This window comes from Calypte anna, chromosome 2 (assembly GCF_003957555.1).
Source record: "Calypte anna isolate BGI_N300 chromosome 2, bCalAnn1_v1.p, whole genome shotgun sequence".
Lineage (NCBI taxonomy): Eukaryota > Metazoa > Chordata > Aves > Apodiformes > Trochilidae > Calypte > Calypte anna.
This window is the reverse complement of record NC_044245.1, coordinates 15,235,586-15,379,764: the sequence shown is the minus strand read 5'-3', so window position 1 is coordinate 15,379,764 and position 144,179 is coordinate 15,235,586. Positions and strand designations below refer to the sequence as shown.

Below are 144,179 nucleotides of genomic sequence, written 5' to 3'. Positions count from 1 at the left end.
TTGATTTGACACAGTCCTAACATTGGCAAGGGTTAATAAATGTCTTGGCATGAGTATTGGATGCATCTATCTCTCCTGGCATTTGGTCTTCTAGCAGCAAAACGTTGACAAGCGCTTTTCTCTAAATCTGCTGTCCTGTTACAGGCTCAATCAGGAAAAAAATCTCGATTTCTTTCTTAAGGCAATGGAACAAAAAGAATTTATTGGCAAATAAGAACATGAGTACAGTCCCAAACATTTATGTTACCCATTGGAGTCTCAACAGTTTTTCTTCTCATTTAATTTTATGCCCCATGGCAGTCAGATATGTGAGCTCCTCTTTTTAATTACCTTCAGCAACTGAACACTCCCTAGAGACAGGAGGAAGAACTATACCACCTCTAAAAGCTCTGGAAAGTGCTTGAAACCAGCAGCAATGCCACTCAGCCCAGGTCATGGCCAAGGGAGATGTGGCATGCAGGGTGCTGCTGGACTCCCAGGCTGTGATCCTCTCCCCCAGCAGCTGCATGAAGGAACAGAGATGGAAATGTTTTCCACACAAGGATTTTGCAAAACCTCACACAGAGGCCAGGCAGCTCAAGACCTCAAAGAAATGGCTACTAGCAGAGGAAAAGGGAGCACTGGGCTGTTCACAGAGCTTTGGGTCCACTGCTACTGCTGTGTCTGGTGCCTCAGTCTCCCTCCCATCACTAATCCCCTCACATCTATCTGTGTTAGTGCAAGGGTAGCCTTGTCTGGGCTGCATTTTTATTTTTTTAAAAATCTTTTTCAGGCTGCCAAAACCCAGGCTGTCAAATACAAGTTAACAGACCGAAAACACAGATGCCCATTCTTGACTGAGTTTTCCATACAGACTGGATGTGCTCAGCACAGCTTTTAAGGTCAAATCATTGGTCCCTTTTTCTGTGCCCACCCTCCTTAGCAGTCAGTCATTTATTGCCAGTGGCATTCACTGCATCCATTTTCCATGAACATCAGTTTTCACATGCACTAGCTTTACACAGCACTGGCACCCAACATATGTAGTTACAATTTATCCATTGTGTCATATAGTACAGTGTGGATCAAATATTTCTCAAATGAAGTGCTTGAGACTGGCCTGAGGCAGGGAGATTCAAAGTTTGAAAAATACGTCTAAAGACCTTTTCTCGTCCTCTGGAAACAGAGGTGCTCTGCTTGCTCAGAGGCCTGCATGCAAAGTATATTTGTATTATTTATGTGTTACCCATAAAGAACATAGCATTGGAGACCTCTACATTTCTCTAAGAGCCTTTCTTTGCCACCCTAACCTGGAAGCTGAGCACCTGCTTCATCAACATTCTCCAAAGCTGTTCCAGAGAGCAATACATCTGGGCTGACAGCATCGCTCAACTTCCATGCCACTGAAATCTCAGCTTTTCTGCTGCCACTGCCAATAAAACCACATGGAATAGTTTTGGTTGGGAAAGACCTTTAAGATAATAAATTCCAACTACTAACCTAGCACAATCAATGAACAGATCAGATCTGTCATTGTACCAATGTGGGAGAAGCTTGTTAATTTTCTTCTGTTGAATATAGTTGTCTACCCTCTGTCTTCCTTACTGTCTTACCAGTTTGATTCACTTGACACAATTTCTCTTCTGTACCATAAAATCTTTGAGGGCAGGAAGTGACACATCTAAGATACACTTGTGCATGTCCACTTTATACTGAGGATCCCAAGCAGGGGGGCATAAGAAAGCCTTCATACAGGATAAACTACAATAATAAAAGCATAACCTAGTTGTTGAAATAAAAAAATTCTACAAAGGCCACCCAGGCTGCTGACTTCAGGGCACTGTCCAGCTGGTATGGACTGAGCTGTAAGTGAAAGGCATTTTTTGTGTGTCAAACTGCCAGAGTCAAGTATGATTGATTTCTGAGATACTTGTGCACCAGAATTACCCCCAAAAAGCCACAGCTCATTTTCAGTGGTGTCAGGGAAACTCGGAAGTCACATAAATATTAAAGTAAGGTCTCTCCTAATTAAATGATCAATAAAGTGCAGCAAAAATTAAGTGAATGCAATCATTCCTTACAATACTGTAAAGTAATTTAATTCTCTATAGCTCCAATCCAGATACTTAAGGTGAGGTAGTAAGTCTGAGTTAAGTATTTAGGATGCATTTCCAGACAGGTGCATAATATTTTAAATTTTTTTTCTTTTGTCTGCAGCATAAAGAAAGGGCCACTGCCAGAGGCAGGGTACCAGGCTTGACAGACCAGTGGTCTGATCAAGTCTGGCATATCCTTTGTTCCTCTGTTCCAATTTAATGCCTGCTGGGAGTGAATTCCAGTCATGTGGGGATGCTTTTGCCAATGAATATTTACCAACATCCTGACTACCCTGGGAATATAGTTAAAAAAACTAACTCCCAGGGAAGTGAACACACACTAGAATAAACACTTAGTAATAAGTCATTAACATTTTCTTCAGTGCTGAAGTGAAGAACATATTGGTTCAGTTCACTGTACATTTAGGACTAAGTCAATCAAAAGTTACATATTCCATACGTTATCATTACAAGGCCTAGATTTTTAGGCCACGGATTTTTATGTTGTAAAAACATATTATATTAATGACCCACTGCATCCCTACAGTCCAGTAGTCAAATCAGCAGGTCATAATCTGATTTCCTTAACTTCAGAGAAGCTGACTTAGTAAATACAGAGGTTTGTGTAGCCAATCCCAGAAATCCTAATCCTTGAATAGTACCAGGAACTCCTCCATCACAATGAGTCCATGAGTGTGCCAGTACATGTCATTTTTATCAGTTGCTTTCCCATTTACAGCCTGAGGACCACTTGGTGCCTATTTGTGGAAAATGGCTGATGATGCAGTGCTTGTTCTACCTACCTTCTAGCTGCTAAACTCCATTAAACAAGCAAGAAATCAATTACACTCTTCCCTGGTGTCACATAGAAGAGTAAGTAATTGCAGCAGCTATGGAGACAGCATGTCAGTAGCTGAAGGAGATGAGGTGCATTCTGCAGCTGTATGTGGAGGTGGAGGACATTGCCACTGGGTGAACTCTGCTCCAAACAGTTAATGATTTTCAACCCCCAAACTAGATTTTTTTCAGCTCTTGAAACAGCATCAAGGCGAGGTAGACCTGAACTGTTCCTGGCCTCAAACATATCAACTGAGACTTGTGAAGACAGAGGGCCTCTAGCTCTTCAGCTTCCTCTTCTCTAAAGGAGGTTCACAAGAAAGAAACAAACTTGTGTAGAAGCTTTGTGTCACAGCATTACTAACTGTGGCTCAAGGAATAGGTTTGGTCTCCTGGAGTACCATTGGCTATGCATAGTTCGTAATAAGGGGTTTATTTTAGTTCTGCTATGTTGCCCAGGCTAGTTCCACCTCTAAGGCCAGGTACAGGATCACCCTGGCCTGGTGGTGCTGGCAGCCTCAACATTCAGTATGTCCATCTATCTAAAATCACAAGATTTTACAGTAGCTCACAACAAGGATTTAACATTGTGTTTGTTTTTCTTTTTTGAATTTCTCCTTTAAAAGTTGGTGGGGAGTTTTTGTGTGTATTTTAGTTTATTTTATGCAGAAAACATGCTGTTAAACCCTTGTTGCAGAGTCTATGACTTCAAGGAAAAAATCAAAGCCTCACCATGAAAGCTCTGGCAATGGCAGTGCAAAGGCTCTGTTCTGCTCTGTGATGCTGACCTGCTGTCCTGCACACAAATCCCCAGCCTCTAGAGGGGAGAGAGTTTCACCTTCCTGCTTTCATGTGCAAAATGATGACAGGGTCAGGATCTTCTCAGACAGAAGCTGTTTTGGGTTTGTTCCCATCTGTACCTTTGCTGGCTGTCCTTCTCCCTTCCCACACAACTACACGTCTGGAAAGAGGAACAGCTTTGGGACTTGCTCCTTCTTCCTCTTGCCTTATTTGGGTCTCATGTGCACAACTACTGAACATCTACATTTCCCATGTGATAGCAAATGAGTGGCACAAGGGAACTGCTAGTGGGTAGCCTGACATGGGAATGCACATTTGCATCTCCTCTGTTCTACCTTATTTGGGGTGGTGTGGATCTAATTGCAGTGGAAGGAATGAGGCAGAGCTCCAGTATTTATACAGGTCAGCATACAACCACAAGAAAAGTAGGACAGACAATTTTACATTAACCTGTAATGTTAAGTACTTAATCAACAACCTAAATATCCTTCAAATTCCCTGCTTGATTGAGAGCACCTGAATAGCTTTCTGCAAATTAAGTGGGCTTAAATTTAAGCACATTAGGGTTCTCTAGTCAGTATTGACAGTCGTAACCAGGGTTTCAGCTATGCATATTTATGTTACAACACAGATAGGGTGTTCAATCTAGATTTGGAGGACTTAGGAGCTTTTAGAGTTCCAAAAATATATGTAATGAACCAAAGCATCAGAAATATGACATCAGCTCTAGTATGTGATTTATGAGAGACTGTGGGTCTGTTCCTTTGAGAGTGTTATCATTGCCAGAAAATATTAAGGCCTAAAAAAAGTGTCAATTATAATTTGCAAAAATACTGAGCCACATTCCTCATTCGGGGCTTTTCAGGGCAGCCTGTCTACTCTGTTTCTGTCTAGGACACTTCTCTCTTTTTAGTGTCAGAGAGTTTCGCTCTTAAATATACACATCTTCACCATTCTTGCAAGGTAGCAAAATGCTGTCACCAGTCTTTTAAAGACGGGGAACATGAGCCTTTGGCTTGCCTACAGCTTCTGAAATAAAGCAAGGACTAGAAAGACTTTTTTCAAAATCCTAATTGCCCTTTCATCCTTCCTACTGGGTGGCTCTCCTGTTTAGGTAGCAGCTTTGAATGCATAGGTCTGCAGGTGAAAAGTGCACATGAAAGCATCAGCCACTGCTTCAGCCACAGCAGCCTGGCTACATGCTACTTGTTAAGAATACAGGTCCCGGACTTTCGTCAAAATAGACAGTCTCTAGTTTTATGCAATACTCAGCAAATAATCGACAATTTGCAAACAATTAATATTTCATATCTGTTATTCATAACTCTGCCTGTCATTTCTTCAGATGCCCTGAGTGTTACTGCTATTTTGATTTCCAAAGGGATCAAATGAGAAGTCCTGTTAACTGAGATAGAATTTTTTTCCACAGCTTCCACACCACCAATAACAAGGCTCATAGCTACCAGCAGAAAGGAATTATATAAAGGCTTTATACAGGTTGTGAAGGCTGTTCTTAATGCCTCTCACTCAGATCCAGCTTGCCAGGAGATACAGTTCTGAGTTAAACCCATTAAATGCTGCCTCCACGGTGTATAAGTGTATATACCTCCACGGTATAAGTTCAAAGACTTTTTTTAAACATAGGTTAAACAGAACCTGAATTATAAACACTTCTTAATCTTTCTCTCCTCTTCCCACCCCAAAATTGCAGAAAATATTTGATATTTGCTCCTTCTCAAAGATTAAAGACTGCCATATGGGCCGAGAGATCCTGAAATGACTGTATGAATAATGGGGAGGTGTTTATCTGGCAGTCAAAGCTATTACAAATGAGTGAACTCCCAAAGACTTTCCTCAGGACAGAGATAAAGGCTTTTTTTTCTAAATTATCTGTACTGACCACTCCGATAAGCATAAGTCAAGACTAAAATTATAATGGAAAGTGGTCTCTTAAATAGAAAAAAAATATTTTCCAGAACTACTCTGGTTTTATCCCTCTTTTGGGGAGACAGTTTTTGTTAGGCTTTGGCTCCTGCAGTTTACTGTTCACACCTGCTAACAGGTCTGCTTGCCTTGCAAATTTCTGGACCATCCAGCCTGGAAAAGGCGCCCATGGTACCCTGGACAAGTTTTACTTGCTCAGATACAGACTCAACTTGTTGAACCGTATGTACAGCAGTAGCTGTTTACTCCTGCAGCAGTTCCCTGGAAGTCTAGCAGGCCAGTTGCCTTCTAGGTCAAAGTTAGGTGCTAAAAATGCAGCACCTTCTATAGAATTATTTTATGGAAAATATTATGCAGTGGATCTTAAACCATAAAGCCACATCATCAATCCCTGTATTCAACGTATCACTGAGAAAACAAAAGATTTTAGGTAAAGACTTATTAAACAACTTGAATAAATACAGCTTTGTACTTTCAGAGGTGCCCAGTACACATCTCTGTAAATGCAAGGTGTACCTTTTTTCTCCTTTTATTTTTAATATTTTTAAATTAAAAAGAACTGGTACTTTGTGCAGTATGATAAAATAGCAAACTTAGGAACTCTCTGAAGGGAAGAAATGGTAGCAGGCTTACAGATGTGGCCCCTTTGGACAGCACACTCTGCATTAGTGAGGGTCAGAGCTGGATCACATCCCTTGTCCCAGCCTCACTCAGTCATCATCTCTCCCAGAGCTGCCTCAGAGGGGAGAGCTTTGCTAGAGAAAAGAGCATTTAGCAGTGTAGCCATTAGCTACCGTTAGCAGGGAACCAGGTGTAGACTGTGTGAATATTTTAAATCTAATTTAATTTAGCGCTAGGATTAGGTGTGAGTTATTTATAAGCAAGCAAAGCCAAGTGGTTCCTCGAGTCTTGCAGCAGGTGGGAGCGAGGAGTCAGGGAGCACTGTGCAGGGTGAAGCCGGGAGCCCCGCGTTCCAGGAGCTGCCACAACCTTGCACGCAGAGAGGAGATTTAAGTTGTCTGACTAGCAGAATGTCTATTAATAGGCAGCACAAGCGTGTCTCCTTGGCTTTGTAATCACATCCCTGGGAAACTGTGTAACCTTTTGTACAGAATAACATTAGCATGAGGTAAGGAGAAGTGGTTTGTTCTTGCTTGAGGGCTCTCCCTGGTACAGAAGGGTGTTTGGTATCTTCCACCGGACACAAAGAGCCATTTCCAAGCGCCCGGGCAGGAGCCTTGGCGAGGAGCTGTGCGGCCGCACGCTGCGCCAGAGCGGAGGTCGGGCCGGGAACGCTCCCTGCGCTGTTTGCTTCACCGTCTAGACGCTGTGACTTTTATTAGATCAAATTCAAATTGGAGACATGGCTCTGGCAAAGTCTCCAGAGCAATAAAACATTGTCAGAGATAGGAACGGAGTATTTAGCCTGTCAGATTTGGACCAACCTCGTCAGTAGAGGACAGAGCTGGTCCCAGTGAAAGCACTCTAAAATCAGGATGGAGAGTGGGATAGGGAATTGCTGAAATCAGTAGAAACTGTTGGCTCAATTACTGATTCTCAGGTACTTCCCATGCTCTAGGTTGCTAAAAATTTAGCAGCGCAGGCTGATGGCAAAAGGATTGATAGCAAACATAATGATATTTTGTCTCCCCCTTACTGTCCTAATATTACATTATTGCAACAATAAATCCTCTGGATAGAGCAAGACACATACCCTGGACATTCAGTCACTGCACTCCTGAATTTCTGGTTATCTGAGGCATGACAGGCACCCAGAAAGACTGTCTGCAAGCAGCAGGGCGGCTTGCACTGGTGGACCCAGCAAGGCCAGGTGCTGAGCTTCTGTCCCCACAGCTGGGGGAGGGCTGTGTGTGTTGTGCAGAGAAAACCTCAAGCATTACATCTTTGGAGGGTCTGGATGCACTTTGTCCCACTAAGCTTTTCCTGTATGTATACCAGTTTGCAGATAATAGCAAAATGGGGGGATAATTGATGTGAGGGCAGAGCTGCTGCTGTTCAGGTGTAACTTAGCAAGCTGGAGAAATGAAATCAGAAAAACCTAGTGAGACTCCACAAAGGCAAACAGAAAGTTCTGTACTGGGAGGTAACAACACCATGTAGCAGGACCGGTGGAGGCCAAGTGGACAGATAGCACTTTGGCAGAAAAGAAGCTGCAAGTCCTGGGGGTGGCCAGCTCCTCATGGAGCTGTGTGCCCATAACCAGGGGCACAGAATTCCTCCCCATACAGACTGCATCTGGAGCAATATGCCCACTTTTGCATTCCACAGTGCATCAACAAACTGGAGTGAGTATGGGAGAGGTGACTGAGATGGTAAGGACTCAGGAGTAGATAATGTACAAGGAGAGGCTAAAAGAGATGGGTTTGCTCAGTCTGGAGAAGGGGGAGGCCTTAGGAGGCATTCTCCAGAAGGGCAGGCCCTTCAGTGGTGAACAGTGATGAGGTGAGAGGCAGCAGACACCAGCTGGAACATGGGAAATTCCAATTAGATTGTGGGGAAAACTTGTATATCTGGAGGGCAAAGGAAGTTTCTGACACTGCAACAGGTTTTCCTGGGAGGCTGTAGAGTCTGCATTCTTGTAGATACTCAAAACCCAACTGGTCAAAGCACTGACCAACTTGCTGTAGATGCCCCTTTTCTCAGCAGTGGGTTGGACAACATGACCTCCAGATGTCTCCTCCGATCTAAATTATTTTTTGGCTCCAAAGCACTGACCAGGTTAAGCTGACAAGTTACTTTAGAGCACAGTTCCATGTTAGGTTCTTTGATTTGCACACTAAAAAAGCCTTTCACTCTTTTCTGAGACCTTAGGGAGATTATCCAGGCAAATAGCTATGCAGTATTATGTTCCTTAATTATCTGTTATAAGCCTTGTGACATGTTTAGTTCTGATGGTATACTAGTTTTACCTTTTCTTGAAATCACAACTGAAACCCAAATCTTTTTCTTTTTTTTCTTCTTACAGATGGTTCCATACTACATTTTTCAGCTTTCCAAAAGTCTTAGTTAAATACTGATAGCATTGCAAAGCATTTAATCACATGCTTGTCTTCATTAATGGTGATACCAAAGCATTTGTATCATGTGCCATCTTCAGACTAAAGTCAGAAGTGAGTTGTGCTATATTTTGCACTGGGATTTTCTATCTGCTTGTTGTTTTCACTGTCCTGGTTATTTGCTGCATGCAGAACTATGTGATGAGATGTGAGAATTGTGCTTGTTTCAAAACTAGGAAGAAACAGAAAATGCCAGTATGCCTAACAGTGTTGCATTTTCTAGCATTATTTTTCCAACCTAACTCAGTTTCTTTTACTAGGTATTTTTAATTACTTGTCCTGAAACTACTAAAGCTTCAGTGCACAAGCTACCTGCAGGCCAGTCCACATTGCTAATTAGCTGAAGTCTGGATGAGAAGCCTTCTTATGCTATGTTCATTTATATCTTAGCCCCTAAACCTGGGTTATAGAGTCAGTTCCTACTATGATCAGAACTATCTCTAACCTCAGGGTCACTGGCTAGGGAGCTTGTTAAGACTGAATTTTCCCCTTAAGCACCATTTAAACGAGAACATTTTCCTTCCTGCTGAAGAGAATAGTCAAAGTTTGGAGCTTTCAAGTATCCAAAGCTATCATGAGCTTATATAAAAGCTCTGGCAAGTTCCTAGGGCTGCTTGTATCCAGTTTTATAGCAATTGGTTGTAAAACAAATAAATTTTAAGGCCTTTTCCTAGCACTGCCTTGCCTGAGAGTGGTTCAAAACATCATAACAGTGTCCTGAGAGCCATGCTTTTCAGTATATACTTGCAGGCTCAGGTCACAAAGTTATATAAATTTAATTTCTGCTCGTGTCCAGCTTCACCTGAAACAGATAGATACTAGTAGGTTCTACCCAACACGAATCCAGTCTCCTTCTGGAATACAGGTATATGCAGGAATTCATAGATGTAATCAGTTAGTGAAATAGAAAGAAAAGTATCTGCAGAAGCAACCTATATATCTGTTTATATCCTACCTCTAGATGTCTTGAAAAACAGAAAATAACATCCCTTGTCCATCAGCTTTTGAAGAGCAATAGTTGGTCTTAAGTACCAAGGCACCTTATATGCTAAGGATGTTCTTAGCAACGCTTCCATTTCTCCAGAGAAAAGAGTTTGCCCTGAAATTAGAAAATTATAAACCATAACAGCTTGTTAGTTCTTTCTGCCTTTTCCCACTGATAGAAGGTACAGGATGAAGTAAAATAAAGACATTTTATTTAATTGTTTTGGGGTTTTTTTTCTAGATAGGAGAGGTTTTAGCATAGACACTTTCTTTTTTAGATTATTCAGTGTACAAGTGCTGGATGTACATCATCAACTCTTCAGAGACATTTTCTTTGCAGAGGTGAACTCCTTACTTGAGTGTTTGATGCACACAGGAAGGAAGGTGTTAATCTGTTCATATCCAAGGCACAGTCTGCAGGCTGCTGGTAATTGCTGCCCCATAAATGTGCTTGTCATGCCTTCTCAGTCTTTAAATATCCAAACTCAAAATAGATGTCTCTGCAACATGTTGAGCCCAGTACTATTGTTTTGCGAGGCAGTATTATTCATTTAGCTCCAGCCAGCTGCTCTCTATATTCAGCTTGGAGGAACAAACTGGAATTTGTAACCAGACAGGCAGGCTGGGAAGCTATAACTTATTCCCTGGGCTGATAAACCAGTGCATCAGAAGTACAGTAAACAAACACCCACTGGAAACCCATTCCAGTGCCGTGTCCCCTCCTTTCCCCCTGCCACAAACAGCAGTGAGCACAGGGGAACCTGCCTTCACAAACAAACACCCTAGACCTTAATTCTAGTATCAGCTGCATGACATAGTGTTGCTGGTATGTTAAACACGGCTCATAACAGCAGGATACACTGTTAGGTCACACACGGCAATATAAAATACGAGGTAAGGTCTATGCTTTCTGCTGGGTGGGGACCTGGAGCTGGTCACTTATTTGTAGCTACATTGCCCTCTACTGACAGACGCACAAAGAGATTGAGACCCTGATTCTGCTGAACTCGACTCGGAGAGGTTATTCTGTCACTTGTGGTGAGACAGACGCACGAGGTGGTGTCATGGTCCCGCCTGGCAGGAGATATCACCTTTCATCTCCTTTGGTGGAGGCACCACTTATTCTAGTCTCAAAGATATGTGCTTGGCTATGAATTGATGCTCTCCACTGAGACGGTCTCTTTCTTTTCCTTTTTTAACACAAATAAACAATTGTCTGATCTGTTTTCTCTGCATTCTTCAACCTTTTGTGGACATTGGAAGCAACCATGTGCATAATCCAGCTGCAGGCGAATGATCATCGTCAGTGGGAGTGCCTCCAGCTCTCCTGCAGAATGCTGCAGCTGTGTGGGGCCTCAGCACAGGAACATCCACTTTGCAGTTGTTGCTGCTGCTTGAGAAACATGAACGTTCACAGGGCTATCATAAACTGGGAGCTCTGCCTCCCTGTCTGCCTGCAAGAAACACCAAAGCAGCAGCCCTCAGTTGATGGTTGTGACTCTGCAGTCGACTGCAGGAGATCGGAGCCTGACAGAGCAGTGGGCTCAGGAACACAGTCCTGACTTTGTATGTTTCGAGCTCTCATTTGGCTTATTTCCTGCCTTCAGCAGAAGCAGTGCTGTCTTTTCCTTGTAACAGGCTCTCACTCTCCATATGTTTTTGAACCACCTCCAGCAGCATGTGTGTTCCAGAGAAGATGACATTCATCTCCAGAGCTGCAGTTCAAAAGGCTGAGGGTTGGTACATCAAGTGAAAAAGTCTGTGAACTCCTTCTGGAACAATGGTGTATTTTATAAAAGTAGATTCCTTTTGCTGGCCTCCACTTAACTGAGGTGGCAGGAAAGATTTAAAGAAGGCAAATGCAGATCTATAACTATGAAGTCAGGATAGCAAGGGGAGTTACACTGTATCTTCTCAATTACCAGTTCATACAATCAAAGCTTATTTCTATATGTTCATTAGTCTAAGGAGAAATCTCGGGTGCTGTGTATATTCCCAAGGGACATTTCCATCGGTGCCATTAACAATCCAAATAATATAAACTCCTTATGATATTTTCTGTCTCAAAAGATACCATGTCATACCTAAAGTAAGCAATAGAAGAAATGTTGTTTGCATCAGCAAACGTGTATACACACACACATGTGAAAAGAGTGTGTACAGTATGTGTGTGTGTGTGTGTGTCCTCTTCAGCAGGACACATATGATTACAGCCAGCATAGTTGCTTGAGGCCTGAATTATTTTAATCCAGCCATTGCTGGATTTGAAATGCTTTCAAATATCCTATGAAAACAAAACAAGAGGGAACATCTGGGAAGCTGATGGTCTGTGGTGTGTGTGGGACGGGGTGAGTTCAGAGGAAGGAAACCAGCCATTGATCAGCTCACCATCAGGTGTCATCTCCGTCCCTGGAAATGCTGGCAAGGAGAGGAAGCTGGACAGGGGAAGGAACTGGAGCAGCAAACAAGCCATGCACGAAGCCCTGGAATAAAAAGCGTGAAAACAATGAAGCTTAGGTAATGGGAGAACTCCTGCCATGTAGGAAGAGGAACAGGCTGCAACTCATCCCAGCCCAATCACTCCAGGACAAGCATGTAAATCATCTGAGTGTGAGCATGGGATGCTATTTATAGCTGTTAGTTGAAGCACTTGTTATTTATTGTTGTGTTTATGCAGGAGGAAACCCCTCAGTGTAGGGAAGATACTGCTTTAAGTCTCCATTGTTCCCAGATATTATTATATATTTTACTTAGGTTCATGTTCTTTATTTTTAAAAAACATATAGATTAATGATGGCAGAGCCACCAAATGTTTACCAGTGCCAGTGTGGTCCCTCCCTGGAGCTGGAGCCTCCTGGCAGGGGACTCTCTGAAGGTGGTGGGGGGCCCCCAGGCTGATGAACATCCTGCCAGCTCTCACCTTATCTGCCAGGAGGGTGCAGGAAGGGCAGAAAGGTGAAATGCTCTAGGCTCATTTTTACAAGAGAAATAAATAAGCAGCAGGCAGAGGGCTCTTGGGTCTCTAGGCTGCTGTAGGCTGTGAGGAGGAGGTGACATAAGCAAGAGGGCATGGTGGAGGCTGGGGCTGCCTTTCCACTGGGGAGTTTGTACAGCTAAATTGCTCTCCATCTTGCCCCAGGCTGATGAAATGTGTTACTCAAGCAGCCCTGCAGGCCTGCCTGAGGAGAGCAGCCCAGCAGCCCTGTGTCCCCCCAATGTCCCTGCTCCTTGACACTGGTCCTGCCTTGCTGGGGGCACCTGGTAATGGGGAAAAAGAAAGAGCCCAGGGCAAGGGCCAGCAAACCCTTGGCCCCAAAAAACAGCTCCCAGACCTGCCTGCCTCTTGTCCCCAAGGGCTTAGGGAAGCACTCCTAAACTGCCACGATCTCTGTTTAACCCTTTCCTGAATTACAAACTTCAATTCTGTCCTTTCATAAAACATTATACAGATCTTAGTTATTGACCGAAAGTGTCAACAGTCCATATTAACATCAGCAAGGGAATACTGTACAATTCCTTAACAAACAATTATTTAATACTTTTTAAAAAATACTTTAAGTACTATTTGGAATAGCAGTGTTTTATTTTTAAACAAAACTGATTCAAGCAATTAGTATATTGGCTTTATTTTTTTCTATACAGAATTTCCCCGTTACCATTACACATACTTGTTATGCAAGGTTACACAGTAACACTTGAACTCAATGCCCACATATAAACACAGTACCCTCTGAATGTCTTTCAGAGCTGATTTTTCTGTCTTTGTAGCAAACCATGATTTATGGTGTAGCATCTGAATTCCTTAGGCTTGGAAAGAAAAAGAATTGTCTTGCTTGTTTTCTAAGCACTTCAAAAACCTTTCAGCAAGTAGTCTGGATACCTTCACATACAGCAATATTTTGTTATGGCTTGAATAACCTCCTCATTTGCAATGAAACTCCTCTGAAGTTTTACACCTGCAGCAATACCGAATCATTTGGCCAATTAGTGCACATAGCTAAATTTAATTTCTAAATTAATAACATCTCTACGAGCTGAGGCCTGGCAGTCTTAGCAGTGCATTGCTCAGTGAAGATGAGACACATTCACCTGTTTAGCTTTTTGAGCCAGGCAAATTTTGTTAGAAGTTAGAAATTGGGGAGTTTCTTTACTTGGGCCCTTCTATCTGAATTTTCCTGGAAGCCACAAGGTCAAATAAAATGTGCATCTCCACTTTCATATGGTTACTTCCCTTTCTTTACATTTCCCATCAAAACCCAAAGTGCAAAGAATGTGGGTTGTTCCTCCTTGGGGGAGTATCCAATTCTAGAATTGCATAATGGCATTGTTTGGGAGATCTCACCCAAACCTCACTCACAGCAGATAACTTCCAACTTACTAGCTGACTGATTTTCCCAAGTTCCAGCTTGTGGCCACTGCTTTTTGCTGTGCACCACTGAAAAGAATTTGTCTCCTTGTTCCTTACTGCCTTCCACAAGTTGCAGACAGCAGAAGAGCCCCTGGCAGCAATCCTTCGCCTCTACTCTCCCGTGCACCAGCCTACAACAACCTTGGTGGCCTTTCCTGGGCATAATTCAGTATATAAATGTTTTGTCTTGTACTGGAGAATTCAAAACTGGCGATAGTAGTCCCAATATGGCCACACACATGCTGAATAAAGTGGAGTCATCACTCTCCTCAGTCTGTTGCTTCCTCAAAACATGAAAGCATACCTCACACAGTGGGAGCAAAACCAGCCATTGCCATGTTTCTGGGTCTGAGGACATAATAAATACGGATTTTTAAAACAAAATAATCTCTTCCTTCCCTCTCTCAAGCTGAGGCTTTAACCTAGGCACCTAGGAGCTTCTTTTTAGTAGTAGAAACCTGCTTTGGACACACCTTTTCATGTCAGATTTTCTCTCCTGACTATTCAGGAGGGGATGCAGTACAAGAGGTAGAGCAAAGCAGCCACTTTTAACTTTCCTTTCTCTATTCGTACACAAAAGCCAAAGCACGACACCCATTTAAAGTCTTGGAGCCAGGAAGAGGAGACATTTAGCCCAGGTGCTGTATTCTGTGTACACAATTTTAGATTATTTGCATTAATAACTTTATGATAATAAAGAGCAGTTTGTGCAAAGAAGAAAATCAGTCTGCTTTGCTGTCTCATTAAGTAAAAGCATTTCTCTCTGCTAAGTGTACCTCCAAGCTTCTCACAAACTTGTGGTCTCTTAGGTGTTAGTGAAGCTCATCTGCTTTATTGTCTTTAGCAGAAAAGAGCTAAATATATAACAGATGCTCAAGTACCTTGAAATTAATGTATTGTGCAAACAGAACTGTCATTGCACCCCTTGCAGTCACATTTTTCATTTGTTGTATGCTTGTTTACCTGTAGCTTGTTTTGCCAATTTGTTACATGTTTTTTTAATAGGTTGGAAAACTCAGTTTCAGAGCCACTGTCTTTTTTCCTCATAGATGACATTTTCAGGTCTAGACTATTTAGTCATTGCTTAAAAATCAGATAAATGCATTCCACTGCCCCTTTCTGGGTTTTTTTGTTTGTCTATTTGGTTTTTTGTTTTGTTTTGTTTTGATTGTTTTTTCCTTTTTTTTTTTTTTTTTACATTGTGTTAAACTCAGGTTTGGTAACAGACAGTTTGGCAGACAAAGGTGTCTAATCTTCAGACAGCAGAAGACTTGGTCATTTTTTGTTTTCTTGGAATGGACTCAAGTATGAAGTCTGGACCTGAATTTGAATTTCTTGTGTTTCAGAAGCTCCCTGATCAGACTTCAGGCTTAGACCATCACAAAAAACAAACCAAAGCATCTGTCTGGGTCCAGGCTCAGGTTTGTATTCCTTCTTCTCTCCCCCTCACTTTCAGCAAGTAGGGCTTGAATGACAATTTTACCACATCTCATGTTTCTCTCTGCTGAACTACAGCTGTGTCATGTTGCAGGTGGTCAAGGTCCTCAGCACAGGAGCATCACTGCAGCACACATGCAGTGAATTTTGCCTGCTTTATTAAATGCCCAGCCTTCATAAGAGAAGAGGAAGGCTTACACTGGCTTTTATGGTTCCATTTCCATCAGCTAAGTGATATGTACTACAACCCTCTTGACACAGAGAAACAAGTAGGTAGATGCTAGGTCTTTCTCCTGTTAATCCCTTTCTCAGGTCATTACCATTGCTGGGATGGCAATTTAAGAACTGGTCCCACCCTCTTCTCCTCTGGATTGTGCTCCTGGTTGTCAGCTGTGTTGCACAAAATAAATGGCAGGTGTGCTGCAGAACTTCCCTGCCCCAGGGCTTCTCTTGTGGAAATGAAGAGTTGTGGATATTTGTTGGGTGTAAAAAGCTGTGACAGGAATGATGAGTTCATTGTGAGTTTGCTTGATTTGAGGGTGTGCTTGTTGTATGTTGAATTTCACCACAAGAAATATGAACATCCACATGGCAAAGCTATGGTCAAGTGAAGAACTTCTGGGAGGTGCTGCGCCGCACGTAAGACAAGATCTTCTGAGTAAGTTTTTTGTTTCTCTGAACCTCTGACTCTAGCTGTTCAGCCTGTTTTTCCACTGTAAAAGGAGTTGACTCCTCATAGAGAGGCTAGAAAAACCACATTGCCCCCACCTCTGGTCCGCACTGCCAGACCACTCAGGGCTGGGAGGGGGATGCCTCAAGCCATCGAGGCGTGAAAGAGCTGTACCTCTGCCTCCTGCCTCATCAGTCAATGTGCCAGTTCAGGATTTATAAAAGGGTGTAGAGAGCTGTGCCTAGAGGGATATAAACACTGTTGCTCCAAGGCAGTGAATCTCAGATGGAAATAAGCTGCTTCTCTTACTGCAGGGCTTCTGTATCTTATTCTGGGTACACAGGGAGGCAGACAGACCTGTCTTGGAGAGTTCCAAACTCCTCACCCTGCACCTTGGTTTTCATCGTTCTTTAGGCATTTGACTCCTCTCAATCATACAGTGTACAGAGAGCTGAGACATGTAAGTCAGGGTGATGGGTTCTAGTTGGCAGATAGGGACTTTAAAACCTTTTTTTTTTTTTTTTTGTGGAACTAGTCCTGTGTACTGAGTTTGTGGTGTTGGTAGGAGTTCTTTTCTTTTCTCATACTCACATGCTCCTGATCTGTAGCTGTCTAGCACTCTGTACTAGTGCATGCTGGGGACATATTTTAAGCTCTGCTGCAATTTTTAAGAGTTGCTCCAAGGCACTGGGATGACTCTGGGGAGCTCCAACCAGGCATGATACACATGACAGCTGTGTTTGTTGACGTACGTCCTCTTGTACATTGTGATTGGGGCACTTTGTCTTCGGCACAAGAGGAGTCTTGTGCGAGTCCTTCCCTGTTCTGGTCACAGAGGAGGTGGCATCACACCAGCTTCTCTGTACACCCACCAGATTGACTGGGACTCAGGAGTGATGCAAAGGCAACCCTGCACCAACATGGTCACTGAGAAGCATTTGGATGTAGCATCTTGGTTAAGGTTGGGGAAAAGATCTTCTAACACTAGCACACCCATGGTCTAACTCCCTTCTCTTGCTGCAGTAGCTTTTCTGATTCAGTGGGAGTATCTGAAAAGACAAAATGTGCAGAGTCTGGCCTTTGACATAAGAGACAGGGTTTCTTAATCCCCAGCTTTCTCCTGCTGTTCTGTGTGTTAGCTGGCAGTGGTCATTAGCATGCACACAATTCCTTTTATAACTGGGTACTAAACCATGCCAATCTCATCTTAAAAAGTAGCAGCTTCCAGCATTAGTCCCTGCAGCCTCTGGCATGAGCTGCAAGGTGTCCAGTGGGCTCAGTGATGCAGGTCCAACCCACAGACTGCACAAAGGCAGCTTGTGAGAGAAGAGGCAAATTGCCTCCCTCCAGCCCCCTCCTTGGAGGGTTCCTGTGCTCAGGTGTGCCTTGGTGTCTGTTGAGGTCTATTAGGCAGTGGGCAAAGAGCCTGAATTTTAATGCAATGTGAGACAAATAGATCACAGCTTAGATACAGGAAGTTTCTTTACACAAACAAGGATGATTAAGGGACAGAAACATCTGCCTTATGAAGAAAGGCTGAAAGACCTGGGGCTTTTTAGTCAGGAGAAGAGAATACTGAGAGGGGATCTAATGAATGTGCATAAATATATGAGGGCTGGGCATCAAGAAGGAAAGGATAACTTCTCACTTGTGCCCTTTCATAGGAAAAGGGGCAATGGATTCAAGATAGAGCACGGGAAGGTCGACCTCAACATGAGGAAGAATTTCTTTACTGTAAGGGTTACAGAGTCCTGGAACAGGCTTCCAAGGGATGTTGTGGATTCTCCTTCTCTGGAGACTTTCAAGACCCATCAGGATGCATTTCTGAGTGACCTTCCCTAGTTTTGGTCCTGCTCTGTCAGGAGGGTTGAACTCAATGACCTTCAGAGGTCCCTACCAGCACCTGACATTTGTGTGTTGTTTTCATTGATTTATTCTTTTTTAATACTTCAAGAATATCTAGGAGGAATGCAAGGGCTGTCCAAGTCCTCATGCCTTGGAATATTTAGAAGGTGAGATAAAGCACAATGTCTCGTATTGGTAACAGAATACTTCTAGAAGCCAGAAAAGTCTTTGGGAGGAAAATAAGGCTAATTCTCTGTGTGTTTTTACTTTATGAAGAAATTACCTAAGAACAGCTCACCTTTATACTGTTATACTGTACTACTGTCTAGAGTAGTTAAGCTTCAGCCAATTCATTTCAGTTCTGTAGCTTCCAGGCATGATTTGGCTACAGAAACATCCACCTGTCTTGGTGCCTGTGCTTCACTCTATCTTTCAGCTTCAAGTTGCATCTCTCATGGGCTTTTTGTGTACAGTTTCAATAAAGGCAAGAGACTGAATCTTGATTTAGAAGAACACATGACATCTTGCTGCAGCTTTGCCAGCAAGCCAAAGCATAATACTTCTTCACTGTAACAGCAGAACTGTAGAAAATTTGGAACATTTGTAAGGCACATTATACTCTGGCTGAATACAATTTCAGTGGGTGTTCAAGTAACCATGACCTAAGTTAATTTTACCCTCATACTTGTCTACAAGTTTCTGCATTTTTCCAAATGTAGATTTTTCTGGCTTTAGTTTGGCAATAAATTAAAGCCAACAATGGTCAACAGAGTTTTGAATACCATCAAAAATACACCTAAATGCAACTTCTTGCTTATCCTGAAGACCTGCAATTTGCAGGTGCTGTAATATGTTGACCTGGTCTGATTCCTGACCTAAGAACAATGGCATGAACAGGGAATAAGTAAGTGTGCTGTGCATCAGCAGAGGTTTGGTGGCAGAGTTTGGCCTCTGAAATGCATAGCACCCTCTCATAGGAACTTGCACTGCTCCTCTGCTCCCTTCAGAGAGTAGTGCAATCATAATTTCCTTTGCAAACCTGAAGGCTCAATTTTCCACCATAGCATGTCTAATTTCCAGAATCCATTATGGTGCACCTGCAGATGTCAGTATAGCCTAAAAATATATATCCTTAAAAAGAAGGTGCCTAATTAGTGAAGGTTAAGCCATTCACACAAACTCTTGACTTCCTTCAAGACTTGGGTTTTTGTAAGGGAAAATGCTCCTGCAGTAAGTGTCCATATGTTTCAGTTCAAAAAATCAAAGCAATTGAAAGGAGACAAATAGGGCAGAGACTGCAAGCTTGCACCACACAGTTAGAGATGTGTTAGGGCTTTTAAGGTTGTGCACCAGTGGCTGTGGCACTGGAAACTGCAGCCTTGACTTCCCTTAAAGGTGAGGCAGCTGTCCCTCAGTGCATCCAGGATTTCTCCTTTGGCCATATTTCTAATAGGAACTAATATTGAATTAGAGTTTCAGGATATGTTATTTGCTTTTAAGACCTATTGCCAGCTGGGTCAGCCTCTACTGTCTCAGCCCAAGATGATCTTCGCAGATAAATTATGAGCATTTTGCAACAACTCTGTGTGTTCATAGGAGCTTAAAAGTGTGTCTTTGGGAGAGACACTGTCTCCTTTTTATTTCATATGATTTCTGCCTTGGAGAGGAAGGCAATTACTGAGGTCAGGTTTCCTGGTCCAATCTGAATTTGTAGAAGAATAAGGAAAATGGGACAGTTATTCTGATTTTGTAACTCAAAGTTAATCCACTGTGCTCAAGGCAGCTGCCTGCCTTGTGACCTGATGGCTGTGCATCAGAAGTGCTTCTCTTATGACCAGCATGCAGGCAAATTATGGATGGATGTGCAATGGTATCACTAACCATAGCAGTTCAGGGGAGGACATGGGAAATAGGACAGTGAGGGAGCAGGTGGAGGGGAGGAGAGGGTGAATGTGATGGCAACATGAAAAGGGGGTTAAGATGGCTTGATATGCATCTTGCAGCAAGATGGTGGTTGTGGCACTGCACCAGGTGTGAAGCAGAAGGTATAGGGTTTGATGGACTACCAAAATAGTAGTTTTGCTTCTGCTAGCAATGATGGAGCATTTCACAAGAGGTTTACAGAGGCATTTGCTGGATTTCCTGCAGTGGGTCCCTAGGCAGGACTGAGTTAGCTCTGTAATGTAAAGCTACATGTATCTACATCATAACTTCGCAGCTTATCCAAGATAACCTTCCCTGGAACTGAGCAGCAGATGAATGTCAAATAACTTTTTTAAAAGGGACTCCATGCTAAGATTTTTAGGATCCTAGTTTATAGAAAACACAGTGGGAATGTAACACAGCAACAAAGAGGCTGTGCAAAGAGCTGGGACAGATCGAGCATGATGTCTCTGGAGATTACTCAGAGGAAAAAGGAAAACACCATATCTGGTTGAGCCCACGTCTGGACAAGAAAGCACCTATGTGTGCATGTGTGTCACTCTTTCTCCCAAAAACCTTGGGGGTTTTCTTTTGGTTTTTTATTTCATGGTTAGGGAGTTGTAAAAATGTGTCAGGCAGTGTCCCTGAGCCTGCCAGCAGCCCACACACTAGCACATGGTCTCCATGCCATACTAAATCAGTGCAGGGATGCCTGGTAAGGGTTTGCCTCCTGTAAGCTCCATCCTGTGCCAATCGTCTGTTGTTGGCTAAATAGGGCCCATGAAAATGTGTGGCTAACAAATGCCTGCCTGCTCTATTTATAGGGGTTTTTTGTGTCACAAGCCCTGGGCTGAGTTCACCTGAGGTTTTTGCCAGGACAAAGGTTGTAAATGCTTGATCAGGGTCTAAAATAATTTCAGGAGATCTCAGTGTAGACACAGACTAAATGGGGCTACACAAACCTAGCAGAAGGTGAGCCCGAGCAAATAGGACCTGGGTATGACCTCTCATCTGAGCATGTGCTGTGGTGCTCACCTGTGAATGTGATGCCCCAGCAATGGCTAAAGCAAACCAGTCTCTACACTGATGGTGTACTGGGAGGACCAGTGCTCCCAAGGTTCGAGGCTGAGCTGGCAGTGTGCACTGCACCACCATCTGCTCCAGCCTTGTGGAGTTCAATGCCTGTTTGTTGATTAGCTTATCCCCTTAATCTCTGTGTTTTAATCCAATAAACCAGTACATGCAGGAGCCAAAGATAGTGGAAGAGTGAAACAAAAGCTATTTATTCTACCCAAAACAGTCACACTGAGAAGTTTAAAGCTGACTGGACAGCAGTAAACAACCAGTGTCTATAGCTCTGAAAGTTTGCCCTAAGCTAAAGAAGCTAACAGAAGTCCCCCAGGACTGGGTTTGTTTTCTGCACTGACCATTACCTTTTCTAGTTCCTCTCTGCCCTCACGTGGGAGCATACCAACCCCTGCTGCTCTCAGGCTTAGTTGAAGAATAAAGAAATTACAGTAGAATATGAGTGCATTTTTTTTCTTGCTAATCTACTGCAAATCTCCTAGTTTTATATATGAATAATATCTAAGTGAACATCAGACTCAGGGCATACCCTAAACCCCAGGTCTAGGTAGAGAAGCATTCCCTTTGCTCTCTCCTTGGACTCACTGTGTCACCAATGAACTGCTTTGGCCTGAGTTCTTGAGGTTGTGAGAATCCATAGAATCCTTGTCCTGGAGGCTGGGGCAGCAAAAGAGAGGATGTCAGGGCAGGCTGAAACACCAGCTGCATAATGCTCTGAAAAATATCATATTTCCCTCCCTGAGCCCCAGCAGAGCAGCCAGGTTTGTGCCTGCAACTGAAATCATTGCTTTTCAGGAGGTCATTTCAAATTTACCCGTTATAAAAATCCCTGTTTCTGTTGCCCAGTGGACTATGATTGCTAGACAAGAGTAGATGCTGAGAGGAGGAATATAATTAATCTGCCTATACTGCAAGCTCTCATCATTCATTCTTACCTGCTGTTCCCGGTATTTGGAGTACTCCTTGTCCTCAGTAAATTTCAGTTAAAGGACAGGCCTTGAAATCAGCTTTTTTCCCCTAAGCAACAAAATGTAGTGAGCATTGGTGGTGCTTAAAAAGTCAGGTTTTGGTGGAAATGCAGCGAATTAGAGGTAAAAGGGTGCTAAGCCTTTGCATGACCTCCGGTGCCCAGAGAGGGTTGTGTGCTGCTGAGCTGCCTCAGCCCAGCTGCTCTCTGGTGGCTTGGATCCTGACTGAACCTTTAGCAGCTCTCGAGCCTAAAGATTTTGCAAGCCAGGCTTCAACCTGCAAGACTGCAGGCAGGCAAGAGTGAGACTCCCAGAGGAGCACTTTCCAGCATGGGAAAAATGTGCAAAAGAGAAATTTCTAACTGGAATGCTTTCCTCCCGTTAGGTTCTTTAATAACAGATGTTTCCCTCCGACATTTCACAAAACCTCTTCTGTGAGGTTTTTGTTTCTTTCAAGACAGTTTAAAGAAACTTATAAAAACTGCCTACTGTTTAACACCTGTTTAATATCAAGATGAGTGGAAATGCATGCAGCCTGTGCTAGTACTAAATGACCACTCTAAACATGTCATTTCCAGTTTCAGCTCCTGCTGTGCTGTGAACCAGGACAAGACAGAGTCTTTGACCTCAGATAGGAATGGGGATGGGGTAAGCATTAGGATGTGTGCAGACACAGAGGCCTGAAGTAGGGTGAATTTGCTGTACTGAGTGTAGTCTGGCTATGCCAGGATGTGTCTGTAGCAGCAGTCAGTCAAAAGCTTTAGAGGAATTTCATAGTAGGTAATTGTGGAATAAGCTTATTAAGTCTCATCACTCAAACCCTGTTTAGATCTTTAAATATATGGGCTTAAATACCATGAGTGAAGTGGCCTCTTGTTTCTTTAATGATATAAATATACAGCATGTTAATGTGAAGGATTTGGCACAGCAGTCCTGTGACTTGGTGGGATATGCCACAGGGAACAGAAAAACACTGTTTCCAAAACACAGTACTGGCATAAGAGCAAAATGACAGTATAATTGCTATAGTCTACTTCGCTCTCTGATCATACTTATTGACCCTTCCCAGCTCCATTTTCCTTTTGCCTTTCTCCCTCCTTCTTTGTAACCAGCTCTTGGCCACTTTGATCTCCTATTGCTGCATCTTAGATACTAATTTGCAAGGAAAAACTTGTCCAATTCTTTCTTCAAAATCCCTGTGTCTCAAGAGAATATTGTTGCACCAACATTATTTTGAAGAGCACCAGCACATGGGAGAGCATTAAATCATTCTTAGCTAAGCAATATGGCAAAGAGTTCAGTGTGAGTAACCTTTTTCTTTGGATAAGTTTGTTTCCTATCAAAACTGTTGAATGTACAGCCCATCTTCCTCCCTCTCACCCAGTGTTATCTTCCTTTCTTAAGGGTGTTTTTTGTTTATGTGCAAAGGGTCTAGAGTGTTGCATTATAGCTAGTGCAAATTTTCATGGGTTTTGTGTTGCCCTTATGCTGACACTTATCTATCTGTCAATCAGAAAACAGGCAGCAGGATGCGCCATGGAGGTGTCCCTAGAAAGATGTTTGTCAGATACCTCTGAAGTGCCCAAAAGAGGCAGTGAGAGAGCAGGAAAAGTCTCAAGCCTTTCTGCCTAAGGCTTGCAATGTCATTTTTTGTTGGTGAGTTGGTTGCTTTTTTGGTGGTTTTTTTTAAATATTAACCTTTTGCCTCAATACATCAGGAGGCTGAAAAAAGCAGGCATAAAATCCAGCTGTGCTTTGATGAATTTCCCAGTGAGCTCCAGTCTGCAAGCATCGGTCATGTTTTCCTCAGCCAGGAGCTGAAGGACTTGACCTGCTGCATACCTGTTCCCAAAGTGCTTGGACAGTTCTCTGACAACCTGCCACATCTAGACACGGTAAGGTGAGCTAAGGATAGCTTAAAATAAACTTCCATCTTCCCCTTTCCTTATTTGGACTTACAGCACAGTCTTAACTTTGTTAATTACTTTCTTTGGCTTGGCAGATTACTGTGAGCTTCACTGTGCCAAGATGATGTTATAATATTAATCTCTCTGTGAAAGACCAGTTTAGGGCTTTATGTATTTTATGAGATGTTCCCAACATCTGTTAACAATTTGTGCATGAATGCTCATTTTGTTTTGGCAGTAGGTACAGCCATGATTCCAGTAGTAAACAAATCTATGATGGGAGAGGAGGCAGCTGGGGACTCAGTGCCTGTCAGCCACCAAGGAACCCCTGGCCATTTGAGTCATATTCTCCTCTGCTCCTGCTTCTTTGCAAGAACCTGAAGTACTTTAAAAGTTTTGGATGCTGCAATGCCACTCCTTGCAGCAGCCACTCCTTGGCCATCTGTAAGGTAAAGACCTTGCTGAGCTCTGCTTTTCCTGTGGTGGGTGTGTGCACCTCACAGAAAAGGATAATCCAAGGGGGATTGCATGACCTGGCACCCAGATAGTGTATTACTTAGAGCCACTGGTCCTGCTGTTTGAGGAGTTCATTGCTCAGACTTTTTCCTGAAGTAGTCACTTAGGATGGCGTCAAATAAAAAGCTGCCCTTTCCAGACTTGGCCAGGGGAAGACAGGATGGTTCCAGTTACATGGTGCTGGTAGAGGTAACATCAGTTGAAGAAGTGGGATTCAAATTATAATTAGCCCCATCCTGGGTGGCCACAATTGCTCCCCTGAGCTCTGTTTCATTCCAGGTAAGCAGTGTGGTTGTGCTCTCCTGCCAAAGTGCCCCAGCCCCAGAAGAAGAGCCATATGGTTATCTAGAGGAGGGATGAGAAGAAAGAGATGATGGGCTATGTGGCCTGTGAATGGACAACATCCACAGCATGTAGTATGTAGAAGGGAGGTATCAGCAGTACTGATACTGCCATGAAGAGTTTATATGGTGGGAAAGTGGTCTTTCAAAGTGTTTTCTGAAGGACTTGAACTGAGTATAGAGAAAGCTTCCTAGACTGCATTTCTGAGGAGCAGCAAGTAGAGAGAGGCAGGGTCTTCAGGTTTGGGTCTTCAGGTCAGATTATTTAGTTATGGGTTCAGTTCAGGCCAACCTGGGGTGTCATAAAGTTCAACAAAGAGAAGTGCAAAATTCTGCACTGGGAGAGGAACAACCCCATGCACCAGTATATGCTGAAAGCCATGCAATTAGAAAACAGCTTGGCAGGACAGGACCTGGGGCTAGTTGTGATCACCAAGTTGAGCATGAGCCAGCAGCAAACCCTTGTGGCAAAGAAGGTCAATGGTATTCTGGTGTGCATCAAAGTATTTCCAGCAGCTCAAGGATGGTGCTGCTTCCCTTCAACTCAGTACTAGTGAGGCCAGACCTGGATTGTTGTCCTGGGTTCCCCAGTAGCAGACAGTTATGTACATAGTGGAGAGAGACCAAAGAAGCATCAATAAGATGGTTAAGGCATTGGAGCAGCATCTTTCATATGAGGAAAGACTGAGGGGGCTGGGACTGTTCAGCCTGGAGGAGGCTCAGGGGGATCTTATTAATGAATATAAACACCTGAAGAGAGGGTGCAGAGAACAGAGCCAGGCTTTTTTCAGTGTTACGCCACAATGGGATCAGAAGCACTGGGCACAAACTGAAACTCAGGAGTTTCCCTTTGAACATCAGGAGACACTTTTCCGCTGTGAGAGTGACTGAGCACTGACAGTGGTTGTCCAGGGAGGTGCTGGAGTCTCCACCTCTGGAGATATTCAAAAGCTGTCTGGCCATGGTCCTGGGTGGCCTGCTCCAGATGTTCCTGCTTGAGCAGGGCCTGGATCAGATGACACCCAAAGGTCCTTTCCAACCTCAGCTCTTTGGTGAGTACTACTCTGTTTCCAGCAGGGCGAAGTTCCAGGAACCCTAACATCATTTATGCCAATGACGTCACTCCCAAGGTTTGGTGACACTGGTTGCCCATGTGGACCACAGGTTTCCTTTAATAGTTACATAACTTTGCACTGACCTGCTGCTGGAGTTGGGGCCATAGCATGAAAAACTCATGGTGGCCATTGATGTGCCTGGTGTTTCCAGAGCAACTCAAGTTAAACATGCCAGCCTGGGGTTAGATAGAGGGCAGACACTCAGGAATGTCCCTCTGGGTCTCTGTGTTTTGGGTGCAGCCTGAAATTTTTTGTTCCTTTCTAATTTTTGTAACATGAAGAAGGCAAACACGGAAAATCTTGTTTCAGTGCCCAGTTTGTTGTAAAAGATCAGGAATGTCAAGGCTATGTAGCTCTGGCTGTTTGGAGGGCTTTAAAGGGCTAGAGGACTCTGTGCGAGATTAGAGGTTTGTTCTCTTAAAGCTTTTGCTTCTGCTTGCTGTTGGAACTAAATAGAAACAAATTAGGAATAGAGGTTCACTAGCAAGAAGCACAACAGGCTTCTTAGCTTTGCAGGTTTTCTATTAGTACCCTTGTGCTACTTGTATAATGTTTCTTCATACTGCTTGTAGGCATTTCTTTACCTGGCTCCTCTCTGCTACCTGCTCCTCAGGTGCCTTTTATGAGCTCTGCTTGATGTGCGTGTCTGACATTGCAGAAAATGTCTTTGGCAGAGTTTTGTGCATCTTAACCCTCTTTGGCAGGCCAAGTTCTGCAGCTGCCACGATCTCTGCAAGATGTAAAAAGCACACAGCATCCTTCCTTCACCTGGGTTAGCTGCAGCTGACATCAGGTAAATGCAATCCTCCCATGATCAATGCCTGAGCTGCAGGGCAGAGGGGCTGGGGTTGTTTTACTGAGCTGTCTTATCTGCTGAAACATTTCCTGAGTTAGTCTCTCATCCATGCTTGGAGATACATTTATTTCCTGGTGTGGGTATTTTTGTTTCCCATTTTGTCTGGGGTTTTGTTCTGGTTGGGGTTTTTGCCTTGGTATTTTTACCCCTTTCTTTACTTTTACAATGGTTTTTGCAGTGCTTTGTTTCCAGCCTGCTCAAGGGGAGAAGCTTGCTTCTGCAGGTGCTGTGGTGGTCTCATCCTTCTCAGCATTCCTTACCCTGAGTCTTAGGCTGCTGCTCTCATCTCCTTTTTAGTCCATCTTGGTAATTTAATATTATGGACAGTTTATGATAGAGCCCAGCCAAGATGAGGTTTTACCTGTTACACAAGGTTTTTCTATAACAACACCATCTTGCTCTTTTAAGCAACTCTGCTATTTGAACAGGTGTGTAAATCTCAGCAATGGAGTGTGGCACTATTAAACAATTATTTTGACAAACAACAAAGACACACCTCTGGTGTTTCTGGTGCCATGAGCCATCTCCTTTCTCACAAAAGTCTTTATTTTTTCATATGTTAAATCCAGTGAGTATTAACTTCTCCAGTGGCCCAGCTATGGCAGGAACCTTTATTTTGTCTATCCAAACAGCTCAGAGTAGGATTGTTGAGCTCTAAACTAAAGCGAACTCTAGAATTAAGGTTCTTAAAACAACTTTAATTTGGTGACTTACTGACAAATCCAGCCTTAACTGCGTGATAATATCTCTTTTATATAAGCACCCATTCACCTTGGGCACCAACAAAAAGTGCTGAGAAATCAAGATGCTCTTGAGCAGATATTTCCATCCCTGGCTGAGCATTGCAGCATCCTGGCTGCCACCCCAGGCACTGCCCCCACTGCTTCTGCCCCGCCCGGGGAGGTCTGGAGAGACTGGTTATGCTCTTGCTGCTTCTCAGGGGGAGCACATTTGGGGCTGAGATATTAGCTGGAAAACTGCAGTCAGCATTTATTACCTGTGCACAGTCTGAAAGTTCATAGAGGCTCAAACTTGGCCAGGTTTGGTTAGGAGCTGGCCAAGGCCCAAAACTGAGGTGAGGTGTCCTGGTGACATGAGGACAGTAGATTTCTAAATTTCTCTCAAACAACAGATGTATTACTGCTCCTTAACAAGGTGTCTGTCAACAGAGGCTTGTTCCCTAACCTCCTTCTGAGGATTCTCTGGGCAGATTTTGCAATGGCTCCTCTCAAAGATTATGAACCAGAGCAGAAATCCCACATAGCAAATCTTGCTAAATGTTTTTACTTTTGATGTGTCTTTTTAGTAATCCACTGAAAAATAGTCTTGGAGTGAACAATTTTGGACAGCTTGAACTACTGACAAGAGTAAATACTAAGATGTTTCAGGAAAGGGGTGTCAGGAAGTGAGTAGCTCTTGCGGAAGGGTGGGGAAAAAAGCCTGAAAAGCAAGGGGGGAAAAAAATGGAGATGGAACAAAACAATAATTATCTAAGAGACTGAAAGGTGAAGGAAAATTGTAGCCTTTTCCATCTATGAAAAACTCAAAATGTGTGCTAATGTTTAAGCTTGGCTGAAACACCCCTTAGCACCTCACTTGACCTTGTCATGCTCCCTGGTCCTGCAGCACACCCAGCCAGTGCCAGATGCTGCCATGTTAAAGCATTATTCACCTCCTCTGGTGCAAAGCTCATTTTAAGCCTTAAGCAGAAGCTGCCTTCAATCACCTTCTAACCAGATATCTGCTCCTTGTCCCAAGTTGGGTGCTTCCTTCTGTGAGCATGAGCTGGGATGCTGGGGAGATGCTCTGCATGAGAGATTTGATAAGGCTCCATAAGGGTCTCTGTCATACTCCTTTTTATTTCCTTGCACTTTGGTTTATCATGTTCATAGCACACAGATCTTCCCCTGCCTGCAAGCTGATGTTACTTTGGTGTCTCATCAGATACCCCTATTAAGACTGGGCAGAAGGAGGCACTGTGGTGTGTTGCAGGATGGGGTAGAGGCAGCTACGTGAAGGAAGGGGGTTTTTTGCCTGAAACAGAGCAGCAATAGTAAAGACAGTGCTTGCCCCTGCCCCAGACAGAAACCTCACTCTCAGCACTGCACAGAGGCAGTGTGTCACCAGAGACCTCTCTCAGGGGCAAAGAAGAGGATCAGGACCTCAAGGCAGCTGTGGGGAGGAGCAGCATGAGCCTCAAATGATCCATTTTGAATTTTATGCAAAATATAAATGAAATGCTTTCCTGACAGAATCTCTTTGTACTGACCCGTGCTGACTCATGGAGCTGATGCAGGTCTGCTCTGTTAGGCTGCCTTTCAAATAGATCTTCCCTACAAAGATAAGAGATATAAGTATGTCTTACAGCTACCTTCTGGACTCCTCTCTCCTGTATTAATGCAATAACATATAAGAAGATAGACGGGAGTTCTCAAGAGATGTCATACAAAGTGTTCACTTTTAAACAAACAAAAACCCGTAGAGTTTTCAAAATGAAACTGTTATAACTCATATTGCCTCTGGCCCCAGGAGCTCTGGAAAGCCTAACTTCAGTGGAGTTTCAAGCCTAGACAGTGTTTAAATACAAACACACAAGAGGTGCAAAATGTGGATCCACCCAGATCATTGTGTGGCCACCCAGACCAGACTTGTGAGGGATGGAAAAGTCAAAACTGGGTAGCTGGACTGATTTTGCATGAACCTGAAGCCGCTTTTCTTCCTTCCTAACTTTTGGGCCTTTAAAATATATGTAAGATTTTTAAAATAATGCTTTGGAACTGTCACAGGATTGTATTAGTTAACCACTTGGAATGGGTAGTGATTGTTTATGACCTTAATGAATCTGTACTTCAGAATGGGATGACTGCACATGAAGCTTAATTCAAACGTCTTTGCTGTTGGCTGGGGATGGCAGAGATGAGGTGTGGAGGGTAACACCCACCTGGGAGCAGCAGCACACTCAAAAGCATCCCCGTGGGGCTGTAAATGTGTTAACATCAAAGCTGAGGCTGCACACAAGGGGGGAAGCTCCCAGGTAGCCAGTCAAACAGGAACCTTTTGGCACCATCCAAGGGCAACTTCTGAAAAATGTGGTGGTGTCTGCACACTGCTTTTATGCACTTGAACACTTCGGGTGCCAAAAGGAGAAAGAGGTGGATTTCTGATACTTTCTCTATTTTCTGTATTTGCTCTGGGAATGGACAAATATTTCACATTAATTATGTTCTTCTGCCAATTTTTGTCATGAGAGCACACTCTCCAAATTGTAGAGCCTGTGAATTATAGTGGTAAACGCTGTATTGCTTTGACCTTTTGAAATGTCTCCATCATGATTGGCTGCCTGTTCTCCCCTTCCCCCAGAGGTCAGGCAGGTTGTAAATACAGGCAAAATGGAATAGCCAGATAATCAAATTGAACCCATTTCACTGCAGTGCGGTGTAATCACGGCGCAGTGAAATTCCATCAGCATTGGAGGCTGCATTTCAAGTGCCACGGAAATCACTTTGTAACTGTCCATGCGACTCAAGGAGCAGTGTTTACCATCTGCAACACTGTGGACTCTGCATATTTAAGCCTCTTGTAGCAAAGAAAAAAAGAAATCCCAAAGCCACACAACAAAGAAGGAGGAATAGGCTGCCATTTAAAAAAAAAGCACATCATATGAAAAAAATCACTGACTTATAGAATGACTGATAACTCTTATATGCCTTGGGTGATTTGGTGGGTGTTTTTTTTTTGTTGTTTTTTTTTTTTTTAAAGACACTAAAAGGCTTCCTTTGCTTCAGAGCAGATAACAGAATTGCCTGCTGCACCACCAGAACTCACCTTCTTCAAAGAATAAATACTTTAGTAATTATTTGAGCAATGACATTGAAGTACAGCGCATAAGCAGTGCTACAAAAAGAACCTTAACTCTAGCTACATGTGAGGATGACCAAGTAAGATGAAAATCTGGCCACTGAAATCTGTATAGATGATTTTTCAGTAGTGGGAGCCAAGCACAGCACAGTGCTTGCAAGCCCAGCAATGCTAGCAGTGGGGTACCAGGGCATAATTAATGTTTACTTATAATCAGCATCTTTCTGTGCCAGCAATCATGGCAGACTGAAACTAAGCAGGGGAACTAGAAACCCTGCTGCTTTCAGCTGTCTGGAACAATAATTACACAGTGCCACGGCACCTCTGGGAGTCTGGCACCATTTATCCTCCTGACTCTCGGTGTTGGTTACCTGCCACAGAGCAATCCCCAAAGCAACCAATCCTCAACATCATTTTTATACAAAAGGTGGAGGGAATGATAATGGCAATGCTATTGCTCTGCCTTCAGAAAGTCAGGCTGATGGCTTAATTGAGGTTAAAATAAGCTCCAATCAGAGGTAAAAACCTAACAGGGCTACTTAATCTTATATAAATACAAGAGAGATACAAGTGCATGAGGAGAGAATAATAACTGACTCTGGTAGGGTTTCTATGGAGAATAATCATTAGCCAGACAGTGAACAGATTGGACTGGGAGCAGGCTATTTAGCATTCATGCCCTGTTGGTAAAGGCTTTGAGCTGGAGGCTAATTTGAATTTTAGGGTTGGGTTTATAAAGAAGAAAAAAGCCCCTTGTCTGGAGCAAAGCAGCATCATACTCATTTTTGCCCTAAACTGTGCCAAAGAAAAGCAACTGACTTTTACTCTGTGACCTAAGTGCAGATTGTCTCATATAAGGGAGAAGTAATTGCAGGACAAAAAGGCATTGGGTTCACTTGGGAGCAGGGATTTGCCCTACTCAGGGCCCTGTTCCCTGGCCCTGTTTGTGCTCCCCAGCCCCCCTGGAATTCTTTGTCAGGGGAAGGCAGCCCAGCCTGCCTGGCTTTTGTCAGCACCACTGGGAATGCTACCAGAAAAATATATAAAAAGAGAATCTATTTTTCACTTTACAGTTTAATTCTCAGAGTTAATTCCCTTTAAGATCTTGAAACTAAACTACTTATTCTTTGGCAAATCACTAAGAAGGCTTGTCAAAACTCAGAAGTTTTTATTTTTCAGGCTTGTATATTGTTGCTTATCTGTTTAGATAAATTAAATTACATGTTAGATTTAGAGTATTTGGAATCACTTCTTGCATGCAACAACATTTCAAATCTGAATTAAAATTTTCAACCCTTTATGGTTTGTTTACCAGCTGCTTGCAGTAGCAGTTTCTGTTGCAATCACTTTCTTTTAAACAGACTATGTGAAAAAAATGTACTAACTAGCTGGAGATGTGCAGATCCTGCCAAAATACTGTTCCTGGGCTCTGGTTTTTTAGTGTGCATCCCAGAGATGAAGTGATATCTTTCCTCCACCAGAAGCTCAGCTGACTCAACCACATAGCAACTGCCATAGAAATCTGGCCTATAGATCAGTAGCTGGAGACAGTTAAAGTCAGAGGCATATATGATGTTGCTGATTGTATTTGAGAGTTTATTTTAGTGTTAACATGAGATCCTTTCTCCTGCTACTTTTTACTTATAGCTTAGGATTTGTAGTAGTGTATCTTTAGTGTATCTTGTTACTGTACAATTTCAAAATCATCTTACATCCACCATGAAAGACTCTGTGGTTTGCTATGAACTGCAACAATTTGCTTAATAGGTTTGCTTACAGCTCTCCATTTTCCCAGTCTTAGATGGAAGCCCTTCAGCTTACGTCCATCAAGAGATAAAAATAAAATGTAGGCTACAGCTTGCTGTAGCTGAATGCTCCATTACTGTTGCGAGGTGCAAGAGTCCTCAGGAAAGCAATGAAAAATTACCCTTGTCCAGTTAATGAAAAATGTCAGGAGCCTTGTGGTCTCTGAGGCTTTAGTGGAGAATAATTATGCTGTGAGCAGAGAGCTGTATGGTGGGGACCTCTCAATGTTCTCAAAGGAAACACTACAAGACCCCTTTAAGAGGAAGTTCAGAGCCCTGGCATAGCACTTCTGGGGAGAAAACAGATGAGAATAAAAATAATGCATAACCAAACTGGCTGGCTTCATCAAGGTGAGTGGTCCTGCACCTTCCAGGAGTGCTTGTAGCCTAGAAAACATAAGAAAAAAAGAATAAACATGGCCTGACAGATAAATAGATGGGTATTTCCAACAGACTGAGCTGTAACCTTAGTTCTGCTGGTAGCCAAGGCCTGCAAAACAGTCGAACAGAAAGGGAGTGTGAGGTCTCAGGTGAGGAGAGGGCCCGGCCCTGGGCTGGCAAACATCACCTGTCTCTTCTCTAAGACACCCTTCAGTCAGAGAATCCAGCCCACCCTTGGCCCAGGCTGTTGCCTCCTGCTTGTGCCCCAGCAGCAGGGGTTGGGGGGGTTGTGCCAGGGCCACCCCCAAGCCTCACCACAGGTTGTTGTGTCTGGCTGGGCAAGGAGCCAGGGAGCTCCTGCCCTACACATGCAGTGTAGCTCCAGGAGCAAGATAAGAAGGGGGGAATTTCTGCAGCCTGGAAGCATTCATATGCTCTGCAGAGAGGTAATGGGGATGATGACCAGGACCAAGGACAACTGATGCAGCCAGGTCAAGGCAATTCTGAAGAGATTTGTGCTTAATGGGTAACAGGGGCCAGCATTTGTTAAATATTTCACCTCCCTAGAAAAGAGCCTGACAGACCCAAGTTCATTATCCCTGGGGAAGGTGACAGGGATAATGTCCTCTTCTGTTCTGCTGGGTTGAACAGAAGCAGGGTTAAGCTTGCAAAAAGATGACTGGTGTCCTCCTAATTACGTGTTCCTTCTCTTTGCAGTACTTTAAATATAAAAAGTGATCCTCTACATTAGTGCAAGGTGCTGACAGTCAGCTTGGTGGGGAATTGGGCTTTGGGGAAGGGCAAAAATTTTGCTGGGGTTTGTTTGCAGGGCAGGTGGGAGGGGGCCCAGATGGTTGGTATCAAAGGAGCAGTAACTCAATCACTGTGACTCCACCATCTGCTCTGCCCTCGGCTGTAATTTCCAGCTCTTCCAACTTCACCCAGAGTTTTGTAACATGACTGGGGAACACTTGCTGTGAATAAAAAGGGGATTGGAAGCTCCACTTTGCAGATACTGAGGTATCTGTTAGGAAGGGAACTTGGTCCCCAAATTACTACTGCATGGCTCCATCGTATTTTCTTTTCAGGGGTTCAAATCAGAGACTTTCAGTCATGTGCAGCTTTTTATGAATGCCTGGAAATGAAAGGACTTTCAGGCTTTGCCAGTCTCCCCAGTGTTGCAGGTGTAGTGCTGATCACTAGCTTAAGTTTAAAAGAATAATTCAGAGATACTTACTTTTAGTTTATCAGACAAATCTGTTCATCCAGAACCAATCTGCTAGTACCTTGTTTTCTTTAATCTTGGTTCTTAATGTTTAGAGCCTTAATTTTTTTGTACATAAATATAAGATGCTGAGAATCTTTCCCATTTAAATAATTCATTATCACAAGATTTATCTTAAGAAATTATAATAAAATCAGTGTGTTTGTCTCAAAAAACCTCTTCTAGGTGCCACAATGTAGCTAACAACACATCCTTCAAATGCTGGTTTGCACATCATGAGTCAAAATGTAATTCCAGCTTTTCCTGGCGTGCTGCCAGCAGGGCAGCTCTGCCCCTGACAACCTGATGCACAGAAGCTACAGATTAGGGCACACGTGGGTACCACGGAGTCTCTGCAAGGAGCCACAGAGGACTGCAGGACCTTCTGAGGTGCAGGCAACCAGCAGAAGAGGGGAACCTCAGGTCTGCCCCATGGCATGGGCTCTATCCTGGATGTTTGTGGGGCTTTGCTGTGTGCTCGGGAGAGAAACATTAGCGAGTTGTGCTGGGGCTGCTGCTTTTGTTGACAATTTCTGAAAGCAGTTCTTCCTGTTACTTCTCCAACATGTACATCCAGGGGATCAGTGAGTTCCTTAGCAGTTCCCTGGTGACATCCAGGGATGCAGTTTGCTGTTGCTCCTACAGGCTACATCATGCTGGCCCAGAGCCCAACCTTTGGAGCAGCACTTCCTCTGCCACCCAGCTGTATCTGAAGCAGGGCATAGGTGCCCAAGTGCTGGCTGAGTGCTTTGAGAAGCAAAATGTGCCTGGATTTCCACAGGTAAGGTCTGTAGCTCCAGAACTATCAAGGAGTCAGGGATTCAGAGAGGGATTCAGGGACATCCAAACCAGACCTTCTGTGGCACTCACCAGTGGGAGTTTCCAAGCCATGCCAGTGGGTTTGGACAATCTGACAGAGCAAAGGATGAGCAGTGGCCTGGAGGGGAGGGCATTAAAGGGTGAAGAACTGTAGGCCATTCTGCAACTTATTTTTATTTAAAAGATGAGCATTGAAGTCTTCTTCTGCTGAAGTCACCCTTTCCTATCCCATGCTCAAATCAACCACTGTGTAACATCCAACAAAAGATTAAGAGGACTGAGTTTACTTAGTCTGGAGAAGGGAAAACTGAGACACAATAACCTTTTGTAGTTTCATGGGCTGCTATTCTGTGTGTAGAGACACAGGGAAAAATAGGTCACCATATACATCACAGAATAGATAAAAGTAATGGATAAGAACAGAGTAAGGAAAAAGATGAAAGTAAACTGCAGCAAGAGCTACTTAAAAGTCAGAAATAAAAAAAGAAAAACCCAACAAAACAAAACCACAACTTTTGAAGTACGAAGAGAGTTATGTGCTAGATAAACATGTCAGGGTCTGGGATACTCTACCCTCTTCATCAGTGGAGGCCTGTAAGAGCAGCCCAGACTGCTGCTGAGCCTGGGAGAAGCCTTGGATCCAGCCTTGGATTCTGTGTGTCTGTAGCTGCCCCTGGTGCCACTGCCCATGGCCAGAGATGGTCCATGCTGGCTGTGCAGGAGTGCTGGGCACTCAGCAGGCTGTCTGGCAGCTCCTTTTTCCTGGCTTTTCCCAGAGAGGTTTTCTTTGTTGGGCTGGGGGAAAGGCTGTGGTGCTGGGTGCCAATCCCATGGCAGGACCGTGTTGGTGGGGGCTGCCAGGGCCTCCTCATGCCCCTCTCTGCTGCATGGTGGCAGAGTGGCAGTAACTGAGCTCTTACACCAGCTGGCAGCAGCTCATGGCTTTGAGGATTTCTTTGTGTCTGGCGAGAAGCATTTTAAAGAGGGAAGCCCTTGTGGCTGCAGGCACCCAACTCTTACATTTCAGGCAGCAGTAAAGGAGCACTTCTTGAACTCGAGGTCACCAGTGGGGACAGTGGCAGTACCTGGGACCACACCACTCATCCCAGTCCCCAGAGCACTCCAGCACAACAGGACTGCGAGTGCTGCTGTGGGTGACAAGACAGTTTTGCTCAACTAAGCAGATTACTTTAGGAGAGAAATAAGAATGAAACTTTGGCCAGAAGCGGTTTCATTTGGTACAGGGCGTGAATGGCTGAGTAGGAACAAGGAAGCCAGAGGCTAATGGGAAGGCTGCATGCCAGCTTCATTCATAGGTTCTTTAAAACCAGAGAGGACCATCACAATTGTGCTGTCTGGGCTGCAACACGCCACAAGCCTTAGCTCATGGCTGAGCAAATCAAAAAGGCAGCAGGAAGGAAGGAAGGAAGGAGCTAGTCCCCACCTCTGGCTCATGCAGTATGGGCATCATTTCTGCCACCCAAGACTGGTCTTGCCAGCAACAGCAGCAGTCAATGTTTGCTTCATTGTGCTGAATTCTGCCCTCATGTGCTCAGGTTTTCTTTTTTTATCTCATGGATGCAAAGAAACTCAGAGCACATTAGGACAACCACCTGGGGAGTTAGTTATGATTTTGAAGAGCTAATGATGCTACCCACTGTTCAATGTTTATAATAAACTGTCTTCTCCCCCTCTTAGCTAAATTGTGTATATACAGGGGAAGAAGCTTGTACCCGTGGACACCCTGAGCACTTGGCTTGCAGCACTGATCAGCTGTACTCCATAAACAGGAAAGGTGAACAGAGAGTTATTTGTTTTCATGCATTTGAATGGGGCAGCACTGGGAAGCTCAGGGACAAGAAAGGGACAAGTATGATCCTGGGCTGTAGCTGGAATGTTTTAATGCAAACCTGAAGACTGTGCAGGCTTCTTGGCAGCTGGCTCATAGCTCAGCCTACACAAATAATACAGATGGTGATTCAATGGTTGCCTGGAATTACATTGCTTTCCCTCAATTTCTCACCAAGTATAATACCTAGTTGCTTAGTTTCTGTACATTATCTACTCCCTGCCCATGCAGAGGAGTTAGAACTAGATGACCTTTAAGGTCCGTTCCAGACCAAATCATTCTGATTCCATGATTTCTGCAAAAGAGAATGGGCACTCTGCAAACAGGGGAGGCAGTATGCAGCCTGCTTTAACAATTACTCATAAAGTAACGTGTTTTAATTCTTCTAGTTTGTGGGTTGTGGGTTTTTTTGTTTGTTGTTGTTTGTTTTTTCTTTGCCGCCTTTTTTTTTCTTTCTTTTTTCCCTTACATTACCATCTAGCATTAATGCTTATGACTACTTTTTAATGAAGTGCCTATGGATGAGCAGCCTGTGCCTCAGCCTCAGCAGGCAGAGCAGCCTCTGGGCAAAGCACAGCACATTCCAGCCCCCGGGCTCTGGGTTGTTGTACAAATAAGGAAGCAAAGAGTCCAAGTCAGACTGACTTTCAGAGCAGCAGAAATAGCAGGTGGGTGGATGCAGGAAAAGGAGAAATTAATAAGACAAGACATTTTATCTTTAAGATTTCAGAGACAAAGCTGAAAGCAGGACTGGTATATCAGCGGGAACAGGACTTCAGCTGTGAAATAGCTATTTTGTAGCTGGAAATATGGTGGTATCCTTTGTTGTATGCAAGGCCTTAAGGGAGTGCCAGAGGAGAGACACTCCCTCTTCTGAAACCACGGTTCAGTGAAGAAGAAAGCTATGAAGTTGAGCAGGTCACACATGTGACACAGGGGTCTTGACGCATGGGCTGGGTCCCAGGGCTGAGCATCCCTGCAGTGGGCAGGTGAGCTTGCTGGTAGCTCTGGCCTGCAAAGTGCTGCCCAGTCCAGGCTGGTAGTAAAGTTTTTTTCATTGGACAAAAGTGGCTTTCCAAGCAGTCTCTGGATTACGTATCTCCTTTTACTGGAATAAGTAGCTAGGCAGGACACTCACATGCAGAAAGCCAACAAGCCACCACCAGCTGAGCATCATCCTCTTGGTAAAGAAAAGACAGAGGGCACTGGCACATTGGTGGCCAGGTGACACAGCACCAGGGGATTGATTCCAGCCATCTGGCTGCAGCACATGATGAACTAGACACTCTGACCAATGTTTAACATTTATCTTCCAATGCATGATGTGAAAAACAACAGCTTTTAAGTACAATATTTATTTTTCAGAGGACATATGTTCCTTTCACACTATGAATTAACAAATTATTCTAAGCAGATTAATACCATACATTCAAATCTGAACCAGTTGTTGGGCTGAACAGGTTGGGGTTTTTTTCCTCTTCAAACTTCCACTTTTCAGCTCCATACATTTCTTTCTTCTGTTGTACAGAGATTGCAGCAGACAGCTACCTGTGCTTTTTAAGGTTTGGATCTCAGTTGGGGCACTCAGTGCTACCAGAATGCTGCCAAACTGAGAACAGGTTTATTTTTCTATCTCACACAAGCTGGTTGCACATTCACAATTACATTGAAGGAACGTAGTTCTTTACGACCATTAGCACACAGCTAATGTCAAGTGAACCTGGACACAAGCTCAATCACTGAGGAGCTGGCATGCAGGAGCCACTCTGGGAAACTCTAGAAAAATGTGGGCTCTGCCATTTTGCAATGTCACTTCAACTCCACCTGTGTACAGAGCAACTTGCCCATACAAAACATAGCCAGGCTATGCCTACATCTGCATTGTAGGCAATGGAAAAAGAAAGCCCACACTCTTGGCAGGCTGGCTTTCTTCCAGGTCTCTGGCCTGGATTACTTCAGATTTTCTAAATGACTGTTTCCCTGCTATCTTGCTTGTCCATCACACCTGCTTTGTCTGCTTGCCTTCAGTGTTTTGCATTTACTTACTCCCACACTAAGGATCTACTTTCCCCTTCCCTAGCCAACCACATTTCAATGCAATAAGCTGCAAGATGAGATTCTAAGAGAAATAAACCTGATGCTATTCCTGCTTGTCCCAGTGTGCGGGTCTGAGTTTGCTGAATGCCAACACAGATTTCTGTGTCTGAAAGAAAGTAGTAACTAAGTACCTTAACAAACTCAGATCTATTTGGGTAAGCGTAGGAAACTAATATCAGAGATGCCATTTAAGTCTTGAGGCAATAAAAGGGACCAAGAGGCCAAGTTACCTCCGAATGTCTTTCATGTTGGTTTGTTACACAGTGTGATCTTGTTTTACAAGTGGTCTGTTTACAAGACTGCTATCCGGCTGGGGGGCTGGGGAGATGTTCATTTAAGTCCCACAAGCACATAGGGCTACTTTTGTAAAGGTCTGATCCAGTCCTACCAGCTGCTTGCCCACAAAACTTTGTAATAGTGGAGGCTCATTAAGATTCTTCAGAGGAGCTCTCCTGTCCCCAGCAGTTGCAGAAGGCCTCATTAGACATTCTGTACCTCCCCCCTCGCCCAGCAGAATGCTGCACTGTGCTTGACTTACATTATGGCTTATGAATTAACCAATTGATTCTGAAATATCATTATTTTGGGCCTAAATAAAGCTGTTCCCTTTAAGGGGAAAAAGTCAGGGCTCCATGTAGGAATAAACTGATACTGTATTACTTATCAACTCCTTTTCTCCTGTGGTGAGTGGAGGATTTGCTTGCCAGGATACAATGGGTTCAGTACTAAGGGAATTTATTGTGGCTTTCTGTGAAGATGGGGAGAAAAGCCTGAGCCTGGGCATTAAGTATCACCTATCTGCTTGCATGCAGGAAGCTGCTTTTACATGCTACTCTGATTTTTAAAAAATGGTTTATATTAAACAACTGTGTATATTTGCCTTGTCTTTTTTGTGGCCACTTCTCTCTCAAGCTTTAAATTAAAGAAAACTGCAGCTAGTACAGATCGGTGCATCTGACAGCTGCTTAGTACTAACACTGTGCAGCTGAACTACAGAGCTCAACAGAGCTCCTGGTGCTGGAACAAAGTTTCAGCAAAGGTCATAATATTTGACCTTCAGTATCTGTGAGTAGCATGGCTGCAAAAGTTTATATTCTAGTCTTTAAATCTGTTTTAAACCAGGACCTAATCTAACTGAGAGCCCAAACTGAGGAATATATAAATTTAATTATGTTTAATCTAACAGAAATAGCTTTCCCCTTTTGTGTTCGTGCAAAAATTTGTTGTTGATTTTTTAAAAGAAAGCCAACTGCAGGGACAAGACAAGGTATTTTAAACAGTGAAGAAACCCAGTGTGCTGACATACACAGTTTCAAGTTGGACATGACAAGCACACCATCAGCTTGGACAGCCTCCTCCTCCTCCTCAGTGTTTTAAGGGTTTAGCTACACTTCTTTCCATTAAAAAGAATACTCTCTCCTCTCACAGCTAAAACCTAAAACAATAGGACATAAAAACGTAACAACTTCACTGCACAAAGCCACATTATATGTCATAATAACAAAATGTTTTATTTTGGGGGAATACAACGAAAAGCGTGACATCCTCTATCACATTCTTTTAAAAAGGCATTATTTGAAAAAAAGTAACACTCGTACAAGAAAAGGTGACCTGTGGAAAAGCCCTCTCATATAGCAGTGGGAATTCTTTTTTTTAATTTAACAGCTGAAGTTGGGATTTGAATAATCTACAGCAAAAGATTTCAACTGTGTTGATCTATTCTATAGCCTGGAGCACACCTGCTGCTGGGCACTGCTCCCTTGTGCCAAGAGGCTGGCACCATACTGAGGTGGAGCTATCACAATCCTCACCCAGGTCGCTTTGCAACAAACCACAAGACTTTACCATTACCACAAGAAGATAGTGAGAAAGCCACAAGGTAACTCATCTTCTCTTTTATCACCAAAGACTTTTCATGCAAGCCCTACGCTCACAGAATTCTCATACCATTCATCTGATTACATCTCAGTGTTTCACCACACATCCCCTTTGCTGCAAGCCAGAACTGTTATGAAAGATCTACAACGTATTAGAGGCAGAGTACAACTATTTCCCCAGTATATCTGCTTCCATAGAGTAGGTTCTGAGTAAGTTGGGATCTGTTTTAAAGACAGCAAATTTGTATCCATAAATTACTTCTACCCTCTCTGAACCTTATGTTAGAATTTAAGTTGTTAAAAAGAAGGGACTGGGAAGTTCCTAAAACTGTCAAGTTACAAAAGTAAGCATTTGTCATTTAATCCAGCACGCAAACTCTTTGCCACAAGTAGTACCCATACTAAGCAGCAAGATGCATTTGTCTTACTGTTTAAAGGGGGTTCATGTTGTCTGAAGTGGGAACAGCAAACTCTAAAAGAACTAATGGTTTACTTTATTCATGTTAGACATAACAAGTATGTCAGATACAGCAGTTAGTCTAGAAAAATACATTTAAAAAAAGTCTTCAGCAGACCATGCTCCCTGTAACAAAATCTTTCAAAACCAATTTTACAAATTATTCTACATTAATGTAAAAAGAAAATCTTAATTTTAGCATCATGGATTCCATCAAACATCTATCTATCAAAAAAATGAGTTTCACTATTTGTAGATGTTAGAATTCATAATACATGTTTGTAATGTATCCTGTACATATTAAATAACCTAAAAGGCTCCTCTTGTAGTGCATTAACAATTTAGCAAGCACACTCAGTATTTCTCCAGTACCATTTGCATTACAGTTATTTGCCCGCAAATGTAATTAACATCTAAAAGTGCACACAGTTAGGTTCCCCCCTCCCCCAGCCCCATAACCTGTTTCCCAGCTGAAACTCAGACATCCACTGGAAACATTATGCTACTGTCATTAATCTACCCATGATTAGAAATGTATGACTAAAGTGTTCTTACAACTATACAGGAACTGAATTATATACAAGAATCAAAAGGACAGCCTGTATTTACATCAAGAAACTTCCACTAGGACAGCATTATAACAAAAACTCAATACAGTGTTACAGTTGGTATTTACTTAGGATTGTAGCTTTAAATCAGTATAACACAAAAACTTAGCTCAGGAAATACCCTGAATAAATGAACATGATTATTAAATATTACTTCTATTATGTCACAAGACAAACATCCATTGCTGGATATTCTTACAAGTTCAATGTTTCAAATAGTGTGCTGTTGTATAAAGCAGCAAAGTAGTTCCAGAGAGGTTGCTGGGGGGAAAAAAGGGAAAAAAAGAAAAAAAAAAGGGGGGGAGGGGGGAAGGGGAGGCGCAGAAAGAAGGAAAGAAAGCTAGAAGAAAAAGGAGGCAAAAAGGACCAGAGAAATTACATTTGAATAACTCAACTGAACTGTTAGTACAAGATTAAGACAGTCACTGCATGCAGAAACCCCTTGGAAAAGTGTCATACAGATCTGAGTAGGTTGTAATATACAGGCTTAATATGCAACTTCACTGAATTTTCCGTACCATTTGATAGGACTTCTCCCTATCAAGTGGAAGAATTTTAAGATTAAATTACAGATTATCCAGTTTGAGATTAATAGCTTTACTCTCCAAGAAATCCAGTGTATGAACCTATATTACATTTTTCCAATGCTACTTTAAAAAAGGCAAATTATAAACTTTTCAATTAACTTTTTACATTGAGCTTTTTGAAGAAATCTAAAGTGTTGTCTTTAATTTGCATTACAGTGGTCAAACATTTCTCCTGTTTCTCCTCCCCCCAAAAGTGCAAAAAAACAAGTTGCTGCTTGGTCCACAAACATAATACACCATGTACAGTGAGGGATTTTTCTTCTGATGGGAGAACTGCTGCCAACCCATCACTTTTAGTTTCTACTCCAAGAAAAACGTCAGCGTCCAAAGATGGAATTCAATTCCAGTAGAATTAATTCTACAATCTGATTCTGGTATACTGTATGGACAGCTATGTTACCAGTCTCTTTCTCTGGTTTTAATAATGTTGGACCAAAAACTATTGCTACGCTTTGATAGGTCATTCGGTTCTTCTCTCCATTTTCTACAACTCTGAAAAAAAACAAACCGCCCAGACTTAGCAGTAGTGAGATGACAGGAAAAAGTTAGTCTAAAGCAAATATTATTTGCAATATTTATTTAATGTAATTAGGACATAAGAGTGCTGTGATTCCCCCCTCTACAGTACAGTAATGTTTTGTTTTGAAATGCTATTCCTGATCCCTCTCACAATCCCTGGAACATAAGAACTTGGCAGTAAACACCACAACAATGACACATGCTGTCTAAAGCCCATTTGGTGCTCTGCAAGCTTGTATAAACACAGATTGATATATTGTTTTCATCAGGTCAAATATAGACAAGAAAAAAAAAACAACAACAATAGGAACAGTCACCTAGTGCTTTCAATTGGATTATTTAGTTTTAAGGGAAGATCAGCAATACAAAGCCTTTCCTTCCATCTGCTACTTACCTCTTCAGGTGTCTAAAGAGTACCTGCATAGTGTCCTGATTTGGTTTTGGCAACTGTTTGATTAAATCTTTAACAGCATGGACACGCTGCCTTGGTTCTTGTTCTGTAAAGGGATAAGGTGTAGAAACAAAACTTCAGTCATTTTGTTTAAAATTTAGCAGGAAAGTTAACAGACTGGGAATAAAAGAAAAAAAGTTTTGCAGTGTTAATATGAGATAAAATACTACCACCTCCTGGTCAGTCTGTGCATTGCTGACAAGCAATTCCAGATAAGCCCTACAGATGCTCATAACCAAAACATTCTTTTTACCATCCAAAAATAATTAAATGAATTGTACATATTAAGCAGAAATAATAAAAAAAAAAAAAGCACAGGTGCATTTTCCAGACTTACTGATTGCATTGACAAAGTCATTGAAGTGATTATAAGTAAACAGTGGCTCTGGCAATTCTCTGAAAAACATCTTTAGAGCTCCTGTGATGACATGTATATCTTCCCATTTACTGTCATTCAAGTCCAGTTTCTCATCTGAGAGAAAAAAATAAATAATTGATGTTAATAATTAAAAGTGCTCATTTGTGTTTTTTTCCCCTTTCTGTAAACTTAATTACTCTTCCATACTTGCTGGTTTTAAAGCAATTAATGCTCTTGCTCCATTTCAGCCCATTCTCTGCTGGGATGCAGAGCTGCAGCAGTATAAAAGGAGTTACAAAAAAACTCAACCACTCAAGAGATGACCAGACTACTGCACTATGCACAGCCCCCATACACCATGAGCATTTTCCAGAAGGGAAAAGGAGCTGCTGACATAACAAAATCTAGTTAGACCCCATCAATCAGGAAATGAGAGGTCACACTGTAGATGGGCTATTGTCCTCTTCCTAGCTGCAAGCTGCCTATTAAATTCCACTGAGCAAAACACTAAGATATAAGCCACATGAAAGGCTTATGGACACACAGTAGAGGGAAGAGAAGCTAAGCACCCCCATGATAAAGGGCTGTAGTGATCTTGATTAAAGAGTTGACTCACAATTTTAATGGAAAAACAGCACATTAAGCCTCCACTAATATAAGGTATCAAGTTATTTTTTTACATAATTCCCTTCCCCTCAAATTCTATTACCACCATTCTTCAGAATTATTTTCTAGCAATGCCTCAATGTTCCACGTAAGACCAAACCTCCAGGATGCTAGGCTTTTCAAATTACATATATTACACATGAAATTCTGCAATTTTGAAGTAATTTTACTTTGAAGGTAACAAACATTTTGCATGAAAGACTGTAGGTGCACATTAAGAACTTTTTTTCCTGCTTTCTACAAACAGCAATCTGAAAATACATGTAATTGTAATATAGTTGAAGTAAGCTTACCATGATTGACAGCAAATCTTAGCTTCTGTATCACTGCAAGATTGCCACTAACTCTGTATAAGCCATCAATATCTAGTCCTAAAACAAAGGGATAAATCCATTTTAACACCTCAACACATACACGAATTCTGAAATCACTAGGATGCTTCTTTATAGGTCTTCTCAGCAAAATTAACAACAAAAGAACCCCACCTTGTAGCAATGAAGAGCTGGTTAAAAAACAAACAAACAAACAACAACAACCCCAAAAAAAGTTAAACTAGCTTTTTTGGAAGGGCATATGTGAGTTTTAGTCTGCTGACACAAGTTTGGCAGCATCAAGCTCAGTGATCTCCAGAACTTCCTACATAGAACAGTAGTAGTGAGGGGTGAGGCAACAGCTCCCAAGTTTCCCTAATGAGACAAGGTCTCATTTAAGATGCTTGTGATAAGTGGGCAGCAGGTATATGGGAGTCCAACATGCACAAACCAATTATTTTGTGTAATTTGTTCGATTTTTTTAATGTATGGTTTTAGTTAAGAAAAATAAAACCAAGTCATGCATAGAGTGCATCTCAAAGTTGCCAAGTGACCAGGTCTGCATGGAGAAGGAAGGATGTGCATGCACACTCATCACTACCCACAGCCTACAGAACTCAAACAGGCAGCCCTTGCCCTTAAAACACTGCGCATTCAACCAGAAAAGAAGAAAACTGTTGTCTCTGTGGTTGCAGCTGCAGTTACTCAGAAGTGATTAGGAGGTAAATAATTTAATTGAAATGCCACTTGAATGCATCATGTGAGTCAGTGCTACTGAGAGTGAGCCTTGCCAGAATACCTGCAGTCCCTGAAGCTCCTCAAGTAGTTGTCTGATGCAACACAGCACAGTTACCAGCACCATCTGACAAATCCCTTTTCCCCACAATCCACTAGTCATTCCTTTAGAGAAAGAACTGATTTGAAGGGTACTGGCAGTAAAAAGAAGAGTTGGAGAAGTGGGGGAAAAAGCTGCTCATTTCTTTCAGCCTCCCCTCAGGTATTTAAAAAAGGAAAACTTCACCACTATCTTCACTGTAGTCCTGTCTCTAAAATAAAAAGTAAAAAACAAACAAACAAACAAACAAACAAAAAAACAAAACAAAACAAAAAAAAAAACAAAAAAGCCCAAAACAAAAAAGCCAAAAAACAAAACAAAAACAACAAAACAAAAAACAACAAAACAAAAAACAACAAAACAAAAAACAACAAAACAAAAAACAACAAAACAAAAAACAACAAAACAAAAAACAACAAAACAAAAAACAACAAAACAAAACAAAATAGAAAATAACCCAAACAACGAAATGACAACAACAACAAAAAAACCCCAAAGCAAAATAGCCCCTCACAAACTGCATACCAAAACCCGAACAAATTCTGCTCTTAAAAGCAAGGCAGCAATTTGTTCAACTGGAGGAAGGCAATGAAGCAGTTATTTTTTCCCCTTCCAGGCCATAAGATAGCAGCACTGAGAAAGGACTACAGGTGCAACAAAATCCTAAATGTAGTTCCTATGGTAGATGCCTTAGAATTCACACGTAGTATTCCCTTGTAACACCTTGATTCCCAATAGAACATTCTCAGATTTACATACAGGTATATATTTGAATTACAGTTCTGGAGATTCCATAACCCTCTCTCCGTTATCTTTCCAAGGTAATGACAATGGCAACAGCAAGAAACAAGCAAGAAAACCAGGACAGACTACAGCCAAGCCAGAAATAGCAGCTACCATATTTTCAATGAAAATATGAAGACATCCCTTTACATCAGGCAACCCAGAATGTCACAAAGAACTTCCAAAAATATAATTATCTCAGTTGTTAGGAAAGAGAGAGATTTTCAATGAAAGCAAAGAAAAATGATCAGTGTCCATATATTGACTCCATCTCTAGAATTGCACAAAATTTGACATAGTAATCAGTTTAACTTTGTGTTCTGGCAGTCAAAGCATATATGGAAAAAGTTGTGTTCCTGTTCTGTAAGTTTGTTTCAAAGTAGTTTTAATATAAATTCTTTTTAGCATGCTAAAACCTTCAAAAAATAAAGTCTCCCTCTGTCTTTTGATCTGACAAGAATGCTGACAGACTGAGCTCTACCACTTGCAATCCCCCTTTCCCTGAAGCCTTGCTGCCAGAAGACTCTCTTGCCCTCTCCTCAGCTTGAAAAATACCAAGGCAGGTCAATATGCCAAATACAAGATTTCGTCCCCTCATCCCATTCTGGGTCCCACCTGCCTCCACCCACTCTTGAAAGCTCATTGCTCTCTACAGATACAAGTTTCACAATGCTTTCCCCAAAGATATCCACAGCATATTAAGGATTAGACAGCATGGTAAGCAAGACAGATTTAGAAACAATTTCACCATACCATGTTCCTCAACATGCTCAATGCAGAGTTTCACAAACTTGGGCACCGTGCTGTTTTCTCTTTGACACAAGCTGGTGAGGTTGGAACCGAACACTTGATCTGGAACCAAGCAGAGAGACTGATGTACAGTGGAACAGGACTCAAGTGACAGAACTAGTTCAGTTTAAAACAAACCTCTAGAAAGGCCAAACACCACAGGGAACAACTGTCACAGTATTAGAGTGAAAATTGGGAAGTTCTGAAAAGGGCTCTCCACAGCTCCCAGCAAGAAGCAGCACCCAGTAAGAAAAAGTGTCAGCAGTTACCTAAATATGAGTCTCTGAGTAAGGGACTTCTGCTACTGAAATTATTTTAAGCCACCAGGAGATAACTGTAAGTCACACAGTCTTTACTATAATGAGAAATTTAATGGATTCAAATATCCTATTACACTCCTGTTCTGAGTTCAAAATATATTTGATGTAATCTTCACTAAAAATCTGAATAGAAATTAACTTTAACCAAAGTGAAAGCTTCTGGCATTGCTTTGGGGAAAAAACCGTAATATTTCATCTTTCATTGCACCTACTGTGTAACAACAGCATTACCTAACTATTTACTTTAATGTAGAGTCTTTAGCTTCAAGCATTTTTAGTTCTGACATGGACTTGTACGTGGCAGACCTTTATATCACAAAGCTCTGAATGGATGTAAGTATGATTGCGCTTTAACAACCCGGCTGTGAGGCTGAAATCTAAATACAGATATTTATGGGCAATGGTGGTTTTTAGCCTTGTTTTAAAAACTACAGAATCCAGGAGTGTTTTCTATCATGAACTCAAACAAAAAATTAAAATCAGCTCAGGAAGAGAAGATTCTTATAATGATTCTGTGTATTTTGGCAACATGTTAACTCCTCTTTCACATTATGTATTCACCAAAATCCTTCTCCGACCCATTTCCATGGTTTTCATCAAAGATGACCTCTCCTGTTCAGATGCATGAGACTGAAATAGGGTCTTGAGATAGAGAGGTAAAGCTCACACTCTTAAAGTGTTTTAGGTTTTTTAATCTGTTAAATAAGGAATGTAAATAGCTATTATGCAGTATCTAGATCATACTTCAGAGTTTATGCAAGACAAACTGCATTTTCATCATGCATAGCATCCAGTCCCTTTTTGATGATAAGAAATTTAAGCAGATTCATTAACACTTGCATCTATTACTTTAGGAACTTCAAACAGCACACTAAACCAATGATACAGGATGAAAATTGTCATGTAACATTATTCTGAGCTGTATGTGTACAAGGCCAGAACAGAGCCTCAAAACACCTCAGTCCTGTTACTCATGCAGCCAGCTACATAAGCAGAATCAGTAGCAAGGAATTGAAAAAGCCTGCACACTAGAAAGCCAGGCTAGCATGCAGCTGTAGCACATAAAGCAATGCAGATTGCATGGCACAAGCCAACACTAGCATGTAAGAAACTGATTGGCTACAACTGCCTCTGACTTCCATAATTTCCACATATACAGGAATCATATTTTTTCCTCTCATCTTCTTAAAGTAGCTTTTTAAATTTTGTTTTTCCACAACAAAACTTTAGCACATGTGCACCTCTGTTTAGGGCATGCTTTTTCTAGCACTTTTTTCTGCTCATACTGGGTTTGCAGTTTTCTGCTTATTAAGCTTTTTCTGTAGCAGCCACAAAAGTACACTGGGCTTTTTTCATAAAGTTTTCTGTCTTTTTCACTCATACAGTAAATGTTAAACTGTAAAGCACAGATCCAACTTTTAAACTTTACAACATCATCTTAAATAAAAACAAACTCTCTGTTCCTTAATGTCTTTATTAAAAATCCAGTCATCAGCATGCTTACGTACAAATAAAACTTGGCATAGCATTCACTCTTGCTAATGCCAGAAGTTACGTCAGTGAGCCATGACATAAATACTAAGATTTAAACAGAGCAAAACATAAAGGTCTGGGAATAATGACTCCTTATCCCATACAAAAATGTTATCATTTACAGTTAGATTATATTTGCAGATACACAAATATATCAAACATCACACACAACAGAAGCACACCTATTAAAGTAGGTAGTTAGGCAAATCACATTATGATTTGGTCTGATATTTGCCTACCCGTACGCTATCTTGACCCTAGTAGAACATCACCTGCAAGTACTGCTATAGCATACAAATAAATTAATAAAGTTTTACAGTGAGTACCAAGTCAATAATTTACACAAACACATTAACTTAAACCTGTGCAAATACTGTTCTCTCAAAGTTTCTATAACCTTGACAAATGGAAATAAATTCTTTCATAATTTTGAGGTAAGCATATACATAAGACTCATTGTTTGCAAAACAATTTTTAAAATGCATACATTCAAAAAAAGGGAAAAAAATATGTTTAAGCTAAGAGTCACTTATCCTGGTTTGCTTAAATATTTCATTTCTTATGAGATGGCACACAGTTGAAAATAACCCTTGTGAAACAGGTGAGTACATGCAATCAGCTTTGTACCCAAATGACTTCTCCATTTCCTTTGTTTGCCCAAATCATCATCACCTCAGAAGAGCTCAGAAGAGCAGACTAAATGTACCCTCTAGCTAAAATACACTCCAGATCCAAACAGGCTTCTGGATCCTCAGTTTCCACTGCAGTTTTGCCAGTAACAAACTAAAGGAAAGGACAACTTCCTTCAGTTAAGTGTAGCAGCTAGCAGCAGCGCTTAGAAAAATGCTTTCAGTCACACATTCCACTATACATCCAAGACTTTTGTTTAACGAGCCATATACATGTGGCTTACTCTGAAACAAGATAATTTTAACCACATTTTACACATGAACTATGAAATTCAGCTTTTTGGTTATGTGCTTTGCTAAAAAGGTTCATTTACCCTTAATGTAGCCTTTTTCACGGACAGCTTGTAATGTAGGGCGCCGTGTAAGAAACTTCTTCAGCTTTGTTTTAGTCTTTTTCTGATCTGTGGAATCTACATTGCTGGGTGCTTTCACAGCTGAAAAGAGAATTATATTTAGCATGAGTATCCACGGAAACAATACTGCATTTACCTTCCAAGGAACCAACATTTCTTTTTTTAAATTAAGCTCCAAACCACAAGAAAAAAAATCCTATTGGAATTTGCAATGCATCCACATTATTTTCCTTAACTTTTTGGAAATCCACGAACACCACAAAAAAAACAACAAAAACTTTTAAAACCATATGCTGCCTGTGAAACTAGCTAAATGCTAGCTTGCCTAAGAATTTGGTGTAGAATTTTAAAACCAGAGCATCCTTTCATCAAGTTAACTATTTTGAAAGAAATACTTTCCTCTAAATTACATACAAGGCCTAGAGGTAAGAGAGAAAATAGTCTGTCTGATTAATATATTTCTGTGCATAGGAAGAAATTTCTGTAGCTAAAAGAAATTTAACTCTGAAATTCTGTTCGTGCATTTGACAACACGTTGAAAATAAACCAGTTTATCACTTCCTATTTTTCATGTGTCATGCAGTGACAAGCAGGAGCATTCTTTTTTTTTTCCAAGAACGATTAATAAAACATGGAAAAAAGCTACTAACTGGCATTAGGATGTATAATGAATTATATGGAAGTGCTTCTGAACTCGTGTAGTTTAATTTCTAGCTGTCCTTTTGAATTTGTACTATGTGTTAGTACACATAATACAGAGGATGCAAAAATTATCAGCTGACACTGCAAAATCAATTAATGTAAGATTTTCAACTCACAACGAAGTTTCTTAGAGTCTTTATTCTCCTTCTCTTTTTCTTTGTCTTGTTTTTCCACCCCAGGGGAATCTGGTATTTCATCTTCTAATGCTTCATCAGACTCTACTACCTATTAGATTTAAGAAGACACACAGAGATCAGTTTGACAGTTCATAGAATTTAGCATTATCTTGAACATTTCCTGTAGAAAGTTCTACAACACAACATTTCTTTCCCTATGATATTCAGTTGGTTGTCTCCTGAACTCAACTCTAAATGCTAAAAGCATCTTCAGAGATGATACCACTCTCAGTGGCAGAGTGAATAACTTTGAGAAACAGTATTTGATCTTAAGACCCAATGAAGAAAGTTTTGCTGGACACCAAAGTACAACCACGCTTTCATAACACTTCATTACATCAACCAATAAACAATAGCAATGTGTTGTTTTTTCAAATCCTGCAAGCAAACACTGGCTATTTCACAGTCTGCTACATGTGATTGGACAGAGTAATTTCTAGGCCACTTATCCTATTTCTGATGTCCCTAATTAAATTTTTAATAGAAAATATAACTACCAGTTGGAAAATTTTATCACTGTCAAAACATATACTGAATTCAGTCTGAAAATGATACCAGAGTCTGTGAAACTGCCTACTAGCAGCCTCATACCTACAGTACGTGCATGACTGCAGACATACCAGTATATAGAAGAAGAAATTTCCTCTTGTCTCAGTGCAACATATGTGCTTCCAAAACTGTCACTTCTTACTTCACTTCTACTGAAACAAACTTCACTTCTATGTGGTTTCAAAAATCTCACTGCACAGTGTCTTTTGTTACAAGGAATGACATTTCAAAAACAAGGCAAATTTGCAATAACTAAGCAGAAGCATAGTTGCCTCTTTAAGTTGCACTTCAACTTGAAAGGCTAGAGCTAGCTTTAAACACCTCCTTACAAGCATCCAAAGTCAGGCTGGATGGGACTTTAAGCAACCTAGTCTCATGGAAGGTGTCCCTGCCCATGCAGAGGGGTTGGAGCCAGATGGTCTTTAAGGTCCCTTCCAACTCAAACCATTCTATGATTATCCCTTGTTGCTTTCCAAAAGCCTTGGTTATTCTTTTTACACATCAAAGATCAATATATTCAACAGCCCAAATTATGTCTTTGCTAAGGCTCCCTGAGCCACCAAGACCATTTGGACAGTGCACTCCTCAAGAGGCCTCAAAGCTTTTCAGAACTGATAAATTTTAGCATTCTTAACAGTTTTGGAAAAAAATTGCCAGGATACTAGTTTGTATTATGGGACAAGTCTAATCAAATAACTTGGAAATTTCTGTATGTAAAATAGAGCAGCCACATCCCGTGCACCCTATTTCTCTTGTACACGATATTGCCACAATAGCAGCTTGAAGGAGCAAAGCAAATAAAATCTAAGCTTAACTTGCTGCTTTTTAAAAAGATCTCATCACACTAGAACTAGCCATAGCCATCCTGGAAAAGAGACTTACCAACAGTGTTATCATAAATTTTCCAAAATTAGAAGCTTGCTTCAGATCTTACAGATTTTTGTAGACAAAGCTTAAGTGCTCCAAATTATCACGTAGTTTAATAATGTACTTTTTGAACTTTTCCCTTGTAATCTGAGGCCCCTTGGCCAGCAGATCCCATCAGTATTATAACATTGTTTCCTCCAGCGTGCTGTCAAACTCTCCCTATTTCATCACTCACTTCCCCAGCCTGACAGATAATACCTTGATTTCATTTCATCTGTATCTCAGCCTTTCCATTTTCATTTCTAAACAAGTGGAGAAGTGGACTCACATTACACAGGGCAGACAGGGGAAGGGTATCTCTGAGTGACTGCCTTGCCTGGTTATTCAAGGTCATGACATTTTCATACCAGGAGAGAGCAGAAGATTAGAAGCCTAAACCATAAGCATACAAAGAAACTAAACTACGCATATTGGCCTGCTGTGTTTGGGTGGAAAACACTATCAGAGCTAAGAGAAATGAAAGCTACTGGCACTGAAAACAACGTAAATGCAGGTTGTGGACAGCAGCCAGACCTGTGCCTATAAAAATTAGGAATACCCATTAAGTCAACTTGATACAATAGAAATATTTTACCAAATATCTCAAACTTCTGAATTCAAGGATGCTAAATCTTTCTTGGCAATATCAAGATCAAATGCTTCATCACTTTTATGTTGATTAAATAATTGGCATTATGCTGTCTGATAAGAAAAGATAATACCATCTTTTGCCAGAGCTTTTTATCTGCACTTCAGTGCTGCCTTATTAAGTGAATAGCAGTATCAAATGCTGTTTGATGCAAGTCATGAAGCACTGCTTTGGCTGTCCTCCCCCTTTCACTTCTTCTCTATCAGAACCTTTTAAGTTACAGAGACACAACAAATATTTGGCCACAGAAGAGAGGTCATTTCTAAGCCAGAGGTTAGCTCAGACCTCCTGGTTCTAAATCCAGCAGGCCATTCTTTTCCCTTTGCCATTATTAATTATATGTCCCTTGTCACCACCAGAAACTGCCATATCCTCAACCTCCTACCCATATTCAAGGAAATCAGGAGATAAAGATGTACATGAAGCATTAGTTATTGTTACATCGATTATCTTACTAAATAACATTAACTTGAAAATAGAGCCTTCACGATTCAAACACATACCTGATTGTTGATGGTATAGTTAAGAACCTTATACCATTCATTAATAAAGCTGTCATTATCGGATTGAATTAAGAGCTCAGTTCCTTGGCGGGTTTTTAGCTTTAAAGAAATAAAACCACATACCATCAGAATTGATAAACACTTTAGAATTCAAAAGTGAAATTACCTAAATTAAATTAAACTTCAACCACTCATGACTATTAGATAATATATAGCCAGCTTCGAAAACTTAACAGCGAAAACAGTAAAAAAGAGATTGCTCAGAATTTAAAAGCATGTCCCATGCAAACATACTAAAAATGAACATTTCTTGCAGGTAATAAGATATGTCTGCTAAGATGGCATGAAGAAATACAGAAAGCTCAATTAAAGTTTTTTATTTTAAGTTAGGTTGAGAGAAAATTTCCTAAGTCATTAAGGTACACATAACCTGAAGGGTTTTTTGAGTTTTGAATAAAAAGTTACCTCAATAACATTCTTTTTGCTGGATTTGTCCTTTGAGGCCCAGTCAATCAATGCCCCTTTGAGATCCACTGTAAATTCTGGCTTAGACTGATTGACACCAAACTTCTGGAAAAAAAGGAACAACGATGACAAACTTAAAAAAACCCAAAGAAGCTCCTTACAGGTACACAGTCTTGCAATCCTTCCAATAAAGTATACCTTACCTACAGTCCCAAAATCCTAACCCAAATACAGTACTTTGCCACAAATCAACAGGCATGATGCCAGAAAAACAAACACCTCACAGAAAACACCCTATAAGCATGCTGACTAAACGTTGCTCAGCCTAAAGCTCTAAAAATTGTGTACTTTACAGGCCAATCAGATTCCAGCAGAGATTTTTTTTCCTATCACAAGGGGTATAAGTCCATATGGCACTTGACTGTAGCTTAAGATAGGCTCAAGCTCTAAACAAAACTGGTTAGCAAGTAACTAAACACACAAAAAAAAATTCAGTCAGTTAATCAACAGTTGCATATAAAACCAAAAATCAATCCAGAAATACTAGCTTTGCTAGACAGGAATCACTTCCCTCCTGCACTGAAAGAAAACTTTCAGTTTTGACATTTTTCTCTATTCTGCACTCACACACTCACACACTCACACGTATCCAACAAAGCTTTTCACATTATTTTACTTTTTTTTTTAGTGCTTCTATTGCAGTATAGAAGCATACCCTAGGAAGTAAACAGAATTCAATCTCACTATCTAGGTACTGAACAAACAGCCAATAACCAAAGAGCTAACAAAGCACATAATCCACAACTATCCCTTCAGTTTGGAGGAAAATATCAGGGAGGGGTTTTTACCTACTACTTTTACATTTGTATTTGGTATCCCAAATTTTTAAAATGAAGTACTTTAACTAGTGTTTCAACATACACCACATAGTTTTGAAATACCATTCATCAAATGAACCAGTTCAATGACCCACACAAACAAAAAGGCTCTAACTGTAAGTAAAATAAGTAAAGCACGGAACAGGGAAAGCTGTGACTTGGCTTGTAGCACAGAAATTTAATGCTGTATACTTCTAGGGGAAGTTTGTAGCATCTGACCCATCAAGAAGGTTCTTGCCTATTTCTTTTAAAAGTCTTTGATGTGTGACTGCTGTTTATGTGACAACACTGGAGAACAATATACCCCAGGACAATGAAGTTTCCAGCCTGACCAAGAACAGTCACATCCAAGGTAAGAAAAAACAATTAAAAAACAGAACTAATTTGGCTGCTTCTGATTAAATTCCTGCCATGGATGTTAATTAATGCTAATTGTATTTCAGAAAGGCTGTTTACCACTAGAAATCCTCCCTGCTTCGAGTCCTCAGAGCAATTACATGCTGGAATGGAATGGAAAGCAGCATCCTAACTTTATTTTACCCATAAAATACCAGAATAGGGGAATATTTCTAATTTATCCAATGCCAACAAGCACTTGGGGAAAAAAACAAAAAAAACCCAAAAAACCAAAACCCTGCCACAACCTTCTGCTTTCTAACTAATTTTCAGATATCATCCAAGAATGTTTCTTATTAATTCTAGCAGAAGTTTTGAGAGAGGCTCAGCCCAGCAGTGGAGTTCACAGGAACAGGAGCAATCTGGGTCATTACGGCTGCTGCAGTTGCGGGTGGCTATGGGCAGCAGCTGCCTATTCAAGAGAGAGTCACATAACTGATTCACATATGACCAAAGTGTCCCAGCCACACACTTCCTGACAGCCTAGAACAATCTTGCTGCATGTTGGTGAAAAAAAGGAAATTTCTAGAGTTTGGCATTGAAAAGAGCAGAAGCCTAATGCTAAAATCCTCTGCAGGACTGGGCCCATCTCTTTAGAAAACTGTGCAGATGATGTTGGAAGCACAGGAGATGACCTGTTACAGGTAAAATCAACACATTATAATAAAAAAAGCATATCAGTGTCTGCTCTTTTCACAAAAGGAAAGCCCTGCAGTGTATTATGAGCTTGCTGAACTACCCACCCAACAGGTCTCAGTACTACCTTGAATACCTTTGCACTCTTTCCATGTTATTGACCCAACAGCCTTCAGCATTACAGAAAAGAACAAACCAAAAATTTCTCAGAGGTAAAAAAAAGAAGTCTTTCCCCATACCTTTGCACAAGCAGTACTCATACTCATCACAAATTAAATCTCTTTAGTTCACAAAATTTTAAGCTTAGCATGCAGGCTCTCCTACAAGCTTTCCTATCAAGGTTCTTATCTGGGTGTGTGCAAACAAGATGCCCACATTCATTTCCCTCCTTGAAAGCTTTCAGGACCAAGTCCCATACAGGGCTGCTCAGGTGCTCCACATACAAGCGTAGGCTAAAGGCAATGGAACCCTCCTGAAGCAACCAGGTTTTGTTAGGAGCAGTATAAAGAAAAAAAAAAGAAAAAAAAGAAAGAAAAAAAGAAAAAAGAGATGGAAAAAAAAGAAAGGAAAGGAAAAAAAAAAAAGAGAGAGAGAAACCTTTTTCTTTAGCATCTACTTCCACCTAGATATAAAGCCTACTTTCTCAAAACAGAGTACACTACCAAGTCAACACTAATGGATATAAATTTGAACCTAACTAGCAGACACCTCATCATTGCTGGATTCCTCTTTTCAGCTGTCTGAGAGGTTTGGAAGACACCGAAGACAGAAAGAGGGAGAGGCCTATACATGGTGCTGCTGTTCTAGAGTCACTTCAGGCACCTTTTCTAGAAAAAAAAGCACAGTCATGGAATGGGCCTATGCTAGTTATATGGCAGAGATAACATCTATTTTTTTGTAAAGAATAGGGGCTGGGGTTTTTTTGCATTAGCCACTGTAAATAGATGCTTAAGGATTGCCTTGAAGATGTGTGCTGACAAACAAAAGGTCTTTCCAATCTTTTCAGGAGTTTTCTCCAACTCCTGGAAACCTCCACAAAACAAGGTGGTCTGTACTGTGATATATTACAGCATTCTTTAGCAACAGAACTGGATGTTATTTATAGGAAAACTTTGGAGGTACAAATGACACCTGACATTCTTGTAATTCTGTTTCTAATTCAAGTTAGGTAGAACATTTTAATTCCAAGTCCTCACTGGCAGAAATAAGAGCTGAGGGGACAGATTGTCCTTTGGTGGATGGTGAAGGAAGTAAAACAAAGCTTTGACAAAAAAAAAGAAAAAAAGATATTTCTTATTAACATAGCAAAATGATGGAAGTTTTTTTCCCCTAACTGGACTCAGAGGAGTATTTACATTCCAAATACTTTTCATGGCAATGATCTGAGCTCCTGCATGCTCAGCTGTGAAATATCAATGAACTGTAATGTACATACAGCATCCCTGTCTATAGACACAGTAAACAGACTTTGCCCAAATGAATCTTGAAAAGGTTGCTTCCTTGTTTACCCACTTTTGGCTTACCACCACTGTAACTGACATTGAGGACAAGGGGCAGAGGCAGAGGAGTTGTTCTAACAGTTACCACTTGCTGTGTTTTATGAAGCCCCATTGCTAAAATTTGGCAATAACTATTACAACTCATTCACACCAAAAGTTGAGAAATACCTTCTTTTAACAGTTGAAAATTTACATTTCTGTTTAAAAACATATTTTTACAATCTACGTATTTCCTTGCAGGAAGTAACTTTTTTAAAGATACCAAACTGAGTACAAACTACCTTTCCCCAGCTTCCACATACCTAGCAATACATTTGACAAAAAAGGGGCAGCTGCATAATTTTTAGCATGGGGTTAATTGAAAAAGCCTACTATTATGATGCAACAAGTCAAGCCTGTTTGTTTTTTCTGACACTACTATCATTATCTGCATTCCTCCTAATGCACCTTGAACAACAAACTACTGTATTAACTTCCAGTATTTTATTGGATTCTGATGAGCAGCACTTCTGTGCTTGGCATCTACATTTCAAAACATGGCTAATTGCAGATGGTTAAATTATATATAAAGAGTCCTACAAATTTACATCATCTTTCTGTATATGGCATGTAGCCAGAACATCCTTGAGCTCTTTTCCTTTCAGCTTTTATGCATAACATTTACATTCTTGAGGATTCCAATTAAAGCTAGAATTAACCAACAACATGTACATCATTGGATCAAAGATATTATAGACACCTTATGAACATCCTAAATTAGTTGTGTTAGAAAGAATTAGACATAAAGTTTGTGTTAGAAAGAATTAGACATAAAGTATCCATTAAAAACTAATGATACCATGCTGTTTATTAGTGGAGAAACTAGTGGTTCAAATAGTAGACAATTCTGAGGTTAAAATTCTGGCACTGATAATCCTGATAATCTTTCTTCTTTGTTCCATTAGAACAATTACAGGATTATGGCAATATATTTGTGTTAATGTGCACCTAGGATGACTTTCAGAAAACAGGGTACACAAGGTGTTATATGAAGGGACAGAACTTAAAACTTGGAAAAATTCAGATTTACTTTTAAGATTAGTGGCAAATAGCCTTACAGTGACAAGAGGCATGCAACAACACCACATACAGTGATAGCTGAAACTTGGTCAGAGTTTACATAGGTGACAGCAGGTCGACGACTGAGAGCATTTTTCCAAGAAGAAAGCAGCGAAAGCAAGAGCTCAGGAATTGAGCCCCCTTGGCAAAATGACTTGATGAGAAAAAGGAAGAAAAGTGATGAAGTCACAAAAATACACACAAAACAAAGATATGATTATATCAATCACTAGATGAATGCTAAACAAATATTCTCTTCATAAGGTGAGGAAGAAATTTAATTCTTATCATATGTCAAACTGTCAAGACTTGACTTCACCTTATTAAAATGCTGATGCAGATCAAAGTTTGAGAGGTGAGGTAGAAGTTTTAATACCCCCCAAAAAAATCTCCTACACAGCAAAAAGAGTGTGTGTTGAATATTTAATTACAAATTACTGCCAACTGCAGTCCTTGAAAGATGTTCTCCCTTAATATTTCCAGCTTCACTTTGCTCTGTTCTTACTGTTGATACTTATTTTACTGACACTACTCCAGTACTTGACAGTATACATGCCTGACAGTCACACACAAAAGTACTGTGACTATATCTTTAGTCCACTGAAATATTTAAAAAAAACTATGCCTTTTTTCAACTCCATGAAATTACTGTACACTGTATTACACTTAAGGTGTAACACAACTTACATTAGTATTCGTAAGAAATAAGTAGAGTTGCATGACTATCTTTTATGGATAATTCATTTGGACAGTCATTCCTAACAGTACCATACATTCATGAACAATACCTCACTTCAGCACTGTGTGTTTTAATGATATCAACATATAGTTAAATACGTTGATGGTTTTTTGATCCACAGCTATATTTGAATTACAAGTATTAGCAGCTGCAAATGAGTTTTTGGAACTTGAGTACTTACTCAGATGAAATGTTTTATTTTCCAAACATGCATATTTATACACTTAAAATTAAAGTACTTTTTGGATCTGTAGCTGTAAAAGTAAATCAAAAGTTATCAGTTTCCACCATTAATTTTAGTGTGCTGCAGAAATAATGGCATTCTTTGCACACTAAGACTAAATACTAAAGCTCATCTAAGAACAGCTGCAAATTTTCTGGTTTTATGAGGTAGGGCTGACAAACTTGTACTTGACTGAATGACAATGACTGAAGGGCATGAAGGAAGGTAAGAGGAATTTCATAACCTTCCAAATCCCAGTAAAAGGGATTAAAAGCTTCAAAGCTCACCTTTTAATGTTATTTAATGTTTCTCCAACACACTTTGCTATAAAAGTTACACTAAAAAAAATAGTTCTCTTCATTGTATTATCTGCACTATTTTTTTCACCGATGAATAATTGTGGTTGCATTTACCTAGTTTCCCAATGTTTACAGGTGGAAAAGTCAATATGTGTATGTGTGTGTGTGTGTATTTATGAATGAAAACTCATATATGTGTGTATGTTTGTATGCATGCATATACACACACACATATATGTTGCTATGTCTTTTTCTGTCCTTTGTCTGATGCACATCACCTGTTTTCCCCTCTGCACGTACAGTGTGGGCAGAACTCCCTAAGTCACCAAGTCCACCTCCTGTTAGACAGTGTAATTCACCTTCTGTCATGACTTTAATCTCTACTTTTCTTCTTTCCCTTCTCTTTTCCTCTGCTTGATCATCATGCCCAAGTTGACCCTTCCCATCCTCTTCTACCCCCAATGTTATTATTTACCAATCCTCACCCATTTTTTTCCAGCCACCCACCATAGAAGAACAGAAGGGCAAAAATATGTTTGCAGGCCTGAAATAAATTCAATACCTTAGAAAAGAACTGACAATACCAATTCACTACCCAAAAAGAAGTGCAGTAGGAGAAAGTGAGATGAGTAAAGGGATCAGCAAAGCACAGCAAGATAGCGTACATCTGAAAGATGCAATTTTGCTGAAATTCACATGACAATACACTTGAATAATGAATACTGAATCTGACCTATGTTAAGTTATTATAGGAGATCCACATAATATCAGACCTTAAAAAGTAGGTAAATGAGCCGTAGATAAAGAACCACTTCTATACCTATTAATGTGGGAGTGCAGCTGGATAAATATAGCCAATTTAATTATAGTGCTATTAAATTAGAGATGATATAAAAATCATAGCTATAACTTCAATGTGAAATTTCTCTTTAGGTCGTCATCAGACATCAAAGTAGATACAAATACTTGCCAAGATACCAAACAAAATATGGAATCCAACAACAAAGAGATTAAAAGTTAAGACAGCAATACTACATTATTTAAATAGTCCAGTGCAACAAGCCAGCTCTCGGACTATTTTATTATGTGTATCACATTCAAAAATTACCTGGAGCATACAAAAAAGCATCCGAGAATGGTAAGACAACTGTTTAAACAAACACACTATAAGGTATGCAAAAATATTTGGCCTGAAGCCTAAATTTCAAGCTTACAGGGCACCTCAACACTTCTCTATCAGTTTCATACTTACTGAGTACAGAAATGTTTCTGAAACAAAAGGAAGTACAACTAGTTCTCCTCATTCTATGTTATAATTGTTACATTAAGCTATTTTCCTGCTAACTTTCCTGCTAACACATTTATTCTAGTATTTAAGCCCTAAAAATAAAAGGGTTTTAACTGCTCATGCATTATGTAATAATAAACACTTAAGTGAGGGTGGGGGTTGTTCTTGAGCTTACCCAGCCAGTTCCACTTCCTTGGGTTTTAGTAAACAGCAAGGATGAACCCTGTAACACTGCCCACGATGACATCCAGTTCTTCCTGTAAATATTTGTAACCAAATGTAAGATAAATTGACTTTGGAAGTAGAAATTTAAACTGTTGCCCAGTTGACCTATATATTAATATACTTAACAGTGCAAATGGTCAGTGGTGCCATCAGTAAGTATTCATTTTTATCATATTTGTAGAAGTGAACATATGTTTAACAGTCCCAGCCTGACCATCAAAGTCTAAATCAAACAAAGATAATTAGTAGTGGAAGTAGTTCACCAGGAGAAACACCATGCAATTATAATTTCAAAGGGGCTGATCTGGAACACCCAGCCTACTGTGTATTTAGGAGATTATGCCAAAGTACTGTATAATTTTGAAACTGATTGATGACATCTAACTGGAATGTAAATGTCTCACATTTATGTAATAAGCTCATTTACACTGGCAATAGCATATTTGCTACATATCTCCACAGTGCATAAAAAGAAAAAATTAGTTGTTCCAGATGTCTGACTAGTTGCTTTTATGCTTCAGTATGTGTCCTCCTGAGGTTACAAAAATAAAGTTCTTGAGAAGCCCTGACAACCTATTCCCATTGCCCAAACATGAATTATTATTCAACTGCTCTCAAAGTGAAAGGATGAACATGCTGCATCTTTCTGTACAGCAGCAGAGGAATCCAAATCAATTACTCCAATAAATACAACATAAACTGTGAGAGCTACTGTACCAGTAGCAGCTTACAGAAGCCACTGTCCTCCCTTTCCTTTCACCAAGCTCCTAGGAGGACCTCTGGGGAACTAAGTCAGGGGTCAGAGCTGCTGCCCAGCTGCACTGGACTAGATCAGGGTGGTCCTGAATATCAAAAGAGTGCTGGAAAACCATGAAGCATTTACCAAAAATGAAACACTGATTTAGATGTAACACAGTATTAGATCTAAAAGATTAAAGTTTAAAAAATAGTAAGTAAAACCAGTAAAAAGCAAACTTAAATTTAATCTGAGGATGTGCCACTCTTATGCAGTATCTAACACTGACTCTTTGGAAGGACACTAGCAATGTAAGTTAGACAGCATTACTTGATTATACAGTCTGATTTATAATGCAAATGTCTGCCTGCAAGGCAGAGACAGGAAGCCAGAAATGAGGTCATTCATCACCTACAGCAAGATAAATGTTGGGTGATACATTCTGCGTCAAACTCTTCACAAGCAGAATGAAGGAAGAATTAGGGAGTACAAGACATGTACACTCCTTGGAAGTTAAAGATGAAGTGGAAGTTTGAAAGCCCATCTTACACCAACTCTATCCAAGGAATAAGACAAACTCCTGTCTACATTTTTTCTCTTAAATAAATTAATCTATCCTGTTTTAGAAAGCTGCCAGTCATCAGTAAATCTTCACGGAATCACTGCCCTGTGGGGAGCCCTGGCATCCATGAGCCTCTGGCTCCCTCAAGTCCATCTTAAGCTCACTGGGAGAGCCACATACTTTGGGATAAGAAAACACTGTATCCTAACTGAGAACCAGTAAGGCAAATAAAAAAAAAAAAATAAAAAAAATTAAAAAAAAAAAAAAAAGAAATTTAAAAATCCAGTATGCTGTTCTAATACAAAAGTCAGATCCCTGACTCAAAACCCTAACATACATGTATTTCTAGAAGTCCTAGAAGACTTACCTGACTTTCTTGCCATTGTCTGTCATTTTTGTTACATTCAATAACCCATACTTCTCCTGACCCTGTAAGACAAGAGTAAGACATAAGAAATACAAAACAAAAAGCTGTTTCTATTGCCATCAAGGTACTGAATTCAACCCACAAATCATCACTTACTGCAATGAACCACTTTTGCCCATGTTATAACTTCAAGAAACTGTCATAAATATATTTAAATATACAGAGATCAGCAAAATCCCAGTTCCTCTGGGATTCACTACCATTCAGAACATAAAAGGCTCTCCTTTAAAGTCTAAGCCCTTTGGACAAGCCAACCTAAATCATTTTTAGTACTAAACAGTGGAAATTTAAAATGTAAATTTATAATGACTTGTGTAACAGCACATTTTTGTTTCTGTCCTTTTCTAAAAAAGTAGATGGCTGACAAACAGCCTAAATTCCCTGAAAAAAATTTTCCAAGTTACTTTAACATAATTATATATTTTAAACAAAACACTGTTAAAATTTATAAAAATATTAACATGTTTTCAAAAGCAGATGAGTGAAATGTTTCTTTGATGTCCTATTTTATTCTATCCCCAAGCAGGGTACTAGAATTTTAAACTACTTAGTTATGTCTTGTTGCTATCTTGGTTATGTTGTTGTTGTGCCACTGTAAAAATTTGGAGATCACTCAATGAACAGTTGAATAAAAAATGCTGAACAAGAATGCATTTGCAGGTTTCCAGTATTTGGAGTTTCTTTGCAGAAGTAATAAAATAGAAAGAAATGTCTGAAAACATAATCTAGGATAAAAAGGAAAACCATTGATTTGTACCATTTGTGACACTAAAGATGAGGTGACAAATTCTGCCACTTTCTCCCATCATCCTTGTCCTACCAAGGAATACTGCTAAAGGAAAGTTAGGTTTTGGTTTGGTTTTTTTTTTTTGTTTTTTTTTTTAAATCAATTTCTATTCAGTAACAGCTTGTAACACTTCCTAATTTAAGAGCTAACCTATTAGTTGAAACAATCAACAAGGGAAAGGATCCAAATTAGTTTTATCGTACCAAAAATGTCCTCAATTCTAGAACTAACGAAAATAGAAGATCCAGTCTTCAACATTCTCCTCTAAATCTCAAATTTAAGTGGCCCATAACTGCAGAATACTAAGAGAAATTCTGTGCTGTAATTCCATGACAACCCTCTTACCAAAGAAACAAACCTGGTTTTCATGATGTTAAAATTTTTACCTACCATTTTCAAGCACAACACATAAAATACAAGAGAGACATTTCTAAGGATAATAGTGTTTAGCTGGTGGTTCAGATGTTATTTCAGTCTAATGGTAAGTGCTGCTTTTACTCAATCTAATATCCATTGGGCTGGAATACTTTTCCAAGCCAGTGTTTTCCAAAAGTGCTATTTTCAATAGAACAATAATCCACTTCCCTCCCCCCAGCCCCCATCTCCATACCCCACCTCCCACCCAAAAAACCCAAACAAATGAATAAAGAAATGAACAGCCCATTCTTTAGATCATTTTGTGATCCATGCACTAACATCCCTATGCACTGCACCCTTCTAATAAACCTTTGGCTTTATAAAGTGAAACAGTCACTATCTTTCCCAGTGACTGAGCACCCCACACCCACTTTCTCAAACACATTATCATTTTAATAAATTACTCATGGTGGAACCACTGGGAATGCTCCAAAGAAAACTTACTCAGAGAAAGGGCATCGTAATGCCCTACTTAGCAGCAACACTAGGGGATACTAGTGGGACAGCAATCAGGGAAAAGGAAGCAGAAAGTTAAAGACCAAAACACACAAAAATTCAGCAACTTTCTTTGTATTATTTAATCCTTGGGGACAGCTCAAGATAATACAGGGGGTTTTTTTCTATCATCTAGAGCAGTAATGAATTTTTCTACAAAATACAAATTCAATAATTCAAGATCTGAGCCGTATTTAAAGAAATGAGAATACATGGCTATTGTACTACAGTCCCAAAATGAAAAAAAAAATATTTCCCACTATTCAAAAATCAATTATCAAATCTAAAATTAAAGCTGACTAAAAAAAAATCTGTTAAACATCATTAGTTTAAGAAGCTTAAGTTTTCCTCCCAGTAGTTGTTCTACTATATCAAAAATACATAGTTTATGCAAAGTCCTCTCTTTTCAAGGAAATTGAAAGACAAGAAAGAAATAAAGATATCAAATACTACAAACTACTACTAACTACTGATGGTGAGAGATTCTGTGAAGAGGCACAGTTTGAATCTGCTTTTAGCTTCCAAGTACCTAGGTGAGAAGATACGACTGCTGTAGGAACTAACAGAGTTCTACATATTTTGACATAACTTTATTCCATTTAGTTAACTTAATCTTCTATTTCCAAGCTGTATTTAAATCAAGAAAATCTGATTTTTTACTGAAAGCACTGTTGGATGCAATGAATTGCTTTTAAAATGTAAAGCCTTTGAACAGTTTTATCCCTTTTTTTTTTCAATAACAGGCTTACCCTCAATTCTCTAATCATGAATAGCCCAATTTCTACAACATCTACTTATCTATTTAAACACTTTGCATACTAACTGTGGCTTGATGCTTTGGTGAAGAAGGGGAGGACTCATTCTCAGAAAAACTGGACTTAGAAGCAGTTGATTCCTAAAAAAAAAAATCAAATAGGCTACATAAGTTATTATGCTTCATACAATTATTTTACATTTTTTTAACCATCAGGATACTTCTTCTGTCTCTATAAATACATATTATAAAAAGTTTGCTTTTTTAAAGCATTCGTTATATTCTCAGAAATTTATATTATAAACCAGGTTACTAGAAGGTATTCTTGTAATATATGCAGATGACACTCAAATTGGGTTAATTTGCACATATCCATTTGAAAAAAATGTTAATACATACTGTATCAGCTTAAAGCAAAGCTTTCATCCTTATTAAGGAGCAGATTTATTGGTATGACATTGCTATCAAATTATGAACATTTATAATACCTACCTATTACAGAGCATGATATAATACCAAGACTTTAAACAGATCATGCCTCTGTGTGATTAGCAAATATAAGATTACTACAATAAATTGCTCTACATGTAGAAAAGCGTATAACAGCCCGATTAATTTTTATAAGTCACAAACACTGATTTCCTTATAATCAAGCACTGAACATTTCTAGAGATTCAGGTTTTGTTTTAAACTAGATGTTAACTAGAGATCATAAGAAGAATATACTAGATCTTTGAAAACTGGAAAAACCATCCAGCTGGAACCAAAACAGGAATGTGCATTTCCTCCCAAATTTTGCACAAACACGCTGCTTGAAAATCTGGTAAAGAATTTCAAACAGAAGAAAACCATTGCTTGTTCTATGTTACTGTTAGCACATTTCTCCCCCTACCTCTTTTTAATTCCCTCGACAGCTCGCCCAGATTCAGTTTGCTTTTCCAGCATTGCACAACACTGCACATCAGTGCTTTAAAATTCACTTGTAAACCTAAGTACAGAAGTGGCACACTAGTTCATTTAGTAGTATAATAACAGAAAACACCACCAGTCTAAGAACTGACTAAATGCTCTGTATTTTTAGATGTTGGTAGGGAAAAATAAAAAAAATCTGAAAATCAATGTTGTCCTTCACAGGAAGGCATCTTTTCTCTGCTTACCAAATTTTTTAGCTGATGGCTATATACAAATATGAGCTGCAGCCAAAAAATAGTTAACAAGTACTTTTGGTATCATCAAATGCTCAGCAGCCATGGTAGCCTATACTTTTGTTCTGACACATTTCAAGCACTCTTTTGAGTGGCCTATCTTCATGGAACTGAGTTGCCTATTTGTTTTTCCTGGAAAAACAAAAAAGGAAAGCAAATGAAAACAGAATCATAGAATGAGCTGGTTTGCAAGGGACCTTTAAAGGTCATCTAGTCCAATCCCCCTGCAGTGAGCAGAGACACTACATCAGGTTGCTCGGAGCCCAGTCAAGCCGAACCTTGAATGTCTCCAGGGATGGGGCCTCCACCACCTCTCTGGGCAACCTGTTCCAGTGCTTCACTGCTCATAAGTAGCTTCTTCCCAAATATCCAATCTAAATCAACCCTGCTCTACTTTAAGACCACTGCCCCTTGTCCTATCACTACATGCATTTATAAACAGTCCCTCTCCAGCTTTCTTCTAGGCCCCCCGTTCAGATACTGGCAGGCAGCTATAATGTCTCACTGGAGCCTTCTCCCCTCCAGGCTGAACAACCCCAACTCTCTCAGCCTGCCTTCAGGAGAGGTGCTCCAGCCTTCTGATCATCTCCGTGGCCCTCCTCTGGACCTGCTCCAACAGTTTCATATCCTTCTGTCGAGGAATCCATAGCTGGACACAGCTTTTTACCTGACTCATAGGGAAGATACTAACTTGGGATTGCCATGCCTACCCAACAAAATACCAGTTTGTTTTCTTTCCATTTCATTCTGAATTTGAGATAGCTTTCATACACTAAACAACTCTAGAACAAGAAACCCAGAATGTGGTCATGAACTATTCCCTTTCCACATACTAATTTAAAGCACAACATATAATAACACTATGCCTGCCAGTGGTCAAAAAATGGGTGCATAGATGCACTAAACAACTTTTGACTTTCTGCAAAGTGTTAGCTTCTTGCTTCACCATGCATTAATTTTTTTCATTTTTTCAAAGCATTAACATTGCACTTTATATGAACTACGTCGTCTCCCCACCAATAAAAAGCAATGCATGCAGCCCATATGTTTTGAAGAAACATATGAGAACAGAACTTTCAGCTACTGACTTATAAAACCACGGCTCACACATGGTTTCACTTGATTTCTTTTTGACACTAACCATTTGTACACTTGCATGTTTGCTTCACTAGTTTTAAGGTCTTGGGTTTGATTACAGTATCTTAAAGACACACTTATTCAACCTTTTACTCATTCATTGCAGCACTACTTAAAGGTTTTTATACTTTGGCATAAGACCATTTTGTAACAAGATAAGTCTTCCTCTAAAAGCAAGGCCAAAACTTTAAGCTATCTCCAACAGAATTGTTCATACCTATAAAGTGTAAACTGCACATGAGGCTAGAAGCTTTGATTTATCAAGACATGATCTAGGCTGTCTCTCATGGAAGTACCACAACACACAGTAGAGAAAGATAAATAAGAAATAGGGAGGGGAAAGGAGTAAAAGAATCTCAAAACTGCTTGAGCTAAACTAATGCATACAGGTGAAGTCTCCAGTTAAGCTTTTGAGCTGTCAATTTATGATATATAATACATGGTGCTGAGGAGGCAGTGGACTGTGCTTAAGATCAAATTCAATAAATCCTATTCTGAGAAATCAAAACAACTCAAAACAACCCACTGTCCTACACTCCATTTCAGCAAGGAAAACCATTACAATGTACTGGAAACAACAGGCCAAATATGTTACAACATTCCCAGAACCAACTGGGACAAAAACTGAACTGGGAAGATGTAGATACAAAGGTGGTATGCACAGACAGTGCAACACAACCGATGGAGACAAGCTGTTTGTCATACAAACCGTGGGATAAACATAGTCCCGAGCTATGCTAGATAAGCATGGAACTTCCTGAATATGCAGCCCCCTGATTGTGAGATTGTCTTGAAGGGATTAGTGATATAGATAAGGTGCGATTTCTTTCCTTGGGTAAATCACCATTGTAAAATAGTGGGATAAGAAAAGGTATATAACTGCATGTAAGGATACGAATAAACGGATTTAGTTTGCATCAAACTGTTGTCCCCATCCTTGCTGCGGCAGGAAGAGGCAGAGGAACTTTCTTGGCTTATAGAGCAACTATTACTGCACAGCCCAGAACAGACTATCAAGAATGTGCCCTAAGAATGGGCAGAAGACAGCTTTCATTGTTACTAACCCATAGCTCTTCTCAGACTAAACTCCCAACTCTGCCCTGGAAGGAATCAAAGCCAAGTGTTTCAGCACTTTCAGTGCTGTCTCATCCTTCAATGACAGTATTGCAGCCCTGCTGTAACCACACACAACTTCCCCTCTTTGCTTGAGTTATTACAGTGTAGTTCAATGGAACAGTCATTAAAGGGAGAATCCACTACATAATACTACTACTATCTTTAAAAGCATTACTTCCATCTTTAAAGCATAATTTTTAACTTTAGCAAGTGCAACTTCAATTCTATGAATATTTCAGTTATTCATCTGCAGTCTTTAGGAGTATTACTTCTTGGTGTCTCCTACAATTAAAACGTTCATGCATGAAATATCATTATACTTTAGAAGAGAGCCTTACCCACATCCATGATTCTTGAATTCAAACCCTAATTATGCTCCATAGCCTAAACTATGGAATAATTCCTATTACATGTAAAACTGCTGTACTGAATTAAAACAGTGAATTAAACACTAGTTAAAATACTTCGAAGATAACAAAAAAAAAAAGAGCTACTTAGTTAAATTTACAATAGTAAAGTTAACCAACAGCCCTTGGTTTCACTGAAAGTTATACACAGTGATACAACAGAATATAAGAAAAGTGGTATTTAAGAAATTCATGCATCCTCATTTCTGTTGTATTAAATACTTCACATATCAGAAGCAGCTGGTATTCCAGCTTGCTGCTTAATTTGCTCCTACCTTGTCATTGGTGTCCAAAACAATTGTGCTGTGCCTCCACTTTGTTAAAACTATTGGTTCTTGTAGCCTCCTGTCCAGACTCCTACTCTTTATTATATCTCTCTGTTGCTGTGGTGAAGCATTATACTAAAGAAGAGAAAAATCAAATTTTAAGTAGAATCAAATTCATGCAAACAGACTTGGACATAAAATTCATACACCTTTACAGTGTAAACTTTCAAATTCCTGTTGTCACCCAAGAGTAAGAAAATATCCTTAGTTTTATGTTGCATTTAGTCTTCAGAACTGCCCACTCTGCTGTAATCCTGAGACAGTAACTCAGACTGGCCCATTGGGACAATACTCTCCATTGGCAGGCAGACATTTTATTTCTTGAGCAACAGCCTACTGCTGGTTTTGCAACCCACCAGCATGTTGAGAGCACCCATGGAATTAGAATAAAGACAAGATTTCAATATTCACTCTTCATATTGCATGAACAGTAGTGCATCACCATCCAACTCTTGTGCAAGGAAAGGAAAACCTCTTAGATTGATAGTTATGATTGCCTGGGTACTATTCTCTTTGACCCAAAGAGGAGGAAACACGAAGGTGAGGACTTGCTTTTGTTGAACAATCACATCAAATTTCTTATTAGAAGATTTGCTGGTGTGGAATGTTCATAAGCATGGAAAATAAATATTAAGCAGGAAATAATTTTAACACTCAGCAAATCTGTTAATAGCCATGGAGAGAATGGATTTATAGTATTACAGGTTTACTAATAAATGCAAGAGCATACAGAGATATACAGGCTGAGAAAATGTGAAGACCATGAGAAGGACCCAGCATTTAATTAGATCTCAGCATTGTAGCATACTTATCACCAGTAGCATTGCCATTTTAAGTCATTACCACCAGCACTGAAATAGCACTAAAATTATAAAAATATTTCAAAGTTTAATACTGAAAATACAAACAGGAAAAGACAAAATCAATGTATGTTTCTTCAAGTAATTAAAAACCTCATTCTTCCTATTAAGTATCAGAAGACTAAAATCTGCACATAGAAACAAACATAAGGCAGCATTTGTGGAGCTATGTAAAGGACTAGAATCCAAGAGGTAAGTAGCAACAAAGGATAATTCAGTGTCTTTTTTATTTAAAAAGGCTAAATCAACAGTATTTGCAAGCATACTGTATCTACAGTTTTGCTAGTGATTCCTATTGAAACTCAGTGCCTTAGGGCTTCAAAGACAGAATAACCTATATGAACACCTATCAACTAAGCATGGGAAGGTTTAGCCTAAATAATATAAATGCTAAATTTAAGCTAAACTGCAAAATGAAGTTATGTTTACTACCCAAATAATAAACTTCCAAGGTTCCACTGATTTTGCATGGAGTTCAGCACATTCATACTCCCATGACAACTGCTACATTAAAATGGTGAGGTTTAAGCAACTTTCAGTATGTTCCCTTATTAAACCAAAAGCTGAACCATCATTCAGGTTGCAAGGGATCTAGTACTAGCTTTTCATCTTGTTATGGAAATCTACACTCTGCAGATGCTTCCTCAGCTCAGCCTGTGGCAGCAAGCATTGCCCATCCATAATACAACTAAAATCTACTAAATCTACTAAAATCTACAACTAAAATTTTCAGTAAAACTATGTCTAAATTGCAGAAGGCTACAGCATTCCCTGTAGCAGTGCTAACACAGTAGGAATTTCAAATATATATTACTTAGTATAAAAGAGAACCATTTATTTCAGAAATAGATATATGTTTCAGTGGCACAGGTAAAGATTTGAGGAAATCCTCCATGTACTTTCCAGTTGAGTAACTCGAGGAATTTAAGTTCAAACATTCAAAGACTTATTTTAAAGTATTTTATACTGAATTTATGTCTATGTTTTGAGTTAAGATTTGGGCACAAGTCCATTTACATGTGATCTATATTTAAAAGGTGCCTTTAATACCACCACAAGCTATGAGGAGTTAACTTATCTAAATAGACAACCCCGTCTCAAAGGAGAAGAACCTGTGAAGTAATACCAAACTCTAGTTTTACCATACTTAATAAGAAAGCACAGCAATAGAGAAGACTGAAAAAGCACTGCTATCAACTCAGAAACACTGAGCTACAAGCATCTTAGTATCTTAAATAATTTGCAATGGTGATACAGTGTTACTAAATTGTCAAGTTTTAAAGAGAATATTTGACATTTTTACCCAATTCTCTCATGTCAGAGTTATCAAGTGAACATTTCTCACTCAAATGTTCATGTTTGGTTGCTTGGGTTTGTTTTGTTTGTTTTACTCATTGTAAAGTGTAGAATGAACTGAGGGAGGGGAACCAGAGAGAGGCCAGCAAGAAAAAGCTGATTTATTTCTGGGCTCAAGAAAAATCTCCACTTTTAAACTAAATGGATTGATCTCTGATCTGCTAAGACAGTCACAGTGTCACAGATACTGTTTCAGACTTAGCATTATCCAATTGAAGTAGTCATCCTCCAGAACAGGTAGGGATCATTGACCAGAGATAAGCAGCCAGAGCTGTAACCTAGTCAGGTCAGATGATATCACCCCTGCTACCCTTTAGTCTGCCCCCATCCAGTTGTCTTAGATCAAAAAGCCTTGCAGACCACTTTCAGGTGAGATTCACTCACTGCCAGGACTCTTACCTGCAGAGATGTTCTCTCTCCTACAATCATATTTCCCACTGTTTATCAGCAATGATAAGCAACCAGGTTGGGCTCTCCTTCCCTCACACAAAATCTTATTTTTAAATAACTCTATAAGCAGGTTTTCCATACCTAAGCCTTGGTCTAATCTCAAGGACACAGATCAGGCAAGGGCCTTACACTATAATAGAACTGACCGATTAAAGACTACACATTGCCTGGCAGAACAATCACTGCTACACCTTGTGCTGTAACAGCCATCTTCTTAGGGTGTGATGTTATTTTATTAATTCTAAAGCTTTTGATAAGGTAGCACAAAATTCCAAATATACATACTACTTCTCCTTGAAAATCATCCATAAAACTCAAATTTGTCCCATTACATTAACCCCTCTTGTTACATCACCTCAGTTTATTCCCCATTTCACTGTATGCATGACTGCATGCACCACATAACACAGACTTCTTGTTACCACAGCTCTTGGTACAGGCTAAGGACAACAGTGTAAATTTAGGTCACACAGATTTATTTTCATTGCTGAATTTGTTCAGTGCCTTCACCAGCTACTTAAAAGCTTTCGTTGCCTCAGTATAAAATTTTCTAACCCTCTCAATTGGTTGAATGATTTATATTTAATTTTAACATGGTCTGTGGCATGGCTCAAGGCTCTGTCCTAGCCTAATTGTCACTGAAATAAATGTAACACCTCTGAGTTATTTGTAGCAGTTGTCCCCATTCTTATGGAGATGACACAGATCTGTCAGCTTTGAGGAATGGGGAAAAACAAAAACAAAAACAAAAAAAAAACCGACTCATCTTGGTTTGCATTAACATTCCCAGCCAGATGAAAGGAACTGGGTGGGTGAAGGGAGGAAAGACTGGGATGAACCAGACAATGAAAACTAGTAAAGACCCTAAATTAAGTATTTTACTCTACCTTCTTGCTAGCAGAGATCAAACCATCAGCATTTTAAAATGTTCTGATATCCTAGTAACCTTTAGCATCTTACATACCTTGCCATGTTATTTGCAGTTGTCTCAATAGACTGCCTGAAATCAAAGGTAGTTTGTTAGGGGTTTGTTTGTTTTTTTAATTTAAATACTTAGAACAAAACCACTCTTCAGTGCTCCTTGTGTCACTGGCTTTGAATAAACTTGTTTGGTGATGTGATGAACTTAACATCTATGTTAAACCTTTTGCTTTTTCTTATAAACTAAATCAATGACACATTGTTTCTGTTAAGCATACATAAATAAACAAAATAATAATTTTTGTCTTTTTGAGGACTTTATCCCTAACCTTTCCCCTTCTTCCTTTGGGGAAAAAATATTCGTCATTCTCTACTAAAGGATGTCTGGGCGGTAGCAGTTTAAGTCAGTAGCGGCACTGAAAGGAACAGAACCTACACAGAATGGAGACCACTGGACAAGCAGCAAGGTCTTGAATGTGCAAGTAACTGAAAGACACCTGTGGACAATCCACTCCATTCCCTTTGCTGCTTTGGTCATCCACTGCTTCTCCTAATCCTTGGGACCACTAAGACAGCTGATCTTTGAAAAAGAGCTCCAAGTCAGCATTACCACCAGCCCTGCTGCATGACCAAGAAAATGCTGGGGGCACCTACCCCCTCTCCTCCTTCTTATTTTGAAAGGGATGGTGGTAGGAACCACCAAACACCAGGAAATGAGGAAGACCAGCCCAGGCCTCTTGAGTAGAAATATACATTTAAAGAAAAATAAACCTTTGCCTGCCTTCTCATATTTATCTCAGATTTGTCATATCACTTGCTCTTTTGTCCTTAAAAATCATCTGGATCCTCACATCATCAGCTGAGACTGTTTCAACTTTCACCATGCAATCCTAGATTTTATGAAAGAAGGTGAAGATGATTCACTATTGCTGCAGATACTGTTTAGTGCATTGCCTTACAGCACTAAAGGCCAGCAAACACAGTAAGTTACCTTAAATCAGGCAGCACAGCTCAGAACAAGGCATCTTTACTGTAAGACAACCAGGCCCCATTTACATGTTTTCATTTTATTTTCTTTCACCATCTGATGGCATGGTATCTTCCCAGTATTACCTGAATTGTGTTTTATTGTAATTTTTCAGATAGGATGTTTTGTTTGACAGCATTCAGGTCTTCAGTATGAAAATCATTGACTTGAACATCAGAATTGAGCCCACACTCAACACTCACATAGTGACTCACATAAGAGACAAAAATGAAGCTCCTGTAACCTAGCACTTCCTCTGTGGATACAGCAAGGGGAGCTAGTGCTGCAGGAACTCCTGAGGAGAGGAAGAGTAACTGCAGTATCCCAGTCTGTAAATATTAAAACCAAAACTATGAGTTCAATCCAGATGCTTATGGCAAGCACATTTTCTTTCCACGTTTAGATGGATCAGAGAGCTCAGCCAGAGGATGGACAAGCATCATGCTGTTATGCTGGGAACACATTTGAAAATTTGAGACACCATCACTCATTTTTATGATGTTACCCCCTCAGCCTCCCCTTTCTTTATTTACTACATTGTTTTCCTCACTTTTTTGGCTGCTTTGACAGATTTACTTTTTTTAAACTTTAGAAACTGGAATTCTCATTCCTGAGATTAATTTAACTTCCCCCTCCGTCCCTCTAACAGAAATTTCTCATTTGCTTAAATTATAAAACTTTATTAGAAAACTATGTTTCTGGAATAGGGCTGTAGTCTTTCTCAACATGATCAAGATATTATTTATTCAATATACAGGGGAATAAACATTCTGTCATAGCATTCTATGCAATAATGAGCTTTTATTTGCTGGTTTATTTCTTTAAAACAACAACAGAATGCAGCAGAATGCATAGGCAAAAACTCAGTCTTTTGCGAGGTATAGTGCAAATTATGGATAAGTATTATTATTATTAAAGAATTATTCTATTTATCTAAAGAATATTCAACTTAAAGAATTTTTCTCTTCCACTGAAAAAAGCTGGGTCACACTCACCATAAGCATTAACAGACTTCTCAGCAGTTGCCAAAGCGACTTCATTTGAGATGTCATTTTTAGCCAGAGGCATTCAGTTATTCCTAATGTTATCTTAAATATACATGATTGGAGGACTTTCTATGAGACTGTCTGAAGTAATTTGTTTTGTATTTTCCCCCCCCATATATCTTTATAAACACAGGTACTGTTATGCCTGAGCAAGTTCACATTTACAGTTATCACTATGACAGTGAAAATTTTTGTTATATAGTATTAGCTCAGCTAATGTGCTATTTCCAGTAACCTCTAGATGATTTTTTGTTTCTTTTTCTGCTTTTTTCTGCTTTTAATAGCAGACACTAATAGCACACTATTCCCTCACGTCATTTCACAACAAATTTTGGACGAATTTTCAATATAGATTTTTTTTTTTTCCTTCAAAGTAGTTCTGCAGTCTGTATTGTCCTTCCAGTCCATTTGCTCTGAAGCACTTTTGGAATCAGCTACAGTAAGATTCTGGGAGACCAATCTTCAACCACACTTGTAACATCTAGGTAACATCTCTGTTCTTCACATACACAGTTACATAAACCAGCTAAGTCTTTTGCTGAAATATTTTATTTGAAATAAAAATTCAAATAAATATCACTGAAATTAAAAAATCTATTCCACAGTGTTCAAAGCTAAGGACTTCTTGAAATAGATAGGCTCTTGGACCATGAATCCAAGAGGCAATTTCTCCTTTACTCCTGTTGATTTTATATTTGCTGCCACCCAAGATTCAGCAGTTTTAAGAAGGAATTAAAGACTACAGTCTGTCCAAACGGCTCATGAGTAATTAATTTTAAAGAAAGTTTGTTAACAGCACTATGAGATTATTTTCATATCAACAAGGGGAATAGCATACCAGCCCACAAATGGCACCACAGAGGGTGTTCTTTCTTACATCACTTACCTTAGGTAATTCCCATTCTGATCTGGAACCATCAGCACTGTAGTAGTATGGTCTACCTTGTTCATCTGCATGTTTAAGCCACTGTAGAAAGAAATGTGATGATAGGAAATATAATTAGAGTGACTGTGGCAGCACGGTAAATCTTTGATACTTGGGATTTAAAGTTAATTTTTAATAAAGTGTCATCCACATTAGTAGCTTCTAGTAAACAGCCTCCATTAACTAACCAAGATTAGTTAGCAATGAAAGCAGCAGAGTTTTCAGCTTCCTGAATTGGGTCACTGATATTTTTTCCTTCTGTAACTCCTTAGAAAAGAGTCTTGCAATTACACACAAGAATGTGATAACCAGATATTTTTGAAGATAGCATATCTCACTCTAACAGACATTAAATTGCCAGATTAAGGAGGCACAATCTTTGCACGATCTGTGTAAGAATTTTATAAATAAAATTGCATAATTACAAGAAACTCAAGCAGCAACTGCTGATAATTTCAGATGTAACTGCACTTCTTGAACAACTCCATTTTTAAAATATCAACAGGAACATGAGATAAAGTTCCTAAATAAATCACAAAGATAATATATAATTTCTGTAACTCCTACAGACACAGATCTCACAATCAAAGACAACTGTGACTAGATATGAAGAAATAAAACAATTGTAATGAGCAAAATTCTACAAGAGCATTGCACAAAAATATGCACAGAAACATTCACAGCAAGACTCTTGGGTCAAGCAGAATTTACAAGCTTGCCTTCAAATAATCTGTTTTCCATCAGTCCCAGTGCAATTTAAAAAAAATGTTTTCATATTTGCCAAAACATAGGTATGTGCTCTACAGATGTTCAGTAGAAATAGATTAAGCAGGATAAAAATTCCAAACTGATGTAAAAGACAAGTCTTTAAAAATTTCTTTCAAAAAACACTTGCACGTATGAACTGGAAAAGAGGTGGTGCTATAATACAGTAAACAAACTACTGTTTCAATGAACAGCTTTTGAAGTTAAAAAAAAATATGAAACTTTAATGAACAATCAGAAAAATGAACTGGTTCACAAATATAAACAAATACTGCCATTTATCCTACATGGGAGAATTTTTTATGCTTTGCCCAGAATCACAATTAGATGTCAGTACCTAATAGATATTTAGCACAGAACATAACTCTGCTGATACAGCTGTGGTTTAATTGAGAACTTTCTCTATAACTGAATGCAATACTGAAAATCTCTAACAAAATAACAGATGAAACTGATAAAGCAGCATTATCTTCAGTTTGAAGCTATCCTATCTGGACAGCCTAAGTAGACAAGAACAGCTGGTTGGTATAAAGTTCATTCCGGAAGTCTAATCAAGAGGATAGGGAAAGGGCAGAACTGGAAAAAAATTATACATTATATAGTCATTTAATATAATTTAATACATGACTGGAAATAAGAAAACATTTTTTCTTAATAATAAAGAACATACACAAGAAAACAAAAAAGTCCATTCAGTTGCTGAAGTTTTGTGCACATTTAAAAAAAAAAAGATACTGCTGAGGAATGCTTTTCACTTCTAGAAATCTGCATTTCTAACAGTGAAATAGTGGAAAAGATTTAGAATGTGATGAGAAGAAGGAAAAAGTACCTTTTCATTAGTATAGTCATTGGTATATAAGGTTTGACCATGTTCATCCAACTCTTCTGACCAACCCTTTGGAGGAGAACCATACTGACTATCTGACTGGCTGTAACAAGAACTGTGGTCGTTTTCTTCTGATGAAAGATGCTACAAGTAGTCAGAAACATACAAGGCAGTTTTGAGAATGAAAGCGCTTTAAAATCTGAAAGATTAAAGATTATTTGACTGGAAAGAGAATAGCAATCGATTGCAGGGAGTTCACATTTATCTTACATCAGAGAATAAGAGATGCACATTTACAGTACAGAAATAGTTGACAAGTGCTAGGCTGTTTAAAATATTTTCAGAATAACTGGTTTGTGTTGATACAACATTTTTAATTCTACCATACCAGATTTCAGCAACTCAAATTTCAACTGCAATGGTTTTGCAAATCAAAGTTTTATTCCCATGGATTTACACTATCAAATGATGAAGCAAGTTAGCTTTAATAATCTGCATCACCCAAAAAATCTCAGGAAACCTGCTATATTGGTTCTCTGGCAACATCTCAGCTTTCATAACTAAATCCTTTTCTTTCCTTCCCAAATAATATCTGGAAAAAAAACAATTGTTAATGATAACTTGAATCTCCAGTCCCAGCACTTTACAGTGCTTGTGCAATGCATCCTATAATATGAATTTCCACTCTGCTCCTTCCAACTCTATCATGTGTAATAATGAGCAATCCCAAACCAAGTCTTTCTACCAACTGCAGGCACAGCTGCCTGAGGTGTATAATTAATTTCTCAAGGCAGACATGAATTATACTGTAACAAACAAGTTTGACATGTAAAGTAGAAAAAATATTTTCCACATACACATCAAACAATTTCCACTCCTTAGTACACCTTGTTCATCTCCTTGCTAATGTATTTGAGTTCCTATTCAAGGCATCACCTACTCCATGCATAAAAAAACAAGCAAACAAAACAAACAAAAAAATCAACAAAAAACCACAACCCTTCCTGTCTTCATCTCCCACTACAATAGCTCTACACCACAGTCTTCTGGGGAATTCAGAGCAGATTTCCTTTCACACCATTCTTGGATCCTTGGGTAGTAGAAGGCATAACATTTACACTGCAACACATCCTTCCTACAGAAATGGACAGTTAAATACCGACTAAGGTTCAGTAGCACAAGTGCAAGGGTTTTAAGGAAAATTTTAAAGCACGAGAAAGGCAGATTTTCAGTTTCAAATGAGAAAAAGATCTCTCCTGAAAGACTTAAATCCTACCAAAAAGATATCCAGCTATCTAAAACTAGCAAATTTCTAAAAGTCAGTTTTTAGAGGCACGTTAAGTTATACTGGGAAATCATTATTACAAAGGATTTTGGTGTTACCCTTCTCAGTATTTTATTAGTTGTGCGGTAGAAAAAAACTCCTTGTGCTGACACAAGCCATCTCACCAAGCCCAGCAAAAGCCATGAGAAATTGTCAGGCTCATTAATAAAGTAATATGAAAAATCTAGGTACCTTATACAATTTACAGAACTCAAGCATCTAAGCTAGGAGCTAAAACAATGCTACCCCTCTTGCATGTGGAATGACACAAAGAATTAAGACTGAGAAGTTGATAATCAAGTGCTGTTGGCCTCATTTGAACTACTGTTTTATAAGATAGATACATTGTATACACATATGGTGTGTATACACCATATGGTTAATATTAAATGCATTGACATTTATGTAACTAAAGTAGTAGACTTCAGACATTTTTATTCACAGAATCACAGAATCCTAGGGGTTGGAAGGGACCTCGAAAGGTCATCTAGTCCAACCCCCCCTGCCAGAGCAGGGCCACCTAGAGTACATCACATAGGAACGTGTCCAGACGGGTTTTGAATGTCTCCAGTGAAGGAGACTCCACAACCTCCCTGGGCAGCCTATTCCAGGGCTCTGTCACCCTTACAGTAAAAAAATTTTTTCGAATATTCAACTTGAACCTCCTATGCTCCAATTTACACCCATTACCCCTTGTCCTATCACTGGTCACTACTGAGAAGAGCCTAACTCCATCTCCCTGACACTCACTCCTTACATATTTGAAAACATTGATGAGGTCACCCCTCAGTCTCCTTTTCTCCAAACTAAAGAGACCCAGCTCCCTCAGCCTTTCCTCATAAGGGAGATGTTCCACTCCCTTAATCATCTTAGTAGCTCTGCGCTGGACTCTTTCAAGCACTTCCCTGTCCTTCTTGAACTGAGGGGCCCAGAACTGGACACAATACTCCAGGTGCGGCCTCACCAATGCAGAATAGAGGGGGAGGAGAACCTCTCTTGACCTACTAACCACACCCTTTCTAATGCACCCCAGGATGCCATTGGCCTTCTTGGCCACAAGGGCACATTGCTATTAATAGGAATTATGACCAAATAAACATAGTGCATTTCTATTTTCCTGTTCTATGCAACTCCTGACACTGAGGAAACACCATACACAGTAAAACTAAACAGAAGACTTAAAAATAAAAATTATCCTAGAAAAAAAACTGGTTTTCAGAAACAATTAATTATGCCTTTGTTAATGTCTTCATCTGTAAGACACCCATATAACAGTAGTCATGATGTTTAAAGGTTTAACTAATCTCATGTGCATCCAATGTAGGCATATAGCTTTTGCATACCTAGACTTAAAACTCTGTAACAGCTCAAGAGTTTTGTTTCACAACCCAACTCACTCCCGCTCCCTCGGCTGGTTCCAACAACTGCTAAAGCTGCATTAACAGGAGTTAGAGAACACTGGCCAAACCATGTTCAGCAACTTGCAATTTAACTTCTAACACCTCTTCAGCATTAACTGTCTGGACACTTTTTAGGTATCGTCCATGCTTTTATCCCAGTCCTATCCCTGATTACTAAAGCACATTTAAGTAAAGCCACTTTAAATGCACAGCTGCCCAACCTTCCACCTTGTAAGACCTGTGCTGAGACACTAAAGGGAAATACAGAAAGGGTGCTCCACATCATTGTTTCTACTGTCTTGGCTTTTTTCCATTTACATGGAAAACTCCTGAGGAGAGAGATCAGTTCATCACCCTGCAATTAATAAAAAAGAGGAACAATTACTGCCTCTTTTCTATCCCTTTACCAGTCTATTTTTGGAAGTTACTGCTGCTTCTATAAACATCATAGTGAGAAAGAATACTGACTAATTAGAGAAGCTAGCACACCTCCATTACCCTTTGTTTATTCTAAAACAAACAAACAACAACAAAAATAAAACAGGGAACGAAATTGCATCTTAGCCACGTTTTAAATGTAGTTTTCAATTTAAGTGAAATCCTGATGCCTTTTTCTGATATGACATCTCCTTCCTTTTACAATCCACTTTAATTAAACCACCTTACTATCTGACAAATTTCTCCCAGTTATTATTAAATACTATTAAATACTCCTTCCTCAAATATATAAAAAGTCACTACCTCTGATAAATTTTATCTGTAATTCAAAAATCTTACTCACTTGCCCAGAGAATCTATCAGTTGTACTTCACTAGTTCACTGTTATCTTTGTGCCATCTCTGTTACCAGCTTCTTTGATAAACCAGATACAATTTCGCCCGCTTTTAATTATTCAATAAAATTCCACTTCCTAATCAAATTTCTATGGCCATCTGTAATTTATTTCATGTTCTAACACATTACACAACACACAGTTCTCATTTTTGTCTGCTTTGCTAATACAAGCTCCTCTGAGGACACATCACTAGAGCTACAACTAGCATGTAACTTTCATGCATATGATCTTTTACTACTAAATATGAAGGAAATTAGCAAAACAGACTACTGTGTAAAAGCCAACTTAACTTCATTACAATTAATTATATTTGGATTTACTAGTTATTAAGACATATTTGCTTTAAGTCTTCATAACCAGACAAGATTTGATATGTACTATATTTCATTGTAGCTTCGCCTTGGATCTCAGCCTCTAGGAATTTTGCTTTAGGTTCTCCGAGGTCAAACTAAATGGTGAACATGAGCAGTGGAATGTGAAGAACACTCCCAACTGCAGAAAAGAAGGGGAAAACAAAAAACAAACAAAAAAAAAAAAAAAAAAAACCACAAAAAACCCACAAAAAAACAAAAAAAAAAAAAACAAAACCCCAACACACCACACCCAACAGCTTCAGAATCAACACAACTGCTGGAAAGTGGATTGCAATATATCTCCATTCAAACTTTGATAACTGAGTCAGAGAAGACAAAATTACTTGAGGAATACTGAAAACAAACTTGTGTCTAGTTGAAAATTAATCAAAACATGCACCCTCCATTTGCCTTACAAAGACTGAAACCTGGACAAATAAAGTTGTCTGAAGGCCTATCTGCAATACTTCAAAACATCAGAAATAAACAGAAGCAGCAAGTCAAAAAAAGTTATGAGAAAAAAAAAATTAAAAATCAAGCTTTCTGAACATGCAACCATGTGCTTAAGCTGTGGTACAGAGATATGGGGAAGAACCACTTGCAGAGGGAGAAACAATTATTAGAAGTCCTTCCATGAAAAGAAGGAAGAACAATGACAACAGAAATTGTTACATTTACTACAAGGAGAGAGTTACTACTCAAAAAAGCAATCCTCTTATCCAGACTAACCCGGAGTCTTATTCATCAAAAGGACAGCCAGTGAGAAACTAATAGTCCATCATCAAACATACCAAAGTGAGTGCCACAAACATTTCATCAGTTTACCTGTTTCTGCTACCAGTCTGTGACAAGAAAATTTGTCTCTTTAAATGCTTGGGGATGTCATGGCTGCTATGAAGGCCATTGCCAAATGCAATAAAAGGGGCCCTTTTTCTTTTCTCTCCTGTTTCTGGCAGTAATGGCCCTGAAAGAGGCTTCTACAACGGGACTTCCAACACCCTAAAATTTTTTAGCAGTCCACAATTAAATTTTAAAACTAAACAATACAATAGCTCAGGAAGAAATCCACCTAAATTATACATGCCTGAAAGGAGTATATAAAAGTGAAATATATGGAAGATTTCTTGATAAATGTTTGCTTTTTCTTTCAGTCAGGAAACTGATTAACCTGAGTATTGTCTTTGAATACAAGAGCATTACTTTAAGCATATTTAAATAGTAATATCCATCTACACATTATTCCTCCACTCTATCTGAACCACCACAGTTCAGATAAATACATACCACTACCCATCTCTCTCTAGTGAACAGTTCCACAGAATATACCTGCACTTCAAATGTTATTACAAATCATCTCTTAACATAGGTAACTTCACAGAAAGCTTCAACTCTCTTAACCAAGACCTATGGCAAAACTTCGGCAAAAGGTTTTGCAAAAGCAGCAGGTTTGCATGGTGAAAAATAAGCATTAATAGTAAATATAAATCTAAGTACAAAATCAGAAATCGGTGTAATTTGATAGAAGCTTCAGTCATGTCAGCTCTTCTGATGCAGGTGGGAGGTGCTGTAATAAGTCTGCATAATAAGGTGCAGCTCAAATAAGTGTGATTTCGACTCCAGAACTTTGGAGTTCTCTATATCCATCAGAATTCCTCCATACAAAACACCCCTACAAAAATAGTTCTCTATAAGAAAAGCATCCCTATTATGTTTACTGCCACATCATTAACCAAGAAGTAGCAAACACCTGCATAACCCTGCCTTTGTTCTACTGTGTATTTAACTGATAAGGATAAAAATAAATAATTCTCCTTGATTTTTTCCAAAGCATCCCCATAAATCCTGCTTCTAGAAGCATTGTTCATGCTCCTTTTCCCCACCTTCTCCCCCAGAAATGTGCCAAGTACACCAAGAAAGAGAACACACTCCACGTCAGAGAAGACATGATGATAGTCTTATTCTACTGTCATTTATAGTCCTATGAGTTTCAAAACACCTTAGTTCTCCTTTACTTTTAAGAGAAAAGCAGCACTATCTGCTGAGGAACTGTAAGGTATTTATTTTTACAACTTCCTGCTCTTGTACCAGCTCATGTACACATTCTTGTACACAAAAGAGACTGACAGGCTAAACTGTTAAAACTTCATACCAAGACACATGCCCAAAATACAGAAGAAACTCCTTGACACTGCAAAGCTCAGCAACAACAAATTCCATAGCAAAAGAGCATTCATAGGCATTACAATCTCATTGCTTGTGGTCTCAGAAGGAACTACCTCATGATCTGCATGGCTCTGGGAATCCCCTTTATTAATGCTGGCATCTCGGGCCCACCGTGGAGGTTTCCAGGTTCGTTCCTGTGATCCTCTGTTGTAGTAATAACAGCGTCCTGTCGTATCCTTATGCGTTTCCCATTCCCCATTTATTTGAACCGGAGCACTTGTAGGTAGTGGTGGAAGTGCAGACTGAGATATTTTCAATTCTTGTAAATTAGCATAAACTGGTGAATCAGGCCTCCCTTGGCTTGGTGGAGTAGTTGGCTATTAAGAGAAGAAATGTATTGTTAAAGAGCAAATGAATTTTAGAATGCTCTTACAAATCAGAATATATTACATAGTAGAACAAACCAACAAACTCCCTTTTTTTTAAGTACAAAAGTACAAAGGACAACCACAAGATGCTGGGACACGAAAACAGTAGATTGTTAACTATAAGGTAAATATCACAAACTATATTTATTTAATACTGAAACTATTTTTCAGCACTTCTCCAGATGACAACTATGTCTCCCAGTGGATTTGAAATACACTGGAACTATCAAAATAATTATATGCTTGCCTGTTGAAAAACTTCAGCTTTACAATTCAAATATTGCTCAGGATCTGTAAGTAACTTGGTCTTTTTTGAGACAAAATGTAGCATTTATGAGATATCATTTGTTAGGCAAGGATGGTTCCCCAACCTTTCCCTCTCACTGCTGATAGAGATGATGGTGAATGTAAAGCAGTTCTTTTATCTTCCCAGTAAGATCCAAACATAGAGTTCAGTCAGAAAGATGAGCGCAGTGTTTTGACTAAAACTCTGGAAAACACCTAGATGCTTTACCTGTACACCTTTCCAAACAGATGCTTGTGTAAAAAAACTATTTTAGACAGTATCACTGAGTGTTCTGATTACCACTCTTGTATTACAGAAATTAAATGCATAAGATTATCTACCTGGTTTCATTCATACATATATACACAAGTAGAACAGCAAATACCTACATGAAGACAAAAGCACTAATGATTATTTCTCATTAATAGTAGTTTGCTAACAAAGGCCAGCAGAAGTGTATCTGAAAGTCCAGGGCACACACTGAAAATGTTAGTACTTTCAAACAAGCCACTAAAGTGTTTAGGAAGAATAGACTTTTCAGATGCTCAACTTTTAAAGTATAATACAAGTATATCAAACACACCATGCAGAATATAATAATGTGCTTTCAGGAGAGCTGTGATCATGTGATTGTGAAAGCAGATTGTTATTAAACCAAATTAGTTTCCTGGTAATGCATCGCCGCCTCCATGTTTTAGGGGGCATTATTTAGACACTCCAAAGAAAGGAATCATCTAATTTATACCATACCTTCCCCCTGCTTGGTTTCCAGTCAGAAACTCTGCTGGAGGCAGGTCCTTGTGCCTGTCACACCATTCTTTCACAGGAAAAAAATAGCATATTGCAGTATATAAAAGATCTTTTATAATATAGTTTTAAACATTAAATCTAGGCCACATCTGATCATAACTTATTGGGGTTTGCTCAGGCAAGGCAGTACATTGTACCACACAATCAGATATAAACTGATTGCACCATAGCTAGAACCTAATATGGGCAATATCCACGACCAGAAGGGGAAACTGTTAGAGAGGAACTTAATGAGATTAAAACGGGCATGAACTTGTTCTGTGTGCCTTGAAAGGAGAAAACACAGCTTACTGGATATAACAAGTACAGTATGTCTTAGGGTAAACCACGAGGGGGGAGGAGAGAAATAGCAGCACTGGCAAAATCAGAGCCAGAACCAAATAGTATCTTTCTCTACCTAAATCAAAGGAGGAAAAAAAGAAGATACAAAATTTGATGAACAGTAAAAGCCGTTTTTTCTACTATCAAAGTCTCCCCTCTCCCATTCTCTCTTCAGAGATTAACCTTGGATCCCTAGGATATTAGGATGATCACTCCGGAAGTAGGGTGAGGCTTCATTCATAGTCACATTCTTTAACCTATTAGTGCTTTCAAGACCAATTTTACCAAAGGCAGCCAATCTACAGCCCTCAAAAAAAACCTCACACCACTAAAACAAAAAAACACCCAGAAGGGGAGAGGGGAGACTTGGATAGTAGAAAAACGGTCTTTTACTGTTCATCAAAGAATATGGCTCAGAGGTTTCACATTGAGGTTTCAGTATTATAACCAGAACAACTCCAGAAAAAAAAAAAAAAAACCAGCAACCTCATTAAGCTTTCAGATCATGTTAATGTTTTAAACTTCACTACCCTACAGCTCTGTGGCAATAAATTGGCTGTGAGCTTCCAGCGTTGCTTCCCTATTGGCCTGCAGAGCCACATTCCCACATAAACCATCCTGTCATTTAACCACCAAACCAGGCTTGTCATGTGAAGCAAGAACATACACCTGCACTGGGGAACACTCAAGCCTTCAGGTTCTTCCTCTATTTTAAGGAACTGGCAAAAGGAGTAGCACCAAGCACCCTGGCTGCTGGGGCAGGAGGCTTGCACAACACTTGAATGTGTCCTCCTAAAATTGTTCTTACACACAAGACAGTAAGAAAGCTTTGTTGTCTGGTCTGCATTTTCCAGTTTCTTTTTTGCTTGAAGTATGACAGTGAAGTGCCATGAACAGTTCTGTATATTAATACAATTGTTTTCCAAATAGCCCATGACACAGAACGCTTGATACATTTTTTAGAACGTTTTGTCAAGCAAGGCATTTGAATATGGCTCAGAGGTTTCACACTGAGGTTTCAGCATTATACCAGAAAAACTCCAGATGAAACTGCAGGGCATGTTTTGTGCTAAGCTAATACTGGAAGCTCACCACCAACATACTGCCACATAGCTCAGGCAGTACAGTAGCAAATTTTAAAACAGTAACATGGTATGAAAACATAATAAGGGTGTTTCTTCTAAGTGCTTAGTACTTGCATACTCAATATACTGATTTCTGGTTTTCAAGGGAACGTCAGAACTTCTGCTCTGAGCAAAAAACAAGGCAACTGTCCTGCCAGACCAACCTCTCTCTGGCTACTTTCATGCTCTGTTGCTCTCTCTTCTGATACTTGTGGAGGAGGGAGGTCAGGGGGAGGGGAGAGGGTGGGAGAATTGCGAAATTTTTGAAAGGCACCTGCTGTAAGTTACTGCTTTCAGTGAAGCATTAAAAAAAAAAATGCAAAACTAGCAATCTAACTACAACACACAACTTTGCTCATAAGTACATCTGAGGGATATAATTTTCTTATCAGGAACTACTTTAAATAACCACGTAAGCATACAATAATACTTCCTCATACCTCGAGCTACGCAGTGAGTTACGCTGTTGTGTCTACAAGAAATGCTCAGTCAACAGCACCTTATCAAGGCTGATTTTGTGAAGAATTTCTTATTTATTGAGGAGAAATGCAGCTTTTTGTAAAGCCCAAAGTGTTCTGAAAATATTTTTAATGTACTTTCTACGTTATTGCTGGCAGGAAGGTCAATCCTCTCCCCCTTCCCAATGACGTGGGAGGAAGAGCACTGCAGAGAGGCAGGTCTGACTGGATCTCTGCAAAAACCTTTAAGAATTACAAGACAAAACCCAAATTAATTTCACTGTATTTCATTCATTTACCAAACCCATTACTCATTGCCAATGTATAAATTCAAATAAATAAAGCATTACCTAAATCAAAATAGTTTCTGAGACCTTCTATGGCTCTTTTCCCCAAATCAGACACATACAGTTATGGGAAACATAAATCTATACTAAACACTTAAACAGCTCTGTAAGTACATAAGGAATTTCTGCTAGAACTACACTCCCAAGCTCCAGCTCATAAACATGGAATTAAATCTATCAAGAGAGACTTCTTGTCTTCTCACTATCAGAATCAGAAGAACATGTCCTTCAACACGCCCATGCATGCACACACAAAATGCCTTCTACTCAAAACATTTCAACATTCATTTGCTATTTGATATGGATTTCAGACTATTTTGTTGCTTTCTCCTGCTAAGGATAGTGAAGAACTCTTGATAGAAAAGTGATAAAGAATAATTAGAAAGCAGAACTATTTCTGTAATGCTACAGTTTGAATGAAAATTGTACACCCTATGAGCACTGTGACAACTTTATGAATATAAGGACCTGAGCTCAGTAATTTTTTATATTTTAATAGTTTGGAAATCTGGCATATTTAAGTTCAGTCTCACAGAAAAAATTGCTAGAAATAAACCATTAGAAATTGAAAAGAAGAGTTTAATGCATGCAGGACAAAGTTTCCAGGATTAACAGAAAGCATTCTCCAAGTAGGTGACTGTGCACACAGGTTTTTCAGTACTGACACAGTAGGCAGCAGCTACGTGCCTTTAAATAAAACCACCTGTTAATCATTCATGAATGAACAGTCAACATTTTCAAGAAAGGCTGCAGATATGCTATCAAGCCTCTGAACACTTGATCTCAGTGCAATGAAAAGAAAACTTTCAGGTACTTTTCATTACCAACACGCAGATCAGCTTCTCAGAGGATACCTTACATTTATTGTTACCTTATGCAAATGGATTTTTTTCAGATTATAGTACTTAAGCATTCAAAATTAAAGCCAATATTAAAAAAAAAAAAAAAAAGTTAACTGCACACCAATGGGTAAGACAGCAATTCTGGGAGAAACAAGGAGAAAACATGTCCTCCCTACCCACCACCTAAAAATGCTTTTAGCTTATTTTTTTTGCAATAAGAAAATACAGCATCGAGGATGTCAGCAATAAAAAGACAAAAAACAAACTTTCCTTGAAACTGGCCATTACTTTTTTACTTTTATAACATTTCAATCCAAGCAAAAAACTCCTAAAACTTAAAGCTACTTAAAGAACAACTTTAATACTTGCCTGTAAAACATAACCTATCCAACATGGCTTTCCCTCCTTTACAAATAAATTGCTTTAGTTGTTGCTCCTTTTTTTCAGCTTTTCTAGAGTTTCAGATTTGAAATCAAAAGCTTTCCTTTCATTAGCAGCATTTGGATTGCTGATAATAGCTGCTAAAAATAAATCAAATTTAAACAGTAAATCTCATCTTTATATTCTTTGTGAAGTTACAAGCAACAGATTGCCCATACTCTTGCAAAAGAACATCATTACACTGAAGGGAATGTTGGGCTCTTTATAGAAGCAAACCAAAGGAGACCAGGCACATCCCACAGCATCCTGAATCAGGGAATGAAGCATCCCAGTTCCCTCAACAACCAAGCTTCTTGCCAAGGAATTGCCACTGTGCTTTTAGGAAGGCCCGGGACTTCAATGTCATCTTTATTCAACAGGAATGATTTAAAAGAAATCTCAAAAACTCTACAGTTTCAGTTTCATGAAGTGACAGCTTTGACTGGAATAATTAGCTCATCTCCTCCTTCCTCTTTCTGCTCTTGGCTTATGTCTCTACAAACATGTTCTGGACCCTACCTTCTTTCTAACATACTCAAGCACATTTAAAACTTACTGTGATACCTAAAATACACAAGAGAGATTTTTCAGCAAGTCCTCTGCTACCTCAGAAATGTAGATTGAAATAGGAACCCAAACAATTTTTTAGGCACTAACTTTCTCCAACCCTGAATTAGATAATTCACTATTTAAGTCTAAGGAACACAAAAATGTGACAGTAAGTATAATAAACCTATTCATAGGCTGACTACAAAGTTCAGACTAGCTACAGTAGCACAAATATTCAGCTACACTGAAGTTCTCATGTTCGGTACATTTGAAATTATGAAGTAATAAAAAAAAACCCCAGGATATTATAAAGCAATGTGGAATTACAATAACCCCATACAAATCATTCCAATATATTTGCCTAATAGAGATCATTTAACAGGTAAATGTTTAAAATGTCCATGCTTTCCAGAAAGTAAAGTATTTTTGTAAAAAACTGCAGCCAAAACTTCACATCAGGTTGAAAACAGTAAACTTAAGCATCTGATTTACTTTCGCTAGTTCTGTCTTTGCATTTTACTTATATTTAATAAAGGCTGAGCTATTACTTTCTTCTATTTCAATTCACTGTAATATAAATACATTAATTTTGCTTTATGAAACAAAATCTTAGTGCATAGGGACATCATGTTCTGCCAGAATGTGCTTGTGTTACTCGAGCCATTTAAGTTGCCTTCTGCTTTAGCTCTCCCATAACACCAAAAAACAAAAAAATATCCCAAGGTCCCAAAAATATAAATCTTAATCTGACAATATTTTAATGCCATATCACTTCAAACAAATACAAATCCAGATGTGCAGCAAGAAGCCTCTAGAGCTACATACATCCCCTTTCTTGGTAGCCCAAAAGAAGTCCCTGAACTGATTTTCACACTCATTGAGGCAGTTGTTTCTCAAATTGTACTGCAAAAATCGTGCAGCAAGGAAAGCCAAGAGGTGGCTTCCTCCATCACATCCACACACACTTAGGACCAAAAGCTGAAAGCAGCTTCTGTGGGAGGGCTCTTCAGTACTCTGTGTCTGAGTACCAGAGACAGCACTCTCCAACTGTTTATCATAAATGACCAAAGCTGATGGAAATTTTTTTTTTTTTCCTGTAAACCCCACAGGTTCCCCATTCACATTTCTTTAATGCTTCTGACCATCTCCGTGAGCAAAACTGCTACATATGAAGGAGGTAGGAAGTTTAGAGCAATAAAGGAAAGTATACAAATGATGGAAGGATGGCAACAGTGATGTCAAATATTAAAAAACGGAAATAAGATCTGACAATGGCATCCTTTGTAAAACATGCACAAAGATGATAGTGTTTACCGTACTTGTATTTGCCACTTGCACAATCTAGCTTCTCCATTCCATAAAACCTCTGTCCAAGGATACAGGAAAGGCTGTTTTTCCTATAGTAGGAAACCTTAATACTATAGGAAACACTTGATACATGCTTACACAGAAAGCTCATCCCGATTAGAAACAGAGTGGCCTAACTCACAGTGTTGAAGTCAGGCAGTAAATCTCCCTCTCTTCCTTTTTTTATTCTGTCCACTTCACCATATAAAACACTGATACTTTCAACAGACAAAATGTAGAGTCTGTAACCTATTTCAAAATTTTGACCAGCATCATGAACAACCTGGCTGTGCCATGCGGTAGTAATTAACACATTCATTCCCACCTTCATGAAAGTAGTGTCAATTAGTTTCTGTAGAAAGGATGTTTCAACAATACTAGTAGAAACACCAAATTTGTTCTTCATTTTAGTTCATCTGCTGACAATTTTGACCTATGGGGAACTTGCAGTGCATGTCTGAATGCAGATTTCTGAAGAATAAAGCTGTTGGGAATAGTTTGTGATGTCTCTCAAGGATTATTTTTCTGTAAAAACTAAATACACTACGAAAATACCAAGAAAACCCAACTTGCTTTCAACAGTGGAAAACTGTCCTGTAACATGCAGCATCACAAGAGTCCTGCTGCAAAATTCCTAAAACAGCTGAAGAACAGTCAATGCAGCAGAATAATCTCTTCAAGTTTCAAGAGTACTGCAGAGCCCTCACTCAACAAGCCATTTACTGTTTTATCTGGTTTAATGTACATCTCATCTGCCTCAGAAATGATAAAGTAATTTTTAAGACAGATTATTAACATCTTGATGGAATATATCTGTGTTGTACTGTAGCACATCTAAAGTGAGCTCCTCTGAAATATAACTGGGGAGTAGGAATGGTGTTATTTGAACTCACAATAGCTCAAAGGTCAAGAAGCCACTTTGAACTGAACGGCAATTTTTTTCTACACTTTACATTTTCAGAAGTACACATTCCCTAACATTTAAGTGTATTTTTGAGGATTCAGTGCTTACGCAAAGCTGTATAAAGCTGAGCACCCATGCAACACGCAGATGGGAAAGTAAACAGCATTTATAAGATTCCCAAGTTATTCAGAAGTTACTGAAGGCTGTACTATTGGGAATGCTCAAAAGCCTAAGATAGATTGAATACCATTTTATCAAAGAGAATGAAATCTAGCTGGTAGCATGCAAGTTACCCAAAACTCATGACTCATGTCACAAGTAGAACAAAATTTGTAATACTCTATTACATGAAAGAGAGAGGAAAAGCCAGAGCCATTAATTTTCAACTATATGTATCTTAATGGCTCGTTTTCCACATATTAAGGGTGGTTTAGAGGTTTTTTTTTTAATAAAGAAAAAACCAATTTGCAACAGAGCTCAAAAAACCAGCAGTCCTCAAATCTGTGTTCTCTCAGAAAGGGTATTTAATTCCAAACACTTGACAAGAAAATGCAGAACTCCCACACAATTTACAGATGTTGTCCTTTTCCTCTGCTGTAAAAGCAGATTTCACTTGTGTGAAACTGCTTCACTAAATGTTGCTTGTGGCAGCAAATTCCCCAAACATTTGTCATGCTCCTATTTCTTTGTTAGGTATTAGAATAATTTTAAAATATCAGCTTGAGTTTATGAACTGCAACATTTTGAAGTTTTTAGTAACATTTAGTAACAGTTTTAGTAACACAGCTGCAGAACATTCCCAGGATTCAAACAGTATGAGCAATGCTAATGTACCAGTACACTCACTGGTATATTGGGAATATGTTATGGGAACAAACTAAGGTGGCAAACCCCAGTGAGTAAAACAGCTAAATGGCCCAGGAAAACGCTATGGCATATGAGAAGAAATCAGATCGTAGAATAACTTCTGTTGGCTTACTTTACTGATATATTAACAAGAATATATTCTGTTTTGGAACCAGTAGGCTCTATATTCTCCTGAAAAGCCAGGTAGCTGTACTTCATACAGTTTAATAGGCAGCTGCTCCCCTCTGCATCTGCTTCTCAACTTTATCTCTGAGTTTAACATTTGCAACTATTATTCCCAAAGTATCTTGCTACTCCTATGCCCCAGCTTTCCAGCAGGTAATTTCCTTGATCAGAATGCATTACACAGGAATCAGCAGAAGCAATCCCTTCAGAAGACAGCCAGTGTGGCTATTAACTTCCATAAACATTAAAAATCTAAGAAAAGTTTTAATACTGTCTGATTTATAAACGGAGAGCAAGATCAGAAAAGTATATTACAAGGATTCTGACAGGCTTTGTAATTTCAAATTACATGATTTGAAGTAGTGCATTTTACATAGTCATGCTAGCTCTGTACCTCTACAAATCAAAAAATCAAATTTTTCTAGACTTTGGATATATAATTATGACAAAACCTATCCATCAAGTAATTTATTCATACTCTAACATAAAGCAGAGCTGGGCTAGGGAAGTATGACTCTCAGGATATAATCCTTTTTAAGGCTGTACTTGCAAAGTCTTGATTGTTTCCATATTTCTAATTTCAGGCAAAGTTTTCAACAGCTATTATTTTTAACATGTCAGAATACCTACTATTAAAATCAATTCTTTTTTTTCTTTTTCCACCGGAAAAACTGGTTTCCTCATCTGGACAGAAAGGGAAGCCCAGAGACAAGTAATTTGCTGGTTGGCATTAGTAAGTTACCCTAAACTCCCCATGCACCCAAGCACTATTTCCTTTGTGCAGAAAGGCAGAAGCCACCCTGACACTTCCGCTTACACCAAAGGTTCAGCAAATGCTGTTGCTAATTCAGTTCACGTCACCAAGGTAATAAACCACAGAGTTCAAAGGACTCTTTTAACAATGAAATGTTCAGAAATCAAGAATAAACACAAAATGTATTTATTTCAGAAAATAAAATAATATTAATACAGTTTTAAGACATAGCTAAGCTAGTCTACTGGCTACCCAGTACCACAAGGAGCAATCCCACCTCCCTTCCCCTCTGACCCCGTGATGCTGATGTGCCCCTGCAGCAAGCTGATGGAAAAAAACAGAATGACAGTAAATTAACCCGTTGAGACATTAAAAAACAAACCCACTTTTAAACTCCCCGGGTTTCAGGTCACTACAAGGTCAGTCAGAAATGCCTTTCAAGCCTCTTACAGATTTGGGAGACAGGAGAACTGGTGTTTCTCTTTCAGAACCTGTTACCTCTTAGGGAGGTTTAGCTGCACCATTAAACCCCAAAGGTGGCTGGGAGAAAGATTTATCTTCAAACATACAAAATGGAATCAGCCATAGAGACAACATGTAAAGAGTTGTCTATTTCTGCCAGGGACCAGAAAAAACTACTAATATTTTTTTTAATTTTACATATTTATGGCCAGAAGCAAGGTACAAGGAATAGAACCTTGCAACAGGCTAATAAATGAAACTTTCCTTGAAGGTTTAAGTGCAGGCTAGATAAAAGCTTTCAGTAGCACTTCTGGTATGGTTGCTTCTGACCCTATGCAGTGAGAAAGAACCATACTGAAGTTCTTTGCTATTTTCATTACTCTCACAAGATTTTGTACAGCTTCACACATTCATAACCCTCATCCTGAAAAGCAGCACATTTGCATTTGAAGTTACGAATAAATGGAGCAAACTATTGAAAATGTACAGTAAGAAACTGGGTTTTTTGTACCTGTGTGCACAACTGAATTGTTGAGCTTAAGTTCTTGTTTTTCCCTAAGAAAAATCAACAGCATATGAGAACAAGCAATGTAGTATCATAGTGATCATAGCATTAAAGAATATACCTGAAGTAGAAGATGCCTCATGAAAGAAATTAGTACCTCAGACAGAATAAGAGATTTTTTTTAAGCTGAATAAGGATAGCTCTTCCTATCACCTCAGAGTTAATGCTCTAGTGGTATGAATTATAAGAGTGAGGAGAGAAATACAATTCTGCTCACTAGCTGAAGGCCTCCACTTGACATTTAGAAAAAAGAAAAAAGATACCTGTGAAGAAAGTGATTTTGTTAGTATTTTGAGAAAAACTATTTCAAGATAAAATACAGCACATCCAGTGATTCATATATGCAATATAACTGAAACTATTTTTCTCGCAGCCTCCCAAGCCCAGACACAAGGGTATTGTGCTGATGGCTGATGCATTTACAAGATAAAACTTGATGATAGTCTTAACGAGTAAAGCTCATCCCAGGCAATAGGCAAACCAAAGCAACTGCAAAATAAGTATATGTAGGGGATTTGGCTGCTGCACACAGTAGTGTGTGTGACTTGCCATAAGGAATTCAGCAGATCTGTCAGTGGTCTTCCACCAGTCTGTGTGGACAACCAGAAAAAAAAAACAACCAAACAAATTAAAAAATACCCATCACTCTGCATCCAATATACTGTCCTAGAGAATTAGAAAGAATGAAGCAGAAGTTTCCAAGTCTTGTCATGTTTCTGATTTTAAACATTCGTGCAAATCCAGGAAATGAGTTCTGGATAATAAGGGCATGTTGCCATTCACTCAGTCTCACACTCAGCCTCAACAACCCCACAGTACTTCCCGTCCTGTTCACTGTGGTGATTAACTTGCAAAAATAGTAGAGATGTGAAACAAACCAGACTGAAAAATACACACAATACTATATCTTGTAGAATTAATACTTACATTTTCCAGAGCAGCTAAGTTCAACAATGGACAGACCCATTTCTGAATCTCTAAGCTAGAAAGTTTTCAGAGCAGACTTTAGAGACACCCAAAATAAAATCCTGAAATGTGCCAGACAATGGGAAATGGTTGTGCTTAAGTTATTCTTCATTAACTATGAATCGCCATGTCACAGCCCTCAGAAATGAAGCCCATCCCAGGTACAACTTGGGATGGGGTGGGGGTGAGCTACAACATAACACACTTAGATGGCAAATCCCACAATGTTTAATGATGAGTATTTTTACAGAGACCTCGGCCCATTTCCCTCTGGTTTACTTTCACAGATGCAGCACTGACCACAAACTTCAGGTCTTCCTTCATTTGTCTTCCCTGAGAAGTTGCAATAAGCAAATGATGAAACAAGTTGCATTTTGCAATATAAACTAGAGGTCTTGCAAACTAAGAGAACCAGGCTTTGGAGCTTTTGCTTAGCTTTTATAAGCTTCTGAGTAGCTGCAGAGCAATCTAAACCTCAATATTTACCTCTTCACAAGCAGTTTGGTTTATTTTTTGCAGTTCATATGCAGTTTCAGTGTTGCTATTGGGATAAAAAAATAAATGGAATGTATGCTGCAGTAATTGAGGAAGAACCACAAAAAGGCATCAGTGCATACAGCCTATACATAGTACCTCTATCTTACCTTCAGTAATAGAATTGCTGAAGAGACTAAGGCAGCATAACATGGTCTAGAAATTTAGGATTGTTTTTTTTTAAAAAGGATATGCCAGAATATTTAAATCGTAACAATTAACAGGTTCCTCAACAACAGACTAAGCTATTCCCAGCTGGGCACAACCATCCACCCTCAGAAGCTAAAACTTAGAACCCAAGTACCTCCCATCCTCCAAATCCTCCTAAAACATAATAGAGGTTTTGCACTGAAAATTATTGTACATTGTTTGCTGGTATGCATTACAAAAGAGGTGTCAGAACAGACTCTAATGGTCCCTGATGTCCTCGATGAACTATTGGGCAATTCAAGTTAAGAAAAAAAAAATCAATCTTAAACTACAATTATTACTAAGAAAAAAAAAAACATAAAACAAACAAAACACTGATAGCATCTCCACTGCCAGGCTATGTGGCTACTGTCGAATATGCAGCCACACATTAGTGGTCAAGCACTATGAGAACTGAGAGGTAATAGGCCCTCTCCATAGAAAAACTACCAAATTTTAAGTAATAGGTCCTTTGAGACTTAGAATCTCATCAAACTTTCTGTAATCAAATTGAAATATGTATTTTATTTTCTGACTCAGCTCCTCAAATCTGCTTAACAGGAAGCAGCCCCACTTTAGTACTTCCAGCTCTACACCGGTATAAAAACTGAAACAAAGGAGGGTTTAACAGCACAGCCTGTGAGCCAAGTTCCCCATAACACAGGTCAGGACATTTATTTTTTTAAAGTAGCCATTTTGGAGGGGTAAATTGGGGTGAAAACACTGAGATTGGACTGATAATTAAAACAGGCAACAGAAATACTTCCTCTGTTTCACTGTAAGTTTTCTACAACTTTAAGTATAAATTAGATCAAGTCACAACAATTATCTCTTTATTTCTTTGATATCACTCAAAAAGAAAAAAATTAGCCTACTACCAAACACTGACGTACTCTGTTGAAATTTCTCACCTAAAGGCTTGGAACATTCTGTTCAACATAAAATACTGTGTTTGCTATAGAAGCCAACTGTGTAAAGCAAGAGGACACAAAAGTGAAAGTTCTAAAAAAACAAAAAACAAACAAACAAACAAAAACCAGAATAACCTTATTTCTGTTTTCTGTGCTGATTTCATTACTTCAGACAAGTATCAGCAACTAATCACACTTAGATGTTTAGCAGAAATCCCCCTACTTGTTTGCAGGCCCTTCTCAAAGTTTTCATAGGATGACAGACCTCTAATGAAGAGCTAAACCAGAGAAACAGACTGCCAGAAATAACAGGGTTTGAAATCAAGTCGTTTGGTATTTCCAGTAAAGGTTTCATCTTCAAATGCCTGCTCATTGTCAGATGAACCCAGACAGGGTCTGGTACAGATACACTCATGATAAAGATGGCAACTGCTCTTCCCACATATGGTACTGCATTCAAACTAGAACCATCACGACTCTGATGCAGCACTGCAGCATTAAGATTGTAAAAACCTCTCTTGAAGTCTGGCTCCAGGAGTGAGATAAGACTTTCAGATGTAAAAGATAAATGGGTCAGCACAGCTGTAAGTGATTCAGAGCCTGCAACAAAAATAAGAAGCTGTGCTCTTCACCACGTCCTTGCCCACCATGCAGATGGCCCATGTAGTGTCAGGTATCAAGGTGGGAAGTGGAGAAACACTGTGACCCTTCCCAATAGTTCAATGATTATAAGAAAAATCAACAAATTATTGAAAGAAGTAAAATAAGCTGACATAATTGAAATGTCTGTCTGCCATGCAACATTTTCCACTGCTGAGAGCTGAAAATGAAAATCATCCCAAGCCCTAGATGTCAGAGATCCATTCCAATTTATCAGTAAAATGAAATTATTAAACTGTTGTAAGAAAAATTTAAAAAATAATAATAACACTACCTCTAAAGCAAAAGTCAGAGAGGAAAAAGATAAAGTCAGATTCAGTATAGCCCTCTCTGAAACTTGCTGCTGATGGCTGGAGTGAGAGGCCACACTATCTCCCTCCCCCCATGTATTGTATACCCCAGATTACAAAGTATATCATAAAATACTGGAGGTGGGGGTAATTAAAAAAACCAAAACAAACTAAAACAAAACAAACAAACACAAAACAAAAAAAACCTCAAACACAAACTTCACAAAAGTTGGATTTTTCTTTTGTCTGAAGAGTTACAGTCTTCTGACAAATACAGAACTTTAACAGAACTGAGAGCACATTAAAATAGACTAATTATATAGATGTTTTGTTCCCAGGAATCTATTTTATATAATACATTAAAATATAGTATTATGTGAAAAGCTTTCATATTAAAAAAAACCAAAGAGACACAAGTTACAAGCACTTAGTACACAGGAATTCATCTATGGTTCCCTGTTATACAGTGTGAGGGAGGTTAGAAGACTGTCAAACTTCATTAAGAGGAATGTTATGACACTTAAAATTACTAAAACATCCCAGGTTTTTTTTTTTTTTTTTTTTTTTTTACTATCCTATGCAATAAAGTAAGCCCACTCGCAGTACATTATAGCTGAGATGGCAAGAATTTGCTAATAGTTTCTTGCTGATTGAGCACCATGCAGTAAGCAGTTCCCTGCTGCTCACTATGGCAAACATTGCCCTCCCCCATGCTGCTGAATTATAATTCTGTGCTCAGCATTCAGCGGATCATCAGCTGGAGCCACCAGCCTTTAGAGAACATTCTCATTGAAACTACAAGTATAATAAAGTATTGCAGCTCTATCTGCCAAGCTATTGAAAAAAAAAATGCTTTTAAGGACATGTATAATTTAAAAATCTCTACTCTGAAGCATATAGCAAAGCTCAGCACATGAAGCTGTTCTTGAAAGCAGATGGAAAGCAGCTGTTGAGCTGCAGAGAGCACAGGTTGAATGGAAGCTGAATTTTCTGGGGGTCTCCAGGCAAAAAATATGTACTAGGGTAAAGGGAGTGTTATTTTTCTTCTATGGTCATCAGTAAAGTATGTACCTTTACATGCCTGTTGCATTTGTTTGATCATTTAGCTAAAGCAGAATATCACAAACAAGTGACACTTAAGGCCTTACTATTTCTGGAAAAACAATAATTTACAATGAATAGCACAGGCAGAAAAACAAGAGGTTTGATACATCTAAAATTACTTTATGCCAGTTTTCACAAGAATACTTTGACCGTTGATTTCTGTGCCATTTTCTGGAGACATTTCTACTGAGGAAAAAAAGAGAATTAGGAGCAACTGCAGGCATTGTAGGAGCTTCAGGTTCCAGGTCCGACGAGGGTCCATAGAGCCAGCTGCCCAAAGCTCTGCATCACTGCTGTCAATAAATGGGGCCTGATCTGCTTGATAGCTAATACTTTCCTGTACAGCCACATCGAGTACAACAGCTATATTAAAAACATAAAGCTTACTGGGAAACTCTAAATACCTAAATAGGCTTTAGGCTAATATAATTCCAAATGCTTTTGTCTTCACAAGAGCAGCAATTGTGTATATAATAGGTGATTAGCTGTACCTTCTAAGTACCACTTCCTGGGAGCATTAATAGCTTTTTAGATTGCTATTGAAATGGGAGATTAGGGGATGGGCAAACAATCTGGAATAGCAACAGTGCAGCACTGTAACAAAACCTTCAACAAGGTAGGATGAGCCTTGCAGCCATTGTATCTCTCCGAATCGCAGGGAGAGAGATGCAGGAAGATGGTAAACTGCTAAGAACACGTGTATACATTTTGGCGTACAGAGTCATCTGTACCGAGCAGAATCTGCAAGGCAGCACAGAGCTTTCGGCAACACTGGCATGCCACAGCAAAAGGGACCTAGAAGCAGCAAAAAGTTACAAATATCAATTAACAAAGCCACCCTTGTCACAGAGCAAGGTTTTATTGATATTCTTAGCATAATAAGGGTAATGTGAAAAGACCCCCCAACCTGAAAAGGATTTGGAACAAGAAGCTTCTTGATATGTTTTTGATAGCTTGTTTCCATAAGCTTCTTTTTCCTCATGAACTATTCCTTAAGAATCACGGAAGCTTACAGATAGTAAAAAAGCCATTTTCATACAATTGTCAATTTTTCACATAGTAAACAATTTAAACTAACTAGTAACCACTTAAATAGTTAAATTAAAATTTCATATTAAGCTCTCATTTTTTCATTTAGCTAATTAATATATTATCTAAAAATTCTCTATTTTAACATTAAAACTCATTTTCACCTGGCAAGTTTCAAACTACAGGGACCAGATTAGACCTTCCTGTCTTTAAAAAACACCAGCCCCTGCACTGATTCTTTACGAAATCTGCATTCAGATCCAGTATTCTCTCATGTTTGCTATGTAACACTGAATATAATTAGTGCATTCCATGACAGACAGTGAGATTTTGTAGAAGGTGCAAGACAAAGTCATTGTACAATTTGTAGCAGAGATTGCAAATTAATTTTCAAAGGAGTCTTTGGTATTTTAGGGTACATCATTCCTTCAACAATCTCTCCCAATACTTTGGAATGGGACATCTACTGTCACACTGCCTGAAGCAAAGAGGGGGAGGAAAAAAAAAAATAAAAAAAAAAATTGAGCATTAAAATTAATGTATTTCTTGTTTTTCCAGTATTTTAGATGTGGTTTGTGTTTAAATGCTGTTTGACTTGTGATTTTTGCACTCATGGAAATGAAGATAACAGCTCCAGTGAAAAAGCATTGTAACATTAAATTCTCATGAAAAGTTGGGTTTCTAACATGACCAGAAGCTGGCTGTTTAGGTGTTGTCACCACCAGTACACATATCTACTCCACTATTTAGTTTCCATGTTAAAGTTTTCATATAAATCATAAGCCCATGCATTTTAGCATCTATCTGACGGAGAGATTAAGATTCAAAACAAAACATCACAAGTCCTTTAGGAGATGCTGCCTCCATAGTATATGTGCTCTAGCACACAATCAAAAGTTGTGTGCTTTTCAAGTTTTGCTAGAGCTGCTTGAACCCCCTCACACATGTATTTTAATGACTTAAGATAAAGAACATCTGCTATTACATCATACATAACATTTTTCTCTGGTACTGACAGCTAAAGTAGAAAGCCAACTCTCATGCCAGACAAGACAAACATACAACAGTTAAAAAGTCAAGGCTTGGATCGTTACTTTTATAAATATATTTAACCCACCAAGACTAACTTGAAGATGCGTTGTGGTTTTTTTGTTTGTTTTTTTGTTTCTTTTTAATCACTTTTGAGTGGTTAAAATCCCAGAAATACTCAGTAATAGGCTATTGAGGTATTGCTTACAGCAGACCTAATCAAAGAAATAAAACTTACGGAAATCTCAACCAGGCTGCATCCTTTTTTTCCCCCACTATAATAACTAGACATATTTTTCCTTTGACTGTATTTCTTACTCTGTTTCTCTCCACTTGCAGTTTGTTAGCACCTAATTTCAGGGCAGAAACATTAAACAGCGATACCTTTCTCTTCTCTTTCTTCCCCTTTATTTTCCTTATGCTAGGAGGAATTTCTTTCATTTTGAAAAAGAACTACTTCTGCAATCCAGTATCTGGAGTAAATAACTACATTATTGTCACTTAATTTTGAGTTTTCACATTGAACCAGATTCTAAAATAAAGTAAGCCTGCAACAACCACTTCACTAAAATTAGATATCAAACCAAAGTATTTTTTTTTCTCAGATTACAGTTATGATATCAAATTACTTAATATTAGTTGGTTTTTATTTACTTTACAATTCTGGCACAAGCCCACATCCAACCATATCAGGCACAACACAGAAATCTGGTCCTCAATGCTCAAATCACAGTAAAAGCATCAGTTTTTGGACCAAAAGTAAGGAGGTACTGCAAGAAGCTGAAGAGAGAGCAGAATTCCAGACACCACCTTCCCACTCCACAGCACGCCCAAGATACAGAGCAGCCAGAAGGAATGCTGTCCTTACAGCCCTCACCAATGCTGCATGGGGTATCAATGCAACATAAATTTGGACAAGATCTGCAGAGACTTTAGAGCTTTAAAAAGTGAGAAATGAAAACTAAGAGTTTTGAGCTAGATATTTAGCAAGGCACTTAGGATTTGGGTTTTTCTGGTTTTCCATCAAAGAAAGAAAAACATACCAGGCACAAGTGCATATCCAAGTTCTGCTCAACCAATAGCAACAAAAGAAACTTCCAAACCAGCGAAAAACAAACAGGGACACAACACAGTTTTTACACACACAGTTAACTCAAAAGTAAATGAAGTTAAGGTAAATTTACACTTTGGTGCATCACAGCCCACTATAGAAAAAAGTGCTCTCAAAATTGGAAAGGGAAGAGTCTTAGAGAGATCTCTCCTTATGAGAGCACCACAGAAAATTAACAACAAAAAAAAAAGTTTTACTTCCCTCACCCTGAATATCCTCTCTTCTAAGGCAGCAACATGAATAACAAAACCCCTCAGGTCGAGGACAGCAAGAGGAAGGAAAAAGCAAGAGAAGCTGAAGCCTGTGGCTTGTTAATGCCATGGCTGCAGTGCCACACACGGCAGAGCTCAGCGAGTGAATGAGCGATGGGCAGAGGGTCAGAAGGACAAAGCCTGACACCCAGGCACTGGCAGGGACACCCTGTCTCTTCTCCATCTCCCAGCCTAGAGCCAGGCAGGCAGAGAGCCCAGCTGTGAAAAACATGCCTGGGAGAAAGTGATGAGCCCTCTGGCATAGCTTGTGGGTGTGAGCACTAGGGAGTACCACACCTTATGGTATGAAAAGCACAGGGCCTTAGGGTAGCACGAAGATGCCATTAGAATGCAGCACCTGGGAGGCAGAATAAGGACAAGGTCATAGCCAGGACTAATGGACTTGCTTGGAGGATAAAAAATAAAAATTAAAAAAAAAATAAAAAATTAAAAAAAGAATGACAATACTAATGAGTACCTCTCATCAAGTTTTTGTGAAGTTTAAAGTTTGTATTGCACAATGAGGTGCAAATCAAGATCAAAGTGTTATGAAGAACAGAATAGTAGCCCCTAATTTGTTTATTTTTATATTTTTATTTTATTTATTTTATAGATAAAAAATACATATATAAACATACAAATAGTCCCCTCTGCCTAAAGCACAATGCAGTTATGCACAACAGCCATCTATTAGCTCTTTAAATTGGATGCAGATAACTGGATATTTGATACAGATAGTGCCAAGCATGTTGAGAGATTGACAGAGAGAGAGGGAGCACACTTTTAATAAATTTCAACAGGAAAAGCAGTTAAATTAAAGTTGCTCAAGAGACCCATATTTAGTTACAACACTTTACCGCAGGATAAAGGTTCTTCTAAATACTTAAAGAAAAAATAATGGTATAAACTAGGTATAAAGTTTGGGTTGTTCCATCAGTCATTTATAAGCAATATCCTGACAATCCACCAAAATTTCTATTCTATTTCTAGAATAGAAATGTGCCTACAACACTGTTACATATTGAATACCCAAATGAGAGTCCAGAAAGCTGATAACAGTGTTTTTGTCAGACATAATATTTTATTAGAATTTCTTTAAATTAGCACATCTGTTGCAGAAGTCCCATCACATCAGTGACACTAAACAGGCAAGGCTGTCCTCTAATCCATCAGATCTGCAGATTTCACACTAGACTATTGTGACTATCCAAGCTGCAACAAAGCAGTATATATGGGCTATTGACATACTTGATCATAACACCACTTAAACCAGCACCACTCTATCTCAGTGCTGAACTGGCAATAAATATTTGTAGAGTCAGGTGGTTAATAGAGCAGCAAAGTGATTCAACTGAACAATAACTGGCAAAAGCAAGAGAAAGGTGGCAACTGCTTATTCTAAATACCATCAAAAACATGCTAAAACTCTGCTCCTCTGCACTGCATTTCAAGAGAACACAGGGAAGTTATTTAATCTAATTGGATCTGAAGATCACCTGGAAGCCCAAGGCAAACCATTATAAAAGGGAACAATTAAAACCATGTTAATTAAATGTTAAAATAATGTTAGATTTAATTTTTAGATTTTCATAAGTTCTAATAATGAATTTGTTTACAAACAGGAGTTGAGATCAGATAATGTAACACCAAAACCCAACAAAAGCAATAAATTCAATTAGTTCAAACTGTGCCTCAGCTTCCAGCTTTCATTAACAAAACTGCTTTATCAGAGAACTAAAATTAATTAAAATATAGACTCAACACATGTATGCCAGTCTTCAGAGCACCATCACAAGCTCTATGTCTCTGTCAAGAGAGTTTACAAAAGAAAAGACAGAACAAGCAGGGGTAAGAACTGTTGAAAGGGGCAGAGGGAATACCAAAATTAAGGTTGCTTTATTTCTTAACAATATCTCCACCATTTTAGCATCAATAATTACAATACCAACTGAAAAATCAGGAGTCCTCTGTATCCAATACTAGAGGTGCACCCACTAGCACATAAGGTTTTGCAAAGCCTTCACACAGGAACTGTTCCATGTCTCTGCTCTGCTTTTCACCTTTTCTATACTATTTTCAGCACTATTGCCTTCTTTCCAAGATGAGAAAGGCTGGCAATTTCATGCTATTTAAAACACAGAAATAGTACTTAGTAAGAGTTCTGCATTTTTTTTTGCTGCCTACTAGTGGCATTTTCTGCATTTATTTGAATGCTTCTCCACCCAAGAACTACCTCAGAAGCCATATTCAGGTAAACCAAAAACAAAATTGATAACTGTGATCTAACACTATGTTGCCCAGTTACTTACCATCACTGAAGTCTTTTGAAAGCTCTTGAATTCTTACTATCCTGAAAGTTTGTTTTGTCCAAAAGTATTGTCCTTTAGCACCACAGCATACCCCAGGTAAGGGCAAAACCCATTCCTCTCTATCATTTTTAAATCAAACCTGTCTGGCAAGGCACGTCAGAGAAATATCAGCTGTTTGGGTACTAGACACACAGATTTTACTTCCCTTTTTTTAAGCACAAATGTCTACTATTCCAGAGAGAGCTAAAAACTGTTCTGCATTTTATTCTACCGAGTCATACGTTCCCTACCATTTTGTCACACTGCTGTGAAACAAATGATACTTTCTTTAGAATTCTACAAACAGCACATTTACTACACAGACAAGCACTGCAATAGTAAACAACTGCCTAGATAGTAATTAAGTAAAGACATATCAAATGCAGCTGTTTATATTCAGGGCTATGTGCAAGAACAAAGATATGATCAAATATTCTCAAATGAGTTTTTGTTTATTACAAAGCAATTTAAGTTTGTTCTGTGTCTGGAGGTTCCCAACTTAAAACTGACAGAAGCACTGCCAACTTCGAGAACAAGCAAGTCCCCAGTATCTCCAGCTGCTTTCAGTTTAAGCAGCAGTCAGACAAAACACCCATTCCTTTTCCTAGGGCTACTTTTCTGTTTAGGCTTTTACTTCATCCATAAAGATTCTGCTGACACCAGGACTGAGGGTGGGATTTTGCACTGCTTCACAAGAAAAGGCAGGTAGTACAGCTGGCATGGAAACTCATATTGCACACTAGAAATTACACTTGTCTACAATAAAATAAAATAAAATAAAATAATAAAGCCAAACAAACAATTCTATAGTAAAAGTGCTGCTCCTTAAGCACTGAAGCTTGAACTTCATTTGAGCTAGGAAGTAGTTCTACCAGGATGAAAGGCACAGGTTTAATTTGATGTTTTGAAAGATCCACTTTATAACTTTCTGCATAAAATTATGGTGAAAAGTCAGGAGACTGTGTTGGCACTTGCAGAATTTTAAGGTTCTAGAGGCTCTAGAGGTTTCTGTTCTGAATGCACTATATGAAATTGCATGTACCAACTACTTCTGCAGCTTACTCAGCTGAGCATTCAGACACCAGCACTAGAATAAGGTGGGCAACTGAAACCAACTTGTCTCCCACATTAAGATTTTTCAACAATTGGCTCACATAGTTAGTGTGCTGCTTTTTTTTTTTTTAAGAAGATCAATGTGGTTTGTTGCTGGAAATCCAGAGGATCACAGAGACTGTACACAGTGTCAAAAAGAAAAAAAACAACAACAACAACAACAAAACCCACAAACAAACAAACAAAAACACAAACAAACAAACAAAACAAAACACCAAAAAAAGCAGCACCTTTTCAGTCTGGGGCACTTAAATACAGAAATGACTTAGTATCTAAGTCCAATATGACATACATTTAAAAGACTGGGACGAAGCTGATCACAAACAGCACCACTGTAAGATGAAACCATCTAGACCTGTTGTGATATGATAAAAAGTGTATTCCTTAAACATTCTGGACAGACAACATAAAGGGTTACTAATGTAATTTGCCTTTGAAGCCATTTACAAAGTTCTAGCAGCAGTTACTGGAACTACCAAAAGAATTGTTTTAATGTTTTATAAAGTCCCTTTGATTTATAAGGCTTTTAGCTCCTTGTCATTTAAAGTTATTTTCATCTCATTATAATGGGCATATTTCAGCATTTAACATCATTAAAATAACAAATGCTGATTTTTAAGGAGTCAAGAGATGAAAAATATGGTACTTAAAATGTAATTCAAAACATTACATTATACATGCCACCATGAATTTGCAAACATGCTCAGTTTCATTAAGGAAAAAACTCTCATACATAGCATGCTTCCTTCAAGCTGTCAAATTATTTATTTCTTGTGCAGATGAATGAACTAAAAAATAGTATGAAATTTCTATTAATGAAAGCAAATTAATTCTGCACACCACAAAACTAGTAAAAGCCATTTATTTTAGAGATTTAACGTTTGACCAGCAAGACAGCCTAACACTGGTTATTTGTCATCAGTCTTTCAATTAAGTAACAAAGTCAAGAATTCTAAGATCTCTAGAAGACACACACTCACATCTTCTACAAAAACACAAAAACTTTTATTTTCTCACTTATAAAAAGTTACAGCACATCCACAGAAATCGCAGATGTGAGACAAAGATCTCTCTGCAAATCGGTCCTCAGAATTAATCAAAGCAAAACAGCCACCTTAGTGATAATCCCTTTTAGTGCTTCACAGTTTATGCAATAGTCAATTACTAAAGAGGATGAAAGACAGAACAACCTTAGCAAATAGGTCACTGTCTATATTTATAATGATTAAAATCAGCCTGCTACTAAAAGTAACTTTTGATAAGCATAAAAGTAACATTAAGACAGTACATGTATTTTACTCAAGTGTATGTTTGCTAGGACAGGAGATAACACTCATCAGAAACAATGTATTTTCACACAGATTATGCATTAGCATTGCTGAAAGCAGAATTTCTGTCTTCAACAATTTTATTCTAAAAGTATCATCCTCATAAAGATAACAGCTAATTATTCTTGACATGATCTCTGAACTCACCCAGCTTCTTCCCTGTCTGCACTGCATGCCTTCTCTCTCAAAATCTCTTAGTATATTTTACGAGCAAACACTGCCCAAAGCACCTTTTTAAAACAGCCTTTAATATCTTCCACTTCTACTTCAACTTTTCTTTCATGCTTAGGCATGCCTAAATGTGCAATTTTTTTCCTTCAGAACAATTACTCAGGGCTCCATAGAACACTGTGGGGACCTCTCATCTGCTTCTTTGAAATATCTTCTACCTTCTGCTATAGTATTCTTAATAAAATTTTCCTTTTTACCCAATCCCCGGTCTCTGTGAGGAGTTTTCTGCCCTTCCTGGGGGATCAGGACATCACACCTGACACCATTTTCCTAAAATTATATTGAATTGCATTGATTCTCATAGCTTCAGGCACCAACACTGTGTCAATGATTCTATGCTCAGATCTGCACTCCTGAACCATTTAATTCAACTCCAATTGCACATGCAGTTACCATCTCCACTTGAGTTCTAAATCCCATTAAATTTGAGCTTGTTTCCTCTCAAGCCCTACTTCCTCTAGTTACCTCCAGCCTTCCTACAGTTCATGTCCATAAATGAACATCTGATTCTCAGAATGCCTTATGCACCAGAATTGCACCCAATAGTTAAGATTCATTTGCATAAAGTGCCAAGAACATTCATTACCAAGTCCTGATCTTTATGTTGACCAGATCATTTCCCTACATCTTCACTGGGAAATTTTTCTGCTCACACTGTCATGTCTCTATCCTTCATTCATACAATATTTCAGCTGCTAAAAAATCCTTCCTTTATGCAGATTCTGGATCATCCAGTACTTTCAGCACCAGCCAGCAAGTCTGTGAGCTGGAGACTGTACAGCTGCAGAACCCGCACTTCATTTCTGGAAAGGAGAAGGAGGTAATCTTCAGAAAATAATGCTTCCATCTCTTATAAGAATTTAGTAACAGAAGGATTCCTCTGCATCTACATTTGTACTCAGGATACTGAAAGCACACAGAAGGTTGGGCTAGAATTGAATACTATCACCTTAACCCCATCAAAATCATATACACAAACATATTATTAATGTTGTCCTAGCTTCTAATCTGAAAAGTTTGAGAAAGCACCTGTAGCTTAGACTTTATTATAATGCAGACAGCATAAAACTGAACTCCAGAGCGGGCAGGGGAGGGAGAACCACAGCCAGTCTTCTGCTGTGAAATCCCGTTTGTGCGTGAAAGCTGGGAACTTGATGTTCTCACTACAGACTAAGAGCAATAAAAACAGCTTTCTGAGCCATTAATTTCTGCACAGCTGATTTCTACTAAACAATGCTCATTATTGAAAGAATCCTAAAAAAACGCGAGGCTGTTCCAGTGAGAAAGTTGGCACTTTGAGTATCTACACTGAGCTAACACTGACGTCAGTGCTACTCCTGCTTTAATCCCTATGGCTACTAAATGTCAAACATTTTCATTGTATTTTAAAGAGCTTGTGATGGTGCAGGAACAGATTAAGTTACTTCACAGTTTTCAAATAAGACAACTGCAAGGCACAGGAAGCATCTGCATTCTTGTTGCCCATGACTACAATAAAGGCAGGTTCTTCAGTAATATCAGTCAGTCAGAAACTGCCTGCTTTTTCCACAGCCAAAGTGTTTTACTTTGATATTTGTCATTTTTAAGCACTGGGAAAACTCCTACCTTCAGACCTTCAGTAGCCCAGTGAAACCGACAAATACATATAGAACTGTCCCATTCAAATACAAACTTAAAAATACATTCTAGCATTGAATCAAATAGATTTGGGGAGGTGGGAGGGAAGAGAAAGGTGAAAGCTGATCAATCTTCAAATTGTATATGCAAATTTATATATATATATATATATAGTTTTTTAATAGGAAATTTGGTAATGCTATTTATTCTTTACTATTTGCAGGGGGTGGGGGGATGAAGTAAAAATAAAATTTTCATGAAAGATTCATGATGGTTAGCAACGAAGCCAAGAGCAGAGTAGGCTATTGAAAAACTACAAATTCCAAGTATTTAAATATATATGTGATATATATGTGAGTGAGCTCATACAGTTCAAAACCACATAAATCACCCAATCAATCTTCTATCTTTAAGATCTTCCTACACTCAGTCATTAAACTAAGCAGCTTTGTCTTAACTGCTTCTTATTAGCAAAGTAGTGGTTCACAGCTCTCCATTATAAGATTTTTATTTCTAAAGTTAGCATCGACTTTTATCTGAGTACCACACTTCACTGAGTTCCTTTGGGACTCAGACTATAAGCAGGAAAGTGGAATTTACTAAAATGATCAATTTGCACGCAAGTAACAACAGTTGCACATTACAGAGTAAGACAGTTCATGGCTAGGGAGCTTTAACCTTAGAATTTTAAATTAATTTAGCATCTCCCTACAGAAAGATGGCAGAGAGAGGATTCTCTATATACATGCATACATAATTATGTGTATGTAAACATACACCATTGGTTAGACTAATTAACTTTGTTACCCATACCAAAAGTGACTCGATTATATAAGTCAGAGTGCTAATCTTTTGTTGGGTGTGGGGGAGGGAGGTCTGTTAAAAAAAAAAAAAAATTAAGTCAGAAAAAACACTTTACTAAGGAAAAAGGACATCAAGGCTCAGTTTTAGCCTGAAGTGGGAGTACATCATTCTTCAGATTCTTCCATACTAATTAGTGAACTCACATGCTTTGAGTTTTAATCCACAGTAAAGTTGTGAGAAGTAGAATTGGCAAGGCTGATTCATTATAACAAACATCTCCAAATAAATTAATAAAATCAGAAATTAAACTACATATAAATCCTAAGTGTAGCATTTTAAAACTATTAAACACACTAATACATCAATTTACAGCTCTTAGACTATGTATACACATGCTTAGGACTAACAGAACTAACACTTATTTCAAAAAGACAAGGAGTGTGAAATAAATGCAGTAGGCTTCTTTCCTCTGGAATAAAATAGAATTCAAATTCAGTATCATCTCAAAACAATAGAGAAAGAGCAAAAGCATTTCTGTAATGTTCAATGGCAAGAGAACATAAATGAAATCAATCCCTAAAGCAAGGTATTTCTGCAAGCAACAGAGCAATACACATCAACTGTTCAGACTTCAATAACCAGGTCATGCTGAGACAAGACATTTTCACTTAAACAATCTGAATTTATTATAAATAAATCTCAAAACAGTACGAAGCAATTATGGCAACAAGGGAAAAACAAAACAAAACACACAAATCTACAAGGAATTAATTTTTTTTTAACTTACCTGCACTTGTTCTGTGGAGCTACTACTGAGTTCATCTCCAGACTCTGAATCTTGGTGAATTTTTTCTGAGCCTTCTCCTGCTGAATCACAAGATTGTTCATGCAAGAAGCTGGTCTTCTCTATTTCCAAGAACTCTGGACATGGGAAATGACCCATAGAGATGGTTCTATACTGATTGGAAACCTTGGGAGATTGCAAATCATTGTTAAGTTTTCCATTGTTTTGGGTAAAGTCCAGACTAAAACCAAGAGTTTGACTGGGGCTATTGTTCAGTCCCAGATTTTGATTGGCATCTCGAACTAAGCAAGACACTTGAACTGGAGAAGATTTTCCAAAACTAGAAAGCTCTGGTGACTTATTCACATTTTCTGTTGATCTCTGTAATCCATGCGTCAACTTCAAAGCATTATTTGGCAGCATGCTTGCCTGCTTCACAGGTGGCATCAGTGCTTTCCGGGGTATTTCTTTCACATACTGTGCTGGCACATAAAAGGGTTTGGAATTTTCATCTCTTTTGACTTGCCACCAATCATCATTAGTCTTTTTCACCAATATGTATTTCTCCCCTTGCTTAATTACAATTTTCTTGTCCTTGGCCTCATACTCGTAATCATACTCCACTTCGATGTACAATTGGCCTGGAAGGATCTTCCCACCTTTATCAGCCATTTCTATCTGTAAAGATTTCACCTCTTCAGGCAAAAGGTAAGCCACATTCTGTTCCAGAGTGTTACTATCCTGTTAACAATCAGAGCTGTAAGAAAGGAAAAAAACCAAAACAAAACACAAATCATGTATGTGTAACAAAGTAATCGTTTAAGAGCACTTCAGAAGAAAATTTTAACAATAACCATGACTACTCAAGTTATGACAACCTGAGACTAATTAATTGATGGAAAAAAGCGAAATATTCAGATACTTTTCTCAGTAATAAGATAGAAAATGAGTAGAACAACTTAGTCACCAATTTAATTTTCCTTACTCACACAAGCATCCTGCTATCAAGTAGTCATTAAGTCTGTTGTTTCCATTACTAAATAACATTGATTGATCACCAGGGGCTTTGTGGGGGACTAGTCAATCTCTTCTGCTCACACACAGGCTTAATTTCTTCATCCAACTGTGTTACTTCACTGGCTAATAAGAAACTATTCAAAAGAATACCATTATTTTATTTATTTATACTTCTCTTTCCATTCAAGAGTCCTTCTGGAGTGCTTACAAAACCCCTTAAATCTTTCCCCAGTGCTACACTCCAGCCATCAGCTTCAGCATCCTTGACCTGCAGGTGCTGCACAGTCCACAGAGCCTGCAAACCTTCCCCTAAATTAAGAACATTACTAGAGAGCTATGTGACCCACGCTTGTCTGAGGTTGCAGATGAAGCTGCCTCTGCATCAAGCTGTTGTCTATAAAACAGGTGGTTTTTTATTTGTCTTTAAATTTCTAGTATAATTGCAATTTAGAATTACCCATGGGAGCACTAGATAAAAGTATTCAATATTTCCAGGATGCTTTGGTTTCAGATGTTTAAATTCTTTTATCTTAGGAGAGCTTTTTGTTGTATTTACCTTATAGAAAACCTGATCTAAGAAAATGTTTATAGGGCAAAACAGAAAAACAAAAAACCCACCAATAATGAAACTGGACTATGAAGCATAAAAAAAAAATTTAAAATTGATAATATATCAAACTTTTGGGAAGATCTTTAAGAATCCTATAATACAGAGACAGCCATCACTGTATTCACACCATGAACTACAAGTTCTCTCCTATTTAATAATGTAGCATTGATGTCACAATTCATGAGTGAATGAGCATCAGCCTTCCCAACTTCCACATAATACAACATAGTAAATTAAAATCAACATAAAAGAATCTTGAAAATCAAGGCAAATAAATAAAGGGGAAGATCTCCAACATTCAAATAGAATGTAAAAGAATTCAAGTAAAATGCTGCCACATATAATCTTAAAGATTAACATTTTTTTTTTCTTTCAATTGCGTGTTTAATGAATGGAAAAATTATGTAGAAACTTGTACATCTTCAGGTTAAGACTTAGTGATGAGATTTGTAGCATTTCCCCTGCCACAGAATGAAACCAGTGCCATTCCACACAGGCACACATGTGCAGACTGGTTCAAGTACCCTGAACAAGACCAAAAAATAACAATAAAAAAAGGACTTCTAGAGAGAGCTGAAGCAGAAGCCTCGTAACAGTTTTTCAGCTTTTCTCTCATCATTTGTGTTGGTTGGTCTAAGCCTTGAAAAAGATACATTTCCCACATAACTTCATAGAAAAAGGAGCAAAAAAGCTCAAGGATGATGCCAGGACAAAAGTCTTCCTGTTCAAACTATGCTTTTCTCTCTGTCACGGTCCTTCTGCTTCAAGGAAGCATTTCCTACAGGTAACTTAAAAGACCCTTTTTTTTACAAGACTCCAAATGGAATCACAAGGTCAGACAATTTTATCTAGGACTTGGCAGAAAGAATGATTGTACCTCACTCAACAAATCTGACAGCGGGAACACAAAGGAACAGAAAAAAATGCTAGGATTCTGGTGTTCACTCTGTAGCATAAAATGGTACATTGAAATTCACAGCATTACTACCTATTTACAGCCTGGGTACAAAACAACTTGCTAACCTGCTGTGCTACATAAATAGGTATTTTTAAGTGCAGCTCTGAAGTTGTTTAGCAACTGTAGCAGAAGGTAAACATGAAAAAAAAAATGCAGCCATTCCCACTCTATTCCTAGTTTTGGAAGATCTGACATACAAATGATACTTTGTCCATGTTAGTAAACCTGACTCCTCCCAGAACTTTAAAGCTGCTACCAACCTCTTTGATTGCTTCAAGGTCATATACCAGCAAAATTCAAATGTTTCCATAAGTTACAGTCTAACTCTAAGGTCTGCTACCTTGGAGGCTGAAATGTAGGACAAGGACCCAGTCACACTGTTTCTCCTCCCATACAGAAACCAAAAAAGGTAACATAAGCCTTCAGTTTCCCACTGAGCTACGATGTATTTGAAAGCTTGGATTCTTTATTCCTCTTTTGCCATTTCCATATTTATTAGGAATGCATGCTTAACATTTTTTTTTCAACAGATGGGTTTGATAAGTTGCATTTTATGCCTAAAAAAACCCAGATTTTTTATAAAAGTTAAATAAAATACAGTAGCTTCAAAAATATCTTTATCCCGCTTTTTAAGTCAGTCTTGCAGCCTCTACCCTTTAAAAAACAAGCAGCTCAATTTTTGTTCTTCCATACAAGGTGCAAACTTATCAAGTCAACAGCAAACATTGATAATGTTGAACATACCATCAAAAAGAGACAGGCTGAGTTCCATGTTTGGTCAAAACACTAAAACAGTTTTATAAACAGATAATATCATCAGGATCAGTCAAGGCTCTAATTTCTGACTCAACAAGAAGCAGAAAGAGATACCCATCGCATAGGTGACAAATCTTCCTCAGCAAATTTAACAAATGTCAACATTAACCCTGTAGGTTTGCAAGCAACTACCACAGCCTTGATTTCACTAACCCAAATGTTTGAAGTTTTGTTTGTGTGCACAGCCCAGGGGGATAGCTAACTGCAATGCCCTTTTCAAGGGCCCTTGAATCTGTCTCACAGAACTTGGATTAAAGAGCCATGGAAGCCTTGGCCAAACCTCTACTGTAATGGACTTAGAATAATTCAGATGTGAACATTTTACATTGACAGCTGCAGAACTGACTTCATTGTGCTACTACTAATGAACAACAGATGTGATATGGCAGGTCAGACTTTGTAACCTTGCTTATTTTTTTCTTTATCATGACTTGCAATGCTAGATGGAACCCACTTTGGTAAAGAAGGTTGAAGAACCTATCTTAGAGGATGCTTCATAGCGCATTAAGAGGATGAAAATGAAAAATTATTCAACAGGAGACATCTACAAGCTTTAAAAAAAATCTAAGTACCTGATTAAGAGACTAATAACAATAAATGGACAACAGAGACCTATGAAAACTTATTTGGTAATAACAAAGCACAGAATCAGGTGAATAAAAAAATAAATTAAAAAAAAAAAAAACAAAACCAAAACCAATCAAACAATCAACAAACACCACACAAAAAAACCCATTGCAACAGGGTAGGTAACTCATTTCAGGTTTCCACTGCATCCCTACACATACATCTCTTCGAGCCCCGATTTCCCATGGGAACCGTTCCCAACACTTACTCAGCTAAGGCTGCGCAAAGCCAGCAACCTCTGTTTGCAGAGGTCAGCTCCTCCCCTGCTCGCCGCACCCCTGCCCGGACCGGCAAAGCCACCCCCACCCCGTCCCCCGGGTCCGGAGCAGCACCGCACCCCTTTGCAGGCACTGTCCCGGACCTGCGGGACTGGGGGTTCTCCTCAAGAAGAATGAGAGGTTCTGCATGCAAACATTTGCCTCTAGCTAGATTTTATGTACGTCCACACAAAACGAGATCTTTCCTAATTAAGACTCCGATGTGTCGGGTTCAGCCACCTCCAGGCGGGTTGGGTTTGGAGAGCTGGAGGTTTGCCGTGAGGTGAGACTTTCCCCCAGACTTTCCCTCAGGGTAATTTATAGCCTGCAGCAACGCCGTCACCTCCTTCCACCACCACATCTCAACTGCAGAACCACGCTCACTGAATTGATCTTGAAGCGTATGTAAATGATCTTGAAGGAGGCACGACCCTAACACATACAGACATAGAATCATAACATAGAATGTGTAGATAAATATGAACATATATCATATGAATATTAACAATCCTAACTTCAGCATCATCCCAGAACTCCAGTAAAAAATAAACAAATAATAATAGCAGCAGCAACAACAACAACAACGCACCCAACAGGTGTTTAATATCTCTCTTTTGAAATTATCAGGCACCAAGTATTTTTCTTCTGATCTTCTAGAACCAGGTAATAAAGACTTGACGTGTACCAAAAAAACCCAAAACTTTTTTCTCTTTTATTTTCCTCTTGACAAAAACCTTACTCACCATAGCTATACAATTGGTAGTTACTTTATAATACAAACAGATGATAAATTATTAAAAATGCCACTAGTGATATTAACCAATCGCCTTAAAATTCTTTGCGTGACCTTGTTCACAGTGTCCTACAAAGCAGCAGCAGTTGACTTGTGTAATCTTTTTCCATTTCCAGCATCAAACTTCACCCACTGCTGAAATGAACCCTTCCGCACTGCTGATACAGAAATAAACTCAATTACTGAAGCTAAATTAGGATAAATACTTGTAAGTGCAGGTCAGATGAGATAGCCTGGCTACAGCTCAGTAGATTTTATGTTTGTGTTTTTCCCTGGTCAGTTCAAGCTGTACTGCATGACCACCGCCTGGGAGACTGGTCCCACAATAATCTTGCTGGAATTTAGCCCTATTCATACCTCTGGTGCCAAGGGGGTAGCCCTATTTTTATCCAGCACAGGTAACTTCTCACCTTGTATTTTAATTCAGACAACCAGTTCTCACTGGTGCCTGTAAAAAAACATCTGCGAAGTGTGTATCTAGAACACACAAAAGTTGAATAAAAATAGATGTAAATGCAAACAACAAATATAGACAAAACACAAAGTATAATCTTCATGAATAGAAGCTTATTATTTCGCCATATCCTCAGAGATTCCTAATACAGCTATTATTAGAAACAGAATTACAGCTATTAGAGAAATAGAGCACTGTTTCTAAGTAAATGAGCTCTCTAGAGCTCACGTCCTAACAACTTAAAGGCATAATAAGCAATCATTTAATAAGTGCCTATGACTCAGAGTACTGAATAAGCGATGCATATTAAACAACTGTCAGGACAACTTTTCAAGCCACGCGGCAGCACCCCACACCTGAATGCGCTTCCAGCGCATCACCTACCCACTCGCACCTCGTTGCGGGCTTTTGTTAAGTTGTTGACTCCAACGAGCGGCTATAAATAGCGTAACAAACCCGCACCCCCTCACCTCGGCCAACCCGCCCCAAGTTGCCGCACTCAAGTGAACACAAGGACCTGGAACCCCCTCCCGGGACCATCTGGGCCGGGGACAGCAGCCCAGCCGCTGCTTCCCACCGCTTCCCTTTGTTTCCCGCGACCCCGGCAGGTGAGCGGCGGCTGCACCGGGCAGGTCGGGAGGCCCTCCCCGGGCACGGCGGGCCCACCGGCAGCGCCCAGGTGTAGTGCTGCCTCCCGCCGCCAGCTCGGCGCTCCCGGCGGTGCCTGGGGAACGAAGCCACCGCTGCCGCCAAGGGGGGCATAGCGGGGCTGCGGCGCCGCCCAGACCCCCCAGACCGCCGAGCACGGAAGGAGCTCCCCGGCGGTGCCCCGGGAGAAAGACGGCGGCTCCGTGGGGCTGAGGCCGCGGCCGTGAGCCGGCCCGGACGCGGACGTGCCCTCTGCTCGCCGCAGGGCCACCCTGCCCTGCTCGATTGTTCCGACCGCGGTGCCCCGATCCGCCGCGATTCTCCCTGACCTCCTCCTCTCCTCCTCCTCCTTCTCCTCCCCCGCCGGTGTGCGAGGCGCGGCCCCTCACCTGTCTCGTCCGGGCCCCGCACCGGTGCGGCGGCGGCGGCTGCTGCTGCTGCTCCGGCTCCCCCCGCCAACCGCGGCCCCCGCGCCCGCCCGCCCCGCACCGAGTGTCAGCTCCGGGGCACGGCAGCGTCACCGCTCCACCGTCACGTGCTGGGGGCGGGACGCGGGGCGGGGACGGGCGGAGGTGGAGGGGTGTGGCGGGGGGGAGGGCGGGGGTTCTGAGTCCCGGTTCCCACCGCTCCGATCCGGTTGCGTCCGGTCCGGCCCCTCCCGCGCAGTGGCGGTGCTGCTGTGTTGCCCCGGGGAGCGCTGCGGTGGGCGTGCGGCGGGGCTGGGGGTGGGGGACGATACAGCAGAGGCTGAGCCCGGGCCTGCTGCGGGGTGCGCGGAGCCCCCGTGCTTTTGCGGGAGGCGGGACTGCTGCGGGCGGTGCGGGCTGGCCCTGTGCTGCCGGGAGGCTTCGCCCTGGGGCACCGCGGGGTCGCCCTCAGAAGCACGGCCGGAGACTTGTGTGTGAGTCCCGGTACCGCGCCTGCTCCCCAGCTGGACAGAGCCTGGCCCGGCAGCCAGGGTGGCAGCGTTCAGCAGTGGGGCCGGCTGGGACGAGATGCTGGGGGTTCAGCAGCCTTCTCAGCAAAAGAAAGGCTCGGGGGGGATGCAGCCTGGCGAGTAGTGCAGGGTCCTGGCCCCCGAAGTGAATGCCACAAGGAACTTGAAAGCGGCTGGGTTAGTCCATCGCCTTCTGCTGTCCATCCTTACTATAGTCTGCTGAAGTAATACACTGTGACTGAGTTATAAGATCACTTTCTAATTCACGTGATAATCTCAAATATATTTGCCTTTCTGTCCATTATAAAAACAAACAAACAAAAAAACAGGTAGAAAACAAAGGCTACACTTCTTCCTTGCTGCAACCGTGGGGTCTGTCTGTTGTTCACATGCTGATAACTGAAGAAACCACAATTTTCATATAGCCTGACGGAAAAAGAGTAAGAAATAAACCTATCGGTTATTCAGAGTTAAATTGCTTGGTATCTCCTATATTAATAAAAGTGGTTAAAATTTCAGTTTGGAAACATTTATGTGGCCTTCACAGTGTTTTCCAAATTGCAAGTAAGCTTTCTCTTTCCAAAAAAATGGTATCTAGTCATCGTGGTTGCAAAGCTAACCTTGAAAGTGTGAACTGACTGTAACTGATACAGTGGTATCTGAATGAATCTGCAAACATTCTGAAACAATGTCACTAAAGTGTGTAAACTGGCTGTGCTTTTATTAATCTAATCAAGACTAATGTTGGCCGTAACTTGTTCTTTGATTATTTTAACTCAGGAACCAGGAACGAGACAGTAAGATCCTTAAAAGGTGGAAAGAACAGGTTTTCTGAAAGGAAAGAAAGGCAATGGGAAGGAACCCCAGGAGTGCAAACAAGAGAAATAAAGGGTCTCTATTTGAGGAAAAGATAAAAAGATCAATAGGTGTAACTGAATATGTGGACACATTTTCATCTAGTACTGATATGTCCTTGTATCAGGTGGTATATGACAACATGTGAGACATGTAGTAACCACTGCAAATATCTTAAAGCTTTGCTTCTGTGTATCTTAGCCTGAATACTTGTGAAACTGACCCCTTGACATCAAGGATCATTTAATTTTGGGCGGTCTGTCCACAAAATGTCATTATTAAAATTTTTTGATGTTGTAAGGCTGATAACCACTGTCAGACCTACTCATTCAGCAGTCACAGGGTCTGGAAACACAGACTAGAGAGTTGTATTTCTATTGTAAAGGAAAAAATATTTTGTATATAGATATCCATTATTTATCATTAAAAGAAAAAAAGAAACGTAAAAGGAAACTAGTTTTGTATTCATACTTATTCTTTGTAAATTATATATATGTCAAAAAGGTACAGATTAATTCAGGGAATGGTCTTCAGCTGGATGTTTTTGTCTGATAGAATTCTATCTGTATGCCTAGTTTTGTGGCAGTAAATAATGTACTTAGGACAGTTGGGCATTTCTGAGCAAGCTGACTGCATTCTACATAGTGACATGCCTGAGGTATACATCAAAAATCAGTCATAGTAACCACACTGTAATTATCCTTCCTTACTGCCAAGGCTTCACTAGAGTGCTGCAGGATATGGCATTAGTGATTCAGACTGAGGCACTCTTCCCTCTGAGTCTGAGTCAGTGTTGAACCAATGGTCCTGCATAATATCAGCATGCATAATAGAGTCCCAGGTGCCAGAAGATATGTAATTTTGAGTCCCTGCCCAAGTGCCGTCATGAAAGATTCCACATTACAAATAAAGTGTCCAGCCCAAGTTCCAATTTTAGTATTTCTTGTGTCTTCTGCCTATGAAGGATTTCTCTATTGTTACATTGGAATAGAAAGAGCTACACTTCACAATCTTTGCTCACTGTGACATATTCTTCCTGGAGGTGTAAGAGGGCTGTCATACTGACACCTCAGATGGGACTACTGCACATATTAGATGCCAAGATACAGTACGTATAGTGACTTCACAAATCTCAGAGTGAAAGAACTGCCAACTACTTTTACTTTATGTAGTATATGTAAGCTATGATAGAAACTATAGGACTCTCAATTTGTGTATCTATTGTGTTCTGAATGTTTTATGTCGTAGTTCATGCACAGAAGACATCAATCTGGCTTTTTGTGAACTCATTCCTTATGCAAAGTTAGTGTTTGACCTATGTCTGTCAGTCCTGTTATTCCAAACTTTCAAAACCTTTGTCCAGATTTAACAATGTTTGCCAAAAGGGAGTTGTCTCAAGTGTGATTAAGCTCCCACAAGTTTTGTGAAAGCAGGCATCTGTACAGAATTACAGGGGAAAGAACATAAGAAAATAACATGATAAATGTTGCAGCTGTGAAGAACTCAACCCAATACTTCAAATATACCCTAGTACACAAATCTATAGAGCAAAAGTTTCACAGTTCTGAAAATCCAGTTTTGGAAAAATCTATTTTTGGTGTTTGAATTAGACATAGAAAGGATGCTTCCTCTCCTTAGATTCAAAGTTCTGAAATACCAGGACCATGTGTATAAAAATCCAAGCTTATTGAATCTGAAGGGCAAATTCCCATTTCACTATTTTTTGCTATTTTTCTTCTTCTGAGTCCTCTAGGTCAAATCTCTGCAAGTTCAACTGCTGATTATTTTATGCCTCAGTTGCAGTTATTCTAAATGCATGTCATGTTTTAACTAACTTGAAATGCCTATCTGAGATTGGACATTGCTGTCCTGTTACTCACAATGCTAGGACTGATGTTAGATAACCAACAGAAATGTGCTGCTTAAAACGTGATCAGTATTAGATCCAAGCTGTTTATTCATTGTTTCCCCCCCCCTCCCCTTACCAAGCAGCCTAATCTTATGAAGTATGTTGATTCTTTCTTTCCGAAACAACTGAGAAGGCAAACACAAGAAGCTTTCTCACCTCTAGCAGGCAGATACTGCAAATATCCACCTTGCACATTTTGCTTTTTTGTTGGGTTTTTCCTTTTTTTCAGAGACTTTTCCTGGAGAAGCCATTCTGAATTTAGGCAAAGAAATTCACTTAATTAAGTAGATAGTTCTGATAGAAATAGAAAATATTTTTATTTTACTTCAAATATTACTTACAAGTGTATTGTATAAATGGTTCAACTTGCCTGCTATACAGCATATTACCTGGGGCATATCCTGTCTACTCTGTTGCTACTCTCATTTTTTTGACAGCTTCTAGCCTCTCACCTCTATCTAAAAATACCTCTACCACCTACACATATACACAGAATCAGTTCCTCCTTTCTGTTCTTTCTCACTGTACAAAAGCACCTTTTAACTAAGTGCAGATACTCTGGGTTTTCTGCATGAACTTTTCAATTTTCTTCCCATCTCCTGACTCAACTAACAGATGAGCCATTTTTAGTTATATAACTGTGCAGTATAAGGAAAATAATTGAAAAAAGAACAAGAGAAATAGAGAATGTAGAAAAAGGAACCCAGACTTCTTAGTTCAGTGAAGAACTTCTTTTACCATGACACTACAAAGGAATGCTCTCTGCCTTGAGGAAAAACTTTTATCCGAATTTCAGAGAAGATAATTTGTTTAACTGGGAAAAATCTGGGAGGAATTTGTAAGATTTTTTCATCTTATGAGCAGATTATTTTTGTCTGTCTCCTTAGCCAGGATGGACTGTGGTCAATGCATGCTTTTTGACTTTGCTCTGTTCATTTGCCACATGGTCATTGTGGTATTCAGTGTTTGTATCTCTCTGAGATCATCCCATGAAAGCTGTGACAAGAATTCAAATGTGCCTATTGTTTGTATTAGCAGTCTCAGTTTGCAAGTAAAGAACCATTTTTTACAACTATCTTATTGTCAGCATTGCTACAGAACAAAGTGCAATTTGTTTTGGTCAGTCTGATCCTTTAATTCTGCTCTTGCCAAAACCAGGCTCACTGCTTACCTGTGAAGTTAAACTGTTTATTTCTTTTTTCTGCTTGAGCATAGTATTCCAAACTGTGTCACTTCTGTGTTGAGCATGAAAATGGGCTGTGACCTCTTGAGTCACAGCATGGAATTAAAAATAGAGAAAAGTATTGAATAATTTTCTGATAGAATTGCTAAACCACAGTGGGTGAAGGAGGACATTTATTTGTGCTACCTTGACTTAGGACCTTTGCCTAAGTTAAGTCATGGTCTGCTCTGCACAACTACTTGTGTTTTGAGCTAACAGACAAAATATAAAAAAAGGTACAATTAATTCTTTAGCTAATAATATCCATTTCCTGAGATAAGCCTATAATGAAAGGTATTGATATTCAAAAAGCACAATGTAAATGGCCTTTTATACCTTGCAGAATTAAAGGCAGTCTTCCACCAGTGTCTTTAATTTCTAACTAGTTCATGTTTTGTCTAATGAATAGAAGGAATTGTGTTTATGAACCACTGATAAGCAGAATTGAAATAAATACAAATCTATTACATAACTGTGCATAAAGAATGAAATAAAACCTTGCATGTTAAAAGCTGTATTCATATTATTATTTTATTACACTGCAAAATTCAGGCTCAGAGAAGATACGTGAGGGACTTTCTGGTTCCCCAAATCACAGAAGTTCATAATTTGCTCCAGTGCAAGGGCCCAGCTTGACTCAGTGAACAATGTGCTCACTTCTAAGCCCTCTGTTACTGGAGGCTCAAACTCATATTGCACATTGCTAATCCCATGCAATCACAAGGGCTTCTCAAGGTCCAATAAAGCTCCCAGTTTACAGTCAAAGTGAACTTACGTGAACTTCAGTCTATACAGAATGCTATTTCTAAAGAGCAGTAGAAATTGATAGATCAGATGGGATTCCCCTCAACTTAAAAGTCAGGGGAGAGATTCATGCTGCCCAAGATTTTTGGGTGTCTATTAGTGTGCATCTACATAAAAAGTAGATGAGGTCCCTTGAGAATCAGTGGAGCTGGATGCTGTTACAGTCAAAGGAGTCTGGAGAACTGTTAATCTTAAAGTAGGCAACCCAATGTGATCAGAGCGAGTGCACTCTAGAGTCTGTTGATGTAGTTAAATAGTGGCAATCATTGCTACTGAAACTGGTGAATGCTAAAAGTTTTCATTTTCAAAAATAATTATACAAATTCATGAGAAAAAAAATTGAGTGACTTTTATTTCCAGCCGTCTGAAATTATTTTAGCCTACCTAACTTGAGAAATACAAACGTGCACGTGTTGTATTTCACATTTGCTCTGAAATCTTTTGTTCCATAAGCATTGTATTTTCTCTTTAAAATATTGCTTGGTCACCGTGGGGGTAGTCTTTTAGACAACAGAGCCGTAGAGCAATCCTGATGCAAGAAGTTTCATTCTTGAATCCCAGTGATTCAGAAAAATATTTTCTCTTGTAACTGTGATATTCAGCTCAGTAAACATTCACAAAAATCACAGTCTAAGGCTATGGCTGTGCTGGTAAACAAACAGGGCCACCCACTGTGCTAAATTGTTAGCATGCACCCTGGGTTGGTTTTGGCCAAACTAAATCTCTCCATGTTTAAGCAGTCTGAGAATTAGCACGGAGCAGAAAGGCACTTTGGATGCATCCACTCTGGTGTTGAAGGTGCAAGAGTCTGGCTGATGGGTCCTGGGCCAGGGGACAGCCTTAGGCAGGCACAGCACAGCTTTAGTGTTCAGGGCTGCCTATGGCTGGTTGAGCTGCTGCTTCATGAAATACTCTATCTGCAGGGTGGCTCTCCAATTAGAGCTGCAAATAGATGTGAGTTGTAAATTAGAAGGTGCTCTCTACCCATAATAGAAATAAGAACTAGAAGAGCCAGTAGTAGCAAGGGTAAAAAACACTTTTTTTTTTTCCTCATTCAGGATGAAAGCGACTATTTGAGATATGTGAACAATGCACTTTATCATCTGCTATGTCCCTGTTTCCATATTACACATTTTGGCCAAACATAACAAAAGTGAAGATGGATTTTGATTCCTTTCTGTAAATATGTCAAAGGAAACACCAAACAGAAGATTTTCTCCCTAAGAAAATGGATATGAATTTGCCTTTTTGTTTTTTTTTAACCTCCTTGTTGGCAGGGGACTGTAGACTTTGGATGTCTTCAGAAAGAGCACTAGAATCAGGAAAAATCAAAATGCTTTTAGACACATTTAGAAATAAGATGTGACTTTTTTGCTTATGTCAAGGGAAGAAGGATGTGAAGGTCTCTATGGCTGTGCCTATACCAGAGAGTTAAGCAGGCATCTTGCAGACAGGGAGGCCAGCCAGCCCAGAAAGGCCCAAAGCCATAGAGCTCTTACTCTTCCAAATCTGATTTTCACATCTAAACTCCCTGTTGAGAAAGGTCTTATTGAAGGACATGTGTGGGAGATGGCAGGTTACCCTCTGGCCAAAACCATGGTAAGGACTCTTCTGAAAAGTTCACATTGCAGATGATTTAAGTGCCAATGCCTGTGTCCATGTTCAATTTACTAGGACAGATGCCACCATCTTCCTTCTCCACTTCCTCTCTTCCATTATAGCCCCTGCACCAGTTGTTCTCTATTTAATTCTACTTCATGGTTACTGTCATAGTGCCAATAGTTACCACAGAAAGAGTCAGGTAGAAGGTTATGACATTTTCATGACATGCTGTTTCTTTCTTTCTTTCAGTTTTGTGTTTTGCTTCTGATAAAAGTTATTTCAAGGCTCTGAGTGGGCTGGTATGAAGGAAACTATGCGCTGGCTCAGAGTTCTTAGCAATTTCAGCATATCACAGCCATTCCCAAGGAGTTGCTGAAGTTCAGGGAATAAACCATTTCCAGTCCTGTCACTCCTTCAAATAAGAGATATCTTCAGTAATCCAAGTCCACATTTTGTCTTATGCCTACTTTCCTGCAAATTTCTTTGTTGCTTTTCCATGCTCTTTCCTTTTGTCCAATTGTTTTCCATTGAAAAAGGAAAAGAAACCCTTCCAAAGTGTTTCATTGCTCTAAGGCTGGCGCAGCAATGAGGCTGCAGGTGCCGCAGTCCCCGCTGCCGCTGCTTCTGTTGTCTCAGCTGCTTCCAGCCAGAAATGAGTCAGTCAGCTTTTCACTAGAGAGCAAACCATGGGGGAAACTCATCAGAAGGGATTGCTTGGGTCTCCATTTTCTGTATGTGTTTTTTAAGTAGTAAAATTGATTTGTCATTAGAAAGAATGGAAATTTATGGCACTTTGGCTGGACTAGCATAGGTTTATAACCCAAGCTGGTGTGAAGGATTCCCTGGAAGGTTTCAGGTAGATCATAGCTTGACTTTACAATTGCTCCATGATAAAAGGAGAAAAAAAAGACCATGTTAGTTGTGGCACTGCATTGCACCTCCTCACAATAGCTGTGGTCTAGTGCCCTTTCCCCCAGGCTCAGCCGTTCACTGTGCTGGCACTTCCAAAAACATTTATGAAAACTTCTTATCTGTATCACTGGCATTAAGCCAATCCCCAAACTCTTATTTTTCATCAAAATACTAGATTCACCTAATCAGTTTTCAATTTAATACATGCTAAAACTTTTAGAGAAAATGGTAAACATTTGTGGAAAGGAGAGAAACTTGTCTCTCTTTTGAAGCCCATTAAATAAAAACATGTCCATTATATGGACATTTTAGCCAGTTCTAATTAGCTTGGTCCCTAATTAGAAAGTCTAGAAGCCTTGAACATTCCAGGTCATGACATTGACAGTACATAATATGTATGCTCCCTGTGTTGTTTTACATAACTTAGGTCATGATCTCTTCCTGCAGAGTGGGAAGAGCTCTGGTGCAGCACCTGTCTGCCCTACCAACAGAGTGACTCTGTGTAGGATGCTGGTTTCGGTCAGGATGAAACTATGTCCTGGAAGGGAGGAGCCCCAGAGCTGTTGCAAGCAGCTGAGCCAAGATAAAAGCTGCTAACACCAAGTCATGTTCACAAGGAAGTAAAGTCAGAGCTGTAAGTATCCATTATACTACTGATAAAAGAATACCTAGAAGGTGCTTCCACTTATGAAATAATAGGTGTACCTTAGGGATAAATAGACTCCAAAGCCAAGTGAGAGGTGTTCACTGGCTCAGAGTTTTGTTATCATAATGTTTGCAATTAATGAACAGGGAGGGAGAGTTCTCAGGCTTTCTGCTGAGACAAAAAAAAACCAAAACAAGCAGAGAGAACAAAACAGGAACAGGCCCTGGCTTGGGTCAAAACAAATTTAAATGTGAGAGTTTTTAAACACCAAAACAAAGACCTTGTAGTTTAGTTTAAATGAAGCAGAAACTGGATTTACAATCATGTTTACCATCTCTTCCAGATTAGCATCTTAAACATAAGAGTCACTCTAAAGTGGGCCACCTTCAATCTCTCTGGCTGGCACAGTTTTGGTGTGTGGAAAATATATGAGCAATCATTTGAACAAAAGACATGAATGCTTCTCAGCCTGGAACAGTCCTCAAGGATGGAAGATATCTGAAGCTCAGTCCCTCTGCTGGTGAAAGTTTAATTATTAATGCTAAGTGGAACAGCAGCAACAGGATTGCAAGCACCCCAGAATATTTAATGGTGTGATGGTTAGTAATGAAGAACTAAGAAAGAGGTGGTGGAGGGGGCTTAAATCCCCTCAAGCAGACACTGAACCTGCATCTTTCAGTCTGAGAGTGAATATTCAAAGCAAGGCAGCCCCCTCCCCCAGCTCCATGATGGGAATACACTGACACTACTTTTCCTTTGCTCTCCCTAGGCAGCATCATTCAAATGTATTCAGATCAAATCTGTGAAGCTTTTGAATGAACGAGAGTGTATTTGTTGAGATTTTAGTATTCACTGGGAAATATACAATCCATTCTTACTCTTGTTTAATGGAAATTTCTTAGTGCAACAATAACCACAAGTTACTAAAAGAAACATGATATTTGTAGGTATCTTTTCTCTTGGTCAGAACGTAAAGTGCGAGACAGTCACTCTGAGCAGGTCTCTCAAACTGCATTTGTCTGAGCTAGTCCATCTGGCAGTGAATGATACACTAGCACTCACCTCCCTCCATCATCTTTGTCACAATGGAATAGGAAAATAAAAGCAGAGCTCCATGCATACAACAAGCTGAGTGTCTCATTAGGTGCTGAACACAAAATAATTAAAAAATAAACATGAATTGTGTTGTTGCCGTGGAGACTGAGAAGCTGTCATACCAGCAGCAGCTAAAACAGGTCCACTGATACAATGGCATGTAAAAAACCAAACAGCTACTATTTTTTAACAGATGCAGGTCTTCAACCTTGCAAATACTTTATTATTAGGATCTCGATCATTTAACCTCCCCAAAACAAGTATCTTCCTCACCCCTTGTGATTTGTTTCTTGGAGGAGGGCAAGAGAGACATAGAAATGAAAGAATTGTGTTTTCTTTAAAAAAAGCAGCTCAATGTTTTTCTGTGTGTTTTATGAATGGACATTGCACATCCTTCCCACTTTATTATGCCTTTTTCTAAGAGACTGAAAAAAAAATTATCTTTGGAAGAGACCAGTACAAGGAAGCACTGTAAGAAAAAAGATAACACAGTAAGAAGAAAGCAGATCAAGAGTTTCTAAGTGCACTCTTTCATGAAAAGAAAAGAAAAACGAGGGAACATTCAGTGATAATGAATATTACAAAGTAGAAACTGAGAAAGGTTTTCACACAAACTAGAGCAGGGAACGTGCTGCCAGAATCTTTCACTGAGGCCAAAAGTGGAGCAAGATGAGAAAACAAAAGCTTTACACAGGTATCCACGGAGCAGCGGGGGTTCTAAACGCTCAGGTTCTACAGCACAGAGCAGCCTTTTATACCTCCCCCCAGTGACTAGGAAACCAGGGCATGTTGTCTCATTTGTTCTGTTCCTGCAGAAGAGCTTTATTTCTTTTTTTCTTTTAGGGATGGGATGTGGGCACAAACAGACCTTTGAGCTGAGAGCGTGGGTCTGCTGCTTTCTGTAACACCAATAAGAATTTTGAGGCATTTAATCATGACAAATCCAGCATGTCAGTTTATCACACAAAATCATCACATCTAGGCACATACATGCTTGATGCCCAAGGAGTTGTCCTTTATGGACTCCAGATTAGCCAACCTGCATTCTCTCCTATTCTCTTGTTTATTCTAGGGAAACATAAGCAAGTTAAACAGGTTTCAATTTGCTGTGGCAAAAGCCAATCTCACTTAAATTCAATTGTTTGCAAAGTGAGCAGGATGAATAGGAAGTAGTAATTCCTCCAGAGTGTTTTAAAGACCTGTGAAATAGCCATTGTCAAGATAATACTAGGATTTTGTCCCTGTGTTTTTGTTTTTAAAGCTGCAACCTCTACCCAGTCCACTTTTTGCCTGCAGTATTACAGGTAACACTGGTTTTTAGGTCATGCTTCAGTCATGCCTTGGCATCCTGTGTGACCAGCCCCAGGAGCTGACAGATGGCAAGATGGTAGCTGGGTCACCTTTGAGCTTCAAGACCCAAACGGGTGAACAAGAACACGCTTCCACCACAGGCACAATTAGAAAAGGAATAAAGGGAACATGAAATTCATCTCTCTCCTTATTTAAGCACCACCACCCCCAAGCAATTACAGATGAATTATGCACTCTCTCCCTCTCCTGTGTATGCACTTTCTCTCTGGCTCGATTTTAGTAATCTATTATTCATTGCCTTGCTCTCTCTTCCCTGCTTTTCCACTTTCTCCCCACTGCCAGGATTTGTCAGGGCTGCTGGGGAGGCTCCTGCCCCACCGGTGCTGCATTCCCCAGCTTCTCCTGCTTACCCTTTATGGGTTATTGCCATCTGCTGGAAAACCAGGGTGGGCTGCCCGAGAAACTCATCCCTGTTCCTGGAAGTAAAGTCAATTCCCTTAAACTGGGTGGCTGAGCTCTGAGCTGGGGCTCACTAAAGTGCAAGCAGCATCTTTGGGGGCTGTGGAGGAACAAGTTACCTCTGGGGCTCTGGGTGAACCCCACAGCAACCATCGTGCAGTGGTGACAAGATTGCTATGCAGGACCAGGCTGTCACAGAGCTCCTAGGCTTTCTTTTATATACAGATCTTATCAGGTCATTTTGTTAGATATACACCGGGACTCTTTTCTCCCAACATAAGTAGAAGATTCCCTTTTAAAATTCTCCTACGCAATTTCAAAAACAGTAAGATCTTCAACGTCTTACAAAACAAAACCAAACCAAAAACCACTCTAGAAATAGGGATGTGCTCCAATATCAAAAGCTCTGACAAAGCACCTAATGGTCTTGCTGGGCCAAATGTGGGGGGCAGGGAATCTGCTTTACTTTGTAGGATGTCAGGCAGATAACTCTTAATGTGCACTTTTAAAAGAAGCTTTTATGCTTTTGTATCATATGCCATTATGTTGAAGCTCAGCTGCTATCAATGTCAAATTAATTAATCTCCTCATGAGAGATTAAATGATAGCTCCAGTTTGCTGTGTTACCTTTTATTTCTGACTGTACATTGCAGTCATTTAATATCCCCCAGACAGATGCTTTTATAGCAGTATACAGGTTACTTTTTAGAGTTCTAGATCTTTTACTTCTTCACTTACAACTTCAAATAACTTTTTAATTGGCTTGCCAGACAGCATAAGGCTGTACTCAAAGGGGCAATAATCTTGGTAAAGAAAATACAATGTAGAGGGGAGAAAATTACATTTTCTAGACAAGCCTGTGGTGGTGTAACACAAATATTCAGTTCATGTTATACATAATAGATAAAATTGCAAAACTATTCCAAACAATATCTTAAAGAGAATGGCTCTGAGGATCAAAGCACTTGTTTTTTAATTAAAATAACATGCTTAAATGTCTCCAATATTGTGAATATTGGGTTTGGTGTGAGTGCTGTGAAGTTTAGAGAAATTCCTAGGCTGCAGGCAGTGTTCAGTAGCTTCCTAGGATGAGGAAATCTGACAGTCATTTTCTCCAGACAAATCAGTCTGACAAGATGATGTGCTGATGACTCCTTTTTCTGTAAATCCTGCCATTTTTCATTCTGTGATTGCACAGCAAGAGAAAGACAAATGACCTTGTTAAAATCAATCCTCTGCAAAGAAAAAGAAGGCCTTTATTTCACCAAGATACTCTTATTATCTGGTCCTTCCGTGTGAAGGCTGGTGAGACTTGACAAAATGATTTTGAGCATCAGAACAGGAAAATGATCTGGGGAGGCTTCAGGGCCTTCTCACACTGAGCTTTTGTCACATGCATGTCACATGCATTTCATGCATTTCATCAATGTATTCTTGTTAATTGACCATAAGATGCAGATTATTATTATATTATTCACCTCTATGCTGGAGAGTAATGAGGGAAATAAAATACTCAGGAGTTGCTTGCATTTACAATCGATACTTCTGTGAACAGGTAATAGAGTAAAAAGGTGGCTTCTGTGCTGAAGGATTAATACTAGATAAAAGGAAAAGGTGACAAGGAGAGAGAAGATGCCATGGGAAATGGGCAGCCTGCTGCTGCAATCATAGTACAGGACAAAGAAACCCATGGTAAAGTGCTTGGAGTTGCAGGAGGGCACTGCACTTTCCCACTCCCCTCTTCTCCTCAGGGAAGCTGCCTCTTTGGGCACCATAAAAATTCTGTGGACGAGTGGCAGCGTTTGTCTTACTGCTTGATTTGGGGGATACTTCACTGGAGTGTTTTATTGACTTTCAGCAAGAATTAATCAACTAATGTACCAAAAGCACACCAAGCTTAGCCTACTGGTAGTCCATTTAGAGGTATGATTTAATTTATTTTTTTTAAGTTATTGATTTTAGAGATGCTTTAGAGTAGGAGGTAGGGGAATGTAATCTATGTGCCTGATTCTCACAATTTTATTTGTGTTCATGCAGTTTAGGGTCTGACTTGGTTGATGCAGAGCCCTGTGATACCAGGGCCTCAGGCAGGCAGGTTTCTCCCCCTCTCCCTGCCCACAAGCCCACACAGTGTCTTCCTTAGCCCCACTTACCACCTAAGGAAGTGGTTCTGGCCTCCCACACAATGTCCAGGGCTGGGGGGGGGGGGTAGCAGGTGCTATCCAAGGCTCTTCCCAAAATCCAGGGGAGATCCCAGGAGGAATCTTCTCAGAAGCCAGAGTAGGGGGGTCTTCAAGCCCACTGTCCCATGCTGCCAACACCCGGGGGGGGCTCAGAAGCAGGCTTGGCTTGGGACACCAGAGGAGGCTCAGCTGGGACCAGTTTCCCTGCAGGGAAGGAGAAGCAGCAGGTGGAGCTGGTGGTCACCTCCCATCAAGGATTTCTCTACCTCTAACCCAGGAGACCACACAAGTTTCCATTCTCTTCTCAACATGCAATCCTTAGCAGAGTGAGGCTACTGTAGGGCACAGGTTAAAGGCAGTAAAGGCATTTTGTTTACAGGTTTGCATTTCAAAGCCTGGAAGGTTTTATATAGCAGGGTAGAGATTTTTCTGTCAAGTCTAATCCAGGCCAATGCCATGCCATAATCTCCTAATTATACTATGCAGTAGGATCAGTCTCTCTAATCCCTAATTATATCTTTGCTTGGAGAATGTTTTGTCTCACTTCTGTCTCTTCTACATAATCTCCCCCTGCCCAAAAAATCCCCAGAGTTGATAATAATAATTAAGAGGTAAATTTCAGCAGTTTCTTTGAAGGAAACTTCAGATTCTCCCCCAAAAGTAATTAAATTATCCCAAACTGTTTATAAATTTGACCTGTATAGTTATTTCTAGGAGGAAGCAAACAAAGAAAACCATGATTAATTATTGGTGATAATTCTCCCAGAGAACAGAGTTGAGATGCTACAGTGTAGTCTTGGCCCTATTTTCTCAGAGACTCTCAGTTTGCACCACTGAAAAGCATTCATCCCTAGGGACTGGAGACTCACATCTACTCCAAATAAAACCTCATCCATTAGGGTCCACTGATCTCAAATTTCTTCAGACTAGTTTATAATGCTGAGACAGGGCTGCCCCCCTATTCAGAGTAATACTGGCACTTGCAGGTGTTGGATTAGTGAGCTGTGGAAAGTCTGCAGTGAGAACACTCTTTGATCCCTCTTGAGTGTTATACAACTGCCACAAAATGAAAGAAATCAGTGGTCTGTGGAACAGGGTCTGTAGCAGCTGGTAGAAGACAATAATACTGCATCAGGATTTAGATATTTAATAACAAATCCTTTGTGAGAAAGATGCAGAGCTAAAATTATCTCCCATTATTAAAAATGGGAGCAATAAATATTGTAAGAGATCATTAAGGGAACAAAGTTTAAATAAGCTGACCTAGCAATACCAAGAAGTAGGGCTTGGGGCCAGGTTTGAAAGCCAAGCTCCCTCTTTTATTAAGTGTCTGATCATATTAAAAGAGGAGGGATTTTAAACTTCACTTTCATGGTGATAGCACTTCTTTCTTCTCCCCCCTGGTTTAGTAGACAGCTAGTCCAGCCTCTGCCTGCACTCAGAGGTGACCCTGAAAGTGCTCCAACATTAACCATGACTGAGAAAACCCGAACAGTGGGAAATCTCAGGCTGGGTTCCCAAGTCAAATATGTCTGGCCCCACTCTTTTGGTTCTAGAAACCTTTGACAGGACTAGAGGAAGAAGAAGGAGGCATCAGCCAGGCAGTGCTCTCCTTCAAGATGTCTTTTGCAATGACAACTGCTATTGGTAGATGACTCAAATTGGTAGCCATAGTCATTGCAAAGGTGTCTGAAGTCTAGGACAGGTATTTTGGATGTGTAAAAAAGAAGGTAGGACACCCATGGACAAATTGTGTAACCCAGTGGTTTCAGTGGGCAGCACTGATGAGCTGTGTGCTCTGAAGCAGGCACAGATTAGTTTTTTTCACACATCTCCAATGGCACAGGCAAGCTTGAGAGATGTTCTCCAAACTAATAGGCAGCAGGAAAAGGTTGCTGGCATTTGTAAACCTTGCAGTGTTTGACTCCAAGAGCAAGAAAACATGATTTTGTGAAGCTCCCAGGCTTTAAGCCCCTCACACATGACAGACCACAGGACCCACAGTAGTGTCCATGCTCTGTGCCTGAAGGACAGGTGGAAAGGTGTCTTCCTAGGTGCAGTCAGGGAGAGACACTGTTGGTGTGTGCAGTACCCACATAACTGTAGTGAAGTGCTGCTCAGGTGCTGCCACTGCTGCCCTCTTCATCCTCTATGGGTCAGCAAGTTGGAACCCTGGCCCTCCTCTTGCATATCTGCTCCCTACTCTCTGTGGAAAGGGAGATCATGAGGGAGCTAGGACACTCTTGGAGGTTTCAAAGGAGGAGACTCCAAGCAAGGAAAGGTGAGCAGGAGGACTTCCAGTATTCACTGACAGTTTTTCGCAGAGGCTGAGCTGGCTCTCATCTGGGCTCAGGGTTACTTTATCATCCAGATATGTTCTCAAGGACAGAGGAATTGCTATCTCTTTGGAGATCAGTTTGCGAGAGAGTTACTGAGAGTTGCAAACAGTCTCTGCCTGATGCACACACATACTGTCCAGAACAATTCTGTACAAGCTGAGTGGGGTTGGTGTCATGGCAATTGCCCTAAAACTCTAGAATTCCTAATTGCCATCACAACCCTCTCATTGCACAACTGTTACTCAGCATGTGACACACATTAATAGTGCATTTCAATCCAGAAATTGCAACTAATTACTGATGAGTGCTTCTATACTTCCTCTTGTTCAAGCACACAGGGTCAGTAGGAATACATTAAAGATTTGATCTATCCAAGCCAGTCATTCATGAAGTATAAAATTGCAATGAGGCTGAGGTAAGTATTGCCAGCAAAGACTGAGGACCAGCTGGAGTTACATATCCATGTCATAGTGTGAGAGTGAAATTCACACATGCTTTCATCAAGTAGGTAGGAAGAGCCTATTTTGAAGCCCTGACTTGTTAACCTTGAGCATTTCCTGGCATCACACCCAGCTCGGAGGTTTATCTTGTAAAAGGCAACTATGAATAATATGCTTCTGAACAACCTAGTTTCATCATTTTAAAGAGGAAGGGTGGCAGAGCCTCCTTTCAGGAAGGAGCAGGGCAGGCTGCATGTGCACAGCCCGGTGGTGGCCGGGCGCCTCGGGGCCAGCAGCACGCTGCTCCACTGAGTCACTGCTCCCTGTAGCACCCTGGTGCCATGGACTCCTCCCTGCTCAACACCTCCTGCTGAGAACCGCCTCCTGCACGTCTGCAGTTACCAAACCATCAGGCAATAATGTTATGACTTTTGCTCAGGTGACATCCTGGGCACTGTCACACGCAGCCAGGAGTGCTCAGAAAGCGTCCTCAAAGCAAACGCGGCGTTTCTAAGCACCCGTGTTAAATCTGGTACTTGCCTGCTTTGTGACAGGAACGGAGATGTGAGCCAGAGCCCTGCTACCTCAGACCTGAACCTCCTGTTCTGGCTCAACATGTCAGCACACGACTGCCCGTGGCATCCATCAACATCCTGATCCAGACTCATGCCGGGACTGCTGCTCGCAGCCACCAAGGATGTGAGTCAGCCCGGATCAAGTGAGCAGGCTGGTTCCCTGCAAAGCACAATGCCCTTTCCTGGGGTTTGCGGTTGTTGGTTTTCCTTCTTTTAAATTCCCTTTCCTTTAGGCAAACGCCTGCCCCCCTTTGCAGGGGGAGCTTGGGAGGGCCAGGACACAGCCCAGCTGGCACAGCTGCATCACACAGGCAGAGACAAGCTGTTGTGTGAATCTGTTTTAGAGCAGTTTAAGAGGCAGACTAAGAGCAAAGTGCTTTAGTCTAAACTAAGCCCTACTACCCCATCCCCTCCATCAGCATCTTAGTTACTAATGTTAATTATTTAATGCCTAATAATTAGCAGATATTCTACCTCTGCTACTAACATACTTTGAGACTTCCAGAAAATCATTCTCTATCCCCATGTGCAATTTTTACATAGAAAAGAAGTCTGACCTCTGTGAAGCATTTCATGAACTAAGAGCAATAAAAACAGTTTTCCTCCAGGAGCTGTTTTCCCTGTCTCAAGCAAGACTTTCCCAATATCTGTTTGTTTGTTTTTCATTTTTAAAAAATAGTTTAAAATGTTTAGCAGTAAGAAGTGCCATTGTAAAAGCAAACTGTACAGTCTACATTTGACTGGGTATCTCAGTGACAGCATTGCACATGCATTAGCATACATCAAATGAAAATAACATTTTAGAGGGAAACATATTCCACTTCACTCCTCCACAAGAATATTTCAGAGGGTAGGAGAGACCTGCAGCTGTTTGGAAAGTATTAGTCTCATAGCAGAGTCAATATATAGTGACATATCTCTTTCCAAGTAAAACAGAGCACAGGACAAGTTGATCGTTTTACTGATGCTTTGGTGATGCTTCTGCTGAAAAGGAGGCGGCAGCAAACAACTTCATAACACCAACCCCCTTGGTGCAGAAGTGGCAGCAGCCACCCATGCTACCTGACATCAAAGTGCCTGAATTGCTGTCTGGCTCCTCGGCCTCCCCTGCACAAGCAGCCAGTGCATTGCTGCTGCCAGCAGTGGCAATATGACAGCCACGATGTTAGGACAACATACTGCACCTTCAGGGTGCTGTGTGCTCCTTAACAAATTCTCACTGTGCTGTGTGGAATAGGAGCCTGCAACACAGGACTGTTGCCAACTCAGCCTTGGAAGTTGCTGTATTAAATAAAACACAAGCTTTTCTGACACTTGGTGCCAGGCCCAATCTGCACTGAGTTGGTTTATCCAGCTAATGCCCGCCTGCTCCCCTCCTGCCAGCCAGATGGATGATTGGCCACAGCAGCTCTGTTCCCTTGAGCAGGAGCAACTTCAGGCTGCAGCCTCCCCGGGCACTGGTGAGGCTGCCTGTGGCTTCAGGCTGCATGGGTTGGAGCTGCACAGTGGAGAATGGCCCTGCCTAACCCTGCACTCACAGCACAAACTGAAATAGGTCATTTCAGCCAGAGACCATCTGCAAGGCTGTCTCTGTGTCAAAGGATCAGCAGCACTGTCTCAAGGAATATGAAAGCCAAACATACGTATGCATGCAGACGTACCCACACACTAACATGGGTGTGCATATTTATTTATTTATTTGGATAAATACCACATACGTTGTACAGTGTTGTAAGTAACTTGAGGTATTTGATGTATTAGCAGCCAGCTTCTATCTGACTTTAATGAATATTTGTTAATCCACGTGTGTTAAATTAATGTTGACTGAGTCAAATACAAATTATTGCATCAGTATTATATATATGCATATCTGTAATATATATAGAAGAAAAACCTAATTCCTCTATTAAATGATTTGCCCTGCTCTCCTTCTCTATCTGGCATTTTGGGCTCCAAGTCTAGAGAACAATCCTGTTACAATAATAAAATATGACTAGCTACAAAACCAGAGGGATAATGTAGGTTGCAATAGCACACTGGGATATTTAACTTTTCAGTGAGCATTTATAATGTCCCAGTCACACAGTGGCCAGGGAAGAGGTGAATAACTCCTGCTATAAGAAATGCCAGCACAGCAAGCTCAATGTGCCTCAGGCAGCTGCTGGAATAGCTGCTGGGGGAGAGTAAAGCCCAGCCCTGCTCCCCCATTTGCTCTTTGCAAATATTCTTTCTAAAGAAAGGTGAGGTTTTCAGCTCTTTGAAGCCATAAGAGAAGTGGATTATGGAATCCTCCCTGTAGACCCATACATTAATCATGACTTTCTGATTTAGTTAACTTCAGTGCTGGGTTGGTTTCATTGCTGCTACTTCCACCCACTGGTTTAGTGGTTAAAACAGTCAGCCAAGATGTGGGGAAGCCTGATCCAGCCCACCTTCACCTCCACCTGATGAAGTTTTCCCTTTTTTCTACAGAGTCCATAAATATTTATTGGGTCAAATCAACATCAGTCTCAGGTCTAGAGGTCACCCCTGATCTTCAGAGGTGGAAAAGCCCTTCCCCATCCTCGCTCCTATAATAATTGAATACCAGATACTTAAGCACTCCCTGCAGCATGTTCTCTGCCATCAACCCTTCCTAATTTGTGTGTAGGAGAGGTCAACTTTTTCCATCTCCATTTCCATTGACAGATGTGCAGACTGACAAAATGGCACAAGCTATGGGGAGGCACTGGGCTTTGTCCACAAGCACTGGGGAACTATGCTACTGTGGTAACAGATGTGTAGGGACCCCAGTGACTTTGGGTGTGGAAAAGCAGGAGGTAACAGAACTAGATCCTTAGGGGTCAGGGGCAGGTTGCTGAGAGTACACTTAAATGTTGGGTTATGATGTTGTCTGAGGCTCCTCTTAGATGTGTGCAGTGATGTGTAGGCTGCACTACTGTAAAGTGGCAACAGAAATTAAAATAGAAGGTGGTCTCATTGATGTGTTCTGAAATATCTGAGGTCTGTACAGGCCCAAAGCTTCCTAGTGGATACTGAATTTTCTGTTAATTATCCTGCCAGTGACACTGCCCATTGCTGGTAACAGCAACAGGCAAATTCTCCCAACTTAGCTCTGTTAGAGGCCTTAAACTATATTAATGTAATAAAATACTTGCTTAAAGTGAAAGGCTTTTCCTGGGATAGCATCCTGGAAATGTGAGGACAGAGAAAGAACTAAATTGAGGAAAGAAAAGCTCTATAAATCTTTATTCCTCTTCAGTACAACACAGTAGCCACTTCTCTGAAGTCCCCTCGACCTTCCCCCAACCACATGAGCCATTTTATTTTAACTCTTTTCTAGATGCACTGATTTTTTTCTGCTCTTTGTGGGTCTACTTTACTCTTCCATTTCTGCTCTCACCATACAAAATTGCAGACTTCTCACAGCAATGCACTTGACCAGCTGAACTCAAAGCAGGGCATCACAAACCCCATCCTTGACCATGTGGCAGACTTGTCCTTCCTGCTGATGCTGTAGCCACCACCTCACCACATTTGTGTTAGAGCAGTGAGGGACCTGTGCCAGCAGGAAGGTGTGTTTCAACCAGCAGAAACTGATAACAACAGAAGTATTTTGCTGTGTCAATTCCCTGTCAGCATTATAACTACATATTTTCCCAATAGTTATCTTCTTCCCTAGGGTGCTCTGTGGGTGCAGCAGATGGTAAACGTTGCACCACGTCAGCACCAACTCGCCCTTTCATACAGCACCAACAAGGTCTCAGCATCTGTTCCAGCACCCAGCCCTTGATATTACCAGAGTGAAGCAGAGACCACAATTCACCCTCTATGGCTGCCTGGGATGGGGCGGTGCATCCTCCCTCGCCCCTCCCCATGCCTTGTGTTCCCACTTTCCCCTGGGCTCCAGAGGAACAATCCTTGCCTTGTTCCTGCTCAGTGACCTGGAGCTGGGATTACCACGCATGAGCGGCTGCACCATCTGCACGAGGAGAAAATGCCGGGGCTGGGGTCGGGCAGATGCCTTTGCCCCAGCTACTCATACCCAGCCACAGCCATCAGCTGGGATAAATGGAGATTTAACATAACCCAGGAAAGACAAACAAACCACAAAAAAAACCCACAACCATTACCCTGATTCTTGAGCAGCATGGAAAGATGACGCTGATCTATGGGAGAGCTCCCCATTCTGGGACTGGGACAACAAGCACCAACTGAGGAAACACATGAACACTGAAGCATTTTGCACTGATCACCAAGCAGGATGCTTATGGGAACAGTTTCCAAGCCTACCTGGAGAGCAGGGAAAGAGCCTGCCATTTGCCCTCTGTGATATTCTCAGGGCTGTGCTCTCCAGCACTTCCAAAGGCAAATTTTTTTCAACTGCCAAGAGATGTCAAGAACTGAATCTCTACAGTGTTTTTAGAAATATTGTTTATACCCATATGTGGAGTCTTGCATACCTGAATAAGGCAGGCAGCCACAGCTGGATCTTTCTGCTGTAGCTGTAGGCTGAGGACAGTTCTCCACTTGCCTTGCTGGAAAGTCCTGAGGGAGAGAGCAAGGGAGGCAACAGCATAAACCACCATTTAATTTGACTGGCCCAGCATCACCATTTTCAAGTGCTAGATCAGGCAGGAAGAAGAAACACAGCTCTGAATGCTCTCAGAGCCAGACATCAGAGCTGGGAGCAGAAGAAAGCACTGTCTGCAAAGCAGGCTGGGTTACCTGCATGTTTCCTGGTTCAGAGGTGGCTTGTGCCTGAGTAAATACACCTGAGAAAGTCTCTGATAAGAACAACCTGGTGGTGCTGAACTCACAGGGGTCTTTAGACTTGAGACTACTCTTACAGAAAGGTATAGTTTCAGCCTACATAATTTCACTGGAACCCTCAGGTATATTTCAGGAGTGCCTCTTGTCCCTGAGAGCTGGAGCAAGCCCTGCTGCTGTGAGCACTGTTTGAGATACCTGCACAGAGTCCTTGCCCTCAGCCTACTTATGAGCCTACAGCCCAGAGGAGCATGGGTGCAATGCACAACCAGCAAAAAACTCTCCAGATACCATGTGCATCCATGCAGTTCTCTTTCATGAGCTTCCACAGCAGATATACCTGTCAAAAGATTTGGTTTCTATCCATTATTTACTGTATCAAATTAGAAAATTCAAAATTAATAACAGAAAAAAAATGTTATTAGCTGCTCAGTAACTTATCTGCTCCCTCTAACTTCACTTTTTGTAGAGTGGAGACAAATGTTGACATTTGAAAAAAAAAAAAAAAATCTGTTGCTATAGCTACCAAGATGAGCTTCCAGCCATGAGATTGTGATCAATAAAACATGCCAGATGTGGCTCCAAGAGCTTTCATTAATAAGAAAAAAAGTGTGATGAGAATCTTTAGAATAATTCCAGAGGACATGAATGAGATGCTTTTAAATAACTAATCTGATGAAAAGAGAAAAGCACAAGCACTCATTTTATCCCAAGCACTAACTGAAGCATTGCTTACTGAAAATACATGCAGCAAAATAGCCTTTGCATGCAGAAACATGCAGCACATACAGATGAGCACAAGTGAAAGGGGAACCTGTTGCCTGTTTGTTCTTCCTCTCCTGCAGAACTGCTGATGTGCAGAACAAAACACTGAGGCAAGTCATGATAATGAGGGCTGAATTCCCTGTCTTGCAAAATCCCTTCCTTGCAAGTTAGCTTAAGATCTTAGTATCTTGTTCCCTCTAGACCCATACATATTATACATTAAAAATTAAGATATATTCACTGTTGGGCCTAATGAAGGCCCAGAGCTATGCATCCAGCATGAGGGCACAAAAGCAGCAAAGAAGCAGAGAAGACTCAGAGACACATCTTGCCTGAGGGCCAGCAGCTTCCTTCCCAGAACCACGGCAGGGTGCTGAAGGGCTCAAGTCACCCTTCAGGCTTCAATAGCTCTTAGAGCCTCTCCACTGTAGACACCTGCTTGTCTGATGGAGCCCCTTCATGCAAGAGTTTCCAAACACCTCTGGGGGGTTGCCAGGCTGGCAGCTGTTTCTCTACCACCTTCATCAACCAAGCATGAACCAAGGATTCTCCATCTCGGTGCATACCCATGCTCTTGCACTCAGGTGTGGATACAGTTCTCCTCCCCTGGCTGTTCCTGCACAGGTTCTGGTTAGAGCTGGATGACAAATAGAAACAAAATCTTTATTAAAATTGACCATGCTTTAATGCACCTGGGCTCTTTTTTAGTGTGCATTTTCTCATTTCCTGGCTTCCAGACCATTTTCACCAGTGTGTCTCCAGGTTAATAATCTCACTCCATGCTGCACAGATGCTTTGAGTCCAATTCAAACACTCTGCATCTCTGATTAGTCCATAATGGATGAGGTGCTTGTTTGCTGCCATATTGGCATTGAATTATCCTGCACTGGAACTGCATGCCTCTGTGTGTCACCAGGGGAACGAAACATTAATTTAATGCTATCTGCATTTACTACAAGACCATTGTATGGGCTGCCAAGGGAAACTGACAGACCTTTACAATAATGAATGTGGGGAAAGAAAATCCATTTCTTATCAGCAGTGACTCCTCCCACCTCTCTGGTGCTGCTCATCTGTCTGTGGATGGAGAAATGAAAGAAAAACACAAAAATGTCTCAAAGCTTCAGCTAGGAGTGGATTTGATAATGATTCACCCACTGTACTGGTCTGACCTTCTGAATCTTATATTGCTATTTTGCAGTTCAAATAAGGATACCAAAATTTGTGACTTTTCCAAGTATCTTCTTGCACTAGAAGTGTTTAAATAAAGAGTGGAAAATGCCTAGAAGAATATCCTAAAACTTAGTATGCAGCTTTTCACAATGTTTTAATGTTAAATTTCAATTGCATGCAGCTCTGTGGGATCAAAGAGTTTTACAGGCACCTCTGTATCATGATGTGTAAAGGCAGACACAGGATCTGCTCCCAGTGCATTTCTTTGTGACAGGAAGCAAAGCTAGTCGGGTATTTAGCATAAGTATGAATTCTGCAGGTTTTATTTAAAGGACTTGATAAAGGTCATGCATCAGGGGAGTCCACAGTGATACTACACCTGAAGAAAGTCCTTAAAGTTTCTCCTCACAGGAAGAGGATGGGAACAAACTGGCTGAGCAGCAGCTAAGCTGAAAAAGACAGTGGCTTCTGGGAGACATGAGATTCTGTATGAGCCCAATAAGGTGCAGAAAATGTGAAATGCCTGAGCCACACCAGGAGAAGCAGGGCCAGCAGATCGGAGGAGTTAGCATTCCTGAGTACTCAGTGCTGAGGAGGTCAAAGCCAGTTCCTCCGTTACCTGGTGCAGCTTCCCCTCTGGAATCAAAGAAGGGGAAGAGGTTTGTGAGATGGAAAAAAACTCTACAAAAATATAAACGCCATTTAAAGGAAGAAAGATACAGATACATGCGGGAAGGCACAGGAGCCCCAGGCTGCCCAACGCAAGCGATCGCAAAGCCGCTGGCGGTGACGAGCGCCCCGCGGGCAGGCGGGAGGGACCCGCGCGTCCCCTGGCGGTGTCTGCTGGAGCGGGGCCCTGGATTTACATCCCCGGCAGATTCAGGGCCCGGCTGCCAAATTGGGATTGCAGATTAAAGGCAGGAAAGAGGCTCAAAACGTGGGAGGGAGCAGGGATCGGTTAATCTGTCAGTGTCAACTGCTGGGCCCTTAGAGCAGCGGCTCCGGGTGCTTAACATCCCTCTCCTTTCTCTCTCAGACCCGTGAGGTCTCTGGTTAGTGAAGTGTTCACTGAAGGGGCTTGCACAGGCTATCTTAGTTTCTCGTTGTTAATAACCAGCTGTGAATAGCTGATATTTTAACCCTAGCTGGGCAACCCGTTTTTACTACCCCAAGTAGTGAAATGAGCTTTCCTGACGAACCAGATTGGTCACAGTTTCAGCTGAAGGGTACTTTTTCTTTTTCTATTTCGTTTCTTTTTCCTTTTCTTTTTTTTTTTTTTTTTTTTTTTTTTTTTTTCCAGTAGAAGTATTTAAAGAATAGTTAATACTTGCTCAGAAAAAGACTGGCACAAAATCACAAAACACTCTGCAAATACCTGCTTGTTAGCAGGATGCTGAATGATCATGTAAAACACCCATCAGCACAACACCCCCAGGGCTGAAGGGAACCAGATGGAGGTATCCAGGGTACCTCATGAATTTTCACTTTGCTGAGTTAATTTACTTTTTAACACACTTTTTAATGCTGCTGCTGTTGACAAAAGCCAAACTAAGCATCCAATGGAAGAGGATTCACAGGTATACCCAATAAGGTGGTATCAGCTGGGAAGTGTATTCACCTCCAGTTGCAGGAGACTATTTGATCTGACTTTTGGTGCAGGACAGGCCTTTGCAGGTACTTGTTACTCACAGCAGATGCTGTGGAAGTAGCTCTCTGAAACACATACCTGGGGGCACCTCCGAGGCATTTCCACACCCAATTTTGTGGTTTTAGGAATGTGGAGAATGTGGGTTGTGCTGTTGGAGGTACACATCAACACTTCCCTTGGTACCTAAGGTGTAGGCAGCTGATGAATCCATCAGCAATACCTGTATACCTCAGCTTGGTAGGGCACAGACCCTAGAGCAAGTATTCTGCTGAAATGCACACCTGCAGGGTATGCAGGGTGCAGATATGCCACACCATGCTATGCAACATACATATCTTTCCCTTTTATAGTCATTAACCTATTGTTTTCCTTTTCATAGGTAAATAGGCTAAATATGGTCTGTTACAATAGTCTCATTGGCATGTGTTTTTTTCTTTTCTTTTGCATTATATTTTTCTTCTTCAGGTAACTCTTCCTTTTCCCATTACACAGGATAGCCCAGCTGGCTTAAGGCCTTTGCACCTTCAGCTTTTCATAATGAAACACTGAAAGGACTTATCAGCTCGAAGTGCTCCTCCCTCTGCCCAGACCCACTTCATTTGTCATTCCCCTAGAACTCAGTGGTTAAAGGGAAAATGATGATCAGTCCTGTAAAGAATCATAGCATCATAGAAAGTTAGGGGTTGGAAGGCACCACAAAAGATCATCTAGTTCAACCCCCCTGCCACAGCAGGGTCACCTACAGCAGGTCACTCAGGAATGCATTCAGGTGGGTTTTGAATGTCTCCAGGGAAGAAAACTCCACAATCTCCCTGGGCAGACTGTGCCAGTGCTCTGCCACCCTCACAGTGAAAAAATTCCTTATATTTATATGGAATAACCTATGCTCCAGTTTATAACCATTACCCCTTGTGCTATAGTCAGTCACCCCTGAGAAGAGCTTGACTCCATCCTCCTGGCATTCACTCCTTACATATTTATAAACATTAAAGAGGTTGCCCCTCATTCTCCTCCAAGCTGAAGAGACCCAGGTCCCTCAGTCTTTCCTCATAAGGGAGATGTTCCACTCTAAAGAGCTCAGGAAATTCTTCAGTGCAAAACTCCACAGGAAAAAATTCTGATTTATCCATCAGTTTTCAGTAACCCTCTTCCAGACAAGCTTTCTGTCATTTAGCAAGGTTATATTATGTACTTAAGTGATTTGAGACAGTTTTGCACAGGGCATATGATAAAGATAGTGACACAGATTGACACTTTGACAATTAGTGTTACAACTTCTTGGGCTTTAAGACATAAGCCACCCCAAGCCAGTCAACAGAACAAGCCTGGCCTGTCAATTAATTCTTTAGCAGTTTGTCTTTATCTGCAGTTTTTCCTTGTCAGAGGTGCAATAATAATTTTTCTTAATTTCAGAAGTGATTTCAGGTCATGCCATTATCCACATAAAAACTTGAGTGAAAGATTTACTTGCCTTTTTGACCATCCTTTAGTCCTTGTCTGCAATAAAAGGCTCCAAGTTGGTCATTACCCAGGAGAGACAGATTTGTTAAAAAGTG

The 144,179-nt window shown here is 40.0% G+C and overlaps 1 protein-coding gene across 3 annotated transcripts; it reads right to left on the bottom strand.

The window, feature by feature from the left end:
• Positions 1 to 41,213: 41,213 nt before the first annotated feature.
• ARHGAP12 (Rho GTPase activating protein 12) lies at positions 41,214 to 117,515 on the bottom strand. 3 transcript variants are annotated; one of them, XM_030445654.1, is made up of 18 exons: positions 117,368 to 117,515; positions 110,802 to 111,555; positions 83,964 to 84,227; positions 77,779 to 77,919; positions 76,146 to 76,226; positions 69,549 to 69,674; positions 65,478 to 65,549; positions 62,896 to 62,957; positions 61,181 to 61,262; positions 53,950 to 54,054; positions 53,485 to 53,583; positions 50,818 to 50,926; positions 49,961 to 50,080; positions 47,069 to 47,167; positions 44,680 to 44,757; positions 43,700 to 43,834; positions 43,306 to 43,408; positions 41,214 to 42,884 (listed from the first exon to the last, which is right to left on the bottom strand). In XM_030445654.1, exons 2-18 carry the CDS (start codon positions 111,468 to 111,470, stop codon positions 42,710 to 42,712), a joined length of 2,520 nt encoding a protein of 839 aa, XP_030301514.1. In that variant the 5' UTR covers positions 111,471 to 111,555; positions 117,368 to 117,515; the 3' UTR covers positions 41,214 to 42,709. The 3 variants fall into 3 exon arrangements, with proteins under 3 accessions (XP_030301514.1, XP_030301515.1, XP_030301516.1); XM_030445655.1 differs by having other exon boundaries at positions 53,950 to 54,051; positions 117,368 to 117,444; XM_030445656.1 differs by lacking the exon at positions 77,779 to 77,919 and having other exon boundaries at positions 117,368 to 117,444.
• Positions 117,516 to 144,179: the final 26,664 nt, after the last annotated feature.

Coding starts and splice junctions, on each gene's coding strand:
- ARHGAP12 (XM_030445654.1), bottom strand. CDS start 111,470: ATGGCTGATAAAGGTGGGAAGATCCTTCCAGGCCAATTGTACATCGAA. Junction 65,550..69,548: donor TTTTGGACACCAATGACAAG/GTAGGAGCAAAT, acceptor TTTTTTTTTTAG/GAATCAACTGCTTCTAAGTC. Junction 44,758..47,068: donor TGAGCATGTTGAGGAACATG/GTATGGTGAAAT, acceptor CCTTTGTTTTAG/GACTAGATATTGATGGCTTA.